We start from the raw sequence: 144,179 nt of genomic DNA, 5'->3' as shown, positions 1-144,179 counted from the left end.
TTGAAATGACAGACTTAGGCTTGTTGCACTATTGTTTGGGGATTGAAGTCTGGCAAGAGCTAGGAAAGATCTTCATCTCTCAGAAGAAGTATGCATGGGAGATCTTGAAGGCATTTGGCATGACCGAGTGCAAGGAGATAGCTACACCTATGGAGGTGAATGCAAAGTTATCCGTTGAGGATACATCAACACTAGCAAACATTGGGAGGTATAGGAGGTTGGTCATTGTGTAACACCAGACCAGATATCAGTTTTGCTGTTAGTGTTTTGAGCAAGTTCTCAAATAAACCTCATGAGAGTCATTGGAAGGCTAGGATGCAGGTGCTCAGATACTTGAAGAAAACTCTTGACTATGGTATCACATACAATTTCGGAACTTCTCTTGTGGGGAACTGTGACTCAGATTGGGCAAGTGACATTGATTCCAGGAAGTCAATTTCTAGTTATTGTTTCTCTTTGGGTTCAAGAATTTTCTCTTGGATTAGTAAGAAGCAACCAACAGTGGCATTGTCTTCTACCGAAGCAGAGTACAAGGCAGCTTGTTTTGCTGCATGTGAAGCCATATGGTTGAGAAGGATTCTATGGCATATGGGAGTACAGGATGAAGAACTGACTGTGCTAAGATGTGACAATCAGAGTTGCATCGCCATTGCCAAAAATCCAGTGTTTCATACACACACCAAACACATAGAGATCCAGTATCACTATGTGCGTGATTTGATGGAGGATGGGATAGTGGAACTGGTCTACTGTCCCAACAGAGGAGAATGGAGCAGATATCTTCACCAAAGCACTTACGAAGGATCTGCTTCAAGTTCATCTTCAGAGACTCGGCATTGGGCCGAGGAGATAGTTCACCTATGGGTATGGACATTGAGGGGGGGGTGTTAGATATGATCAATGCCCCACCCTCATTAGGTGCTACCAATGATCCATGGTGCTCAAAGTTGTAAGGCCCCCATTATGAGGAGAAGCCAAATGTGAGCCCGGACATTGGTTGAGTCCTGACTTGTATATCAGATGAGGTCTATGTGACCGGATGGCAAAAAGGTGAAAGTTGTGGGTCTAATCTTTGGGTTAGACGGAGTGGTTAAGTTGGTAGCAACTCGAGGTGCATTGCATCGAGTTGCGATGTAAGGGAGTTAAAAGGGGCCCCTAAAGGGAATATTCCCTTGAATATTCCTTGGCCGACTAGTGGAGGCTTATATGGTAGGTCGACCTAACGACCTTCGCGGGCTATAAAAGCTAAACCCCTTCACAGCCATCTCTCACTCATCTTTCACCCAGTTAGAGTTGTTGTTCTAGCTAGCCTTAAGCTCTTCACCTATCTTCTGTCTAGATCGCCATCTAAACTTCACACAGTGGAAGCGCACAAGTGGACAGAGCTATCTTTGTATCAGTTGTTTGGAGTTAAAGAATTTATTGATTCTCCTCTTATCTGTTGTGTACTCTCTATCTCTTTCTCAGATTCTGTTCGCTGCGCCGTGTAATATTTTACATCAATGTCATGTAGTGCTTCAAGTGTAAACTATGCTTGCTGTCTACATATTCATAATAGTTTTCCAACCAATTAAATGATTCTAGATCTGATTGTTTTGACCTCCAATTTTCAGCTCCAAGGCACAAGAACAAGTGCATATGTCTTTGCATATATCTATACTTCAATGATTCTTTCTGAGCATGTCAGAGAGTACCTATGTGTCAATCATGACAAAGTACATGCTGCCCATTCAAGTATTAGTAGTTCAGACTTAATTTCAGATCTATACATCCATTCTCATCTCACAATTGAGCCCTCTCCAAAGCATCTATATACAAAAGTCTTCAAGCACCTTTCAAGGGGTATGGGCCAGCATTTTAAGCCACTCAGTAGCAACTTATGTAATGTCTTGGCAATCAAGGAAGTTCAACCTGTAGTAGGTGCAGTTCACACACCCTGATAGGCTATCTTTGTAGCAAACTAGCAACACATGGTACTCATTGATAACTTATACATGCTCAATGGAGCCTTGGTGCACTCTCAAACAAAAGCCACAGACAATGCTTGAGCAATGGCAAACTCAATGTCTCAATGCATACCCTTCAAGAAACAATGGCATGTGCTTCTCTTGTCAAATACCCTGGCCTTCAAGTTCTTCAGGTCTTCTTCATTGCCTCCTACTCTAGACATCCCACCTAGCATGGCTATGATACCATATTGGAAGAGAGGGAGAGACAAAAAGTGGAGCATAACCCATGAGCATTAGCTCATCTTCTTCGTCTTCACTATTCCATCATCCAACTACTAACTGAAAGAGAGAGTTTTACACTAGGTTTCAGTAACCATCATCTAACTATGGTTAGGTCCCGACTTATTAATGTCACACACATGTACAGATGTATCTAGCTAGCATCGGTTAGTCACACACATAAAGAGATACGAGTGGAGCTCGATTTCTAACAACGCCGAGTTGAGATAGGACCCTAAGAGGCAAAGGGTGGAAACCTCCATGGCCTCCATTCCCACAATGATGACGGCGCCTGCAAACTCTGATGAGTACATCAAAGAGCTTCTCTCTTAGTTAGAGAAAGCAAAGGAGGATAAGAAGGTGGCAGTGGTGGCTAAGTTAGAAGTTGAAAAGGAGTTCATGATGGCGTTCCAATTAGAGAAGACCCGCCAAGTAGCTATGTGCCAAAAAGAAATACATGAGTTGAAGGTAAAGCTCGAAGCTAAGAAAAGCGAATAAGAAAAGTGGGAGGCAAGGCTAGCTGAGGAGAAACAGGGCCTAGTGAGGATGCAACAATGCACTCAGGAGCTGGCAGGGTTGTATGAAGAGCTGCAAGAAGAAATGAAGAATGTCCAAGATACCACAAAAATGCTAGAAGCAACACAAGAGGAAATTAAGAGGAGATAGAAATTTTAAAAAGGAGACAACGTTGGGGCATGAGGAGTAAAAGAGATTGGAGAGAGAGATTGAAGAGCAAGAGCAATGGCTCATAATCTTGGTGCAAAGGCAAGGGGAGAGCCTTGAAGAAATGAAAAAGAGAGTAGAAGATTGGGCTAACCATAATGAAAGAAGAGTCAGGGACTTGGCACGCCATCTAGCCTGGGTAGAAGCAGAAAAGTTGCTAGCACAGGGGAGGGCAGAGGCCACTCAAGTGAGCATAGATACCCAACAATGTGCCTTCCTTAACACAATCCTAGATATCACTCAAACAGAAGAAGGGGAGGCTGTTGAACCATTGAAGAGGAAGCTAGCTATTGCCCGCAAGGCCCTGAGAGCAGGATTGCATATGTCAACAGAGGTAGTGGGTGTCAGCCTTAGCCTCCAAGAACAGAGGAGTTATCTACTAAGGGTAGGATTGACCCCATAAGAAGTGGATGAAAGCACAGCAATAAGACAGGCAAGAGGGCGAGGTAGGAACAAGTTTTGAGATGGGACCTCAAGAGGAAGAACTCATCACACTGCGCCCTCCCCCTCAACTAGAAGAGCAACAGCAAGTGAACACCTTTGTAGAAAGGAAAGTTGCACTTAAAAGGAAGATAGAAAAAATGGTAGAGCAAGCATGTAGGAGACTAAATGCTCAACTAGTAGCAGTGCCAGTAGCACCTATCCCGCCAGGTGAAGAAGACCTCCTAGCAAACTTCCATGCTGAACTCATAATCTGGGAGCGGCAAGAGAATGCTTGCAAGCCGTTCGACTTTAATTTTTTATTCCTTGCCAATTGGAACAGAGTACTATCAGTCAAGGTGGTAGAAGAGGTAATTGACAATGGAAGAAGGCTAGAAGAGGTACTCTGACCTTGACAATGGAAGAAGGTCAGTGAAGGGCTATAAATGCCAACCAAAGTGGAGGGCTATGAATGCTATGAGTGCTTAGGTCAGTGAAGGGCTATGAGGGTGTATTTTTTAGGGAAACATGGACACCTGGATGGCATTTTGCAACACCCTACCCCTTGAAAGGACAAAGGATTTTAATCCGAGCATCCACGACAAATATGACTTTCCATGGATCTACAATGCAAATGCTACTAAACCCAAAGAAGCCCTCATCTTCATGCTATAGGACCTATATGACTCTATAGCCTGCTTCATTAATGAGTTCTCTTCGAGCCTCGATCTCACCTTCATCCACTTGTAACTATCTTAGATTGCTTAGGATACTACTAAGGCAAGATCCAACACCATAAGAGCACTGCCTCCCAACACTCTTCTTTGATCCCAATGGCATAAACAGATGCACTATGGTTAGATTAATGATGCAAGCCGCTCTACTTCCTTCTTTTTACTTAGCCCTCCTAGAATATATGAATGATAGTTGCTTCACTCATTGCAATCATCCATTTCTTTCCACCACCACTCTCTAGGTGCGAATGAACCTCAAGGGGTATATGCAAAGCTGGAAATTCCTTGAAAAATCCCTTAAGCCCCCAACTTTACCCTCTCATGACTCTGATGATGAAGACTAGCTTCTCATCATAGTTATGTAATTCAACAAAAGAGAAAGAAAGAAAGAAAGTTATATTAACGTCTTCTAAAGACCAAAACTGGCCTATGAGACAAACTGTGATACAACTAATGAGGTCCAGCTATCCAAAATAAAAGTGCTGAATGAAAAGCTAAAACTGGAAACTGAAAATACAGTGCTGTGAGTGTGATAAGTGTCGTGTATGTGTATGTGCGTATGTAGCTCTGGTACTCCAGATAATGGCTACAAAAGGGGAACAAATGTCAGCTGTGATAGGGGAACAACTGTCGGCTGTGATAAAGTGGTGTGATGTGTATATGTAACAGATGTAGGGAGATATACTATCCTGGGATGTAGTAGCAGTCATCGAAGTCGCTAATAGCAGGTGATCCCTCCTAGATGTAGGATGTGGTACATCGGCGATGGAGAAAGAGCAAACTGGAGATCTGAGATCCAATGTGTCGAGTGTCGTCGAATCTCAGTCTGCTATCGATGTAGATCAAAAATCCTCCAGATCTCCTATCGGTGTGGTTGTGGGGTCCAAAACCCACGGATCCTCGTGCGGCGTCAGGTACACTGGTCCTCAGCCTGCTGTAGTGTGAGCCTGGAGGTCTGGCTGGAGGCTAGTATAGTAGCTCTCACTCTATCTGTCTGAAAGAACTGTGTAATAGTCGTCTGGGTGGGCCCCTCTCTGACTGGGTCCCGCTGTGTGCTCTACTCTCTGATGTGCCATGCCTCTCCCAAAAAATAGCCAAATGATCTCTGGTCCATATCAGTCATACATCCCTGAAGTGAGCTGCTCAATGCATATCTAGATCTCAACTCTGAGTATGCTGGGCATCTGAGAACAAAATGCTCCTCACCCTCCACCTCTGATCTGCAAAGGGGGCATATCCTCTCCTCCCGTGGGATGCCACTGGCTCTACCACTCTCAATCATAAGCTGATGTGATGATACCCTGAGCTGTCCAATAAGAACTCTCAATCGATGTGGCATATAGATCTGCATATATCTTGGAATCTCTATGAATCCCTGCTCTGATATGCTTAAGAACTGTGTATAATAATGTGCCATCTTCGGTGGCAGTGGCTGTGCAAGGCTGACCCATGTCCTCTGTATATAAATATGCCATATCTCCTGTCTGATGACTCTGTTCCTCTCAGAGAGAGAGAGGGTGTAAGTGGGAGCCTGAGTATCATATAGAAGAGGTGGGAGCCTATCAATGTCCAGCCCATGTCTGTCAAACCAAGCTCTAGCCTGTGCATACCATGATGTGGTATCCCCCGCTCAAGCCATCTCCTGAGATGCCATATATGCTCTGTATGCAATGCGATCTCTGTCCATATCCTGAGAGAGAGAGAGAGAGAGAGAGAGAGAAGAAAAAGAAAAGCAAAGGAAAAAGAAAAGAAACAAGAGAATAAGAGGAAAAGAGAAGGAAATCACCAGAAAAGCAATCAAATCATCTCACTACAAGTAGGTCACAATCACTACACCTAAGGGTCCTCAAGTTAGGTGCTCCGGTGGCTTCGGTTGGCCAGCTTTGTCCCTAACCCCCTAACCCATTTTGATTCCCCACATCATGCTTAGGGCACATCAAGGGCAAGACATACCTAGGGAGGTCACACTCACCTCCCACCGCACCTCCCTTACACACGAACTAGGTCCTCAAGTGTGGGACAATGCCCAAGCAGACCCAACTCCCAATTCCACAAGCACGAGCACAATGCACCACACAGTAAGGTAGACACTCCCCCTAGATAGCACACTTCTTTTCTTTTCAGGTACATACAAAGGCTGCAAACCACCCACTTTGGAGGCCCCGTCATCTACTCCAACTATTCTCAATCTCCACCACCTCAACATTTTGATCAGCTTCTCTCCAACAACCAATCCCCAACAGGCCCCATCATCATCCACTCTCCTACCACCCTTTAAATCACCAAACCCTCATCAACACAGACCCGCAAGTGCCATGGGATTGGCACTTGTCTAGGAGGGGTAATGTTAACCCCAGATTGAGACAAAGAAAAAGACGTCAAGAAAAGATAGTGCAAAAGATGGCTAAAGGAGAGGGCAAGGTAGCCAAAGCTATGGCAGAGGGAACCCGCCAGATATTGGGAGGATAAAGTGATGGATGAGCCTAGAGCAGTCAAGGGTTGTGAATCCCAGTCAAAGTGGAGAAGAAACATATGGGATGGCAATATGGATACGTGGATGGCCTTTTGCAACACATCACCATATGAAAGGGATAATCCGATCTACGTGCCCTACTCGAGGAGATACGAAGTAGATTTTTATCACAAGGTGCATGGAGGTATGATCTCCCTTGAATTTACAATGTTAGTGATGCGACTCCTAAGGAGTGCATGACCTTCACTAAAAAAGATTTTTGCCCATCTATTATGCACTTCCTCAAGGAGTTTTTTTTCATATCCAAATCTAGTGGTTATCACCACTTGTAACTATCTATGTCTCCTAAAAATACTTCTTAAGAAAAAGCCCATGATAGAGGAAAAGTGACTACCGCCCCTCTTTTTTAATGTAAATATGGGCATAGATAGTTGTGTTATGACTAGGCTAATTATGAGAGCTACCTTATTGCCAGATTTTTGTATGAACTTCCTAGAGTACATGAGTGATAGTCGGTTCACGAGGTGTAACCACCCACTTTTGTCCACTACACCTCTGAATGTGAGGGTTAACTTAAAAGGCTATATGCTAAGTTGGTCCTTCCTAAGTAGGTTACTTCAACTACCACCCAACTCTATCCCTGCATAGGAGAACGAGATGTAACTTAGTATCATCCCTTGGATTTTATTCAAAAAAAAGACAAAAGACAAAAAGAAAGAGAGAGAAAAAGAAAAGAAAAAACAAAATTTCCTCAAGTGCTACAAACATTGCATCTAGGGATCTTTAAATCCCTAGCCCCTCCCCACTTCACGCACTTAGGGCACATCAAGAGCAAGACATTGGAATAGACATGTCTCCCTAAGTCGTGCACAACACTCCCCCTTCCACAAACAAGGTCCTCAAGTATGGAAGAACACCTCAGGCTTGCTTGTGGTTCCGATCCATCACCCAATTCTACCACCACTTACACAATGTACTACATGGTAAGGCAAGCATTCCCCCTAGGTAATGCACCTATTCTTCCTTTACAGATACATTTTGTAGCTATGTAGCTAGCCAACAACTTTGAAGGCCCTCTTCGATCAGTCAACATATCTTCAGCACTAGCAATTGTATAAAAAGAATGAAAGAGAATGGAAAATGTTATTTATGTGTGTGCTTATTTCTTATTCTCACTTTCTTGTTTTTCATTGAGAGAGAGAGAGAGAGAGAGAGAGAGAGAGAGAGAGAGAGAGAGAGAGAGAGAGAGAGAGAGAGAGAGAGAGAGAGAGAGAGAGAGTGTGTGTGTGTGTGTGTGTGTGTGTGTGTGTGTGAGCTTGAGAGAGGGAGAGTGTAAGAGTGAGGGACTAAGGGTGAAGCTCCCATCTCTTCCCTTGAGTGCTCTCTCATGCCTATCCTCATGCTCCCTCTTTTCATGTGAAGGCTATAGAGGGTGAGAAGGGAGAGTGGGTGCATGTGTGAGTCATGGAGCCTTCCAAGAGCTATCTTCATTCTTGAAGGAGGACCAAGGGAGCTCACTATAATGATTTCAGATTTCTTGCAATGTGTGAGAGGCTAGGTGAGAGCTAGTCAATGGATTTCATGCATTGAAACTCCTAAAATAATAGGAGTGTGTCCATTGGTCCCAAGACATTAAGCATGTATTGCCCAACAACTTGGCATAATTTTCATAGATATCCTAGATAACTAGCATTGTCACACACACACGTACATGTTAAATAATTATGACTTTTTGAAAAATCTAGATTTTAGGCAAGAAAAATGACATTATGACTTACACTTCTAGTGCTTTGTTTTATGTTACACCATGCCGTGAGTGGTTTCACTCCTACTGTACTGTCTCTGGTTCAATTCGCTTGAGTGATGACAGGTCACTTGGCATTGGGGATATACAGCTACAGTTCTCTACTGGTAGTACTTTTCTATTATAGAATGTATGTCATGTACCTGTGCTTACATGCAGTCTTATGTCTACAAGGTAGCTTGATGATGCTAGATTTCATGTTTCATTTGGGTATTCTACCTGGAAGATCACTCATGGCAGACTTGTGCTTGTTAGAGGTGCCAAGGCTGGCAGCTTCTATCCTCTTATAGTTGATGGGTCCTCTGTTGACCATGTTTTGTCATTCAATTCCATCCCACATGTATCTCTTTGGCATTCCCGTTTGGGCCATATGCCCCTTGGATATGCATGTTTTGATTCATGTGAGCATTATCTTTATGGCAGGTAGACTAGGAATATGCATAAGAAGTTTGGTAGGACACGCATGAGTGAGCGGTTGGCATTGGTACATTCGAATGTTTGTGGGCCCATGCCCTGTCAGTCTATGGGTGGTGCAAAGTATTTTATGATGTTTATTGATAATTTTTCGCACAAAGTCTAGGCTTATCCCATTAATCTTAAGTCAGATGTCTTGGTTGTGTTTCACAGCTGGCTTGGATTGGTTGAGAACCAAATTGGGCATGGACTGAAATGCCTTAGGACTGACAATGGGGGAGAATATGTGTCACGTACCTTTGAGCAGCTATGTGATGAGAGGGATATTAAGCATCAGTTGACTACCCCCTATACCCCACCCCAGAATGGTTTGGCTGAGTAGATGAATAGAACCATCCAGGAGTGTGTACGCAGTATGCTTAGCCATGCAAGCCTACCACAAAGCTTTTGGGATGAGGCAGTCAGTACAGTTGTGCATGTCATCAATAGATCACATTCTAGTGGTTTGGATTTCCAGGTTGCAAAGGAAGTATTATGCACATCTACATGTCTTTGGATGTGAGGTATTCTGCCATGTGCCCAAGGACAAGCGAACTAAGTTGGACCCTAAAGAGTGTCAAATGCATTTTCTTTGGCTATGGAGATGTAGGCGCCTCTAGGATCTGCAAATGCAGAAAGTCATCCGCAGCCATAATGTAGTCTTCCATGAAGACAAGATGTATAGGCAGCCTGAGAAGGTGGTAGAGATATGCAGGTTTATATTCCAGGAGGAGCCACGAGCTCCTGCACGGCTAGTTGGACAGCTTGTAGCAGCAGTCGGTACACATGGCTAGGGTGTTGGACATGATACTACACATGCAACAGAGCCTGTAATGAGACGATCTACTAGAGATAGATGTCCACCCGATTGATTTGAGCCCTCGATGCATTATGTCTTGGTTACAGATGCAAGAGAGCCTCTCATCTATGATGAGACTATGCACAGGGGTGATAGTCACTCTTGGGAGAGGGCTATGCAGTCTGAGATGGACTCCTTGCATAAGAATATGACTTAGAATTTGGTTGCATTACCTCAGGGAAAGAAGGCTTTGCCATGCAAATGGGTGTACAAGTTGAAAAGTACCCCTAGCATCCCAAGCTGGCTTATAAGGCAAGACTTGTTGCTAAGGGTTTTAAACAGGAGCATGGAGTTGACTTTGATGAAGTCTTTTCTCATGTGGTCAAGATGACCACCCTTCGCTTGGTTTTGGCCTTAGTCACACATCTTCACTTGGATATGTATCAAATGGATATTAAGATTGCATTCTTGCATGGGATTCGCATTATGAGATATACATGGAGCAACTTAAGGGCTTTGTAAAACCTAGCAAGGAGCACCTAGTGTGCAAGTTGAAGAAATGTATTTATGGCTTGAAGCAGGCACCTAAGGAGTGGTATCATAAGTTTAATTCCTTTATGTAGTCACAAGGCTATAGCAAGAGTGCTATGGATCCATGTCTTTACATGAAGAAAGCCCGTGATGGCTCATTGCTTATTTTGGTACTTTATGTAGATGATATGCTAATAGTAGGGAAAGCTCATGATGACCTGGATGCTCTTAAATCTTAGCTAAAGAAGAACTTTGAGATGAAGGATTTGGGACAAGCCTCTCACATTCTTGGTATGTGCATTAAGCGCAACAGGCATCAAGGACTAGTCTACCTCTCACAGAGGGAGTACATTCATAAAGTCCTTGAGTGTTTCCACATGTAGGACGTGAAGTCTATTGGTTGTCCATTACCTTCTCATGTGAAGGTCTCACAGGCCAATTGTCTACAAATAGATGAGAAGAGGACCGAGATGGCCAAGATCCCTTATGCATCAGCCGTGGGCAGTTTGATGTATGCCGATAGCCACTTGTCCAAATATTGCCTTTGCAATTGGTGTTGTGGCATACTATATGGCTACACCTGGCAAGAAACATTGGGATGCCGTGAAGGGTATCATGAGATACCTGAAGGGCACAGCAGATATGTGTATTTGCTACAATAGCCAGGATATAGGAGTTGTGGGGTACACAGACTCTGATTATGCAAGACATGCAGATACTAGAAAGTCCACTTCCAGCTATGTATTCACCTATATTGGAGGTGCTCTCTCTTGGATGTCCAAGGTTTAGAAGTGTACAACTCTCTCTACCACTGAGGCCAAGTATGTTGTAGCCACTGAGGCTTGTAAGGAGGCCATATGTTTGGGTCGTTTGGTTCATGATCTTGGGATTGATGCTATACCTACACTGCATGCGGATTCTATGAGTACTATTCAGCTAGCCAAGAATCTGATCTTCCATGCAAAGATGAAACACATTGAGGTGAGGTATCACTTCATACGTGGGGTCATGGAGAATAGGTTTGTTGTCCTTGTCAAGATCTCCACTTACAAAAATCCTACAAATCTGCTCATAAAAAGCCTCACTACTGAGCCCTTTGCCTTCCTCAGGAGATTGATGGGCGTTGGATGAGATGACGTTTTTCCTCATCCTATTGTATATGTGTACATTGTACTATCTTTTCTTTTTCTTTTCACTCCTCACTAGGGCAGATTCACCTTTAAATGGGAGGTTGTTGGGGGTAAAGGTGCCTTTGCCTAGCCGCCCGTGTATTATTACACTGACAATACCCACCACCGCACACTATAGGTAGCAGGCGCCCGTCACACTGTCACTTTATTCTTTATTCTTTCAAGTGATAATTTGAATAAAGGAAGGTTGGGTCACCCATTGTGACTGTTGGAGTTCCCATTTGGTCTCTCTCTCTTTCTTGCTCTTGCTCTCCCGCCATAGCTCTTCCAAACAAGCTTCGATCCTTCTCACCTTTCATTTGAGACTTGTTTTCTCTAGCTCTAATCAAGGCAACCCTTCTTATGATTTGAAATTGCTTCAACAAAGGCTTTTCCTCCAAGCTCATACTAGGCCCTTATTACCTTCTCTTCAAAGATCTCATAGGCCCACTTTAGTGCATGTCTCCTTGTATCACAAAGACAAACTCCCTATTAGATGATGCAATGTTGCATTGCTTGCACAAAGCTACCTATGGATCCATCTTTCCCTTGATATATTTTCTTTTTAGCTTGTTAATTGCACCCTTGATCTATTTTCTTTTTAGCTTGTTAATTGCACCTTTGATCATATGATTAAATGCTATCTTGAGATGCCAAGCATTCACCACCACCACTGACCATTTCTATATGCTCTCTATATTGTAGAACTACACAAATTTCATCTCCAAGGCCACTAATGCATGGTCTAACATTAGACAGTTAAAATCAATTTCCATCTTGATTATTATTAGGAGCCAATCCCATTCCCTTGTACTATGGCACATGTCTATACTTACCCAATAGCCTAGAAGGTTTAAGGAGTTAAAGGTTAGCTAGGATTTTTCTTGTTTGCAATCCTTCGTGTCTATCATACCCTATTGATCACATGTGCATGCTCAAGCCTCTTGTTTAGCTCCTTGTAGAAGTAAGGCTCTAGTAGAGGCATCCCATTTATCATTGATCAAGTTAAGTCGCCTCCAACCACCCCCTTATTTAATGGCAACATTTCCAATCCACACCATAATTTCTCCTTAAGCATGTTGTAATTATTCCCCACCAATATTAATTATATGTATCATGTCCTCTTTCTAGTTTGTGGAGACATTTCTTGGTGGTTAAAGGCTACATGTGCCTAGCGACCTACATTTATTTGTATACAGTATACGCACACCTCTACACTGTAGGAGGCAAGTGCCCATCACTATCACTTTATTATTTATTCTTTTAGTGGCAATAGAATAAGGAAATGTGGGTCACAAAGGAAAGATAGGTCACACATTGTCACTATTGGAGTTTTCACAATCTCTCTCTTCTTGCTTGAACCTCCATAGTTCTTGCTCTCTTCTTGCTTCCACTTCTACTCCACTTTCAATTAGTATTAGAGTGGGCATTTGAGGAGCTTCGTCATCACTTGCTTCAATCCATGAAGAAGAGCTTCACTTTAAGTTTTTATGGTAGGTAGACCCTAAGGTATTCATTAGTCCCATTGATCTTTCACTCACTCTAGCTTATCCTGAACTTATTTGAGCCACTCAGGGGAGTGTTTGAGCTTTGGTAAGAGGTCCATTGTGCGTTAGTTGATCATTAGTATTAGCAAAAGCCCCAAGTTAGCTAGTGTGATTTGTGCTCTGCCTTGGCTACCCCCCATTTAACTCTCAACTTACTCCTATAGTGATTGGTTGCTTGGGAAACCTCCCTAGCATTGAGAACTTACATTTGGGTGTACATTGGAGTTGAATACCTTTAGCCATAACTGTGTTTCAGGACATGTCTACTATATACCCTATAGACATCAAGCAATGAGTTTCATGATGCAAATTCAATGCTTTGATGATGCTATTTTGCCACCTAGCTAGTATGGGGATGCTTTGAGATATTCATTGGCTTGGATAAAGCTCATTTGGATCAATTATATTGAAGCATTTATTGTTTTAATAATAGTTTGGACAGCAAGTATACAATAGTGAGCTTTATGTTTTAAATGCCTACAAGTGCCTTAGGTACTCTATATACTTATATGGATGCTTGGCATTAATGCATGTGCCTAAATATGCTTATGCTACACTTTGAGCTTCACATTTGAGCTCCTTGAATCTACTTGGGCTTCATATAGTTACTTTAATGATTCTTCACTTGTGGGTTGAAGGCATATTGGATGTATATGCTCCTAAATGTATTTATGCTGTACTTGGGCTTCTTAGATGCTATGACACGTATGTCTTGAACTTTGCTTGCTCACTTTACATTTTGGATTTGCTTCGAGTGGGAGACACTTGTATTTACTTTGTAGAGATTGGTTCTTTGGAGATAGTGCAAGTCTCCTACTCATGTATATGCTCAGCTAATATATGCATACACTATTCTTGCAGATATTGACTCGTGTGGGCTAATTTGCTCTTGAGCATTTGGATACCCGATATGTGTCATTATCTATGGTCGTTAGTGGTGGATGCTTGACACTGGTTGTATGCATCTTTGTATCTGACACTTTGTATGCTTTGATAGTTGTTGGTACTTGGCTGCTACACCACTACACTACATATCCCAAATTGCTACCCCAGATATTCCAAGTAGTGGGAGCTTACTTTGTTGGTCATTTGTCTATTGATTTATGGTTATTTACTACAATTTTATGGATAGCAATGTTGAATATTGTTTATGAACAATTTCTTTGAGTGAAAATGCCTTAGTTGAACACTTCACTACCTATTATTTAAGGATAGCTATATCCTCTTTTGTTTCTACTCTCTTGCCTAGCCTTTTGGCTTAGTTTTGGGGCTATATTACTCTAATTACAATAGGCCATACCCTTGTACTTTGTAGCTAGTTGCAGTCATAATGGCAAGTGCTTCTCATGCACCAACCAATAGTGTTATTTTCAACAATTGAAAAGCTTGATGTAAAAACTTCCAATATTGGAAGATACAAATATGGTAAGTATTGATGTAGAAGGAGTAGCTTAGGCCATTGAAGACCAAGTGCATAAAGCAAGAAGGTTGGGATAGAGATGATTAGGATAAGCTTAACAAGATATGCAAGTCCACTATCATAATGTCTTTATCTAAGTAGGTGTATTTCAATATTATCTCTACTAAGGCTGGTGCATATGAGTTATGAAAGGAGATCCTTGATCTTTATGGCAAGTAGAGTCCTATATCTCAGTTGTATTGGTTAAATAAGCTTGTAGACCTTTTCATGAAGGAGGACACCCCCATGTCTACTAATTTGAATGAGTTCCGCTCTTTTTTCAATCAGCTTATCTCACAAGATATCAAGTTTGAGGAGAACATAAAGTTTTTGTTCTTGTTTCTCACACTGTATGGATCATGGGATACATTTTGTACTTCTATGAGTGCTAATTCCTCTAAGGGTGGTTTTAAATGTGGTGATGTAGAGAGTGCTCTACTAACAAAAGAAGTGAACACAAAGAATATTGATATAGCCCACACTTCTCATGCATTGGTTGTTAGAGGTAAAAATTGTCATAATAACCATGGTAGAGACTCACAGCCCAGCAGTCTCAAGGGCAATCTCGTAGTAAGTCCCGTGGTTCTAAGTGCTCTTTGATATGTCATTATTGTGGGAAACAAGGTCAATTAGGCTATAGTGCCATAAAATACACAATAAGAAATGCAAGGGAAACGTATAGAAAAATGCAAAGTCCACAAAGATTGTATCTAAATCTAGTGTGAAGATAGAGGAGATAAATGCCTTAGACTAAAATTCTAAGACTGCATTCTTGCAGCTTCATCTCTTAATTCTATTTAGTTGATCAATGCACTATCTACTTGCTCTTAGCATTGGTTTTTTTATTCGGGGGCTTCGTTCCATATTACCTTGCATTGCCATTGGTTTCATAGGTACCATAGTGTTACGAGCTCTGTCAAACTAGGAGATAACACTGCATTGGATATCATTAGTATAGGTGATGTTCAATTGGCACTAGTGCTCCTGTGCTTGATGATGTATGTCATATCCCAACTTTAAGAAAAAGCCTTATTTCAGCTAAACAATTGGATGATGATAGGCACCATGTATCTTTAGTGATTCTTCATGGAAGATCACCTGTGACAATCTTGTTTTTGCTAGACTTGTCAAGGTTGGTAGCCTCTACCATTTTCTTATTTTCGAGTCTGTTGACCATGGTTTGGATGTGATTGATCTTTCACATGTATCTTTATGGTATCATCGCCTTGGGCACATGTCTTTGAAATGAAGGAAAGTATTGACCTATTTGTAGTATCTTTCCATCTTGGATTAATCTTTTTTTGATTCATGTATTCATTGTTTTATGGCAAAAAGACTTGTAATTTGCATACAAACTCTAGTTTTATACATGTGGGTAAGCCTTTTGATCTTATGCATTCTAATATTTTGGCCTCATGCCTTGTCAATACTTGGGTAACACAAATTTTTATTACATTCATAGATGATTATTTTCATAAGGTTTGGGCCTATCCTATTAAGCAACAGTGGGATAGTTTGCTTGCATTTCAGTGCTTTCTTGCCATGGTTAAGAACTAGTTTGGATACATGCCGAAATGTCTATGGTTTGACAATGGGGGTAGATATCTTTCTAAGGCTTTTGAGCAGCTATGTGATGAGAGGGGTATTAAGTGTCAATTGACCGCCCCATATACCCCACTCCAAAATGGTGTTGCAAAGCATATGAACATGACTATTCAGGCAAGAGTCCATAGTATTCCTAGTCAGGTAAGCTTATCACATCACTTTTGGGTTGAATATTACTTCCATGCATCTCAATAATATATCCCCTTGCACTACTCTTAGTGTGATAGAGTTATAGAGGAGGTATGATCTAGTAAACATCATCATACGCACACTTGCAAGTCTTTAGATGTGAGCCTTTCTCCCATATTCCCAAAGATAAGCGTAATAAGTTGAATCTAAAGTCTATCAAATATATATTTATTGGTCATGGTGATCTAGGTGACATGGCTATCGTCTTTGGGATCCACAAGGTTAGAAGGTTATCCATAGCCTAAGGTTGAGAATTACCTCTGTGCATAGCCTCCTCAGAGGTAAGTGGCTCAGCAGAGTCTTGTCACCATGACATAATCCATAGAGGACTCATAGCAACCAAGAGGACATAAAGCTCTAACAAAGGGTCTCAAAACTAGCTATGGAGCCTATATAGCATGTCCTTTCTATCCAACATCATGATCCTACACAACGAATAGATCGTGAGCCACTACATTATCAATAATTGCCAGTAGGCTATCTCACTAGGACTGGCTGTACTATAACAAGAGGCTCCTCTTGAAAGATCACCTTGCATAGCTCTCAAGTACCTTTGGTTACTAAAAGCTAGCATATAAGGCCATATTGGTTATTAAGTAGGAAAAGGGACTTGATTTTGATGAGATCTTCTCTCCTATGGTCAAGATGACTACTCTCCACTTGGTCATGGCCTTGGTCATGACTTTTCTATATGGGGACCTACATGAGGACATGTATATGTAGCAAACGAAGGGCTTTGTGGAAAGATGCAAGCAACACCTAGTGTGCAAATTGAAGAAGAGTCTTTATTGACTTGAGTAGGTACCTAAGGAGTGGTACCATAAATTTGATGCCTTCATGCATTCACAAGGGTATTCCTGCTGTAATATGGATCTGTATCTATACACAAAGAAGGCCCATGATGGTAGCCTTATTATCGTAGTGCTTTATGTTGATGAGATGCTTATTTTATTGGGAGTGTTTGTGCTAAGTTAGATGCTTTAAACACTTAGCTCAAGAAGAGCTTTGAGATGAAAGACATGGGGTAGGCTTCAAATATACATGGTATGCATATTATGTGCAATTGCTCTAAGGGACTTCTCTACTTGTCCCAAAAGGAGTACATACATAGAGTACTTGAGCGATTTCATATGCAAGATGGTAAACCTATTTGTTGTCCTTTACTTTCTCATGTGAAGGTTAGTCAAGCTGATTGTCATCAGTTGGATGATGAGAGAGTCGAGATGGCCAAGGTTCCATATGCATTTGCAATGGGCAAATTGATGTATGTCATGTTAGCCACTTGTCCTAACATAACATTTGCAATGGGAGCTATAACATGTTATATGGCAACACCTTCCAAGCAACATTGGGATACACGATACAAGATTTGTGGGTTACATTGACTAAGATTATATATGATATGCAAATAGTAGAAAGTCCACCTCTAGGTATGTCTTTATCTATGCTAGAGATACTATCTCTTGGATGTCTAGGATGCAAAAATCCACTGTCTTATCTACGACTAAAGTTGAGTACATTGTAGCCATAAAGGCTTGCAACAAGGCCCTATAGTTGCCTCATTGCAAATCTTGGTATGACTATGACTCCTAGACTGCATTCGAATTTGATAAGTGCCATTCAGTTGGCCCGTAATTTAGTCTTTCATGCAAAGATAAAGCACATTGAGATGCATTATTACTTCATTAGAGAGGTGGTCAAGGATAAGTCCATTGAGCTTTCAAGATCCCTATGAATATGAATCTTGTAGATCTACTCAATAAAAGTTTTCCTATGGAATGATATACCTTATTTAGGAAGTTGATAGGCGTAGGATGAGATAGAATCTTTTCTTATCCTATTGTACACATGTGTATATTGTACTTTTCTCTTATTTCTTTTACTCCTCACTAAGGCACATTCGCCTTTAAGTGTGAGGTTGTTGGGGATTCAAGGCTGCATGTGCCTAGTCGCCTACATTTATTTGTATATAGTACCCATACATCTGTACACTATTGGTGGTGGGCACCCATCACTATCACTTTATTCTTTATTCTATTAGTGGCAATAGAATAAGGGAAGGTAGGTCACACATTGTGATTAGTAGAGTTCCCACATAGTGGTCTCTCTCTTCTTGCTTGAACCTCTATAACTCTTGATCTCTCATTGCTTTCGCTTGTGCTTCTACTTCCCTTTCACCTTTCAATTAAAAGAATTTTACCACCTTACTTATCACACTTACATATTGGTCCTTTGCTTGTTCTAGCTATGGTAAGGCAACTTGATTCTTTCCCTTTTTCTCCACCTACTATGTATAATAGACATACCATGATCAAGTGTATGGATTAATTCTTGTTCATGCCATATGAGTCCACACCTCATGTAAACACACCCTTAACAAGACATCCTCGAGCCAACCATGCGAACCCACCCTTGCCATGTCATCATAGAACCTTCTAGAAGATAGGCCATGTCATCGACTTCATCATCGATGATGTATAGAACTTTCTAGAAGATAGACCATATCATTGCTTGCATAATAAATGATGTCATCATGGAACATTCTAGAAGTTCTTTAGCTGCCCTCCAACACTTATAAAAGGAGGGGCTCACATAGAGCTCCTCAATCTTGCCAATGCCAATCTTGGGAGCTTAAGGAATTGAGACCTCCAAATAAGTAACTTCAAGTTCCATTTCTACTTATTGTCTAGTCATGGTATCTAGTCTTGTCTTGCCTTTCATTATACTATTGTTGTCTTATTACCTTGTAATCTCATAGTATAAGATCTTATTTAGTACTCTCTTGAATCTTGTTCATCCTTGTTGAGGGAGATCTTGTAATTTTGATATCTTGTATCCATACTTATGGTCCCAGGTTATGGAATCCTTTATATCCTATTGAGTCTCATTGTGTATACCTATGGTCTCAAGTTGTGGGATTTTCTATATCCTGTTAAGTTATCATTGTACCTTGGGCCCCTATGTGGGATTATCTTGTAATCAAAATTCTTGTAACAAATCTTGCATCTAGTCTAGTCTCTTGAGCACAATCTAGTGCTCCCATAACAGTTTGGCAATACTACTTTCTAGCCCTTGAGCACTATGTGTTGAGATATCGAGCTCCACTTGTGATACGCCAGGGTGACCGTTGTGTATTTATGTCACCGGCTTGTCAGTTGTTGCAGATGTGGTTGGTACACTGCCCACGAATAATAGCTAGATGACGCTATCCTTATCTACTCTAGTTCGTGGCTCAGTTAGTATGCCACCTTAGTTAGTTGAGTTTGGTTTGAGACCCATATATAGGGTTCTTCTATTTCTATGTATGTGAGTTCTTTTGGCTTCCACAACTAAGAAGAGAAAAACTGTTTTCAACCTCCACCCTTGTGTGTATTCCCCCATTGTGCAAGCAAGAAAGCTACAAGTGAGACTCCTTCCTTCTCTCCCACAATCGTGACATGGTATCAGAGCCTTGTTCGTAGTAAGGAGCTCAAGAAAGCAAGCCAAGCTCGCGGTGTTCTGGTAAGAGGAGTAGTGTTGCTTTCATTTTCTATTTTGGGAGCAGATCTTTGCAGGATGCAGAGCCGAAAATTGCAAGAGTGCATTATCTCAGGTTGAGACCCTGTTTTTTTTATTTGAGGCTATTTCGGGGCCTGTTTTGGAGGCGGAAGTTTTCTGCACACACTCAGGAAAAGGCCTAGTTTTATACTGTGCAACCACTGTTCTACAGGTCGGTGAAAAGTTACTGTAGAAATTGCATCGTATGCTTGTGTGCAGAGACATTGGGAGTTACAGAATCATCCCTGTTGCCTGTTGATGCAAAATCGTCACTAGGAAGTGACTGTGTGGTCAAATACCACTTTCGTCAGTTTTGCAGATTTGCCTTTGTGAGGCTGAAGCTGTGTTCTTTGCAGTGATAGAATTTTTTGCAGTGTTCTATAATGGCGTCTGATTCTCTCTCACAGATTGTCACTGAAAAGCTTGACAAGAACAACCTCCAAGCATGGAAGTTTAGAATGACGAATTTCCTTATGGGAAAATGATATTGGGAATTTGTTGCAGGAAATGAAGAAGAACCAGTTCTTCCTGATGTTCCCAATCAACAGCAAATGCAGGCATTCAAAGCATAGCATGAGAGAGCCAGGAAATTTATGTATTGGCTGTCTATCAGTATTTCAGACTCTATGATTGTGCATATTCAGGATGCAAGTACGCCAAAGGAGGCATGGGATATTTTGTCAAAAATGTATAGCACAAATACGCAAGCCAAGAAAATGCAGCTCAAGCAAGAGTTGCATAATGTGCAAAGAGAAAGTATGAGCATCAATGACTACCACATGAAGGTGAAGAAGATTGCAAATGCACTTGCTTCCATTGGGTCGCCAGTGGAAGATGATGATTTAGTTTCCGTGACGTTGAATGGTCTAGGAAAGGATTATGCACAGTTCCGAACATCCATTTCCATCCGTGAAAGATTTCCTGATTTTGAGGAGTTGATTGCTCTTCTAATTTCTAAGGAGCAGAGAAATGGTGGTGCATCCTCTTCAGGAGGAACTTCAAAAGAAGTTGTCTTCTACTCAAATGCTGGAAGAGGTAGAGGCAGAGGTAGAGGAGGCCGATTTGGAGGCCGTGGTAGAAATCAGAATATGCAGCAAACTCAAGAAAACCAGTCCTATGGAGGAGGACGTGGTAACTCTAGAGGCAGGGGGAGCCAAAGAGGTCGTGGTGATGGCAAAGAGACCAAAATGCAAACAGTAATGTTGAATGCTACTACTGTGGTAAAATGGGTCATATGGCTAAAGACTGCTATAAAAAGCAGAATGACATCATGAATGGAAAACTGCAACAAGGGAATTATGCATCTTCTAGTAGACAGGGTGATGACAGAAATGAGCATTTGTTTATGGTGCAGCACATGAACAATTCTGCGACAAGTGCAGAAGAAAGCAATGATGTATGGTATGTTGACTCAGGTGCATCAAACCACATGGCAGGTCATGCAGAATGGATGGAGGATGAAAGGAAAATGGAAAAACCAGGATTTGTGAAGACTGGTGATGATATTGCACATCCTATTGTGCAGATTGGAAAAATTCCTTTGTCTATGCAGGATGGGAAAAAGAAATACCTGTTTGATGTATTTCATGTCCCGAATATCACCAAGAATCTGGTTTCTGTTGGTCAAATGGTTGAGCAGGGCTTGCAGGTCAGATTTAATCCTCATGGATGCTTTGTTGAGGATATAAAAAATAAAGGTCGCTTGATAGCAAAAGGAAAGAAGAAGGGCAAAATGTTTACGTTGGATGCAGACATGTCTGAATTGAGTGCAGCAATGTTTGCACATGGGACCGGTGTAGTTGCAGATATTGATGTCTGGCATAAACGCATTGATCACGTTAATGTACAACGACTTAAATCAATGCAGGCCCAAAACATTGTTGCCAGATTGCCTAAATTCATGGTTGCAGAAATGCATAAGGTATGTGAAGCCTGTCACTTTGGAAAACAGGCAAGGAAACCATTTCCTAGACATGTTCAAGAGAGTAAGAAGCCATTGGAATTAATCCACTCTAATGTGTGGACTACTAAAGCTGCATCTCTTGGAGGCTGTCATTATTTTGTCACTTTTATTAATGACTATAGCAGAAAAGTTTGGGTGTATTTCATGAAAAAGAAAAGTGAAGTTTTTGGGCATTTTAAAACTCTTAAAGCTATGGCTGAAAAAGAAACAGGTCTGCAAATAAAATGCCTAAGGTCAGATGGAGGGGGAGAGTACCTCTCAAATGAGTTTGCAAGGTTCCTGCAGGAGCATGGCATAAAGCAACAATATTCATGTAGTCATACCCCACAACAAAATGGAATTGCAGAAAGGAAAAACAGGCATATTGGAGAGGTATCTCGTGCCATGCTCAATGAAAAAGACTTGCCAGATTTTTATTGGGCTGAAGCAGTTGCTACAGCAGTCTATATAATGAACAGGACTTCCACTGCAGCAATACATGGGATGACTCCAGAGGAGAGATATACTGGTAGGAAACCAGATATTTCTCATTTGAAAATTTTTTGTTGCATTGCCTATGTACATGTGCCAGATGAGTTGAGATCCAAGTTGGATCCAAAAGCTGAGAAGTGCATCTTTATTGGTTACTCTCTACAGCAAAAAGGGTATAGATGCTATAACCCTTCTACTCGTAAGTTTACAGTGAGCAGAGATGTTGTTTTTTATGAGATGAGTAGCTGGTATAAACCAGTAAATGTGATTGATGATGTAGATGCACAAAATGGTAATGCTGCACAGAATTCACAGCAGCAGTCACAAAATATTAGTGGACCTGGAGCATCCTCTAGCAGTGGTTCACATTCTTCACCATGGAGTGGCAGATTGAGATCAGGAGAATCTTCTCAAAGCAATGCAGATAGTGGTATGCAGGTATCACGAAAAGGAAAAGAGAAGGTTGATCAGCCCATGTTTGATGTGAATGCAGGTCACTCTTATGTGGATGGTGAATCCAGTGGCTCAGAACAGAGCATTGATGATGAGTTGGGTATTCCTTCTATTGTTACACCTGGAGTAAGGAAGACCAGGGATGTTTTGAGAGCACCTGGGAGTGAACCTACTTTGCGCAGGTCTACGAGAGCTAGGTATCCTGTGGATAGGCTGAAATATGATGGATTTACAACCATTCACTATGCATATATGGTTAAAGTAATATAGGAACCAGAACCCACTTCTTTTGAGGAAGCCATGGGAAAAGAAAAATGGGAGAAAGCCATGGATGAAGAAATGGATGCCTTGGAAGCTAATGCTACATGGGAATTGGTACCTTTGCCTAAAGGTAAAAATGCAATTGGCTGTAAGTGGGTTTATAAGGTGAAGCACAATGCAGATGGTTCTGTGAACAGATACAAGGCAAGATTAGTAGTCAAGGGGTATGCATAGACATATGGTATTGACTATGAAGAAACATTCAGTCCGGTTGCAAGGATGGCAACCGTAAGAGCGGTCATTGTTATGGCTACATCAAAGGGATGGTCTTTACATCAGATGGATGTAAAGAATGCCTTCTTGCATGGTGATTTGCAAGAAGAGGTATATATGGAGCAGCCACCAGGTTATGTGCATGCTGTTCATCCTGGGTTTGTTTGCAGGTTGAAGAAAGCTTTGTATGGCTTGAAGCAAGCACCTAGAGCATGGTCTGACAAGATAGGACAGTATCTTGTCACTATTGGCTTTCAGATTTCCAAGGCAGATTTCTCACTTTATGTGAGAAAAACAGAGAAAGGTATTATGCTACTTGTCATTTATGTTGATGATTTGATTATGACAGGTGACAATGATGAAGATATCCTTCATGTGAAAATGCTATTGAAGCAGAAGTTTGAGATGAAGGATTTGGGAGAGCTATGTTATTTCTTGGGCATTGAGGTGATTAAATCACCAAGTGGGATACAGCTCTTGCAGAGGCAGTATGGATTGGACATGCTGTCCAAATATGGGATGACAAGCTGCAGGCCTATTTCAATTCCTTTGGAGCAGAATGTGAAGCTGAGCTCAGATGCAGGTGAGCTTCTGGAAGACCCTACTATGTACAGACGCATAGTAGAAAGCTTGATTTATATGACTATTACCATGCCAGATTTGAGCTATGTTGTTGGATTGGTAAGTCAGTTTATGCAGGCTCCAAGGAAACCGCATTTGGATGCGGCTAGACGCATACTTAGGTATGTGAAGTCCACATTGCAGTATGGACTATTTTATGAGACTGGGATTCAGATACAGTTACATGGATACACTGATCCTGATTGGGCTGGTAGCATTTCTGATAGACGATCTACCAGTGGATATGTGTTCTCTTTTGGGAGTGCTGCAGTCACTTGGAGCAGCAAGAAACAGCCTACAGTTGCCTTGTCCAGTACAGAGGCTGAGTACAGGGGTGCAGCAATGGCTGCATGTGAGGTAGCTTGGTTGCATAAGCTACTTTATGATATGCATCAGCCTAGAGATGGGCCAGTTGTCATTTATTGTGACAACATGAGTAGTATACACTTGGCAAATAACCTAGTCTATCATGCTAGAACAAAGCACATTGAGGTGCATTATCACTATGTGCGGGAGAGGGTTTTACTAGGTCTTATTGATCTAGTTTATGTCAGCACAGAGGATCAGGTAGCTGACATATTCACGAAGGCATTGGGCGCAAAGAAGCTGCGCAAGTTCAGAGACCTACTTGGTGTGCAAGAATTGGGATTGAGCTCGAGGGAAAGTGTTGAGATATCGAGCTCCACTCGTGATACGCCAAGGTGACCGTTGTGTATTTATGTCACCGACTTGTCAGTTGTTGTAGATGCGGTTGGTACACCGCCCATGAATAATAGCTAGATGACAGCTATCCTTATCTACTCTAGTTCGTGGCTCAGTTAGTATGCCACCTTAGTTAGTTGAGTTTGGTTTGAGACCCATATATAGGGTTCTTCTATTTCTATGTATGTGAGTTCTTTTGGCTTCCACAACTAAGAAGAGGAAAATTGTTTTCAGCCTCCACCCTTGTGTGTATTCCCCCATTGTGCAAGCAAGAAAGCTACAAGTGAGACTCCTTCCTTCTCTCCCACAATCGTGACACTGTGGAGGTGACCCTTGAAAGAATCATAGGCTCCGTTCAAAACCACCAACAATAAATTCAAGTCTCGAATGAATGACAAGCGCAACTTCAAATAGAACACCCTATGCATCTAGGCCCTACACTTCAAGAGATGCAAGAGTAGATCTGAGACTTGCAAAATAACAGAGGGAGTGATCAGATGATTATGCGTGTTTATCAACCCCCAACAAGAGAACCCAAGATTAGCATGCTAGACAAGTTCAATAGTGACCATTCAAAGTTCAGGGGATTTCTACAACAAATAAAGCTCTATATCCGCATGCAACCAAATAGGTATCCAGATGACACTTCCAAGGTGGGATTCATTTGGACTTTGCTTTGTGATCAAGCTTTATCATGGTTTACCCCAATCTTGGAAAAGAATATTCCAGTACTTCATAGCTATGAAGCATTTCTTTGCAAGCTCACTTTCACATTTGGAGATGCAGACATTGGTTGAGTAGTAGAAACAAAACTTCAAAAGCTACGGCAAGGTAACCACCCTGCCCTTGCTTATGCATCTAAATTTAGACAAATAATGTGGAAACTTTCCTTGTCACATTCAAGATGATCCTACCAAGAAAGACCCTTTCCCTCAAAGCCCTGGTCGACCCTGGGGCCTCTACATGTTTCATTGATGACTATGGCACGGAGAGCCTTACACGCTGGATTCAGAAGCCACCCTTACCTGCGGAGGTTAGGCTGAGCTTGGATGAGCATCAAAAATACCTATTGCCGGCCGGCCTAACCCCCCAAGAAATCAATGCCCTCGGATTCGAAGAAGAAGCAGCACAGGGAGAATGGCAGGGGGAGGAAGCAGAACTTGAAATCGACATGAACCGATTCAGGGAGGATGTAGTTCCACAACCCCCCTTGCCGCAGTCTCAAGAGCCACCACAAGAGGACCCATTTGCGGAAAGAAAAGCCGCCTCTAGGGAAAGACACAGAAAGCTAGTAGAGGAAGCCAGGACATAATTGAGAGCCAAACCAGCCATGCTACCGTCTGCGCCTTTCCCACCGTGCCCTGATGATCTCCCCGCGAGATTCCACGCAGAACTGGTGTTGTGGGAGATACAGGAACAAGGAAAGGATCCATTCACCTTTAGTTTCCTCCTACCCAACAGTCTGCGAAGGGTCTTGCCGCTCAAGGTGATGGACGAGGTAATCGCAGTTGGTGGGCCGATTGGGGCAAAGATGGCTAGAAGAGCGAGAAAAGACCCCGACCTCTTGGGGCACAGAAGCGACTGATTACTGGTGGGGCAGAACAAAGTTTTTGAAGTCCCATATACTGTACAGGGCTACAAAAGCCAACCCTTGTGGAGGACGCGAGTATGTGACATCAGCATGCTCGCCTGGATGGCGTTTTGTAACACCCTGCCATTTGAGTGGAAGAACCCTACCTACATGGCATACCCTCGAAAGGGTAGGGGTGGATTTTGATGCCACCCTCCACGGGCGGTACAACTTTCCTATTATTTATAACTCTAATGTAGTATCCTTCGAGCATGCCCTTCTCTTTACCGAAAGCCTAGATGATTCTATGACACGCTTTCTTGCGGATTTCTCCTCATGTCCTGACCCCCCTTTTGTAACAACGTATAATTATCTTAGGTTACTTAGGCTACTCCTTAAGCAGGACCCGACTCTACAAGGGCGCGGCCTACCTCCCCTATTCTTTGACCCTAACGCTATAGACAACTACGCCATGGCTCGTCTTATGATGAGGGCTAGTCTCCTTCCCTCTTTTGGCCTAGCCCTCCTAGAAGATATGAATGACAGCCAATTCACTAGGTGCAATCACCCTTTCTTCTCCACCACTTCTCTTCATGTCCGCATGAATTTGAAAGATTACATACAAAGTTGCCAGTTTTTGAGAAAATCTATCCGACCCCCTTCCCCTCCTCATTCCGATGAAGACAATTAGGCCTGGCTATTATTTCAAAAAAAGATAGAGAAAAAAAATTAAAAAAAGAGAGAAAAAGAAAAAGCACACAAGCACTTGCTCGTAGCAGCACTTGAACACCACATAGAGCACTACCACTGCACCTAGGGGTCCTCAAGTTAGGCGTGCCCAGTGGCTACGGTCGGCCGGCTCCGCTCCTAACCCCCTATCCCTTTTGCTCCCCCACTTCACACTTAGGGCACATCAAGGGCAAGACTTTCAGACCGGTCACCCTAAGACTTGCATCGCACCTCCAACGACACACGAACTGGGTCCTCAAGTGTGGACATTGCCAAGGGTTAGACCCATCTCCTAGTTCCACTGCCACGGGCTCTACGCACTACATGGCGAGGCAGACACACCCCTTAGTTAATGCACAACTTTTCTTGCAGGTTATGTTCGAGTTTCAAGAACTGGCTATTCAGCTGAAGAAGATCACCCACGACATCCTTTAATGACCAAAATCTTTTCCATATACCGGACATGACACCATTGATGCTGTTTCAGGAGCTTTTCTGCATTGGAGTGGATGGACCAACGTGCTTCATGCCGCCAACCATCTGCCTGCTGATGGCTACCATGATTGAACCAAATCAAGTAAAAGGAGTACTCAGTAATAGATTTGCCATCGGCATAGATCTTGGAACCTCATATTCCAAAGATGCATGCCCATACCTTAAGATCTACGGATCGCTTATTGATTCCACAATCTTAAAGAATTTCAATGCAAGGTTGAAGATCTTCAACGCAGCATTGAAGACCTTCAACTCAAAGATAAAGAGCTTCAAATCAAAGACACAGATTTTCAATGTGAAGACAAACCATATCATTGTCAAGGCAGAGTTGGGGGGGGCTTCTCCAGGATAAATCCCTCCAATACCATCCTCCTACGGGATTGCTTATTGCTTCAAGTGTTTCTAATGCTCAAGGGACAACTGGCTACATAATTTCCACCAGCCAATTGGAACCCCAATCAGTTGTCACAAAATGGACACCACAACGGGGTGAAAGATGTCGAGCATCTTCATGAAGCCTAAAGCACGCCAGAATCTCTCTTGGTCATCGTCATTAAAATCCATCACCTCTCATTCACACAACCACCTTGGAAGCAGTGTCATCCACCTACCAGTTCTGCCTAGCAGCAGACCTAACTAGCCACTACTTCCCACCGCAGTGCCATGGGACTGGCACTTGGCTAGGAGGGGGGTAATGTTACCGTGTTTCCCATAGCACAGAGGAGTAGAAAATGGAAAAAAGAAAATAGCAAAAAAGGCTCATGATAAAAGCAAAAAAAAGCGCCTTGACCGGTAACCAGACCCTGAAAAATTTAAATGTTCGGGCACGACCCTTAGAAAGTCTCAGTGTCACCCCGAGACAACAAATGAGTAAAAGGCGTACCATTAAATATGGAAGCGCTTCTGAATCCTTGTAAAAGAGCACCAGGCTCGCTCCTGTGCAAATTGTACGCATTAGTTGGGAATAGGATAAAATTAGAGTGGTGGGAAATGGGAAAAAGGGCCTAGGCCAACCATGTAAAAAAGGGAAAAAGGGGATGACCGCCCAAAAGGGATTTAGGGTTTTGTACATAAAGTTGAAAAGTGAATGAGAAGCTCATTCTTTTAGTGTGTGGCAAAAAGAGTCTTCTTCTTTCTCTCTTCTTCTCTCCTTCTTGCTTGTGTGTGCTTTTGAGAGAGGGAGTGTGAGAGTGTGAGGGAGTGAGTGTGTGGGAGTGAGGGATTAGGAGGGTGAAGCTCTTCACAATCTCCTCTTCTCTTCTTCTCTTCTCTTCTCTTCTCTTCTCTTCTCTTCTCTTCTCTTGCATGCATGGCTATGGAGGATGGAGCTTGGAGATGGAGGAGGATTGAGGATGCTTGAGCTAGTATCAAGAATCGTGGAGCTCCCGGAGTGCAAGAGGAAGAAGCGTACTCGATCAAGCATCAAGGTAAGCTCACTACACTCGTAGGATCGATGGCATATCGGTTAGGTGAGAGATAGCCATTAGAGCTCACTTGGAATGCTTGAAGCAATAAGCGGTCCGTGGGTCTTGGCGGTTGAGCGAAAGCTCCCACAGCTCGCAGGAGAGTAACAAGACTTGCTTCATCTTGCTCAGCCAAGTCATCTGCTATAAAAACAAGTCGTGGGATCTCCACTTCCCTGGCTAAATTGACCTCCTTGACCTTGATGGGTCCTCGATTGGTTTGGTCAGGTGCCCTTGTCGTTTGGCTCCCAGCAAGATCACCACCCTATCTCATTTTTTGAACTTTGTGAATTGTTTTGGCAGGTCTTGTGGTTTTCGTTGTTCGTTTGCCTGTGTTTCCTAGTTTTGCACCTATCATTCCTCCTTTAATCATCGGCATTGTAGGTGGACGAGCAGGTCCCTCTTAGTGCATCTAGTCTTGGGAGGCCGAGGTATTTCGGGGTCATTATCTGAGCTGACCTTAGATTCGGAATCAAACTCTTCATCTTTGCTAGAAGAGGGGCTCTCTCTGTTGAGATACCGAGCTCCACTCGTGATACGCCAGGGTGACCGTTGTGTATTTATGTCACCGACTTGTCAGTTGCAGACGCGGTTGGTACACCACCCATGAATAATAGCTACATGATAGCTATCCTTATCTACTCTAGTTCGTGGCTCAGTTAGTATGCCACCTTAGTTAGTTGAGTTTGGTTTGAGACCCATATTTAGGGTTCTTCTATTTCTTTGTAAGAGAGTTCTTTTGGCTTACACAACTAAGAAGAGGAAAACTGTTTTCAGCCTCCACCCTTGTATGTCTTCCCCCATTGTGCAAGCAAGAAAGCTTCAAGCGAGACTCCTTCCTTCTCTCCCACAATCTTGACATGGTATCAGAGCCTTGTTCATGGTAAGGAGCTCAAGAAAGCAAGCCAAGCTCGCGGTGGTCTGGTAAGAGGAGCAGTGTTGCTTTCATTTTCTGTTTTGGGAGCAGATCTCTGCAGGTAGCACAGCCGGAAATTGCAGGAGTGCATTGTCTCAGGTTGAGACGCCCTTCGCGGTGAAGCAAGAGGGCAGTATATGCTGCGCGCAAGGGCTTTAGCCCTTGGCGACCTTGTTTTTTTTATTTGAGGCCATTTCGGGGCCTGTTTTGCAGACGGAAGTTTTCTGCACGCACTCAGGAAAAGGCTCAGTTTTATGCTGTGCAGCCACTGTTCTACAGGTCGGTGAAAAGTTACTGTAGAAATTGCATTGTATGCTTGTGCGCAGAGACATTGGGAGTTTCAGAATCATCTGTGGTTCCTGTTTATGCAAAATCGTCACTAGGAAGTGACTGTGTGGTCAAATACCACTTTCGCCAGTTTTGCAGATTTGCCCTTGTGAGGGTGAAGCTGTGTTTTTTGCAGTGACAGAATTTCTTGCAGTATTCTGTAATGGCGTCTGATTCTCTTTCACAGATTGTCACTGAAAAGCTTGACAAGAACAACTTCCAGGCATGGAAGTTTAGAATGACGAATTTCCTTATGGGAAAAGGATATTGGGAATTTATTGCAGGAAATGAAGAAGAACCAGTTCTTCCTGATGTTCCCAATCAACAACAAATGCAGGCATTTAAAACATGGCATGAGAGAGCCAGGAAAGTTATGTACTGGCTGTCTATCAGCATTTCAGACTCTATGATTGTGCATATTCAGGATGCAAGTACGCCAAAGGAGGCATGGGATACTTTGTCAAAAATGTATAGCACAAATACGCAAGTCAGGAAAATGCAGCTCAAGCAAGAGTTGCATAATGTGCAAAGAGAAAATATGAGCATCAATGACTACCACATGAAGGTGAAGAAGATTGCAGGTGCACTTGCTTCCATTGGGTCGCCAGTGGAAGATGATGATTTAGTTTCCGTGACCTTGAATGGTCTAGGAAAGGATTATGCACAGTTTCGGACATCCATTTCAGTTCGTGAAAGATTTCCTGATTTTGAGGAGTTGATTGCTCTTCTAATTTCTGAGGAGCAGAGAAATGGTGGTGCATCTTCTTCAGGAGGAACTTCAAAAGAAGCTGTCTTCTACTCAAATGCTGGAAGAGGTAGAGGCAGAGGTAGAGGAGGCCGATTTGGAGGCCATGGCAGAAATCAGAATATGCAGCAAACTCAAGAAAACCAGTCCTATGGAGGAGGACGTGGTAACTCTAGAGGCAGGGGGAGCCAAAGAGGTCGTGGTGGATGGCAAAGAGGTCAAAATGCAAACAGTAATGTTGAATGCTACTACTGTGGTAAAATGGGTCATATGGCTAAAGACTGCTATAAAAAGCAGAATGACCTCATGAATGGAAAACTGCAACAAGGGAATTATGCATCTTCTAACAGACAGGGTGATGACAGAAATGAACATTTGTTCATGGTGCAGCACATGAACAATTCTGTGACAAGTGCAGAAGAAAGCAATGATGTATGGTATGTTGACTCAGGTGCATCAAACCACATGACAGGTCATGCAGAATGGATGGAGGATGCAAGGAAAATGGAAAAACCAGGATTTGTGGAGACTGGTGATGATACTGCACATCCTATTGTGCAGATTGGAAAAATTCCCTTGTCTATGCAGGATGGGAAAAAGAAATACCTATCCGATGTATTTCATGTCCCGAATATCACCAAGAATCTGGTTTCAGTTGGTCAAATGGTTGAGCAGGGCTTGCAGGTCAGATTTAATCCTCATGGATGCTTTGTTGAGGATATGAAAAATAAAGGTCGCTTGATAGCAAAAGGAAAGAAGAAGGGCAGAATGTTTACATTGGATGCAGACATGTCTGAATTGAGTGCAGCAATGTTTGCACATGGGACCGGTGTAGTTGCAGATATTGATATCTGGCATAAACGCATTGGTCATGTTAATGTACAGCGACTTAAATCAATGCAGGCCCAAAATATTGTTGCAGGTTTGCCGAAATTCAAGGTTGCAGAAATGCATAAGTTATGTGAAGCCTGTCAGTTTGGAAAACAGGCAAGGAAACCATTTCCTAGACATGTTCAAGAGAGTGAGAAGCCATTGGAATTAATCCACTCTGATGTGTGGACTACTAAAGCTGCATCTCTTGGAGGCTGTCATTATTTTGTCACTTTTATTGATGACTATAGCAGAAAAGTTTGGGTGTATTTTATGAAAAAGAAAAGTGAAGTTTTTGGGCATTTCAAAACTCTTAAAGCGATGGTTGAAAAAGAAACAGGCCTGCAGATAAAATGCCTAAGGTCAGATGGAGGGGGAGAGTACCTCTCAAATGAGTTTGCAAGGTTCCTGCAGGAGCATGGCATAAAGCAGCAATATTCATGCAGTCATACCCCACAACAAAATGGAATTGCAGAAAGAAAAAACAGGCATATTGGAGAGGTATCTCGTGCCATGCTAAATGAAAAAGACTTGCCAGATTTTTATTGGGCTGAAGCAGTTGCTACAGCAGTCTACATAATGAACAGGACTCCCACTGCAGCAATACATGGAATGACTCCAGAGGAGAGGTATACTGGTAGGAAACCAGATATTTCTCATTTGAAAATTTTTGGTTGCATTGCCTATGTACATGTGCCAGATGAGTTGAGATCCAAGTTGGATCCAAAAGCTGAGAAGTGCATCTTTATTGGTTACTCTCTGCAGCAAAAAGGGTATAGATGCTATAACCCTTCTACTCGTAAGTTTACAATGAGCAGAGATGTTGTTTTTGATGAGATGAGTAGCTGGTATAAACCAGTAAATGTGATTGATGATGAAGATGCACAAAATGGTAATGCTACACAGAATTCACAGCAGCAGTCACAAAATATTAGTGGACCTGGAGTGTCCTCTAGCAGTGGTTCACATTCTTCGCCATGGACAGGCAGATTGAGATCAGGAGAATCTTCTCAAAGCAATGCAGATAGTGGTATGCAGGTATCACGAAAAGGAAAAGAGAAGGTTGATCAGCCCATGTTTGATGTGAATGCAGGTCACTCTTATGTGGATGGTGAATCCAGTGGCTCAGAACAGAGCATTGATGATGAGTTGGGTATTCCTTCTATTGTTACACCTGGAGTAAGGAAGACCAGGGATGTTTTGAGAGCACCTGGGAGTGAACCTACTTTGCGCAGGTCTACGAGAGCTAGGTATCCTGTGGATAGGCTGAAATATGATGGATTTACAACCATTCACTATGCATATATGGTTAAAGTAATACAGGAACCAGAACCCACTTCTTTTGAGGAAGCCATGGGAAAAGAAAAATGGGAGAAAGCCATGGATGAAGAAATGGATGCCTTGGAAGCTAATGCTACATGGGAATTGGTACCTTTGCCTAAAGGTAAAAATGCAATTGGCTGTAAGTGGGTTTATAAGGTGAAGCACAATGCAGATGGTTCTGTGAACAGATACAAGGCAAGATTAGTAGTCAAGGGGTATGCATAGACATATGGTATTGACTATGAAGAAACATTCAGTCCGGTTGCAAGGATGGCAACCGTAAGAGCGGTCATTGTTATGGCTACATCAAAGGGATGGTCTTTACATCAGATGGATGTAAAGAATGCCTTCTTGCATGGTGATTTGCAAGAAGAGGTATATATGGAGCAGCCACCAGGTTATGTGCATGCTGTTCATCCTGAGTTTGTTTGCAGGTTGAAGAAAGCTTTGTATGGCTTGAAGCAAGCACCTAGAGCATGGTCTGACAAGATAGGACAGTATCTTGTCACTATTGGCTTTCAGATTTCCAAGGCAGATTTCTCACTTTATGTGAGAAAAACAGAGAAAGGTATTATGCTACTTGTCATTTATGTTGATGATTTGATTATGACAGGTGACAGTGATGAAGATATCCTTCATGTGAAAATGCTATTGAAGCAGAAGTTTGAGATGAAGGATTTGGGAGAGCTGCGTTATTTCTTGGGCATTGAGGTGATTAGATCACCAAGTGGGATACAGCTCTTGCAAAGGCAGTATGGATTGGACATGCTGTCCAAATATGGGATGACAGGCTGTAAGCCTATTTCAGTTCCTTTGGAGCAGAATGTGAAGCTGAGCACAGATGCAGGTGAGATTCTGGAATACCCTACTATGTATAGACGCATAGTAGGAAGCTTGATTTATATGACTATTACCAGGCCAGATTTGAGCTATGCTGTTGGATTGGTAAGTCAGTTTATGCAGGCTCCAAGGAAACCACATTTGGATGCGGCTAGACGCATACTCAGGTATGTGAAGTCCACATTGCAGTATGGACTATTTTATGAGACTGGGGTTCAGATACAGTTGCATGGATACACTGATGCTGATTGGGCTGGTAGTATTTCTGATAGACGATCTACCAGTGGATATGTGTTCTCTTTTGGGAGTGCTGCAGTCACTTGGAGCAGCAAGAAACAGCCTACAGTTGCCTTGTCGAGCACAGAGGCTGAGTACAGGGGTGCAGCAATGGCTGCATGTGAGGTAGCTTGGTTGCATAAGCTACTTTATGATATGCATCAGTCTACAGATGGGCCAGTTGTCATTTATTGTGACAACATGAGTAGTATACACTTGGCAAATAACCCAGTCTATCATGCTAGAACAAAGCACATTGAGGTGCATTATCACTATGTGCGAGAGAGGGTTTTACTAGGTCTTATTGATCTAGTTTATGTCAGCACAGAGGATCAGGTAGCTGACATATTCACAAAGGCATTGGGTGTAGAGAAGCTGCGCAAGTTCAGAGACCTGCTTGGTGTGCAGGAATTGGGATTGAGCTCGAGGGGGAGTGTTGAGATACCGAGCTCCACTCGTGATACGCCAGGGTGACCGTTGTGTATTTATGTCACCGACTTGTCAGTTGCAGACGCGGTTGGTACACCGCCCATGAATAATAGCTACATGATAGCTATCCTTATCTACTCTAGTTCGTGGCTCAGTTAGTATGCCACCTTAGTTAGTTGAGTTTGGTTTGAGACCCATATTTAGGGTTCTTCTATTTCTTTGTAAGAGAGTTCTTTTGGCTTACACAACTAAGAAGAGAAAAACTGTTTTCAGCCTCCACCCTTGTGTGTCTTCCCCCATTGTGCAAGCAAGAAAGCTTCAAGCGAGACTCCTTCCTTCTCTCCCACAATCTTGACACTCTCTTGGTGTTTGTAGCTCAAAAGGTGAGTCCATTTGTAGCAGTGGTGCGCCACTTGGTTGGGTTAGGCCTGCTTGCTCATAGTCAATTGCGCCCTATGATCCAACCAAGTTCGATCGTAGTCCTTGTGTCAGACTCCTTCCCTTACTCTAAGTAGGGTCGACTTGTATTTGTTCGATCATATGCCCCCCAATGTCGTACTCTAGGGTATTGACTTCATTCTCAGTCTCATCATTGAAGGAACAGTAGTCCTCATATTCGTAATCGGAGCTGTCTTTGTCCAGTTATTCCTGATTCTCTTGGTTCTGACTATTCCCTTCTTGTTGGTTGGGAAGTAAGGCCCAATTGTACTTTAAGTTCAAATTGTGCACCTTGGACCATCGCCATTCAGGCTCATCTAAGAGATCTTGGAGTGGCTTAAGATTCGTTTGCTAGGTTGCCTGTCAACTTGTTGGTCAAGTACCCTAGAATCTCTAGGAGCTCTTGTCTATTGTTTGGGATTTGGAATGCAACAAGTTCGAATTTTCCACACGTAAGCTTCTAGTCATCATGTAGACCAGCACCGAAGGTGTGTCCTTGAGTTTATGAGTTGCCTTGATGGCTTGTTCTTACTCCTTATTGTTTGAGAATGGTAGGTTGATGGTAGCAAGAACATGCATCTCGTCTCGCTCATCCTCAAGGCACGTGATATACTTGGTAAGGGCTCCATAGGATCCCCTAGTCTGTCCATCGTCCTTCTGCATGGTGGAGATGGCGTCTAGGTCAACTGGTGTGGTCTTCCAAGTATCCATCTCCACTCTCACAACTTCAGTTCTATTGCCTAAGAAGATAAGATTGTTGCCCCAGTCTTCTATGACTCTCGTGTTGCGCATCCAGGTTCGGCCTTGTAGGATATCGTAGTCCACTCCCTTCATGACTATGAAGTCAATAGAGAATTGGATCCCTACGATCTTTACTAGCCAATTTTTTAACACTACGAATAGCTTCACCTTCATTCCATTTGCCAGTGTGACGTTAAATCTAGCAGTCTCGACCGGTGGGTTGCCCCAAGTTTGGAGTACCGCATGGCTTAGCACACTCACTCCTGCCCCTATGTCCAAGATCCCCTTTCTAGTGACATCCCCTAGTGCTAAGACCGGTAAGACTGTATGCATTTCCATGCCTTCCCAAAAGGCATTGGAACCAAAATGTGGGAGCTTTCGCTCAACCACCAAGACCCATGGACCGCTTATTGCTTCAAGCGTTCCAAGCAAGCTCTAATGGCTATCTCTCACCTAGCCGACGCGCCATCGATCCTACAAGTGTAGTGAGCTTACCTTGATGCTTGATCGAGTACCCTCATCCCTCTTGCGCTCCGAGAGCTCCACGATTCTTGATGCTAGCTCGAGCATCCTCATCCTCCTCCATCTCCAAGCTCCATCCTGCATAGCCATGCGCGCAAGAGAAGAGAAGAGAAGAGAAGAGAAGAAGAGAAGAGGACATGGTGAAGAGCTTCACCCTCCTGATCCCTCATTCCCACACACTCACTCCCTCACACTCTCACACTCCCTCTCTCAAAAGCATACACAAGCAAGAAGGAGAGAAGAAGAGAGGAAGAAGAAGACTCTTTTTGCCATACACCAAAAGAATGAGCTTCTCATTCACTTTTCAACTTTATATACAAAACCCTAAATCCCTTTTGGGCGGTCATCCCTTTTTCCCTCTTTTACATGGCCAACCGTAGCCTAGGCCCTTTTTCCCATTTTCCACCACTCTAATTTTATCCTATTTCCAACTAATGCGTACGATTTGCACAGGAGAGAGCCTGGCGCTCTTTTACAAGGATTCGGAAGCGCTTCCATATTTAATGGTGCGCCTTTTACTCTTTTGTTGTCTCGGGGCGACACTAAGACTTTCTGAGGGTCGTGCCCGAACATTTAAATTTTTCAGGGTCTGGTTACCAGTCAAGGCACCTTTTTCTGCTTTTATCCTGCGCCTTTTTTGCTGTTTCCTTTTTTCCATTTTACGCTTCTCTGTGCTATGGAAAACACGGTAACATGAGCATATATAGATCACATGAATAGATCCAAGCATGGTGACTCACAACATATCCATGATGCCTGACGCAACGCCTACCAAAAGCAACGACCATATCCCATGAATCCAAAGCATGCTCATGCTGTTAAGGAGGAATTTGACAAACTGATTAGAGCAGGATTCATCTACAAAATTGAACACACAGACTGGGTCTCGCCCATAGTCATCATACTAAAGAAGAATGGGAAGATTAGAGTGTGTATGAACTACAAGAAGATAAACACAGCTACCAAGAGAGATAACTACCCATTGTCGTACACCAAGCACATGCTCGAGAGAGTAGCTAGCAAGGAGACCTACAGGTTTCTGGATGGGTTCTTTGGATACAATTAGGTGCAAGTGCATCCTAACGATAGGCATAAGACTGCATTCACCATTGAATGGAGAGTCTTTGCCTACATAGTCATGCCTTTTGGATTGACTAACGCGCCAGCCACTTTCCAACGATTGATGTGCACAATATTCAAAGACATGCTAAGGAAGGAGTTAGAAGTTTTCGTGGACAACTTGTGTGTTCACTCCACTTGGCAAGAACAATTGGATAGACTCCGAGCAGTATCCTAAGACACATGGTGTCAAAGAATAGCATTGCCATAGATTTTTCAAAGATCAAGGCCATTGTCGATCTTCCACCCCCAGCTGATTTCAAGGGTGTTCAGTGCTTCTTAGGACATACAGGGTATTATCGATAGTTCGTATTGAACTATGCATTAATTGCTAGACCTCTATACAAGCTGTTGATCATATTCAAATGGACCAAGGAATGCCAATGCTCGTATGAGGAACTGAAAAAGGCTTTGACCACAGCACTAATTCTACGAGGCCCAGATTGGACACTCACGTTTCATGTGCACATCGACACTTCGAAATTTGCCGTAGGAGCAGTATTGTGCCAACCTAGTGAACACAACCTGGATTACCCGGTGAGCTTTGCTAGTAGGCAACTCATTGAGACCGAAATGCATTACTCGACAATGGAGCGAGAGGGCTTGGCCATGGTGTTTGCCATAAAGAAATTTCGGCATTACCTTCTAGCTACACCTTTTACTTTCTTTATCAAACCTTGTTGTACTTGGTTAACAAACCGTGCGCCACAGGATGCATTGCTAGATGGCTTCTATTGCTTTTGGAGTTTGATTTCTCAGTGGCAATGCGTAAGGGGAAACAATATTACATGACTAACCATCTATCTTACATGCCCATGGGAGAACCGGCTGGACAAGGCATTGTGGACCAATTGCCAGATGTGCATCTATTCCGCTTGTCCAGTGAAAAAGATTTGTTTAGAGTTGACATGACACCTTATTGGGCAGATGACATAGTTCAAGTGCTTGAACATGGACTATCGGAATGACCAATAGAAAAGGCCTGACTTAGGCAGCTTATCCTGAAAATCCAACCCTATTAGTGATAGTTGGTCAACTTCACAGGTTGGGACAAGATGGGTTACTGTGCAGATGTGTGTGTGAGCATGAGATGCATGACATACTGACGGAGGCACATGGCGGATTTGTAGGAGGACATTTCAACAGAGATACGACAACTCGCAAAGCGTTGCAGTCCCAGTTGTGGTGGCCTACCCTCTTTCGAGATGCGATGTGATCTGTGAAGCATTGTGATTAGTGCCAACGAACTAAAGTACCTATCTGTAAATATCACATGGAGCTAACCCCAATTATCACACAACAACCTTTCAAGAAATGGGGGATTGACTTCACCAGCCCCATTAGTCCCATGACACAATATTCACGGGCTAAATACATCATTGTGGCCACACTGACTATCTAACCAAATGGGCAAAAGCACAAGCTACAAGAAAGAATGACGCTCGGACCACCGCTAAGTTCCTATGGGAGCAAGTGATCTCACGATTTGGCTACCCCATCGAGCTAGTTAGTGACCAAGGCACCCACTTCATCAATGAAGTGATAGCTCACCTCATGTCCTCCTTCCTAATCATCCATCGAAAATCTTCACCATATTACCCACAGGCAAACAATCAAGCTAAATCAACAAATAAAATCCTAGCGAATGTCCTAACCAAGGTCGTTTCCACGTCACACAGTGATTGGGATAACAAATTGATGGCGATCTTGTGGGCCTACCGCATGACTTACAAGACGGTGGTAGGACAGACCCCCTTTAGATTGACATATGGTACAGAGGCAATCCTTTCCTTGGAATTCTTCATACTAAGCCTCAGGATCACCCTTCAAGAAAGATGGGATGGGAAGGGGGCATGGACATAATGCTTGATTGAACTCGAATGCTTAACGAAAACCCAACTTCTAGCCATCCATGCACTCATATGCGAGAAGGCAAGATGCAAAAGCTAGTTTGACAAGCATGTCAAGCAGTGCAACTTCAAACAGGGTGACTTAGTACTGATGTACTCAGTCAAAGGACATAAGCAAAAATTGAAATTCCGAGGGCTAGGACCTTTCAATGGTAGCCACATAAAGAAGTACTTTCCCCCCACACACCCATTGCATGAGCCCCCAATGCCAACACTACCTATTGACATACAAGTAGCCACTATCACTGAGATAGACAGTGAGGATGAGGAAGTAGTACCACCAGCTTACCTATGCATGATGGTCATTGCCAAACACACATGCACCATCAGCATATTGATCGATAAGGGAGCTGATTTTAATATCTTGACTCATGACCATTGGACCCAATTTGGCAAACCGCAGTTGCAGCCCACTAATGCTAGTTTCACCCCTTATGGAGGCCAACCCTACAAAGTTCTTGGAAGGTGCAAGGTTGCAGTTTCTATCAAGTCTGAGAGCATGCCTATGTGTTGCTTAACACTAAAAATGCAAGCATAGAATTGTTATTAGAACAAACTTTCAAGAAGCAAGCTCATTGCAATGTTGACTACAAGTCGCAGCACATCCACCTCACCATGGGTAACATCCACATAGTTACAGCTTTCAACAAGGGCGATGTGACTCTTTCCAAGTCCACAAAGCCACTGGTAGAGAAACCCACTGCCAAGGCTAAGGAGGGGGGTCATGACTCATCACAACCCACCCATCCTTGAGGTCAGCAACCCACTAAAACCCACATTAAAGCCCATGAACCCTAGTTCAAATGGGTACCTAAACAGGGAGGGCCACCTAGGAATAGAAACCCACGGCCTCGCAAGGTTAATCATCCGCACCGAAAACATTGATTGTTGCTCATAAGAGGGTCAAAGACCGATGGGGGGTTGAGGCTTAATAGGAATGGAGAGTTCAACAATAGTCGCAGTTTGGGTTGTTCTTTAGGTTGGAGCTTGGCCTTACATTCGATGGGTTTAGTGGGAGTTGCGATTGTCATACCACTAGATGCATTCGAGATGTGAGAGGTATCATTAGCACTAGAGCTAGGCATGTTGCTAGTAGTGGGCTGTGATTTTGGGCGATAGATTAATTCAAGCCCCTTGTTAAGCTAGAATTTGGAGGTTCTACGGACTTAGCAGCCTGATTCTCTTGTGCTGTGAGTATCTCGGGCATGGTGTTTCGTGTGGTCAAGTTTGAGGGTGGCATTTGAGTAGGGCCTTTGGTTGTTTTGGCTTAGATAGCCAAATCCAGGTGTTGCTTGCATAGTAGCCTTGCACTTGCAATAAGGTCTTGGGGACCCATTGTGGCTTGATCGTGCATCGATGTTTATGGAAAAGCCTTGGCTTCCTATGAGGGACCTCAATGGTAGGAGGAAGCAACTTGTGACTATGGAATTGGCAATAAAACTTAAAAGTAATGGACTTAGATTGTTGAAGGAAAAAGTCTAATCATGTACTAAAAATAGGTTTATCTGTCAAGCATAAGTCTTTTCTTTTAGTAAAGCTAGGTGGAAAAAGCACTAATGGCAAACCATGGCTTATGACAGGAGTTGAGGATGTCACAGCAAGACCGAGTCCATCGCCTACCTTTCACGAAAGAGGAAAGAGCAAAGTACGGCCTATCCCTTGAAAATTGGGTGTACAACTAACTCAGGTTTAGGAGCATCCACAACATCGCAGGGGTGGTGACCAGCGAAGAAGCTATTAGGATGATTGTGGATTAGTGCAACCTTGCCACGTATATCAAAAAGTTCGGACAAGAGCCTGACCACACTAGGTGTGTGGAATTCTTGAGGATGTATGACCCTAACAAGGAGAGTGGGATAGTGTCCTTGGCAAGCAAGGAAGGAACCAAGTAGGTGCATGTCCCACTTAACAAGACCTTAGTGGAAAAGGCATTGGGATTGGAACCAAAGGTGGAGAAGAGGCACAAAAGAGACGTCTATGCCATGCTGGGGATAAAGAAGGAAAGTGTCTTAACAAATGATGGCATAAGCATCCAGGACATCCTCGACGCGGAGATCAGATTGCAAGCAAAGGTGATCCACACCCTCTTCTCCAGCAGTCAAAGGTGCAATTCACTCATGCATAGAATTAGCGTGCTCGTGCTGGAGAGCATGGTGGCACATTCACTGCATGAAGTGGATTGGAACGGCTATGTCAGGAAGACCATAGATCAATCAGCTAGGACGCTAGCCCTTGGAAGTAGACCGGTAGGTGGAGAATCCCCAACATAAAAGGGAATTGACATGAATAAGCCCTCGGCCAAGGCCGCATTCATAGGGTATGGAGGAGTCTTGACTGCCCTTATCCGAGAGGCTATAAAAGAGGCACAAGATAGAGAAGAGGGATCAGATGAAGCACCTGAGAAGTCACATCCTCGTTAATGACAAAGAACCATCAAGTGAGAGGACGATTAGTGAAGAAGAGGGAGAGCAAGAAGCTCAATCTAGCAAACGAAAGGTGAAGATGCCTAAAAACTAAGGCAATGAAGAAGAAGTAAGAGGAAGAGAGGAAGAAAAAAGAGGAAGCGGACCTACTTAAAGCCAAGGCTGAGTCAAAAAGAGCTACGGAACAAGAAAAGGAGTTGAGAAGGAAAGAAGAGGAGGACCTGGCACAAGTTGTGCACATGTCCATTGAACAACAGTGTAGGGAGGAGGAACTAGCAGCAATGAGCCCACCTAGGCAGGACAGACCTGGAACAAGTGCCCACCGGTAGAAGACTTGCCTCCACCTGTCTCTAAAGGAAAGGGCAAAGCCACACTCCACTCAACCTCGCCTACCCTCTTGCCCACTACCCCAATCAACACAACAATGCCAGGCACCCCACCCACAATGGACGCTAGCAACCTCATGGCATGGGTGCAGTTCTTAGTCAATAAGGCACATACCCCAATGCCCACCTCCAATGCGGGAACCCCAACTGCAGGAGTGAAAAGATCGACTACTACAGATGCTGAATCTCAATAGGGACCTAAGTGACCAAAGGCAAATGCTATCACCATGGAGCCACAGGGCGCAAACCAGGACAAGCATGTCAGGGAGCTCTACGCTCAATTGGAAAGGGCAAAGGAGGAGAAGAGAGCGGCAGTGGTGATGCTAGAAACGGAAAGGGAAATAGCAAATGCCTCCCAACTCGAAAAGACCTGCCAAGTGGCCTTACAACACAAAGAAATCCATGCACTGAAAGTAGAGTTAAGGGCCAAGGAAGACAACAAAGAACTGTGGCAAAAAAGACTGGAGGAAGAGAACTAGGAGGTGGCCGCAATGCAAAGGGAATACAAGCTCTTGGTTCTACAGCAAACGGAGCTCGAAGCATAGGTGAGCAAACTTCAAGAGGGCATGGAAGAGCTTGCCGCGCTGGAAGCAAAGAGAGCACAAGAGCAGGAAGAATGGAAAAAAGAGAGAGAAGAAGTAGAACGTGGAACACAATGACAAAGGGAGGAACGAGCAACACTAGAGGAGAAGATCGGGCGCCTAACAGAAGAAAAAGAGGGCCTTGTACAAAAATAGAAAAGGCAGGAGCCGGTGATAGTGGTGCTGTCACGAAGGAAAAGTGAGGGCCTGGAAGAAATGAAAAAGAAGGCAAGGGAATGGGAAGCCAAGAGTGAGAAGTAAGTGAAGGATCTAGCGAGCCGCTTGGCCCTTGCAGAGGGAGGCTGAATATTAGGAGAAGGTAGGGCAGGGGCCACTCAAGCTAGCCTCGAAATCCAACAACATGCCTTCCTCAGCACAATCTTAGATGTCACACTCTCTGAGGAGGAGGAGGAGGTAGTTGATGTGCTTAAAAGGAAACTAGAAATAGCCCAAAAGGTGATAGAAAAAGGGATGTGCTCCCAAGTCCAAGATGCAAGCCTCGACCCGATCAATCAAGATCAGTAAGAGAAACGGTTAGGAGCAGGCTTGATACCAGAGGAGATTGACGCCCTGGAACTTCAAGAACGACAACCCCAGGAGGTAGGGGTAGGGTCAAGCCGTGAAGGAAAGCAACAAGATGAGGAGTGGATCCCACCACCTCCCTCACCACAACCAGAGCCCCCTCAAGAACAAGATGCCATAGTGGAAAGGAAGGCAGAAGCAAAAAAGAAGAGGGCCAGAATTTTAGATCAAGCATGCAAAAGAGCTCAAGTACAACCACTTGCAGTTCCACAACCACCCATCCCACTAGAAAGAGTCTGTTTACTCATGAACTGGAATACAGAGTTGTTGGTGTGGGAACAGTGGGAAAATCGTCACCAACCCTTTGACTTCACCTTTCGATATCTAGCGGGTTTGTGCAACGTACTATCCACCGAAGCAGTAATGGTGGTAATCACCATGGGAAAAAGGCTGAGTGAAAGATGGCTCACTAAAAGAGAGAAAAATTCAACTACCTGGGGGACAGAGTCCCCAAATTACTGGGAGAACAAGGTTGAGGAGGTACCCCACACGGTGAAAGGCTACGAATCCCAACCTAAGTGGAGGAGAAGAGTCTAGAACGGCAACGTGGACGTGTGGATGTCGTTTTGTGGCTCCCTATTCGTCAAACGGAATGACCCAACCTATCTACCATATCCTCGAAGGATGGGAGTAGATTTTGACCCTAACATCCATGGTCAATACGACTTCTCGAGGTCAACACCATAAAATCAAAGGAGGCACTCACCTTCTGAGAACAAGATCTATGGGACTCGATGGCCCATTTCCTAATGGAATTCTCCTCTTGCCCAAACCCCACCTTTGTAATAACATGTAACTATATTAGATTACTTAGGACTCTCCTCAAGCAACTGCCAGCACCGGCAAAGTACCATCTTCCGCCGCTCTTTTTTGACATTAATGCGGGAATAGATTGGTGCGCCATGACTCGGCTAATGCTGCACACTGCTTTACACCCATCCTTTTGCATGGCCCTTCATAAAGACATGAACGACAGCCGATTTACCAAATGTAGCCATCCATTCTTGTCCACCACACCTCTCCACATTAGAATAGGCCAAAAAGGGTACATGCTAAGCAGACACTTCCTTAACAAATCATTAAAGTCCCCCAACTTCCCCATCCCACGCCCACGAACCCAGAAAATGAATTGTCATCTTGTACTACTTCTCCAAATTCAAGAAACTGTTTATTCAAAAAAAAAAAAAAACGCAAGCTGCACATCAATCACCATCACTGCACCTAGGGGTTCTCAAGTTATGTGCGCCTAGTGGCATGGCCAGCCAGCTCCGTCCTTAACCTCCTAGCCTCATTTTGATCCCCCACTTCATGCTTAGGGCACATCAAGGGCATGACACACCTAGGGACCTAACACTCACCTATGGTTAAGACATGTCACCCTAAGCTACACGCACTACCCTCCCCTATGCACAAACTGGGTCCTCAAGTGTGGGGCACATTGAGGGCTTGTCCAAGGGTGTACCCATCTCCCAATCCCACAAGCACCGGCACCGCACTGCACAGCAAGGCTGACACACCCCCAAGTAGTGTATCTTCTTCTCTTTCCAGGTACAAACAAGGGCTCCCACCACCAACTCCAGAGACCCCATCATCCATGCAATGTATTGCCCATATTATGGGACCTTTCACGATGCAAGCACAACAAAGCAAAGGGCAAACGCAATAGGCCAATCAAAAAGTGAATGAAGAAGCTCATTTTGAATAGCGCTGGAAAAGTCAGCCACCACGGAGGGGCAACCAATGGATTCGTCCAACTTTATCTTCAATTTCAATGGCATAAATCCCTCCAACACACCTTCCACAAACAAAATGAGCCCTTCCAACACACCTTCCACAAACAAATGAGCCCTGGTGTTGGAGGGATTTATGGAAGTTGAAAGGCCCTTGCATTGGATAGGATCCGTGGTGTTGGAAGTATTTATAGATCATCTATATAGATCACAAAAATCTAGAATACTTTATGACAACCCGGATCCTCAATCGAAGACAATCCCATTGGAGTAACTTCTTATCTAGGTTTGACTTTGTCATCACCTATCACCCAGGATGCCAACAATGCCAATTAGATGCTTTATCAAGAAGATCCTACTTGGCACCTAAGAAGGGAGAAGAAGCTATTGATCAACAACAAGCAATACTACTCAAGCTAGAGCACTTCCAGCTAGCAACCATCTCCATTTGTCACCAAGATGACCCTACCTTGATCCAGTTAATCCATGAAGCCCCACCACATGATGATTTGACCAACAATGTTAAGAGGAAAAATCGAAAGGGAAAAGGAAACGAAGGTTATGAGTTTTAGGAAACTAATGGATAGTTATACTATGAGGATCTGCTTTACATCCCTCCAAGAAAGCTAGATTCCAAGTACTCCAATAATGCCATGACACCTCGGCAGCATGACACTTTTGAGTTAATAAGACCTTATAGCTTATTTCAATAGATATTTGGTGGCTCTAGATGTGTAAAGAAGTTAAGGAATATATAAAACCATGTGATACCTACAACAGGGCCAAGGTACATCATCACAAACCACATGGCCTCCTGAAACCCTTGCCCGTTCCACTGTGACCTTGGTTTTCTCTATCCATGAATTTCATAGCAGTTCTTCCCAAATCAAACAAATATGGCTCTATTCTTGTTGTGGTGGATAGGTTCACAAAAATGGCACATTTCATTCCTACCACCAAGACCATCACAGGCATAGCTACCGCTAGATTCGTCTTTAGATACATTTTCAGATTACGTGGATTCCTAGACAACATCATCAGCGATCGGGGTCCCCAATTCATATCTAGTTTTTGGAAGAGCCTTTGCAACCTCCTTGGAGTCCAAGTTTATTTATCCATAGCCAATCATCCACAGAGATTGATGGCCAAACAAAATGGGTAAAGGGGCGGATACAAGGGCTTTCCCAATCCTTTTGCAACATCTATTAACATATTCCACAAGTGAGCAAGTAATCGACCTAGACATGACATTCTTGCTTACAAGTATCTCTTCTAATCTTAACATGTTGCTAGGGCATAACATATCTGAGGTCTAGCACCCAAAAGTAGATTCTTACTAATACTTTTTGGACTGCCTTTAGCTCATCAAAGATGAACTTTGATCAATTGCATCCTTGCTTTTAAGGATGGTGTTGAACCATGTTGAATCCATGGCTCTTGACATTCTAATTGTGAAAAATACTAACATAACATTTGCATTACAACAGAGCACATTAATACATACCTTTTCAATGTCCAATATGACCTTCTTAGTTGATCCTTCCATCTTGCTTTCACTATTATACATCATGGCTTCAACAAGGATCTTCAAAATAGTTGCAAGTTGGCTTCCAAATGGAGCTTATTATCTTCCTTAGTATAAATGAAAGCTTGTTGCTTTGGTTTTCTTGCACCTCTTGGGTTTGTGTCTATGTCATTGTTGACATTCACCTTTGATACTTCTCACTTTCTCTTGTGTGATAATCACTACTTTGATTTGAGCTCTCATTACTCATTACCACTTATGCTCTCCTTATTCATAGCATTATCCTCTTGCATAGTTTTGTTGAGAATGGTTTGGACGTAGTGTTGAAAGAGATGGTCACTACCTGTTTGTATGGACACATTTAGCACCTTGAGTAGTCACGAAGCTCGTTCAGTTTTGAGTAAAGTGTTCATGTGGACACATTTAGTGCCTTGAAGAGTCATGAAGCTCCCCTCGTTTGTATTGAGAGTGAAGTTCACTCGTGCAAGCGTGTCCCCGACTCTATGTATAGAAATGAGACGAGTCACGTTACGAAGCCTGGAACCTCGGAGGTTACGGAGGCCCCCCAGTCGCCCCCCCGGCCCCCTCTGTCTCTCTGTTCGAGTCTCTGTGTTTGCCTTTCTCAAAGGAAGCTATGGAGACTAAAGAAATCGCAGTCAACAAACGAACAATGGAGGATGCCTTTAAGAATTATGCTGCTGGCTTCGCTGCCGGAGTGGCCACAGTCCTTGTAGGCCACCCTTTCGACACCATCAAGGTGTGATAACATTTCTTTCCTGTGTCGGGAAAAGGCGCCCACACACACACACACACCCCACGTTGATGTAGTAGTTCAGAGTTTTCCTCAGGTATTAAGAGAACTGAAAAATGTTCCTGTTTAGAATATCCGTTTTCTTCTCCTTCTTCCTCTCTGGGGTTCATATATGTGCATGCCCTCAAGAAAACTGGGAGTTTGTCTGCTCAAGAAAGACATAATTACACTTAGTTTGACCTTTTTGTTTCCCTTTCTTTCGGTGAGCCACTGTTCATCAGCTCATCAATGTACAAGGAGGATGGACAGAAGGGAATAGGCTACTTGGCGGTCTGTTCAAACAAGTCAAGAACAGTGGCAAACATACCTCCCAAAACTTTAGACTCGCACTCTTAGAATTCCCTCTTTGTGGCTTGATGGCTGGGACATCTGAGGCTGATATGTGAAGACACATGCAAGTTTTACTTTTAAAGCGATCAAATTTGAAATCAGTTTGTGGACAGAAGCATATAGGTGTGGACAGAAGCATATAGGTGTGAAATGTTCTATTACAAGTAATAATAAGACTTGATAGAGGTACTGATGGCCTTATTGAACATTTAACCTTTGCATAGAGACACCAATCGCACATTTCTCTTTTGAATATCTGACTATCCATTGCATAGGACTGTGCATCAATATTTGACCCAAGCTGTGAGAGAGAGAGAGAGAGAGAGAGAGAGAGAGAGAGAGAGAGATTTATGGGGGAAGCTTTCCTCGGAACTTCAGGGTAGGCAACCCTTTCCTGCCCTGGCTATGGATCGCCCTTGGCAGGACTGGGACCTTGCAGGCCGGTTGAGTCTGGAAAAGGCCTCTACTAATCAGGTGTATCATCTTCTCATTAAAGATCACCAATGGTTGGGCGTGAAAGTTAATGCTGTTTGGGGCCTGCGGAAATCACTGTCATGGTGGCAGGCAACGCTGATGGAGGGATGGCAGAACAAGACACCTTTCAAATGCAAGGTCTTTCTGTGGCGGGTAATGATTGGTGGTCTTCCTCTTGCCTCGGCCCTTTCCAAGCGTCGAATCTCGAATGGCACTTGCTTCTTCTGCACCACTTCGGCGGAATCGGCCCGACATCGTTTTCTTTCTTGCCCGCTCGCCAAGAATATCTGGTCACTCTTGTCACGAATCTGGCACGCGGTGGTGGGGTCTTCACTGACTCCCTTCAATTGGGTTTTTGTGCGCCCGAAGTATCCCACACCACCACCGTTACATATGAAGATCTTATTCCATTTTTTCAGATACTGGGGATGCTGGCACATTTGGACCACCCGAAATGCTTTTCTCTTTGATTCGGCTTCTAATGTACCGCGACATATTGCAAGGCTTAAAGGGCTCTTGCATTGGTAGCTAGATCTCATTAGGCACTCTGACTTGCTCCCTCGGGAGGATTTGTATTCCTGGCATTTGGCAATTGCCTCTGGGTCCTTGCCATGATTGGTGTAACTTTTTAGTACCCTAGTCCGGGGATTTCCCACACGTTGGCCTATGGCCCTCGTGCCTCTTGTACTCGTGTAATCATGTAATCTTGTACTTTCTTCGTAATTAATACAATTACCTTTTACGAAAAAAAAAAGAGAGAGAGATTGATTATCTGCTGAGGCCAACATCGGCCTATGAGACAAAACCATGTATAATGCCAGTTGTCACTAGATATCAAGTTTGAGATGCTAAAAGATGGTCAGTGATATATTGTGAAAAGAAGCTAAGGTGATGTACAAAACAAAATAGTGCTCATATAGGGATACAACGGGAGGATAAGGTAGTAGATGTCTAGTTGTGTGACTGAATGATATTCCTATATCTAGCTCCACCCAGCTAAGATCAGTGGATAGAGTATGTTATACATCTCGGATGAAATAGTATGTGAATAGCATTTGGACTAGGTGCTCAATCTGTCAGTTGTTGTTCATGTCGTTGGGGGATCTCCCTCATCTCTCTTTGTGTTTGGTACCCTTGTATTTGCGAGTGGCATGCTACTCTGATCTCCTTGGCTATCTAGATTGTCACAACTCTTTGTTTGGGTGCTATGTGTATGGTCACTGTTTGAAATAAATTGGTCGACTCTGTGATGATTGACACTCACCTCTCAGTGTATGGCCAGCCTGTATTAGCGATGCATGGAGCCTTTGAATCTCAACAGAACTAGCCCAGGTGGTGCTAGTGTGGGGACTCCATGACTAGTATGAGGGAGGTGTCTCTTCCAAATAGCAAGGGGTATCTAGCTCAGACTGCACTATAGACTCTACATCTATAGATGTAGTGCTCCTGGCATAGTTTGCAAAGTGGGTTGCTCTTCGGGTCTCAATCTCAAGCTAGTGAGAGGATACTCTGATCTGGCAAATGGCTACTCACCTCTCATGTGGCATGTATATATCTAGGTATTCAAGTCTCTCAATGAAGCCATTTGCTGTAGTCTTTATAAAGTGGTCTCTATAGTATGACATCTTTAGGGGGAAGAGGTTGCCTGGGTGAAATCCATGTATGTTGTATATACAACTAGTAAAGTTTCTACTGCATGGCCAAGTTCCTCTCTGTGTAGGAGAGGGGTATGAAGGGGAAGTTAGGGTCATTATGAAAGGGGGGGAGATGGTTCATGTCAATCCCATATCCTGTAAGTTGACTTGTGCATACCATGGAGTCTCCCATCCTACCTTAGCTACCTGCCTAGAAGCTTCGAAGGCTCTTCTAGGCAGCCTATCTAGGTGCATGTCATGTACTTCTGAAAACATACTAGGGTTTACATTGAGGAAACATAGCATGTATGACCAAGACTAAAACACAAAGATGCTGACAAAGATAAGCAAAACTCAGACTCTAAATGCAAAAAGAAAAATGCAAAAAGCAAAATGCAAAAACTCAAACATAGAGAGAAGAAAAGTGAATGAATGTTGTAAATGAATGTAAGAGTGTACAGAATGTTAGAGATCATCCCTTGGACACAGGCATTTTCCTTCTTCAGGCAGTGTGCGGAGCAGTTCAGGGTCACTTTGAGTGCCACGTCAACAGCATGGTGCCATGTCATCATTTTTGCTAGGTCAAGAGTCACATGTGTGGTGGGAGATGTTGTCGCAGATGCCACATGACAGAGGACTGTGCAGTCGGACAGAGGATTGTGCAGTCAGATAGTTTTTTGGGCATTTTTTAATGCAGTCGGTTGCAGCTGTTGGACATTGTTCTTTTCTAGGCTATATATAGCTAGTCTTTTGGCACACTCATTCATTCACAGGCACTCTCAGCAGATCGTGGCAAGGTAGGTTCAGTACGTACGTATGGATCGTTATCGTACGGTATGTATTGATCGTACGTTTTGTGTACGTATGGAACATAAAAAACGTGATCATTTTTTTCATGTAAAATTTGGGGCAAAAAATGTGATGTGCCTAACGATTTCTGCATCGCTTGGTTATTTGTGGATTTTCCTGGGCAAATTGAGACAAAAGCCCCAAACGTGTTCACTGTTTCAGTGTTTGCAGGTTACGTGAGCTACAGGAGGCGCCAATGTGCACAGACCAGGTACGTCTCGTCTCTCTCTGTCTCTCTCTCTCTGCGCTCTCTCTCTCTCTCTCTGTGTGGGCTCACATTCATGCATGCTGGAGCCTCTCTCTCTCTCTCTCGTAATGGACTCTCCTCTCTCTCTCTCTCTCTCTCTCTCTCTCTCTCTCGCACGCGCACGCGCACGCTCGCTCGCGTTGATTCTTGTGCACACGCCGCACATATTTATTGATGTTTTTCTCTCTTATCTTGCTCTAGGAGCCATCATGCTGAAACCAGTCAATCCCTATTGGAAGGAGTATACCAATATACTCCATATCGTCAACATTCCCGGGCAAGCTGGTTCAGGTAGTCGCAGGTGGTCATGCAAATTCTGCAATTTCACATTGACCAGAACAATTACGCGTGTGGTGAAGCATTTGACGGGCATCAATTGCACAAACAATTGTAGTGCGTGCAAGAAGGTGCCAAAAGCTGTCCGAGAGAAGTTGATTGCTGAGAACTTCCCAGCAATGGGGGGAGCAGCAAAAGGCTAAGGATCCCAGAAAACACAAGACGCCTTGCACGATGCTCTTATTGGGGAGTTTGGTCATCCTCCTACACAGGTAGAGGAGAGTTTTGTGTTTCAGCCCGTTGCCTCACAGCAGCCATCTGCTAGTAGGAAGAGGGCTTGTGTCATGTAGGAGGAGGAGCAGGAGGAAGGTTCTAATGATGTGCATGTGCCTAGGCAAACCACCTTGCCTTCACGTGTGCATTCTCAGTCTTGGGTGAGAGAGCGTCAGAAGGTGGCTGAGATGGAGATTGCTCGCACTCTCATTGAGTGCAACATTAGTTTCAATGTCTTAAGGACTGAGCAGTGGAAGAGGATGGTTAGGGCCATTGCCCAAGTGGGTGCTAGTGCTACAGATTCATGGTGTGGGCTGGATTACAAAAAAATGCGCACCACTGCACTTGACGAGCAAAAGGCCTTAATAGATAAGGCATTGGTCCCAGTGAAAGCTGGCTGGCAGCAGTTTGGATGCACCGTCATCTCTGATGGATGGAGTGATATATGCAAGCGGCACATCATAAATATACTTGTCTCCTCTTGTCTTGGTACTTACTTCTTGCGCGCTGTAGATGCAGGGAGGGTAGGAGAGAAGATCACAGGTGAATTTATCTATGGGCATATTCGTAGAGCCATCATGGAGATTGGTAAAGAGAATGTGGTCCAAGTTGTTACAGATAATGCATCCAACTGCAAGGCAATGGGAAAAATGGTGAAGGCGGAGTTCCCACACATTGTGTGGACTCCATGTGCAGCCCATTGTCTAGACTTATGGAAGACGTAGGCAAACTACCTTGGGTGGTGCAGCCCACAGTTTCAGATGCTACTAGGATGACCACATTCTTTCGAAAGAAGCATCAGGCTTTAGCCATCTTTTGTAGCCATAGTAATCTAGATATGGTGCGGCCCTCCAAGACCAGATTTGCATATATGTTTTTGGTGTTGCAAAGGCTCTTCAAGCACAGGGATCCACTTTTGCAGACAGTTGTGGACCCAAAGTGGAGGGACATGTCTCATGCACAAAAAGAGGCGACCAAAGCCATTCAAAGGTGTATCCTAGATGAGTCTTTTTGGACAGAGGTGCAGGATTTGACAGTGGCTTTGCAGCCCATGTATATGATGCTACGAGTCATGGACATGGAGGGCTCCACATTGGGTCTGGTTTATCACCTCTTCATGCAGATGAAGAGCTAGAGCTAGAGTTTGATGATGATGGCAATGTCGTGGCGGATGGAGACATGCTCTCTTCAGCCTCATCATCGTCCTCTTCTGATCATGAGTTTTGCTAGAGCCTAGGCAGTGGACTGTGGGCACTAGTGACTACAGTCAGATCTAAAAATTTTGAATTTTCATATATTTCAGTTGGGTGTTTTTATTTATGACATATGTATGCTCTATTAGGAGCCATCTTGACTTGACATTTGTCACCTTGGTGGATTGTTCCTAACTTCCTTGTTAGCAATTGTACGTTGTTTGATGCAGTGTACTGTGTTATGTTTTGGCTCTTTATCATGTAGACTTCCTCAATGTTAGTTTGATAGTCTCAAATTTCAGTTTTCACTATTCAGTGTTATGCACGTGTTAAATGTTTAATGCTTAAAGGTTTCAATTGTGATGTGACATGGTCATAAGTACTAAGTAGGGAATGTATATATCTTCATGCTTAATGTACAGTGGGAAACACCCTAAAATATCCTCTTGTTTATTATTTTTTTACAAAGGTATGTATTTTTACGTACATAAAAAATTTATCCATATAGAACGACGTATAGTACGTATCTATATGCGCCATACATTACATATGGAGCCACCTTGGATCGTGGAGATCAGATTGTGATTAGGCCTTGCTGTCCTGGAGGTGTGCTTGTGTGGTGACATCGTCGAGGAGATACGCAGACATAGGCATTGCTTGCATGTATAGATCTACATTTCTTTGTATTCAGCATACTTCTTATAGCAGATCTTCTTGTTCTACTGTCTCTCTCTCTCTCCCCCTCTGTGTTCACTCTCTCTCAGTCTTGGTCCCATGCTTCCGCATCGCTGCACTCTGACATGGTATTAGAGCGGTGAAGATGGACTGACTGAGTGAAGAACCTACTTGAAGAGGAGATATCAGCGCGACACAAGGTTGCATTTCCAGCATTTGAGGGTGATTGGGAGGGCTGCACATCGAAACAAGGCTGAAGCGAGCGTGGGCGTGTGGGAAAGGAGGGTGAATTTGGTGCTGTTTGAAGAGGAGGAAGGCTGCATTCTCGGTCTTCGCTTGCAGATTTTACCTTTTCATCGCCTCCGACGGCTGAAGAAGGTTTGTGAAGTGGAGGAAAAAGCCCTAGCAGGCTGCGTCTTTATAGTCGGAGGGGGTTGCTTTTACGTTTGTGCAGGCTTTATAGGTGAAAATGTCTATAGAGACCGACTTGGAGTTCCAGGCGATCATGGACCGGAAGGTGCCTGTCCTACCGGCTCTTCCATGAGATCAGAAGCTTGATGGTGACAATTACTGTATCTGGCGAGTAATGATGTTGGCCATATTGGAGTCTTATGATTTGGCGGAGCTTGTGATGAAGGAGATTAACCGGCCCTTAGTGAGAGATGAGTCCAAACTCTCTTCCAATGCTCGTGCGGAGTTGACCATTATGAAGAGGGTTTCTTTAGAGGTGCAGATACGGGTCCGTTATTAAGTCTTCTTTGCTTCGGGAACGTATCAACAAGCTTCGACAGCTTCAGATCCAAGTTCAAAATGTGGGGAAGCCCATTTCCTCCGAAGACATGGTGATCACTTTATTATCCCAGTTGCCGCCACGATTCGGTACCTTTTATTTCACTCTTATTGCATTAGGGCGGGAGTTGACTCTTCGATGGGAAGAGTTGGTTCCTATGGCCTTGGACCAAGAGGAACAATTGAAGGGACAGAATGCTTCCAAATCGGAGGCATTGACAGGTCAAGCCTCTTAAAAGAAGGGGAAGGACCACAAGAAAAAGGAGGAGGACAACAAACCAAGGAAGGGTATGGAGAAGGAATTGACATGTCATATTTGTGGTAAGACCGGTCATTGGAAGAAGGATTTTCATGACAAGGACAAAAGGACACTAAGAAGAAGGACACGGAGGATTCTAGAGTGGTGGTTGCGCCCTCATTAGTTGCTTTTCTACACTTAGCGGACTGAGGGCCCTACATCGCAGACTTCTGATGTTGCGATGACGGCCCCCAGGCTCGAGAGTGGATCGTTGACAGTGGTGCCTCACGGCACACGACTCCTTCTACCATTGGTGTTACCCATTTGTGACCTTCACATGGGCAGATTCTCATAGGAGATAGCTCTTCAGTGTCCATTGCTGCACGGGGTGAGATGCAGCTGATTCTAGATGGATGTGGTGGTACCCACACTTCCGAGGTGTTGCATGTGCCAGGTTTTGGGTATCATTTACTTTCGGTATATAAGATTTGTTCTCTTGGCCTTTTGGTGGAGTTTGAGATTGATGCTGTTCGAGTCCTTGATCGTGGATGGAGGAAGGTTCTCTCTTCAAGGTATGAGGAGAATAGCATTTACAAATTCAAGTCTTCTACAACTCTTACCTCTCTTCTTGTTACCTCTCAGACACAGTCCAAGCTATGGCATGCTCGGTTTGGCCACCTGAACTATGCATATCTTCGGAGGTTTGAGGTTTGCTTGTTTAAGGTTTGCCGGACATAGTGGTGAGCCAGCAGCCATGTGCCTTGTGCATTTGTGGAAAAGAGCATAGGGATGTGATTCCCCACAAAGATTCAAGGTGGTCTACTTCACCTATGGAGCTTGTATCTACGGATCTCTGTGGTCCGATGAGGACTGAGTCTCCGAAGGGGAGCTTGTACTTCATGTCAATCGTAGATGACTACAACAGGATGATATGGGCCTACTTCTTGATGCTGAAGTTGGAGGCTTTCTCCCACTTCAAGGATTGGCTTCTCTTCGAGGAGAACCGAGTTGGCAGGAGATTGAAGACCTTGCGATCAGGCAAGTGTGGTGAATTTTTTTCTAATGAGTTTACTCATTTTTGTGCAATTAGAGGCATTCACCAGAAGTTTGCTAATACTAACACTCAAGAGAATGGCATTTTGGAGTGGAAGAACCGAAGTGTGATCGAGATGGCGTGCACCATGATGGAGCATCGACAGACACCTCAGTTTCTGTGGGCTGAGGCAGTGGCTATAGCAGTCCACATCCTATATCTATCTCCCACTTCGGCTATTGATAGGATGATACCTTTTGAGGCTTACTTTGGGACGAAGCTTGATTTCTCTTATTTTAGGGTCTTTGGGTGGGACGCCTATGTGCACATCCTGAAGATGTAGCGTGACAAGTTTGAGGCGGCTTCTCGACGATAGATCTTTGTTGGCTATAGCTCCTAGTCCCAAGGTTATCGCTTGTATGATCCTGTGAAGCGGGGATGTCTACGCGAGCCCAAATGTGCGGTTCGTGGAAGTTTCGGCTACAGAGGGGGGGTGAGGAGCACCTCGTACTTGGAGATCCAGGGGAGAGTCGGGATCCTGAGACAGTTCCCTTGGAGCCAAAGCCTCTTGATGATGATTCTATTTCAGATACAGAGTCTTCTCTTCCATCGACCACCTCCGTGGAGCTGCCGCCAGTGGATGTACTCGAGTCTTCAACAGATGGAGAGCGATGAGAGGAGAGATTCGGCCGCCTCCTCGTTGGGCCCATGACACACTCCGAGATTTAGGGATCGAGGGGGTTCCTGAGGAGTAGGAATTGCTGGATGGACTGCGGAGGTCATGGAGGTATCAAGCACATACTACAGAGCTTATTTACTCCAACTAGTGTTGGATGTCCCGTGTTATGCAGGATCGAGAGTCTACCTCAGTGAAGGAGGATTTACAGTCTGATCATTGGCAGAAGGTGATGGAACCCGGGTTGGAGACTATTGAGCGGAATGACACTTGGTTCCTTGTCTCATTCCTCTTGTAAGAAGGTGATTGGTGTTAAATGGGTCTTCAAGACCAAGTACCATAGTGATGGCTCTTTGGACAAGCACAAGGCTCGCCTTGTTGCTAAAGGTTTTGCTCAACGCCCAGGTGTTGAATTCCATGATACTTATGCCCCTACAGCTCGCATGGTGACTATTTGTGCTGTTCTTGCCTTGGTTGGCTATAGGAGATAGTCTGTTTTTCAGTTAGATGTGAAGTCGGCCTTTTTGAATGGTGATTTGAAGGAGGAGATCTATGTGGAGCAGCTTCCTGGCTTTGGATCCTCGGATGGGAAAGTATACAAGTTGAAGAAGGCCTTGTATGGCCTAAAGTAGGCTCCACGTGCATGGAACGAGAAGATTAACTCATTCCTTTAGTCAAAGTTGGGATATTGGTGTTCCAAGACCAATCCGTAGCTTTATGTACACACTTCCGAGGCTGGTTGCATGTTTTTTGTGTTGTATATTGATGATTTGATTCTTACGGGTGACCATGCACAGAAGGTCCAAGAGACAAAGACAGCTTTAGATCAAACATTCGAGATGACGGACTTGGGGCTTCTTCATTTCTTCTTGGGTCACCAGATTTATCAGTCTCAGAGGGGGATTTTCATCTCTTAGCAGAGATACATTCAGGAGCTCTTGGTGACTTTTGAGATGGAGACTTGTCGGGCCATTTCTACTCCTATGGATCCGAATTGGAAGGCCACTTCACACTCAGATTCTCCCTTGATGGATGCTTCCCGCTATTGTCAGCTGATTGGATCATTGATTTGGCTCCTCAACACTCGTGTTGATCTTTGTATTGCTGTAGGTCTCTTGGCGGGGTTCATGAGTGAACCAAAATAGGTGCATTGGCAGGCTGCCATGAGGATTCTTCGGTATTTGAGGGGAACCTCTGACTTAGGGATTTCTTATCCAGCAGGTGCAGGTGCTTTAGATCTTGTTCTTGCAGGTTGTATTAGAAATGAGAGAGAGATGGACAAGGCTCATGCACTAAGGGTAGCAGGCATTCTCCCTGTTAGTTCATTCCATCTCTTCAACACACAGTGTAAAAGTCAACAGTGTACCACACACATACACAAAGCAAGTAACCTAGTACTAACCATGGTTAAGTCAGTATGACTTAACCTTATTCAACTAAGGCAATGACTTGGTAAAGACATTTGCAACTTGGTCTTCTGTCCTCACATGGACTAAATCAATGTCACGTGCAATCACTTTTTCTCTGATAAAGTGAGTGTATCTCAATGTGCTTAGTCCTAGCATGATAGACAGGATTACTGGCTAGGAGCACACTACTCATGTTATCACAATAGAGTGTGACAGGCCTGACTTCCTGCAAGCCCAAATCATCAAGAAGCTTCATGAGCCATGCTGCCTCACATGCAGCTAATGCAACACCTCTATACTCGCCTCGGTACTACAGAGAGCAACTTTAGGTTGCTTCTTACTGCTCCAGCCGACCATACTACTACCAATGGAAAATGCATACCCACTAGTAGATCTCTTGTCATAGGCACTTCCTGCCTAGTCAGCATTTGTATATCCTGTAACCATGCTCATAGAATAGACCTTAATCTGATGTAGCCTTCACATATCTCAAGATCCTCCTCACTGCATCCAAGTGAGGCTTCATAGGCTTCAGCATGAACTGGCTAATTAGTCCAACTGAAGAGCTAAGATCCGGTCTAGTAATGGTAAGGTAAATCAGGCTACCCACCATTTGTCTTTACATAGTGACATTTTCAATCTCATGTCCAACATTTGCAAGTAACTTAACATTTTGCTCCAATGGAGTGCTCAATGCTTTGCAATCCAACATACCATACTTGGTCAACATGTCTTGTGCATACTGCTTTTGCAACAACCAAGTACCATGAGGTGTAGAGACAACCTCAATCCCAAGGAAATACTTCAGTTCTCCCAAATCTTTGACATCATCACATGTAATGATTAAGTCATCCACATAGATGACTAATATCACATAGCCAGCCCTTGTCTTCTTTGTAAATAGGCTATGATCAGCCTTGCCCATAGTGAAACCAAGTTTCTGTAAGTATGCACTTATCTTATCATTCCAAGCTCTAGGTGCTTGTTTCAGCCCATATAATGCTTTCTTCAATCTACACACGTGTAGGAAAATCTGGATGTACATAGCCCTCGGGTTGATCCATGTATACCTCCTCAACCAAATCACCATTGAGAAAAGCATTCTTCATATCCATCTGATACATACTCCATCCTTTAGATACTGCCAAAGCAATCACTGTCCTCACGGTTGCCATTTTAGCAATGGGGCTGAGTGTCTCCTCATAATCAAGACCATATTGTTGTGCGTACCCTTTTGCCACAAGTCTTGCCTTGTATCTTTCCAATGTGCCATGTGATTTACATTTCACTTTGTATACCCATTTGCAACCAATAGCCATTTTGCCTTCAAATCAACCAAATCCCAAGTGTCATTTTCAGCCAATGCTGAATATTCCTCATCCATTGCCTTACACCAATGATCATCCAAAATAGCTTCAGAAAACTTTTGTGGATTTCTTGAAGTTAGCGACTTTTGCCATATATGCATAGTGCCTCATTGTATAACCACTGTATGTAAGCCTATCCTTAGGCTTCTTGACTCTCTCTGATCTCCTCAACTGAGGTGCAGTATGAGACTCTTCTCTCTCATGAGGTAGTATGTATCTATGTCTCACACCAGGAGTCACAACTGATGGAATACCAAACTCACTATCCAAGCTGTTAGTGCCAGGTGAATCATAACCACAAGTGAGTGGCCCTGTAACTTCATCAAGTTTGCCTTTGCCTTTATCCACATTTCTCCCCCTCACTGACATACCTGTGTCAGTGGACAAAGATGGTGAAGTCCTTAATCTACTTGTCCAAGGACTAACTGATGTAGTAGCATCTTTAGAAGGCCCAAAAATTTCTGCACTTTCATTTGTACTTGCATGTATATAAGTCTCTTGACAACCATCATCATCATTCATCAAAGGTGATCTTCTTCTCATGCCATGATTTCAGCTCATCAAATACTACATCTCTTGAGACCAATGTCTCATAAGTAGAAGGATTGTAGCATTTGTACGCTTTTTTCTATCTCGTGCATACCCAATGAAGATGGCCTTTCTGCCTTTGGATCAAGTTTCTTCCTCTTTTCATCTGGAACATGTACATATGTCAAGCATCCAAAAACCTTTAGATGGCTAATGTCCGGCTTTATCCCATAAAGCCTCTTACGAGGAGTCACCTCATGTATACTTGCTGTTGGTGTATGACATGACATACATTGCAGTCATGACATCCTCTGCCCAATATGCATTTGGTTGGCTTTTCTCATTCAACATGGCTCTTGCCGATTCCATGATCACCTTGTTTTTCCTTTTCGCCACACCATTTTCTTGTGGTGTGTACCTGCATGTCAATTGCCTTTTAATCCCATGAGCTACCAAGAAGTGATCAAAGTCTTTAGAAACATATTCTCCACCACTATCAGATCTCAAGCATAAGATGTAGCAAGTCAATTCTTTCTCCACATGTCTCTTGAAGTCCTGAAAAGCATCCATGACATCACTCTTGTGCTTCAGCACATACAACCATGTGTACCTATCATACTCATCTATGAATGACACATAGTAACGTGATCCCCCAAGAGATGCATTCTGTGAGGGTCCCCATACATCAGAATGTACAAGCTGTAATGGTCTAGTAGTAGTGCTTACATGCCTCATAAATGGAAGCCTTGATTGCTTCCGAAATTGATAAGACTAACATATGTGTCCCAATTCTGCATGCTGGAACTTAGGGAGTCCAAGTATAACTTGCTTATGCTGCATATTCTTCAGCTTTTGAACATTTATATGACCAATCCTTTTATGCCATATCTCAATGTCCCTTATTGCAGCATTGTCATGTGAATACATAGCAGCATTCAATGCTGGAATTTTTGTATCCAATGCAAACATCGAGCCATTTCTTTTGCCTTTAGCAATGAGTTTGCATCCTTGACCATGCTCTTCAATGTAGCATCCATCTCTATTGAATCTAACTTGTAGATTTTGTTCAGCCATTTGTTCCACAGAAAGCAAGTTTTTGGTTATGGAGGGTATATGTAACACATCATAGAGACTCTTTTTCCTGTCACTATGCATCATCAAGGGAATAGTACCTGTATGCATAATGTCATGCTGCGTATCATCCCTTGTGCAAACATATCCATGAGCACCTTCTACCAATGTGTCAAACCACTCTCCATGAGGAGTCATGTGGTTAGATGCCCTTGAGTCTATATACCATATATCATTTGCTTTGCCTTGTGTAGGCAACCCTTTCGTCACATGTTGCATAGCAAACAACTTGTCATCCTCGTGCATACCACTAGAAGAAGCATAATTACCATGTTGCTTCCCTCTTGCTCTCTAATCATTCTGCTTTTTGTAGCAATCCTTAGCTACATGCCTGTATTTGCTACAATAATGGCAATCCTTATTTGCATTTGATTGTTGTCCATGACTCATTTGAGGCTGTTACTAAGTGCCTCTTCCTCTAGGTGAATAACCCCCTCTTCCACGAGCATTTGAGGCACCTCTATTTGCTTGAGGCTGCCTATTTTGCCATCCAATAGCTTGCTGTCCACGGGCTGCATATGCATTTCTAGCACCTCTTGCTCAAAAGTTTGATCTTCCTCTTCCACCTCTACCCCTTTGATTGGAGTAGAAGACACTGTCCTTACTGTTTTTAGACCCATTGGAACTTGTATTGAGTCCAAGTTTCACTTCTTCATGCAATAGAAGTGCCAAAGTTCATCAAAGTCAGGCTGCTCTTGACGTACTGATATGGAAGTATCAAACTGCTTATATTCTTGTCCAAGTCCATGGAGGGTAGTAGCCACCAAATCATCATCCTCAACTTCAACTCTAATTGAGCCTAGTTGTTTTGCAATGGATCTGATCTCACTGACATAGTCTTCAATAGACCTTCCATTCCTGGATATGTGGCTGAATTTTTGCTTCAGTTGTGTCTTTCTCGCATGAGTGACATGCCCATAATTCTTTATCAGTAAGTCCCAAGTAGCTTTTGGAGAAGTATAGTTTGCAATTTGCATAGCCTTTGTGTCTGACACTCATAATGATAGCCAATGCAAGACCTTGCTGGCCTTTTCCAACCATGTTCTGTGTGCCTTTAGTTGATCCTGTGTTGGAGGTCTATCCTCCGGTAGCTTGGGCTCATCTTCAAGACTTGTGTCAAGCCTGCTTGATACATTCACTGCTGCTGCAAACATGAGCCAAGTACAAGCTTCAAATAGTGTTCACTGATACCGATTGTACCCTTGAATTTACTGCTCAGGACCTGCTGCACAAGGTAAACATGACTTGCTGAATTGTCTTCATAGTCCATAGAAAAACTGGCGCATTTCTTTCTTGTTGTCCATATTGAATACTGATGGTTATTCTCCAATGTACACAACCCTACATGCTCAGATAGTTGTAAAGCATACAGCTCTTGCTGATCAGCAGACTATTGCGCACTAGACAAGCTTAACCTTGAAATGCAGGTGGTAAGTCAGATGCTCCAGCAGCCCTCAATGAGAAACCCCTTATTTTTCTCTCTCCAATCCAACATCACAATCTGAATGTACGGTAGAGGAAGCTTATACATGGAGCCAGGGTAAAGCCATGCAACATTGCTCTACTGGCTGAGGGTCTGAAAGGTGCTATTGTTGACATTTTGTTGAAGCGTGTGGATGAAATGAGACACCTTGGCATGCAGCCCAATACAGACACTGTACAAGCAGATTGGTGCATCAAGGCGATTATGAGTTTTTGACCAGATTCAGATGCTATAAAGGCTATGGATTATGTGCGCATCATGGTTGCAAATAATCTTCCCCTAGATGAATTTATCATAAGCAAGTTAGTTACTTCTTTCTCAAGGCTTGGTCAAGCTCTTAAAGCAACAGACATTGTACGTTGGGGGTAAAAAAGGGATGCATTTCCTTCCATGTCTGCTTTGGGGGATCTTCTGTAATCATGTGCAGAGATTGATGTGCCGCCTGAAGGTGCGCTGCTTGCTATAGAGCTTTTATATGGCAGGAGAAAGGGTAGGCCCCTTAGAGCACCTACTCTTGATGAAGTCACATTACTGGCAATCCTCAGCATGGCTGCTCGGACTGGCGATTTGGCTCTTTCCAGAAAGGCATGGGAGGGTCTTACTTTCTCGTTGTAGAACAGTCGCCCCCAAGTGAAGCTGCTTTTTTGGCTTGGTTACATGTTGCTGTGACAAGTGGAGATCTTGATTTGGCAATTGAAACGCTTCAAGCTATGGAAGACACATATCCTTATAAGCTGAAGCATACATTGATAGAGCACAGGAAGGCTGTCTCTAGTGTGAAATTCTCTCCAGACGGCAAGCTACTTGGAAGCTCATCTGCCAATAAGACAGTCCGGATATGGAGTGCCGTTGATGACGCCAACTTGAAAGAACTCGAGGGCCACAACAAAGGCATTTCTGGCTTTTCCTATTCATTTGATTGATGGTAGATTTACACTACTTCTGATGATGAGGCCTTGTGTTTTTTTTTGGAGTTGTTTCCACTCCATTCCATGCAGCCCGAATCCCCCTAATGGCAATCGACCGTCTTTTAAGGCGTGACCCGCTTTGCTTTTGCCACTGCTTTTGCTAGGCCGCATCAAATTTAGAACATGAGTTTGTGCTCTCAATGCTATGCTTTCGTAGTGAAACAGACCAAGATTGCTTCAGATGTGGCTACCACAATCTCTATTATAGTAACAAGGCTAGAACCAAGACCAACTGCAGGTGATCGACATCAAGGTAGGAACTTTGACTCAGGCTAATGAAATTGAAGCATCCAAGGACAAGCCGGCTTCAGAGAAACAACCTGCAAAGTCAAACGGGTGCTTCATGTATAGCAAGCGAGTGGGTTTTACTGGGTTCAAGTGTCGCTATGGCAATATCTTTTGTTCACTTCATCGATACAATGACAAGCACGACTGCTCTGATACCATATTAGAAATGAGAGATGGACAAGGCTTAGGCACCAAGGGTAGCAGACATGCTCCTTGTCAATTCATTCCATCTCTTCAACACACAATGTAAAAGCCAACTGTGTATTACACACATACACAAAGCAAGTAACACAGTGTAAAAGTCAACTGTGTATCACACACATACACAAAGCAAGTAACCTAGTTCTAACCATGTTCAAGTCAATATGACTTAACCTTATTCAACTAAGGTAGGACTATGAGCTTGAGTCTCAAGAGGTTGGAGCGATTTAGATTGGGCTGGCGATGTGGACCACCGGCGGTCTACTACAGGCTATTGTTTTACCTTCGGTGCAAGTGTTATCTCTTGGAGTAGCAAGAAGTAGCCCACGGTAGCCCTTTCTTCTACTGAGGTAGAGTATCGGGCCGTGTCTTCCACCACATGTGAGGTTGTGTGGCTTCAGAGATTGTTGGAGGAGCTCGGTTGCCCCCAGTCTTGTCCTACTCTTTTGCTGTGCGACAATGCGGAATCTTGTATTCCATGCCCGAACGATAGAGATCTAGTGCCATTTCATTAGGAAGAATCTTCTGGATGCGACCATTGATGTGGAGTACTGCAAGACGGAGGATAATCTTGCAAGTTTGTCTACAAAGGCGCTTCCCCAGGTTTTTCTTCGGAGACATGCCAGATCCCTCAGGCTTATGCCTCGTCCAGGATCTGAGAGGGTGTGTTAGAGATCATTCCATGGACACAGGCATTTTCCTCCTTTAGGCAGTGTGCGGAGTTGTTTAGGGTCAGTTTGAGTGCCACGTCAGCAGCAGGGTGCCACATCATCATTTCTGCCAGGTGAGCAGTCACACGTGTGGTGGGAGATGCTATCGCAGATGTCACGTGGTAGAGGACTGTGCAGTTGGATAGAGGACTATGCAGTCGGACAGTTTTTTTGGCATTTTTTAATGCAGTCGGTTGCATTTAATGCAGCCGACCTGATGCTAGACATTGTTCTTTTCCAGGCTATATATAGCTAGTCTTTTGGCACACTCTCATTCATTCATAGGCACTCTCAGGAGATCGAGGAGATCTGATCGTGATCAAGCCTTGTTGTCCTCGAGGTGTGCTCGTGTGGTGACATTGTTGAGGAGGAGATACGTAGACATACGCATTGCTCCCACGTACAGATCTGCATTCCTTTGTATTCAACATACTTCTTACAACAGATCTTCTTGTAGTGTCTCTTTCTCTCTCTCTCTCTTCTCTCTCTGTTCACTCTCTCTCTCCGTCTTGGTTCCACGCTTCCGCATCGCTGCACTGACACAAAATGCCCAAGGGCTGAGTAATATAGTGTCGGAGACCCATTGAAGATGGATCCGAAGTGCTGTGACCACCAGTCAGAGTGTTGAAGTGCGAGAAACACCAGACGTTGATCACTAGAGCATCGGAGAGTGATGTCCATTGAAGATGGATCCCAAGTGTTGTGACTGTTAGCCTGCTCTTTATCATTCTCAGTCTGTCATCTCCTGGTTGTGAGCTCCTGTCAGAGCCTGACAGGAGACAGAGGAGCTCTGTCAGTTCATTTTGTGGCTGTCCTTGTCAGTCGGCAGCCTGTGGGTGTTATACAGCCCAAACTGGGCTGTTTTTCTGCAGTCGGCCCATTTTCTGGGCAAGTCGGCCAGATCTGGCTGGTCGGCCAAATCTGGCCAGGTCGGCCAGATTTGGCAGGTCGGCCAGTTTTCTGGCCTGGGGGCTATATATAGCAGCCCCCCCAGTCATTCCAGCATTGTGCTTTGCAGGTTCAGCACTGCCTCCGACATCTCCGTCTCCGGCATTGGTGCTGCCATTGCTTCCAGTCTGTCCTGGTGCCCTCACTGATGCTCCGGGCTGCGTGCAGGGACTGCTCTGTCCATTTCAGTGTATTCAGCATTCATCTCAGTCAGTGCAGACTTTCTTCCTTCGTTCTCTGCTTTCTCTCTCCTCTCCTCTGTGTTCGTGTTCTTCTTTCGCTGCGCACTCTCACATGGTATCAGAGCGTGATTGAGAGCATGGAGGACATACCCTCAGGAGTGAGATACCTTACAGCTGCTGCCATCTGATCAACAACTGCCAGGCGACTTCTATAGGAGGCCTTTCAGCCTGCGTTTTTCTGCCCACGCTGCCTGCAGAGGCTGCCACGTCATCCAGCGACGCAGAAACCCTGCATTTTCCACCAGGCTGTCCCTCCTTCTGCTGGACGACCTCCCTACAGGCTGCGTTTTGCTGTCCTGCTGGTCGCTTCCACTCCAGGCGGCACATTCCTTGGTGGCGACTTCTTTCCGGGCTGTCTCCTGGTGCTGGTGGTCTCTCTTCTAGTGATCGACATCAGTTATCTTTGCGTTTTGCAGATCCTGGTGTTTGTAGGCGCTCTCTGCCTGCGTCTTGGTGGTTGGTGACCACATTGCTGGTCCTATTTCGACAGCGGCACAACTTTCTTTGGTATTTTGCAGATTGGAAGATGTCTTACCAGTTTTCAGGCTTTGAAGACTCAGAGGATGAACTTCTTTCTCATCATTCCTCTGAGTGGAGGTGGGATTATCGTGAGGTTCAATGTCGGGAAGAACCTCCTCGCACTCGTCCTTCTTCAGTCCATGCATCTCAGAGGGTTCCATCTACCGCGAAGGTTTCTTCAGTGAAGATTGCTTCAGATGTGTGGATGCCTTCCTTGATTCCCTCTATTCAGGTGCCGATTCTCCCTTCCTTTCCGAAGGAAGATAAGTTGGATGGTTCCAACTACTCCCTCTGGTCATGCAAGCTGGGCTTTATACGCTCACAGCTTTGGCTGCGCGGACTTCCCATGAGCTTGGGCTGCTTTGGCATGCTCGGTATGGTCATTTGAACCTCGATTCTCTTCGTCGGGCTGCTAGGAGGAAGATGGTGGAGGGACTTCCAGATTTCCCTCCTCTTCACACTTTGTGCCCTAGCTGCTTAAGGGGCAAGCAGCATTGGTAGCCTCACCCACAGGTTGTCTCTAGGAGGGCGACTTCTCCGCTTGAGTTGGTTCACACCGACCTTTGCGGATCTATGGGCACGGCCTCCCTCGGGAAGGCCAGGTATTTGATGCTCATTGTGGACGACTTTAGTCGTTATGTGTGGCCTTATTTCTTGGAGTACAAGAGCGAGGCGTACTCCCGTTTCTGTGAGTGGCAGGTGTTTGTGGAGACCCAAACAACTTCCAAGGTTCATGGCGTTCGAGCTGATCACGGTGGCGAGTTCACTTCTCACCTTTTCTCTCAGTTTTGCAGGGATCATGGTATTCGGATGGAGTATTCCCATCCGAACACACCATCAGAGAATGGTGTGGTGGAGTGTGCGAATCGGACCATGTTGGAGATGGCCCGATCTATGCTGGAGCATAGGAGTCTTCCTCATTTCCTCTGGGGTGAGGCGGTGGCTACAGCGGTGCATATTCGCAACCGTTCTCCGACTTCGGCATTACAGGACATGACTCCTTATGAGGCTTTCTTTGGCAAGAAGCCTTCCGTGTCCCATTTTCGCATCTTTGGGTGTGATGCTTTTGTTCATGTGGACAAGAAGAAGAGGAAGATGAAGTTCGACTCTAAGTCGAGAAAGCTTATCTTCGTTGGTTATAGCACGACCACGAAGGGATATCGGCTCTACGACCCGACGACGAGGAAGGTTGAAGTGAGCAGGGATGTGATCTTTGATGAGGCTTCGGCCTCTGAGGATCCGATTGATGGTTCCATTACGGATGTTTCTTCGTCATCGATGGTCCCCCCCCCCCACCTTCTCTTCCTTCACTTCCTTCCAGGATACCCCTTAGCACCCCCCCTATTCCTCCTCCTTCGGCTTCCCTTTCCCCTTTGGTGGATGTGACTCCGTCTTCTACGAGCTCTTCCACCACCACTTCGGGATCTACACGGGATACACAGCCTTCTTCTGATGCGGAGGATCTACCTTCACTCGGTGAGGGGGAGTCCCTCTCCGATTTGGGTGCTTTGCAAGTTCCGGAGAACCCCCGGTCTCCCTCACAGCAGCAGGAGTCTCTCAGGATTCCTTTATGGTATCGCCGGCTCATGCAGGATTTAGGTGTTACTCACTTTCCTGCCTCTTCTACAAGTCCACGTCGATCAGCATGTTTACAGGCCCAGCAGGATAGCTCACTATGTGTGAACTATGCTCTTATGTCACAGATTCTTCAGGATTCCGAGCCTTCCACTGTGGAGGAGGCTCTTGCACAGGATATTTGGAGACAGGCTATGCAGGCCGAGCTCGATTCCATCGAGTGAAACCATACGTGGGAGCTTGTTCCGCGTCCCGCGAAACGGAAGGTGATAGGTGTGAAATGGGCCTTTAAGACCAACTATCTTGCAGATGGCTCCTTGGACAAGCATAAGGCTAGGCTTGTTGCCAAGGGTTTTGCACAGCGTGCAGGCTTGGACTACTTCGAGACTTTTGCTCCTACAGCCAGGATGTCCACTATTCGAGTTCTTTTGGCTCTTGCTGCTCACCACCGTTGGCCTGTTTATCAGATGGACGTCAAGTCTGCTTTCCTGAATGGCGTTCTTGAGGAGGAGATTTATGTTTCACAGCCTCCTGGTTTTCTTGTGCAGGGGAAGGAGGATCATGTCTACAGGCTGCGGAAGGCTCTTTATGGGCTGAAGCAGGCTCCTCATGCTTGGTACCAGCGGATTGACCGCTTCTTTCTACAGAGTGGCTTTGCGCGCTCCGCTTATGATCCCAACCTCTACTTACAGGTTGTGGATTCTCTTTCAGTGTTCCTTATCTTGTATGTGGATGATCTTATCATCACAGGGAGCGACACTCAGCAGGTGGAGCATACACGGTCCATTCTTCAGCAGGAGTTTGACATGACAGATCTAGGGATCCTTCACTTCTTTCTAGGCTTGGAGATCTATCAGATGGAACAGGGCATTTTTATCTCGCAGCACAGGTACATCTCCGAGCTTCTTTCGGAGTTTGATATGGCTGAGTGTCGGCCTATCTCATGCCCCATGGACCCCGAGTCCAAGCTTTTGACAGCTGGAGTTCCCCTTCTTGATCCCACCCGTTACAGGTGCCTTGTCGGCTCTCTTATCTGGCTGCTTCACACTCGGTTGGATATCTCTTTTGTGGTGGCTTTATTGTCTTCTTTTATGCAGACTCCTACCCAGGATCACTGGCAGGCGGCTTTGCGGGTTCTTCGCTATTTACAGGGGACTCGATCCTTCGGGATCATGTATGGAGATGGGATTACCCTTTTTGGATGGAGTGATTCTGATTGGGCAGGTGATGTGGATACGAGACGATCCACTACAGGTTATGCTTTCACCCTTGGATCCGGTGCTGTCTCTTGGAGCAGCAAGAAGCAGCCTACTGTGGCACTTTCTTCTACAGAGGTTGAGTATCGGGCCGTATGTTCGACCGCTATGGAGGCAGTTTGGCTCCGTCGCTTACTGGCGGAGATTGGCTTTTCCCAGACCGGACCTACGGAGCTGCGCATGGATAACCAGAGTGCTCTTGCTCTGGCCAAGAACCCGGTGTTTCATGCTCGCACGAAGCACATTGAGGTTCAGTATCACTATGTTTGAGAGCGGATCGTGGATTCGGAGCTGGTGGTGGTCTATTGTCCTACGGCGGCCAATGCAGCTGATCTCTTTACGAAGCCTTTGCCTCAGGCTTCTTTGCTTCATCACATGCGGTTCTTGGGTCTTCAGACTCTCCCAGGATCTGAGAGGGGGTGTTAGCCTGCTCTTTATCATTCTCAGTCTGTCATCTCCTGGTTGTGAGCTCCTGTCAGAGTCTGACAGGAGACAGAGGAGCTCTGTCAGTTCATTTTGTGGCTGTCCTTGTCAGTCGGCAGCCTTTGGGTGTCATACAGCCCAAACTGGGCTGTTTTTCTGCAGTCGGCCCATTTTCTGGGCAGGTCGGCCAGATTTGGCTGGTTGGCCAAATCTGGCCAGGTCGGCCAGATTCGGCAGGTCAGCCAGTTTTCTGGCCTGGGGGCTATATATAGCAGCCCCCCCAGTCATTCCAGCATTGTGCTCTGCAGGTTCAGCACTGCCTCCGACATCTCCGTCTCCGGCATTGGTGCTGCCATTGCTTCCAGTCTGTCTTGGTGCCCTCACTGATGCTCCGGGCTGCGTGCAGGGACTGCTCTGTCCATTTCAGTGTATTCAGCATTCATCTCAGTCAGTGCAGACTTTCTTCCTTCGTTCTCTGCTTTTTCTCTCCTCTCCTCCGTGTTCGCGTTCTTCTTTCGCTGCGCACTCTCACAGTGACCACCTATTGGAGTGTTGGAGTGTGAGAAACACCAAATGTTGATCACTAGAGTGCCAAGGAACTGGGGCAACAACAAGAGAGGTGTTTGCTGATGTAGACGGCCTACTAGATAGCAAAAACGCAGGTACTAGAGCACTCGCCTAGTGGGAGAGATGGCAATAGTCTATCACCTCACACTAGATGCTGATAACGCAGGTTGATTAGGTGCTATGATGACACAACAGATGGAGACCTCCAAACAACAAGGAGACGGTCGAAAACAAGTTACCCAGGACTGGAAAGTGATGGGCTACAATCGGTGATGGCTGGATAGCAGATGGTAGATGGCTGATTGTTGAAATCTACATAGTAGAGTGAGAAACCTGCACAAAAGGATGAGTGTGAATGGTGGGCAGCCTATCTATTTATAGATGATGAAGGGTGTCCCAAAAAATTAGGGTTTTGGGGGACCATTGAAACTCTCTCGAACCGGCACCAAATTTGCATTTTTCATTAATTAAATGTGTCTTGGGGCTGTTTAAAAATGCTAATCAGCCGTAAAGCATGTTTTAGCTCAACACCCCCTCTCAAGCCCAAAACTTAACTTAAAAGCGAATGCCTATAATGTTTAACCCAAGGTGTCCCACTCATAGGAGCTAGGGCATCGGACAAAGGGTGCATATCGGCTACCCAGTGGCTCACCAAGATCACAAAGGTGATGGTTATCTTATGAAGAGAGTCCAAGTAGTTATCTGAGAGAGTACAAAAGGTATTGGGCAAAGGGTGTTCATCAATAGCCTACTAAGCATTGCAAAGGCAGATGGAATCATATTGAACGTTTTTTTTTTTTTTTTTTTTTTTTTTGGTGAAAAGTGAATTTTAGGGGGTGGCGGTCAATTAAGTAACAGTGACCTAGAAGATGGGAGTAGGGATAGTATATTGAGAAATCACTTCTTTTGTTTGCACACTTTATTTAGGGTTTTGCACTAACAACCCCCAAAAGGGTTGGTGTCCACATTTTGGTCACTTTTTCAGTGGGCGCCCACTCAGTGGTGCGCCACCCTAGACAACTTATGTCTATAAACAGGCAATCACTTCATTCATTCTTAACCATTGGCTTAAGTCATTTTTCACCACCTTCTTTGGTCATCACCAATACATCCCTTCTCTCACCAGCCCCTTCCATTGCTCTCATACCCCTTCAGCAAGACATTGTGATTTGTGGCTCGTGGTTGTCTTTACCCTTCCTCTTTTGTTTTAGACACCTTGTTCCAGCATCAGACTTTGCGTTTGGAGCATCTTTCACCTAGCATCACCATCATCTGCTTGGCATCAGCACCCTTCTCCTTCAGGCTCCACCTTCATCAACGTTTTTTAGTGTGGAGATCTTGTCCTTGCCTAGTATCTGTTAGTAGTTTAGTCAGCTCAGGGTGAGTTTGTGCTACAGAGGCTGTGGCCTTTTTATTGTATTTTTTTTGGCATTTTTTGGTGCCCTTTTTAGGGCTAGGGAGCATTTAATGCTGGCCGACCAGCATTAATGCTGGCTGACTGCATTTGATGCTCCCCCCATTTAATGCCTATATATTGCTAGGGCTCCTCCTCCTCTTGTGTACTTCAGCCATCATTTGTGGATTCTTCTGAGGAGAGAGGAGCCGGTGCTAGGGTGCCCACACAGCCAGTGACTCATTGTTGTATACTGCTGTCTTGTGTTCGATATGGATTTCGTTTCCTAAGCATACATCTGAGTTCTCATCTGTATTTGTGTTTATTCTTGTCTTGTGTTTCAGCAGTTTATTTCAGCATGTTGTTTATGCTTCCATTGCTGCACCACTTCTGACATGGTATCAGTTTTCAGGTTTTGTGTTTTTGCTGTGTTTTGTTGCCGATTTCAGGATTGTTTTCCCTCTTGCTGATCAGGCTGCTGTTGCTCCATACAGGTGCTAGGAGAAATTACTACATGTTAAACTTCATCACCTGTAACATAATTCCATAAATATGATTCAGGATTCAACACTAGTGGCTTTTGATGCAACAACGATAGCCCCACAATCTTGTGAGTGGATTGTAGATAGTAGGGCTTTCCACCACATCACTCCTTTAGATGGCATTGCCCATATGCAACCTTTGCATGGGTAAATACTCATAGGTGATAGCTCTTCGGTCCTGATAAAGGCAAAGGTGATATGCAACTGATTCTGGATGGGCATAGTGGTATTTACACATTGGAGGTGCTTTATGTGCCAGGCTTGGGCTATCACTTGTTTTTAGTGAGCAAGATTTGTGCACTTGGCATTTTGGTTGAGTTCAATAACTAGTCATTCTGGGTTCTTGATGGTGATTCGTGACAGGTCCTTTTCGTAGGTCATGAGGAGAATGGATCCTACAAGATGCACTCTTCATCAACTCTTAGTTCTCTTTTTCTTTCTTCATAGACACATCTTGAGCTATGACATGCTCGGTTTGGCCACCTCAGTTACGAGTACCTTCAGAATGTGGCTCATGGATAGCTAGTTTGTGGATTTCCAGAGATTGGGGTGAGCCACTCACTTGGGGTGAGCCACTCACCATGTGTGGCTTGCATTTGTGGTAAGCAACATAGAAATGAAATTCCCAATAAGGCTTTCTTGAGGGCAAAGGTGCCTTTGGAGCTTGTTTCCATAGATTTGTGTGGACCTATGAGGATGGAGCCCCCTTAAGGGGAGTTATACAAATTTGTATGAGACACTCCATGATGCAAGGATTGAGAGAATTCCTAAGAAGTGGTAGACACAGGATGGCCCATGGCGAGCTCGGAGGGACTAGGTATATTCCACTAAACTTGTTTGTACTAACTACCATTTGATGACTCATGCCATATAGGATAGGTGCTAAGAACATCATTGTTATTTCCTGCCATAGCTAAATAAAAATTGAATGGAAGTTGTAACCAAAGCTTCCAACACATAAGAGGTGTGAATGACCAAAATCCTCTTTGGGGTCCCATTGCAAACAAGAGTACTTGCTACACAAGGCAAGTCGATCAAAAACCCCTAAATTTCGTAGCACTGGGTGTGAGAAACTGAAAATTTCTTTGAAAATTGGAATGAGATGGATAAGATGAATGAGAAATTGCACAATTTTTTAAAAAGCTCTAAATTTTTACACTTTCAAGGTTTCTGAGTATTTTTGAACAGCTGAAAATTGCAGAACCAGGCAAGATGGATCGGAAATTACACAAATTTTTAAAAATTCATGAATTCAAAAATGCAAAATTTTGCATTTTTTTTCCTAGATATGTAGAAAGTGGCGAGCATGGTTGGGAAAATGGTAGGCAAGGCTAAAAGAGGCTATATGTGTGGGGCTGCGTGTGAGATTGTGTATGAGACTGTGTGTAGTAGGGTTGGGTGCAGGCCAAAACAGCAGTAGATTCTTTTCTTATAGAAACAATAGTAGCTCTTTGCTCCAAAACGTCAGTTCCTCTTGCTTTTTTGGCTGAGTGGACTTCACATAGGTGACACCGGTTGAGTAGTTGCGAGATGGAATCCACGTCTAGTTGTGATACCAATTATTTGGGGGGGAGAGAGAGAGAGAACCCAAGACGGTGAGCAAGAATGGGCAGTAGTCTCCCTCTCAAAAGATGCAAGTACTAGAATGATAGAATGAAAGTACAGTAGATTTTAAATAAGTTAGACCTATCCCCAACTCAAATGGAGTTAAACTAACTCTAGAAGTAGTGACACAACTAATTAACTTAGTTGTGTCCACACCACGGACGAAAACATTGGGCTTTCCCATAATTGATCAATTCTAACAGCCTGATCACCCATTGCTTGGGTATCCATGGTCCTATCAGATTGTCATTATTGTATGCAAGATGGTGTGTACTTCATCATTGTATATATTATTGTACCTATCATCCATGATCTGAGAGAGGATGTTAACATTGTACATATCCTGGGTGTGAGCATTCATTGTGAGGGTGAATTTCATTTCTACGGTGGTGCATTTAATGTTGGCTGATGTGCCTTTTGTTTTGTAATTATGCAGCCTATTTAAGGCAGTCCTCCTCTGCTGTTTTATCATCTAATGTGAGTGCACTGCATCCTCTTGGAGAGAGGGAGATTGTGAGCTCTCTTTGCTTGCTACCCACAACCCGTGCCTTTGTACACACTCTTGGGCCTCTATGGATTCCCTTAAGTTAATTATCTTTGAGTTCACATTTTCTCCTCCTATTTAGTTGTTTGTGTTTACAACAGCTCATCTCGTTGCTTCCATTGCTCCACGCCATTTTGACACATTTATCTTTGGGGTCTCTTTTTCCCCCCCATAAAAGATAATTGTATTAATTACGGAAAAAAGTGCAAGATTACAAGAGATACAGGATGGCTCTGGGCCATCGTGTCTAAAACCAGAGACATCAGAGTGAAGGTACAAAGGAAGCAGAGTGACTAAAAGGGGGTAGAAGAAACTGTAGTGTGCCAAGCAAGCAGATCCTTTCTAGGCAGAAGACATTTGCATTTTATAGCCAGTTGTAACCTATGGTCTCATAGCTTATTTTGGCCTCTTGCAAATGTTAACAAATCCTTTCATTTCATTTCTTTCTCTCCCCCTCCCTCTCTTTCTCTTCTGTGTTCCATTTCCTGATCAGCCTGTGTATCTGCTTCTGCATTACAGCACTCTGACACCAAGTACAGTGCTTCATGAACCTATGGGTCTGGCTACCACAAAATGCATCAAAATTGTGATAAACAAGAGTACAAATGGAGTTGGAGATTTGATTATAAGAAATCATAAGAAGCCTTTAAACATTTGATGTCTAATGAAACTCTTCAGCCTGTGCTAGGGTTTCTTATTAAAGTCAGATGAGGCCTTAGTGGCCTAAAAAAAGCTTCATAGAATTTTATTGCTTCTTGTAGCTACTGCTATCCTAGTAAAAGGTCTTCATACATAGGTGGAAACTGTTTTGCTGAGATTATTTTTGCAGGTTAAGTTGCAGACGCAGAACACAGAGGTCAATACTGTGAAGTATCGCAATGCGGCCCATTGTGGTGTACATATTTTAAAGGCTGAAGGGGTATGCACGTGAAAATATTCTCATTCATTTTGGGCTGAAGGTATGTCGAACAGCTCTGCATAACACTCTTTTCTTCTTGCTCTAGATCAAAGGCTTATACAAGGGTGCAACATCATCCTTTGTCGGTGTTGCTTTAGAGAGCTCCTTGCTTTTTGGTGCTTATTCTCAGATGAGACAAGCGCTACAGGTATCTCCAGTAAAGGTTAACAAGCTGTAACAAGTAGTATGAAGTTTATATTTGCAGTAAGTTTTGGTTAATTGGTTTGGGAGGTAAGAATGAATACAATTTTTGGTTTATCGAGGCTTAATCACAGGTTAAGATCGAATGCTTGGCCAATGAATTTCACTGTGACCCCCACATTTAGAGACTAGTTTCAGATTCAGCCACCTCCTTCAAATGCAATCCAATGAGATTCTGCTGAGGGACTGATCCTTAGCAGTGTTTTCTATAATTTTTCTTGTTTGCTCATGCTTCATGTCAGGCCATAAAGAGCTTCATGGAGAATTGAGATGATGAAATAGCTATTGTATATCTGTGATTTTGAAGTTGTATCTTTTCCAGGTCACAATAGGTCTTCTTGATAGGAGGTAGGATTGTAGTGCTAGAAGTTATCGTTGCTTGCTATTAAGCTGAAAGGGACTATCCAATATTGACCAATTGCACTTTAGTATCACGTCTGCACATACTAATGTAACACCATTTTTTGGGGTGTGATACAATCTTCACTAGGTCATCAATGTCCAAGGATACAGATTTCATGTATGAATGTAGTTTAAACATTGGACAAGACTCTATATGAAAGTGTGGGAAATACATAAGAAATCTGTTTGTGTAACAATATGATGTCATTTAATGCAGTAACACTATATTTTCATTATTACATACATTCTAGGTAAGTTGTTAAAATGGTGGAAATGCATATTACACAATTAAAACAATGTTCAACTATATTTTTGTAAAATGGTTATATCAGCCATTGATGTCAGAACTTGATAGGAGCTTACTATGTTTGCCCATTCCTACATACGCTACAGGCACTTTATCTTTCATATGCACATTCTCATGCATGTTGTAGGCAAGCTCTTGACAAGTTGGATAGGAGCTTACTGCTTTTGCCTCATGCTGGTTGAGATGTTTCCCATTATTGTAGAGCTTTTTTTCTAGTATTCTTTAATGCTCAATGTCTATTCAAGTCCTTTGTAACTGCCACAAGCAACCTCTTCTTTTCTGTGGAAAAAGGTGTGGCTGATTGTATTACTCATAAGAGAACACAGCAAAGCACTAGTGGTCAACTGTCTGGCTGGAGCTAAATGCCAAGCAAATCAAATATGTTCAAGGCCTCTGAGGATGGTCTAGGGGGGAATAGCAGAGAGAAGCCATGGTTTTGGGAGGAGGGGCAGGGGGTATAAAGAAGCCATGGTGGAGGGGTATAACACCACAGGGTTGCCATTGCATAATGTGATAAACAAGCTATAGTGACCCTGGATGTGAAGGAACAACTGCTGAAGCTTTTCTCAATGCTGCAAGCCCCCTTAAAGCTCCTCCTTGCAGCCTCAAACGGAGCGGATGGATGGATGATCAGATCTCCACCAAAGTGGCATATGCTGAAAGGATCTTTCTGTTCACATTAGCTGGCAGCAGGCCTTCCAAACGTGCCACCCTGAGAGGCTCTTGATAAGCTTCCACATCTCCAATCATCATACTTTGGACTCCAGTGGCTGTTGTTTAGGCAATGCCTTCAAGACCATTACGCATAAACCAACCTCAATGATAATTGTGTCATGCATCATCTCCACCTCCTAGAGTAAGTGCTGTCCTTGATTGACTGACTGGTAGCAAAAAGCTCCCAAGATAATATACCTGAGGTTAGCCTCTGCTTGGCTTGAGACTCCTGGCTAGACTAGTTGTGTTGCATCGTATGACCGCAAACAATGCTTTGGTGACTCTAAGCACTATTGTGAGCAACACTCCAATCCCTGCCCCCATGCATCTGGGCCACCCAACTACCTATTGCTAGACCCCCATGGTCCACAGTCACAGGAAGTACGAGACCCTTCCTGACTGCCAGTTATCCCATAGGTGCCTTTAGAAAGTGCATCTGAGCAGGTCCTTGATTTTGTGCTCTACCTAGTGTTCGTTGCGGAATGGGAGCCCATTACATATTTTCTTGAATGGAAATATGTGCGCGATCATGCCATGTAGGCAAAGAAGCTCACTGCCATTTTCAAAACCAAAGAACTAGTCTAGCTCCACTCTCTTGGGCCCATTTCTAACTCATCTAAGGCTCGGCATTTGGAGATTTGCTAGGGTTTGCAAAGGAAAACATAGTGTACGACCACCACTGAAACATAGAGAACTCAAATACAAATGCAAAAATGCACAAATGCAAAATGACGATGTCACGAGGACATGAAAATTTGATGCTTTGCTTATGTTTAATTGACATTTAATTAAAGGATTAATCAAATGTGCAATTAAAAGATGCACATGTGTTGCACATGTGAGATGCAAGCTACTTTCTCATAGTTGAAAACCGAAGGACCCTGTGAAAAAGATGGGTGTCAAAGGCAAAAGTTATAGCAAGTTACACTTGTTAGATTCTAGGTAAATTTTGGTGTCAGTTTGCCCCTAGGAACATTAATTGGCCATTAAGTGTCAGTGGTGACACTAGGGACTAGGCATTAATTAATGGATTAATGCTTGTCCAAGGGTTAATTAATGCATGGGACCACTTTGGGTTGCAAATGGCCTAGCGAATTAATTTTTGGATGGGCAAGGTCAATTTTTTGGGCATGGATTAAGGGCTGAATTAATTTTCAGAATTAATTGATTCTGAAAATTAATTAAATGGCTGGAAATTGCTGAAAATGGATTAAGAAAGCTGCCACTTGGCAGAACTTTCCCATGCAAGTGGGGAAAAGGCTAAATAGGGCTGAAGGGAGAGGGAAATCTCGTTTTTTCTTGATGGAGCTGTTGGGAAGAGGTGTTGGACTGTTGTTGCCAGCTTTTGGGGCCATTTCCCAACCATTGGAGACCATTTTGGTGATGGAGATTGTATATTCTTGACCTTGGGAAGCTGGCAATTGCTGCTGATGCACTTTCTCTTGAAGATCACAGTCTTTGATGCTCCTATTGTTGTTGGTGCATCCGTTTGGGGCTGGTATAGCGGGGCAGCAGCTGATTTTGATCAGTTCTTCGTGACAAATCTCAAAATTTTCTCTCTCTACAGCATTCTCTCATCTCCTTCAGCCTATGCTCAGCCATTCTCAGCAATTCTCAGCCATTTTTGGTGGGCCGATCTGTAATTTCTGCAGTAAACCCTAATTCACAGCAGAAATCATTGAAGATCACAGTCTCTGATGCTCCTATTGTTGTTGGTGCATCCGTTTGGGGCTGGTATAGCGGGGCAGCAGCTGATTTTGATCAGTTCTTCGCGACAAATCTCAAAATTTTCTCTCTCTACAGCATTCTCTCATCTCCTTCAGCCTATGCTCAGCCATTCTTAGCAATTCTCAGCCATTTGGAGGAGATCTCAGCCATTTTTGGTGGGCTGATCTGTAATTTCTGCAGTAAACCCTAATTCACAGCAGAAATCATTGAAGATCACAGTCTCTGGTGCTCCTATTGTTGTTGGTGCATCCGTTTGGGGCTGGTATAGCGGGGCAGCAGCTGATTTTGATCAGTTCTTCGCGACAAATCTCAAAATTTTCTCTCTCTACAGCATTCTCTCATCTCCTTCAGCCTATGCTCAGCCATTCTTAGCAATTCTCAGCCATTTGGAGGAGATCTCAGCCATTTTTGGTGGGCTGATCTGTAATTTCTGCAATAAACCCTAATTCACAGCAGAAATCAGGGTTTAGCAGCCACCTTGGGATCTGTGCCAGAGATTGAAGGCTAAAGGGACTGAAATCAGCAGCTGATAATTGAAGGTTATCAAGGGATTTCAGGAGCCAGTCCATCCCGAATTGATTTGGGGCAGCATTTGGCCAGCCAAGGGTCCAATTGGAGAAGAAGTCTTGGGTGAAACAAGGGGCAAATGACCTAAAAGGCTTGTTGGACATTTATGACAGCAAGAGCAATTGGTTAGCAAGAGGAGATTGAAGAATCTCAAGTTATACTCCTTCCAATTGAATGAAAGCTAAAGAAATACCTCAAGGGGCGCCAATTTTGGGGCCAACAGGGTGTCTACTGTCCAAGAATGTTATGGTAAAGTGTGTATTTCATTTTATGTGCATTTATTTATTGCTGTAATTAACTCTTAAATTAGGTTATCACCACCCATTCCAAGAAGGAAGGCTGGTTTCAGACACTGATTGAACTATGAATAAATAAATGAATGATAATGTATAGAATGCGCAAGGGGAGAGCTGTCCAAGAGCTAGTGGCTCCTGTGGAAGCAGATTGAGGGAGGTGTCAATGTATGTCGTCCAAAAGAGACGAATCTTGAGTGTAGTAACCACTAGTTGGAGCAGAGGCTGATGAATAAAAGTGCTGAAAATGCAAAAATGACTTGCTGTAGATGCAAATTCAGATTAGGCCGATGCAGAAAAGTGCTCTAGACAATGAACAACAGCAAGGTAGCTTGTAGGGATGAAAATGCAGCAGTCCACCAGGGGGAACATCCTGATAGAGGCTGTAGTAGTCAAATAGAGGGCTGGAGGAGCTGATGACAATGGGTTGGAGACAAACATAGTCCACTGGGGATGGACAGCTGAAGGGTATCCATAGCTGCACACCAACAAACGTAGCAATGAGAAGCTGGATCTGATGCAGACAGCAGTGAGGAGAGAGAAAGATTAAAAACACAGGCAGGACAACCTGCAAGAGAGAGAAAGACTAAAAACGGAGCCTGCAGGAGAGAGAAAGACTGAAAACGTAGGCAGGACAGCCTGCAGGAGAGAGAAAGATTGTAGCGACTACAGACATGAGAGAGAAAGTTGTAAGGGAGGCAGTTGAAGCCTGCAAATGCAGCAGTTTGTTGGCGTGGCAGGCTGTACGACAACAGTGCGGATGAATAGCAGTTAGTCGCCAAGCAGAAACTGCAGCAATCAGCTTGTGGAGGGCTGGAAACAGGCGCCAGACTGTAGGGAACAATGATGGATAGCAAGGGCTGAGATGTCCTCCGTGATCGGGGTGTGGGCAGCAAGCTGGTAACACCTGAAACCTGCAAAAACGAGATTATGAAAGAGTGGAGGGCTAGTTGCAAATTTATAGAAAATTAGGGTTCTAGATCCTCTCCCACTTAACGCTCTCGATCCGCTCCCCGTGTTAGGGTTTTGGCTAAAATAAGCCTAAAATAAGCATGTTTTGGGGCTGTTTAAGTGGCTAAGAGCAATTCTTAGCACAACAAAGGCCAGCAGAACGAGCCTTCTGCGAAACATGGAGAGAATGGGGAGGAGAGGGATCTCGTACAAATGGGCTAGGTAACCTCCAGTTGTTGCATGAGCTAGCACGAAAATCTCTCCATCTCTCAAAGGAAGGAACAGAGACCTCATTCTCAGTGTCAGCAAAGAACTGATGATAAGACATCTTCATATATATCTACAAAACACCCACAAAAAGTTGTGTTTGGCTATGGATAGCCTTGAGACAAGAGAAATCGACTACAGGATACAGAGAGCTCGATATAGAAGGTCTGCGTGAGGGAGCAAATACTGTTGACTGCTCATGAAGGATGCAAAAGCACCAAAACATTGATGTGAATGTTGTTGCTTTCTCCTAAAAGGTTGTGTTTGACTGCAGAAGGTAGTTGCCTACTACTAGGAGCTTGCGTTTTCAGCAAACGCAGATGTGAATGGCCTCACGAACTCTGTGTCGCTCTCAGATATTATGCTCTGATTCCATGTGAGATTGCGCAACGGAAGTGTTAGCAGTCATGTTTGTCATGCCTTGTCATCTCTTGCCTGTGAGCCTCAGTCTGAGTCAGATGAGGACTTTAGGAGCTCTGACTTGTCTATCACTTGTTTTGACGGAGGAGGTAGCTCATTCTAGAGCACTCAGTTTATTGCATTTCAGTGCATTTTCTCCTCCAATCGGGATTTTATGTGCATTTCCCGGGGCAATTTCTGCATTCTTTAGCCTGCCTCACCTGCCGGACATTGTCCACCCTTTCCGGGATTTTTCTGAGCATTCCTAGCATTTTTACCAGCATTAAATGCTCGTCGGACATATTTATGGCCTCAAATTTCAGGTCGGCTAGTTTTTGGGTTTTTTGGCTATTTATAGCCATTTCCCACTTGGCAGTCAGTTGTATTATCATCTTCCCTCCTTCTTTGGCAGGTGCACACTCCGACTCCGTCATCTTCCATCTTCGGTGCTACCGTCATCATCAACCTGATCTGGTGTCCTCACTGACGCTTCAGGCTGCGTGTAGGGGCGGATCAGTCCACAGTTTTGTATTCAGCATTCATTACAGTCAGTGCAGATTTTCTTCCTTCATTTTCTGTTGTCTCTCTCTCCTCCTCTGTGTTCGTGTTCTTCTTCCGTTGCGCACTCTCACATGGTATCATCGCCTGACTGAGAGCACGGAGAACCTAACCATGTGGAGAGATACCTCACCCCTCTTCTGCTGCTGTCGCCTCATCTTCAACTGCCCAGGCGGCCATTCTTCTTGCGTTTGCTGCAGACGACTACTCCCGAGGCTGCCACGTCATCAAACGACTCCTCCTGCTTGCGTTTTCCATTAGGCGACCCCTCTTTCAGCTGGGCGACACATCATCAGGCTGCGTTTTGCAGATTTGGTGGTTGTTTCTACTCCTGGTGGCTCATCTCCTGCTGGCGACCCACTCCCAGGCTGCGTTTTGGTGCTGGCGGCTTCTGTTCTGGTGATCTTCATCAGATATCCTTGCGTTTTGCAGCTCCAGGTGTTTGTAGGCTATTACAGCCTATGTTTTGGTGGTTGGTGACCACACTGCTGGTCCTACTTTGGCTTCGGCACAGTTTTCTTTGGTGTTTGGTGTTTTGCAGATTGGAAGATGTCTTCTCATCAGTTTACGGGCTTTGATAACTCAGATGACGAGCTTTTGTCTCGACACTCATCTGAATGGAGGCGTGATTTCTATCACGAGGACTGTCGTCCGGAGTCTATTCCTCTTTCCCGCCCCCCTTCTATTCATGCATCTCGGCGATCCCCTTCCAGTGGGCTGAAGATGCAGCCTTTGGTACCCCCTGTACAGGTATCTCTACTTCCTCAGCTGCCCAAAGAGGACCGGTTGGATGGCTCCAACTTTTCTCTATGGTCCTGCAAGGTGGAGTGTATCTTGGACTCCTTCGATCTTTGGGAGCTTGTTTCTGTTCCTATTCCCCGGCCTAAGGTGGATCCCGCAGATGAGACATCTATGGATCGTGCAGCCTTATGGGATCGGCTTAATTCTAGAGCTAGATCTTTTCTCTTTCTGAGTTTGCAGGATTCTGTCCTTGTTCATGTTCATAGGTTGAAGACTGCAGCAGATGTGTGGAGAAAGCTTGCGTCTCTCTATCAACAGAAGACGTTTGCCCACCGGATATCTCTCGAAAAGAAGTTGCGGATGCTCGCTATTGATGATAGTCCTTCCATGAAGGACCACATCAATAGATTACAGGATATGAGGGATGAGCTTGCATCCCTCGGTCGGACGATATCTTCTGAAGACATGGCTATGATTCTTTTGACTCAGTTGCCATCGCCTCGGTTTGATGTCTTCTACACCAGCCTTCTTACATTGAGGACCCGTGAGAAGCTTCTATGGGAGGAGCTATCCCCGCTTGTCTTGGAGCATGACGAGCAACTCAGAGAGGTCAGTGCTAGTGGATCCGACTCCACTAGAGCCTTTGTTGCAGGTTCGGGAGGACAGAAGAAGAAGACGAAGTCAAAGGCTAAGAAGAAGGACAATTCTTCAGGCTCTGACTCAGATTCAGAGAGACCGAAGTGCCCACACTGTGGGAAAGGGACACATCCCGAGGAGAAATGCTGGAAGAAGTACCCTCACCTTCGTCCAGGAGCGAAGGGTGGATCTACATCGGACCCTTCTTCTACCTCTACACCAGCTGTTACCCATGAGTCAGTGTTCCTTCATATCCATGCTTTGGAGGAGGATCCTTCTTCCGTGGCTGCAGTGTCTTTTGTGCAGCCTTGGTTAGTGGACAGTGGTGCTTCGAGTCATATGACTCCCCGAGGTGATTTGTTACAGGATCTCTGTCCATCAAAGGGTTCAGTCACTGTTGGTGACATTTTATCGGTGCCTATTAGTGGTGTTGGCACATTGCCTTTGTTTACCGACCGACCTTCGAGCTCCTTTTCCCAGGCCCTACATGTTCCGGATTTGGGCCTTTCCCTCCTCTCAGTTTATGGCCTTACGAGGCTTGGCACACGAGTAATCTTCACCGAGCATGCCGTTGTTATTGAGGATTCTCTTACAGGAGCTGTCTTATCTACAGGTTGGCAGGAGAGCAGGCTTTACAGGCTCCATTCCCCTTCTTTGATGCAGGGTCCTCCGAGGCAGTCTATTGCTACACCTGTTCCCGCTTGTGCACCTTCTATTCCACAGGTTCCTTCCCATCCCCCACCTTCTCCGGTGGTTCCCTGGTACCTCCTATCCCTTTCAGAGGGGGACGATCTCGGTGATGCGGCTGTGGATTCCCTGGTCCCTAGTGTTTTAGAGGGGGCTTCCCAGGATCGTGAGGAGCTCCTTCAGCAGCAGTCTACATCGACGGACTTCATCGACCTTGGCATTCCTCTTGCCACCCCAGCATCCGTTTCTCCCTTGGCCTTCAGCCACATCCAGGATCTAAGAGGGGGTATTAGCAGTCATGTTTGTCATGCCTTGTCATCTCCTGCCTGTGAGCCTCAGTCTGAGTCAGATGAGGACTTTAGGAGCTCTGACTTGTCTATCACTTGTTTTGATGGAGGAGGTAGCTCATTCTAGAGCACTCAGTTTATTGCATTTCAATGCATTTTCTCCTCCAGTCGGGATTTTATGTGCATTTCCCGAGGCAGTTTCTGCATTCTTCAGCCTGCCTCACCTGCCGGACGTTGTCCACCCTTTCCGGGATTTTTCTGAGCATTCCTGGCATTTTTACCAGCATTAAATGCTGGTCGGATCAGCATTAAATGCTGGTCGGACATATTTATGGCCTCAAATTTCAGGTCGGCTAGTTTTTGGGTTTTTTGGCTATTTATAGCCATTTCCCACTTGGCAGTCAGTTGTATTATCATCTTCCCTCCTTCTTTGGCAGGTGCACACTCAGACTCCGTCATCTTCCTCCGTCTTCGGTGCTGCTGTCATCATTAGCCTGATCTGGTGCCCTCACTGATGCTTCGGGCTGCGTGCAGGGGCTGATCAGTCCACAGTTTTGTATTCAGCATTCATTACAGATTTTCTTCCTTCATTTTCTGCTGTCTCTCTCTCCTCCTCTGTGTTCGTGGTGTTCTTCTGTTGCGCACTCTCACAGGAAGAAGGAACTTGAACACAGAGGAAGAGAGAGAGAATCTGCTAGAGAAGAAGAAAAGAAACTTGCATTGAATAAGAAACAAATGCTAAATACAGAAGGAGGATTGATCAGTCCCTGCATGCAGCCCGCAACGTCAGTGAGGTGAGTGCCAAGTGGGAAATGGCTATAAATAGCCAAAAATCCCAAAAACTGGCCGGCCTGAAATTTGAGGCAAAAAATATGTTCAACCAGAAAGGGTAAAAATGCTGGTAAAAATGCCATAAATGCTCAAAAAAATCCCAGAAAGGGTAGACAACGTCCGATAGGTGAGGCAAGCTGAAGAATGCCGAAATTGCTCGGGAAATGCACATAAAATCCCGACTAGAGGAGAAAATGCACCGAAATGCAATAAACTGAGTGATCTAGAATGAGCTACCTCCTCCGTCAAAACAAGTGATAGACAGGTTAGAGCTTCTAAAGTCCTTGTCTGACTCAGACTGAGGCTCACAGGCAAGAGATGACAAGGCATGACAAACATGACTACTAACATATCTCTACTACTTGAATCCATTGCCGCTCTCTTATTTGGCCTGTCATATGACCTTGTATCTTACCATGAGAATCTCTCTGTAGCCACTTATTTTCCTTTTGTTGGTTAGTTTGCTCTTAGAGGAAAAACAAACAAGAAAGAATAGTGGGGTGAATGTAATAGCTGCCGAGCAGGCTTTTATGGCAAGGCAGAAGGGCAAGGGCAGCCAAGCTAAAAATGCTCTGCAGAGCTCTAGGACTTGAAGTACTTCACAGAGTAGCAAGAAACAAGGGGCCACGTAAGCCAAAAAGGGCAAGTACTACTATTGCAAGAAGCTAAGTCACTATATCACAGAATGTAGGAAGCGCATAGCAAAGGAGGAGTTAGGGATGTCTGTTTCTGATGCACCTTGTACTGTTACTGAGTCTGCGTTTTTTGTGATAGACCATGACTATTGTTTCTACACGTGTAGTTATGACTCTTCTTGGGTTGATAGAGCATTTAGCTCTATTGAGGATGCGAGCACTTGGTTCTTTGACAGTGGTGCTTTTAGGCATATTACATCCCGCAGGGATTTGTTTTCTTTCGTTATTGCAGCTCCTGTTTGCAAGTTTATGTAGTGTGTCAACAATGCATTGTACCCTATTAGAGGTATTGGGGAGATTGTGTTGATAGCCATTGATGGCTCTATTTTTTGTTTGCAGAATGCATTATTTGTGCCAGACATAAATAAAAATTTGTTGTCTATTTCTTCTTTGGCAAAATGTGGTCTACAAGTCACATTTAATGATGATAGATGTATGGTTAGAGATAAAGAACTCATGACTTTGGTTTTGACTGGCACTTTATGTCATGGACTATATGAGTTAGATGCTTATTCAGTTGATCAATCGATCTATCTAGCATCTACTCTTACTTTTGCTATGTCACATGCAGAGTTATGGCATGCTCTCATGGGGCATGTTAACTATAACAACTTGGTGCTTATGCAACGTACAGAAATGTTTGATGGCTTACCTCTCTTGGAGAGACCTCTTGAGCATATATGTGAGGGATGCATTTTGGAAAAAATGCATCATTTTTCATTTCCTCATGATGTTTCTTTTAAAGCAACTACTAGATTACAAATTGTGCATTCGGATGTATGTGGTCCCATGCAGACAAAGTCATTGGGTGGCTGTTACTATTTTGTCACTTTCATTGATGACTTTACTTATTTTTGTTGGGTCTACTTATTGGTGAAAAAGTCAGAGGTGTATGATGCATTTTTGGCTTTTCTAGCACTTGCTGAAAATCAATCTGGTGAAGTGAAAATGCATTGTTCATTAGTATACTACTGCATATACTTCACAGCAGAATGGGGCTGCAAAGAGGAAGAATCGGTTGACTATGAGGAGACATTTGCTTCTACTCTCGCATAACCACCATTCGGTCTATGGTTGCTTTGGCTGTGCATCATGGTTGGACTGTGCACAAGCTTGATATTAGGACTGCATTTTTACATGGGGAACTTCAAGAAGAAGTGTATGTACAACAGCCCATTGGTTTTGCAGTTGTGGGATCCGAACACTAGGTGTGCAAACTGAAAAAGGCTTTGTATGGTTTGAAGCAAGCTCCCTGAGCTTGGTATGCAAAGATTGATGTTGTTTTACTCAGCCAGGGGTTCATAAACAGCTCATTAGAGTTTACACTTCACGTATGTAAAGAGAGGGGATCCTTACTGGTCATATGTCTTTATGTTGATGATCTTCTATTCACAAGGACACTTGTTGATCAGATTTCAGCATTCAAACAAAGTTTTGAGATGTCAGACTTAGGGCCTTTGCACTATTATTTGGGCATTCAGTTTATTGGATTGTCATAGTCTAGATAGATTGGTAGACTTCTCGAATGGTTTGGCTTACAGGATTGCAAGGCAATTTATATACCAATGGAGATTGGACTCAAGCTATCCTTGCATGATGAGAGTGATTTGTTTGATATCCATACGTATGCTTCAATAGTTGGATATCTTATTTACTTATGCAACACAAGGCCAGACATTTAACTTGCAATTTCAGCCCTAAGCAGATATATGCACCGCCCACGCATGTCACGTTGGCAAGCTATGAAGCAAGCTTTTCGTTACTTGCAAGGTACTAGGACTCTTGGATTGCTTTGTGCCATGAGTGGACCACTGCACCACATGCTTACAGTGATTCATATTGGGCTGGTGATTTTGATTCACGTCACTCTACTAGTGGTAATTGTTTCTTTCTTGGCTTATCTTTTATCTCTTGCCTTAGCAAGAAACAATCCACTATTGCTACATCGTCTTGTAGAGCTGAATACAAGGCAGCTTTAACTACCATAGTTGAATATGCATGGCTTAGACGCTTGTTGGCTGATCTTGATGTATTTGTCATGAAGCCTACTTTGTTTATTGATAGTCAGAGTGCCATTGCAGTGGCATGGAACCCCGTGTTTCATGCACGTACGAAACACATAGAGATTCACTATCACTTTGTTAGAGAGAGGCTACATGCAAGAGATATTAGCCTTGTCTACTGTCCTACCACCAATAATGTGGCAGACATCTTCACCAAAGCTCTTCCTCGTGACAAATTTGAAGCATTCCGCAATGCTTTAAATTTCATCTCCTTTGGTGGATGATCCTTGTATATTGATTACTCTTCACTCCAAGGGGGTCTGTTGGGTTTGACTCACGCTTACGCTCACAAAGGAGTGTTGGTGATCCTCAGTAGGACACTAGGGCACTTTTTGCTCTTCTTACGAGAGGTTTTTTCCCCCCAGCTTTATTCTCTTTTATTTTATGTGCCTATGTTACACAGTTTTGGCACGTATTGTGTTTTATATCTTTTGGGTGTGAACACACGCTAACAATCCTAAGGTTTAAAGGTTATGCTTTGTACTTACACATTTTACTCTTTGATAATTGCATTGGGAGTCGTATCTTCACTCTCACACTCTCTTCACTATCAACTATATTCTCAGTCGAAGCTTCGATCTCTGTGCATCCTCTCACCTCTCACATGCAATCCACATTTGCTAGAGAAAACTAGCTCACTATTGGTGCAGCAGTGATGAGTTGAGACTAGGTTTGAATCCTAAGCCAAATTGAGGAAGATTTTCATAATTGGATAGATGGGAGCTCATCTATCACCTTAAGGTTTTGGGAGCTAGATGGCTAGTCCCAATTATGGAAAACTTCCAATTAAGTGCATACGAGTGTAAACAATACTAGGGTGGGTGGCCTCTCGAGAAGGGGAGGTATAAGAGCCTTCACTAAAACCAGCCTTCCTTTTGTGAATAGGTGGTAATTCCTGAATTACAACTTAGTTACAGTAGTAACATTTATTACAAAACTGAGAAAATGCAAATTAATATACAATCTTGGAAAATGGACATCCTATTGGTCCCAAAACTAGCACCCCTTTCGATATTTATTTAACTTAATTGAAGAAGTTGATATACAACGGGATTCTCCCAATTTCTTTTGGCATTTCAACTCCCCTTGCTGTCCAAAATGACTAGTAAGTCTTCAATTTGATTTGCCCCTTGATTCGGGCAATCAATTGGTCTTCACCCTACTTTGATGGAGATGGAAAATGCCCCAAATTCATTGATTTGCTGGTCCCTCCACTTGAATTTGATTGAAAACAGCTTCAGCCCTGTTGAATCCAAGTTTTGGAGCTTTCAATTTTTGGCACGCTTCTGGAGGCTACTGCTAAACCCTAATTTCTGCTGTAGATTAGGGTTTACAGCAGAGAAATCTGAAATTTCTCAGCCTATGGTGATCTTAATGCTGTAACCTTGGGAGCAAGGCTGTAGAAAGTCTGGGAGATAAGAGAGAATGCTAAGGAGAGAGAAAATTCAGACTTTCTTTACGAAGTACTGAAGAAAATCTGTCATTTAGTGTTGTTGCCCTGTCTCAACAGCTTGTAGATGCAAAGAATTAAAGAAAATCAGTCATTTACTATTATTGCCCTGTCTCAACAGCCTGTAGATGCTATCACCAGTTGTTGATTGGTCTTCTCTTGCCCCTGATTGCCTCAGAAGTCCTCCAATGGCTGCAAATCAAACTAGTAGTATCTCCTTCCTCTCTCTAGCAAATTGAATACACCAAAAATGCCTCTCTTCAGCCTCTAAAGATGTTTTTCAGTCTTGCATGGGCATTTTTGATAAGTAGCAGCCTTTCCAAATGTTTTTTTAAACATTATCCATAATTAAATATTAATCTAATAATTATTTCAATGTCTTAAAAAGTAATATCACTAGCCAATAATTAAATTAGCTAGGCAACTTTTATTCTCGAGTGTCTTTGCACCATCTTTGACCATTAGATTGACATTAAATACCATTAAATGCCACTTCTCTAGTGTCACCACAACTGACAGTTATTGTCAGGAGGATGTGAAAATTTGATGCTTTGCTTATGTTTAATTGATATTTGATTAAAGGATTAATCAAATGTGCAATTAAAAGATGCACATGTGTTGCACATGTGAGGTGCAAGCTACTTTTTCACAGTTGAAGGCCGAAGGACCTTGTGAAAAAGATGGGTGTCAAAGGTAAAAGTTGTAATAAGTTACACTTGTTAGATTCTAGGTAAATTTTGGTGTCAGTTTGCCCCTAGGAACATTAATTGGCCATTAAGTGTCAGTGGTGACACTAGGGACTAGGCATTAATTAATGGATTAATGCTTGTCCAAGGGTCAATTAATGCATGGGACCACTTTGGGTTGCAAATGGCCTAGCGAATAAATTTTTGGATGGGCAAGGTCAATTTTCTGGGCATGGATTAAGGGCTGAATTAATTTTCAGAATTAATTGATTTTGAAAATTAATTAAATGGCTGGAAATTGCTGAAAATGGATTAAGAAAGCTGCCACTTGGCAAAACTTTCCCATGCAAGTGGGGGAAAGGCTAAATAGGGCTGAAGGGAGAGGGAAATCTCGTTTTTTCTTGATGGAGCTGTTGGGAAGAGGTGTTGGACTGTTGCTGCCAGCTTTTGGGGCCATTTCCCAACCATTGGAGACCATTTTGGTGATGGAGATTGTATATTCTTGACCTTGGGAAGCTGGCAATTGCTGTTGATGCACTTTCTCCTGAAGATCACAGTCTTTGATGCTCCTATTGTTGTTGGTGCATCCGTTTGGGGCTGGTATAGCGGGGCAGCAGCTGATTTTGATCAGTTCTTCGCGACAAATCTCAAAATTTTCTCTCTCTACAGCATTCTCTCATCTCCTTCAGCCTATGCTCAGCCATTCTCAGCAATTCTCAGCCATTTGGAGGAGATCTCAGCCATTTTTGGTGGGCTGATCTGTAATTTCTGCAGTAAACCCTAATCCACAGCAGAAATCAGGGTTTAGCAGCCACCTTGGGATCCGTGCCAGAGATTGAAGGCTGAAGGGACTGAAATCAACAGCTGATAATTGAAGGTTATCAAGGGATTTTAGGAGCCAGTCCATCCCGAATTGATTTGGGGCAGCATTTGGCCAGCCAAGGGTCAAATTGGAGAAGTCGTCCTGGGTGAAACAAGGGGCAAATGACCCAAAAGGCTTGCTGGTCATCTATGACAGCAAGGGCAATTGGTTAGCAGGAGGAGATTGAAGAATCTCGAGTTGTACTCTTTCCAATTGAATGAAAGCTAAAGAAATACCGCAAGGGGCGCCAGTTTTGAGGCCAATAGGGAGTCTACTGTCCAAGAATGTTATGGTTAAGTGTGTATTTCGTTTTATGTGGATTTATTTATTGTTGTAATTAACTCTTAAATTAGGTTATCACTACCCATTCCAAGAAGGAAGGCTGGTTTCAGTTATAGCCAAATGAATGACTTAGGCCAATAACTTGCACCAGATACCACCAAGTACCTGTGTGACATAACTTATAACAACTTTTGCCTTTGGCATCTCGTGATTTCCTCGGGTCTCGGGCTCGTAATTTACTCTAACCCTAGTTACATCTCACATGTGCAACATTTACTTAACCACATGATTAAAAATTAATCCACATGTTAAGCGAGGTTTCAAAAATACATATCCTCATGAGACGTGTATATTCTTTAATCGTTTTTTATTGTTGCTCTTTAGAACCTAGGTTCTTGCCTGGGAGATTCAGGACATGAACAAGCTATGCTTTAATCATTATGAACTTGATTTACCTTTAGTATGGAAGAATGTGACATGATTACACCCCTTAATTTTTCATATCTTGATTCTAGGCTTCAGCTCCTAGCAGAGATGATGGATAAGACATGGTGTTTGAGCTAGCTTGTATGATGTCAAACTGCCCTCTGTTATTGTTGAGTCTGTTGGTCACAACTTCTCATGTTAGCTTGTCATGGAATAGATACATTCAATACTCTTGGTTTCCCACCTAGGAAGAATGTCTGCCTGAGTATCTGGAAACAGTTGTGCATTAATTTTTTTCAATATGATTGTTCCGTGCTTAGCTATGTATGCATGTGGATGTTCTTTAAGCTGAAATGCAAGCTTTTAAGCAGGGTGTGTTTTTGTTCTTCTGTCGCTAATCATGAACCACAGGTAAATATAACTTTCTACTAATAGGAGCTCATCTTGATGTAAGAGGATATTTTACTTCAGAACATGCACACATTTGTTGCTTGATGACATGTAAACTGGATTTATTCTTGATAAACCTGAGAATAACTGAACAATTTGTGGCATCTTATTTGTCATTATGCTTTAAAGTTCTCCATTAGGCGACACCTTTGGGACTTTTGTAAAACGTAAGGATTGAACAGATTGTATTGCCTAGGAAGTTATTATGGCTGGTCATGAGTGATCTTTGGTGGTTGGATAAGCAGTGGTGCAGGACCTGATGCAGTAGTATTTGGCATGGTGGTGGTTCTTGGAAGGGAGGAGAGAGTGCGAAGCTGGAGCTTTCATCTATAGTACCGGCAGCTGCAGTTGGAGGAGCTTGCATCAGTATGATTTTGTGTCCCAGTGAACTCGTGAAGGCAAGTTCTGTTCAAGATGCCAAAGTAGTTGGTTTGATTCATTCTTCAGTTTTTTGACCCTTTTTCTGGTTGATTCAGTGTAGGCTGCAAGTACAGGCAAGCCAAAAAGCACCAAATGTGTCATGTCTGCAAAGTTATGAAGGGCCATTTGATTGTGTTAGGAAAACTATTGCAAATGATGGAGTACGTGTACTCAAACGTCTGCTAATTAGTATTGTAATTTTTTAGGGTTTCTAATTGGTATTGGTATGTACTGCAGATACGAGGTATGTTCAAAGGTGGATTAACAACACTTCTTAGAGAGTGCGTTGGAAACTCGTTCTTCTTCACCACCTATGAGTTTAGCAGATATTACCTTATGTCAGCTTATGGCTTTTCTCAAGAAACATTGTCAAAAGAGTCAGAAATAGGTCTATCAGAGAGTTCCCTGAATCAGAAGTACTCAAGAGCTGCATTTGAAGGGCTAGTGGATATTTTCAGTGGTGGACTTGCAGGCATGGTGGTAAGTGGTGATTCTTGCTATTTTCAAGGTTGGATTTGAGTATGTTGGAAGCAAACCCCAAAGGCACTTTCAAACCTTTTTGCAGTTCTGGGTTGCTGTCTTACCTCTTGATGTTGTCAAAACTCGAGTACAGACAGCAGTTGATCCAAAAGCAAGCCGAAATCCATTATATAATCTGAAGTTGGTAAGCATCGTTATGTCATGTGCGAGGGCAACACTGACAGTGATGTTTTTCAATTGAGGAACAGTTTTCCTAGAGTGCCAAATATTTTACTGAGTTATCCAAAGCTTCAGAAGCATTTGAAATTTTTTTTGAATGCAGATATGCAAACGAGTTGGCCTGAAGGGTCTTTATACTGGCTTGGGTCCAACCCTTGTCAGAGCATTTCCTGCGAATGCTGCTGCAATGCTTACTTGGGAACTGACAGCAAAATTTCTTGGTGTGCGACGTTATGACAAACAGACTCTTGATTGTGTTTGATGCTTCTCGTCAATAATTTTAGCTTGATTTTGAAGCCCAAGAAGATATCCAAAAACGTGGGAAGCTGGTTCTTTGTTTTTTTCTTATTTGGCCTCCCATTTTTCTTTCAAATTGGCAGTATATCTGCATTTTTTCAAAGAGCTTCAAATTGTGGACTGGCATAATGAGGAAGACTAATGTACTTTGCCTCTGGATATTTAAAAGCTTTGCTACTAATACAGCTGAGGTTTGAAAGAAAGTATATGCATGCAAATCTGTCTGTATTTGTGTTCAGTTTGTGTGACTCTGAAAGACTAATGCTGTTTGTGTTCTTTCATGTGGACACTGAGCATAGCCAATGTTGCAAGGCACCTGCTTGGACATCATTGACCGTCCAAATGTGTGTATGCATGTGCACACTTACTTTGTAGAGGCAGCTACCGCTATCAAGTCAATACCCTGGAGTTGCACCCACCAAACTAGTGCTCTCAGTGGGCTTTTTTTTTTTTTGGGAGGGACGTGTAAGTTATGTTTTACGGGCTTCATAAGCCCAAACTAAGGGATCACCAAATGCGAGACATTCCGTTAGGAAGCAAGCGGGTTGGAATGACAATGCAACTCCATCCGGCCACTTTTGAGGCAAGTGAGGAAGCAGGTGGTGTCGTGTAGCCAAGGTCTCGCGCCCTATTGCTAGTTGTGCAAGAGTTCTCTCTTGCCACATGAAAGTGAACGGTGAGCCATGAGGTTCGATTTCCTTCAAGTTTGGTCTCAACTCGTGATAACACGAGGTGGGTTCAAGATACAGCAATGCCATGCTGCACCCCTTCAAGAAATTGAGTAGCGCGTGTGGTGACATGTCTGATGCCCACACCTGCTCAATCGCAGGGACTATACGGTGATGCGTCTGGTACCCGTATACACTTGCTGCAGAGGAGTGTGGTATGTGTAGTGTGCGTGTTTTACCCTCTTAAGTGGCATGGTGCCGGCAGGACCGCCAAGGGGAATTACTGGAGACACTCCTGTAGGAGGCAAGGAATAAGCTTGAAGAATCGATGGAGACTCCATTCGGTCACTTTTGAGGCGAGCAAGAAAGCAGGTGGTGATGTGCAGCCAAGGTCTCACGCCCTAATGCAAGTCGCGCAAGGGGAATCCTTTGTCGCACGAAAGAGTCCGGTGAGCCATGAACTTGTGCCTTCCTTTGAACTTGGTCTCAACTTGTGCTTTGCACGAGGTGGGTTCAAAATGCAACGAGTACCATAATGCATCTTTTCAAGAAGTAAGGTAGTGTTTGTGGTGACATGTTTGATGCCCACTCCTACCTTGTTGCAAGATGTATGCACCGGGTTTTGTATACAGTTGCCGCAGAGAGGTGGATTATGGTTACTTGGGCGTATTTTTACCCAAAAATTTGGAAAATTAGCAGGGTTTTTTCCTTCTACAAGGGAAACTTATGCTAACTCCAAGTACCCCGACAAGGTGAATAGACCGTTGGATCTTAAGGAAGTTGAAGCTAGAGACTCGCCGCGGGACTTGCGCATCTATGCCAAAGCACTTCAAAGATAGGCCCTAGTGACTTGGGATGCCCCTACGAGGACATCTCGTCACGAAAGCCACGTACTCAAGAAGTGATGAGTTACATCAGGTAAAGGACTTGTGCAACCAACTTGGTAACCCAAGAGTATGCAGGACCCTCACCCTCTCGATGATACCAAATAGGAGAGCTGGCATGTGGGAGAGGTCAGAATGGATCTCAACATGCCAACCACTTCTTGGTGAATGATTGTGTGCAGCTTGTCGCGAATACAGAAGTAACGTAAAATGTGGAGTGAGGCCTCAAGGCCAAAGGGTTAGAAAACCCACGACGGGAGGGGAGGACCCGTAAAAATGTCCCATGGCAAGACATTGATACACAACCGAGTGGTAACCCCCCACACTGACACTCCACTCCTGCTGAGGCTCCTTGTGGGAGAAGATACCCAGTAAGTGGAATGGTGTCAATGCGCTGTGTGAGGAAATAGACTAGCTTAGTTGCCCAAAGTGAAGTGCCGTGCAACCACGAGTAGTGGCGAGACAAGAAATCGGGTGGGTGAAGTGCGAAATGCTCCCTCGGGGCTTGGCATGAAAAGGGTGAGGGGTGACACAAAACCTCATGGTCCGTTCAGGAGCTCAAGGGGATGGCAACCCCGGGACGTTGGGAAACCAAGTCTGACCTCCGAAAAGGGTGAAGACTTAGTCCCAAAAAAAATGCCACAGATGACAAACAGGCAGGATCTCTGGGAAATCAAGGCTAACCCTCAAGGAGAGGGTTGATGCCATGAGATCCCAACGTGCGTCATAGCACTCCACCTAGGCGATCGGATTGAGACAGGGGGCGATCCGACTGCCTAATGCATAAGTCCATTTCAGGGGTGATTGATGATTTTTTAAGGAAATGGACTTGAGCACACATGGTGCTGTGGAGCTATGAGGGTGAGAACTTCATTCCCTCATAGAGCACACGTGGTCCCGTGGAGCACACATCGCGGGAGAAGATAGAGCACAACGACGTATGCCTCGGTTGTCGCAGGGCAAAATTCCCAGGTGACTAGACACAATGGGAGTGAGAGGAACAGGGAGGGACCCTGTAATAGCACGGTCGGTGATGCCTCGATTGCGCACAGTTCAACCAGTGTTGGTGATGGCGGCATGATTGCCTCTGCCATAGTGGGATTCTCGATGCCTCGTAGTGAGACTCACACTGTCCTTGCGGGGAGGGACAGAGACATGGCTATAGCGTTAACATCCGTGAGTTTGCATACGTCCCCGAGAATTGTGATATGGGGGGCTGGAAGCCTCACAGAATGGTCTATGTGGGGCTCCTTGAGACGGATACTCCAGTCGGATTTATATAGGAAGGTTAAGAAGTGGGATCGAACTAGGTGCTTACGAAACTGATCTGTGCGGTTTGACATATTGGTCGAGTCTCGTGAAGCATCCTTGAGCATTTTGACTTGTATTAAAGAGGAACGTTTGTTTTGTTGGTGGCACGCTCACTTGTCGATTCCCTTCGGTGAACGCAAGACTGTAGCCCCGGCATGGCCAAACCAAGGCCTTAAAAAGAGACCTATCTTGGCGAGTCTTAATATCAACTCTCTTCGTTCTAAACGGGATGAGCTCGATATGTTGGCTCGTAAGGAACATTGGCGCGTGATTGGGCTGCGGGAGACATAAATTTTTCAAGGGGGATGGCCCCTGCGATTATTTGGTTACAACTCATTCCAATGCATGGGCTCGAACATTCCCAACGAGAGAGGATTGGTCACCATAATCTCTCGGGAATATAGAGCATTTGAGCTTTGCCAATCGACTCCCAATTGCCTACTAGTGCAGTTTTTTCCTTGTGGCGCAGGGAAGCAAGGATTGTGGATCCATGGGAATGTGTATATCCCTCAAAAACAGTTGTGCGCACGGAGAAGATAAGTGCTGAAGGACGTGTGCTAGAAATTGAGGACCCTGAATCGGAAAGGAATTCCAATCGTAGTCGAGGGTGATTGGAATTGCAAGCAAAGGATTTTAAGTCGGTATGTGGAAGCACATTTCCCCGAATTTTGTGTTGCGCGCTACTGGTTCCGAGCTTACATACCATTCCAAGATGGACCATGGAAAGTCGGATCTCGACTTCTTTGTTGGGAATGACGTTGCGATCTCCAGACTCTCAGCAGCGCATATCTTTAGAGTGATCAACATCTCCTACCACTGCCCTATCACGTGTAAGATGCAAATAGTGGACAATATGGAACCAAGTCCAAACCCTCCTGCCCCACGTGTGCCTTGTATCGATGCGAGCAGGGTAGATGCGGCGGCGAGTGCCTTCCTATCTAGCAATAGGTGGGCAGCACTGGTCAACCTCGATGAGGAGGCGGAGGGGGAAGACCCACTCCCAGATCACTTGGCAAGAGCCTTCACGGAAACGATGAAGGCTATTGCGCAAGAAAATGGAGTCATGGCGGTTAGGCCACCACCACCACCCAGGAATCGTTTTAGGCTCAACCCCAAGGCACACCGCGCTATCAACCTGAAAAAGAAGTCTTGGAAGCAACTCAGGTCTCACCCTGAGACTTTCGAAGAGTACGCTGAGATTCGGAAATGAGCCGAACAAGCCTGTTGTGATAGCGAGAACCAGAGCTTCTCTCGCATAATTGCCAAGGGGAAGGGTATGCAACGAGCCAGGTTGGCTTATAAGTGGTGGAAGCTCCAGAAAGGCATCGCAAGAGTTAGGAATCGGGGTGGGCAAAAGGCTCAACTACTTAAGGATGCTATCGAAACTCTACAGACGGAACCCCCTGAACTCATGGAGATATGGGAGAGCCACTACTCTAAGGTGTATGATGACCCTCTAGGAACAAGTAACAACGCCGACCATTGGAAGCAACTGGATACAGGCTTGCGCCTAAGGCCTCATATTAAGGACTTAGACGTTCTTATTGTGTGGTACAAAGCCCGACATGTGCTTAGGAAACTAAAGAGACATAAAGCCGCAGGCATAGACGGCATCCCCCCAGAGGTTTTCAAGATCGTATACAAGGACAATGGATGCCATGGACAGATGGAAATCCCGAAGTCCCCCTATGGGCTAGCGATGTTGAAGATACTGAACACGATTTTTGAGGCTTGCACGATTCCGGAGGCATTGGAGTCATCCATTGTGGTGTCCATCCCGAAGAAGGGTGATCTTACCGATCGTGACAATTACCGTGGCATATCTTTAATATTGTTGATGCTCAAGGTGCTAACCTCAATTGTGGTATCTAGGGTCTATAAGGCCTTAGAGAACTGTAAGTTCTTCCTCAAAGCACAAGCCGGATTTCGGGAACATGAGGAGTTTATCGGACAAGTTGCATGCCTCGAAGAGATTGTGAAGAGGCGTCCTGTGGAGGGCAAGCCCACCTACGTTGCCTTTATCGATTTCAAAAAGGCATACGACACAGTGCTGCACCAAGCCTTGTTTTGCAAGTTGCGAGCTTGCGGAGTGGAAGGGCGTTGCATACGGTTCATAGAGGGGCTGTACCAAGCTTCAAAGATAAGGGTGAGGGTAGGGGACCTCTTGTCCGAAGCCATTTCAGTGAAGCGAGGAGTACGCCAAGGATGCCCCAGGTCCCCCACCCTCTTTAGCATATTTATTAATGATATCATAAACAAGGGTGACGGATTCAGAGTTAGTGTTCCTGGTCTACATGAGAAAATTCAGGGGCTACTTTTTGCAGATGATTTGATTCTCCTTGTAGAGTCCGCCGAGGAGCTGTAAGAAGCATTAAACGGGTTGAGCGAGTGGGCTACCAAGTGGGGAATGAGTTTTGGCCTATCGAAGTGTAACGCCATGGTTTTCTTTGGCAACTTGCAAGATTTGAGGGATCGACCACTCCACTTGGCGGCAGAATGGATCGAAGTCTATGAGAGATACACTTATCTGGGCATCGTGCTGGATAGTGAGTTCTCGATTGAAACAGTTATTCGGGAGAGGACTGAGAAGGGCCGTAAGACCCTTCATGCTTACCAGGCATTCCTCTCTTCTCGGTCGACCCCCATGCGGACAAGACTCAATGTCTTTAAGGCGTGCGTGTTACCGGTCCTGACGTACGGTGCCAAAATTATGGGAGGGCATCGTCAGACACTCCTTCAGTTGTTGGAGACAATGGCTATCACAAGGATGAAGTGGATCTTGGGTAAAGGGGCGAAATCGACAGTGGTTGGAGCAGCCACCCTGCATAAGGAATTCAATATCCCCCCCATTCCAGCATTTTGCGGCGGGCAACGTGCACGTGCCTTCAAAAAGTACCCAGGGTTTAGGACATGGATTCGAGAGCTCTCGAAACCCCCGTCATGTACTAAAAGAGTTCACAAATGGACCTGGGCCTCCAGGACCGTGCGTTGGCTAGAGAAGTACGTCCTTGAAGCACCTCTAGTCGCTGTAAGATACCATGTTTGGAAGAAATGGGAACGGCAACACGAGTATGTGAGATTCGCCTCCTGTAATGAGAACAAGTTCGAATGCTCAAGGAATTATCTCTTTTGCACTAACCTTTCAGAGAACGTCAAGGCTTCAGAGGAAAGGTTTCTGTTCTTAGCACGGGTTGGCGGGATGAAGATGGCGGATAGCTATCGACATTCTCGTCAGCAAACCTGCCCTCTATGCAGCTCTTGCAAAGCATGAACCTCTTATGCACACATCTTGCTTTCCTGTCCTGCGTTGACTGATGAACGCGACAGGCACATTTCGGGTATTATAAGTGAAACTCGCGACCTTTTGTCCTGAGGGTGTACCTTAGAGGATGAAGCTGCGCTACTCCTTGGTGGGGAGATTGGCGGGGTGTGTTTACCCAACTAGGTGAGCACTCGTCCGCACTCGAGGAATGTGGTCCCGGGGCATCGCCTCGTGGGAGCATTCCTCGACGAGGCGATACTGAGGTACTTGGGAGCATTATATGCGTGATCCCTACCCGCGAGATGATGATATCCTCCCTTTGCGATCTTGTGCGCAAGCTCGTAATCGTACCAATGATGGCATCGCCTCGCTCAAGCAAGCGAATGCTGTCAGGAGGCAGTGTTTGCTTGAGTGCGACGGGACACCACCTTTGAGCCGACGCCCGACCTTGGGGTATGGCATCCCTTTGAGGGAACCTGCCGGGATCGGTGGTTTTAGCTTGTGAGAGTCCAACACTACCTGGGCCCCTCCACCGGGGTGCTAGGTGCCTACCCATGCTCCACTCATTGGGAGGAGTCTTCCAAGGACCTTGGTTCTGAAGGAAGTAGCGAAATCATAAGCTAGTGGCATAGGGTTCCACCTTTGATTCTGTTTAGGCACCCGGCTCAAAAAACAAAAACAAAAATAAGAAAGTGAAAAGAAACATAAACTTTTTAAACTGGGGAGCTGTACCCAAATCTTGGAAACGTGATCTAATCCTCAGCTCTAAGGAGTATTGTGCAGAGAGGAGGTGAAATTAGGAGTACTATGGGTGGACAGTGAGATTTCGGTGTCTTTGAATGATATCCTGCTGAATACAGGCAATTGCAGTCTAAGAAGGAGACTCATGGGGTAGTTGTCTCTACTCAAGTCTTAAAATGGACAAGACTTGCAGGGATATCAAATACATAGGAATCTCTGTTCCAACATTCCATATATAGGCAAGGTGCCAACGTGGATGGTCAAGGCAATGATTTTTAGCATGTTCATTTTGGACAACTAACTATTTTACAATTTTAAGTACATCCAAGGTCACTTTGGTGATGATTCAATATTCCGAGGTATGGCAAAAAATGGATTGTGTACTCGTGAAATTAACCAAGTTGCTCGTTTTTTGGCTTGGTGTGCAATATCAATGTCATAATGCATAATAGAATGCGTAGTAACATTGTAGCCAATCCTGCAAAGTGGAATGTATGAAAACATGGGAAGTCCTACAAGGTTGTGCGATAAGGAACCATGCTTGGTTGGAATGCTATAGGTGATGCAAAGGCTAGCATCGCACCATCGTGGGCACTACTTTTGCAGTCGTATATTCATGATAATTCAATGTCCAAAATCAAGGCAACAGATTATGTGGAATCTGGGATAGTAGGACAACTTTGAGTCATTTTATGGGGCATAGGATAGGTTGAAAGCTTTAAATTCTATTCAACCGTTTAATGTAGCCTATTCTTATAGTAATCTCACTAAGGCTTCTAAGATGCACAATGCAACCACCTTTTTGAAGGACAATTTTGCAATTTGGACTACTCTTTTATTACAAGGCAAAGCACCAACTACTTGGCTTTAAGCAAGTTCTCTCATATGCATGGTTCACAAACACTTCTCAAGTGGATGTAATGAATTGGCCTCACTTAGATGCAACATAGGGTGAGAAGCTTAAAGAATACAAGTAGTATTTTTGGGAGGCTTTGCTATCTACTAACTTGTATCATGCTATCGTTAAGCAAACTGAGAAGTATTGTTGTAGATTGCCAGTAGAGATTTGTGACTTTTGCACAAAGACAATGGATAGCTAACATGTCTTGATTAATAGAAAATGTAGAAACAACTTTCGCATTGTTGAAGGGGAGGTGTTACAAGAATAGCAAGGATGATTTTTAGAGAGCAAGAAAGCTATGGGAACCCTTTAAGGTTGTGTAGAATGGCATGAAACTTATCACCATAAAGATTATGGCATGATATATTTGGATTTCATTGTAGAGGATGAGTTTCATATCTTTAGAGTTAATAGATTGGGGATTTGTGCAAAAGCTAGTTTGAGTTATGATGTGCATGAGGAAATATCACAAATCTGACAACTCTAACGTTCTTTGATCCAAGAGGCACTCTCTCCATAGTTATTTGTTGGTAGATTGGGCATCCTTGTAAAAGAGATGAGGTTTATAGGTGAGGCTACTTTTCCTTGTCTTAGTGATATAGAGCTTATCACTTCTATCATCTAGAAGATCCACATCATTAACATAGCTACAAAGAGTTTATTGTGTAAGTTCAGGGATGCAATATCTTGTTGTCAAAGATTATTTTGCTACCTTTGTTAGGGGGCATGAGGGTTGGTTCGATATCAAGCAATGCCCCACTATTGGGCCACCATATGAAGTTAGTGCATCCCAAAATTAAAAGATTCATAAGTCAGGTGACTAGTTTGCTGTAAGATGGTGATTTAACAAAATTCATTTGCCTTTTATTCATCTATCTTTTTTGCTTAGAAAAAGAATGGTTTACATGCCAATATGCATAGATGATTGTATCTTGTGAAGTCTTCACTATGGAGCTTCCATCAAAAAGCTATAAGGATTGATTGTGTCAAGCAATACTCCATTGAATAGACCACTATATAGAACTAATACATTTCAAACATGGAGAGATTACTAAACAAGTGAATGATTTACAACAAAAGGGGATAACTTTGTGAGAGTGTGGAACGGAAGAGAAACACAAAGAGAGAGAGAGAGAGAGAGAGAGAGAGAGAGAGAGAGAGAGAGAGAGAGAGAGAGAGAGAGAGAGAGAGAGAGAGAGAGAGAGAGAGAGAGAGAGAGAGAGAGAGAGAGAGAGAGAGAGAGAGAGAGAGAGAGAGAGAGAGAGAGAGAGAGAGATGAAGGAAGAATATTGCATTGACTAAAGAAAAATGCTGATACAATGGGAATGGATTAATCGGTCCTTGCATGCAATCCACAGTGTTAGTGAGGGCACCAAATTAGGCTGATGACAATGGCGGCACCAAGCACAAAGTGTTGAAGTGTTGAAGTGTCAAAATGTTGTAGTGTGCACCTGCAAACAAAAGATTGAAGAATGAAGAGTGTGTAGCTGCCAAGTGGGAGGGTTGGCTATAAATAGCCATAAATGAACAAATGTGGTTGAACTATATTAGTAGGTACAAAAAAGGTTGGCCAACTAGCATTTAATGTTGGTCGCTCTAAAGAAAATGGTTTAAAAATAGGGGAAGTCCACTAAAAAATCCCATATGATAATGACAATGTTTGGTAGGTAGAGACAGATTATGGATAGTAGAAACTAACCTAGGAATGCACACAAGAAGCTAATAACTAAGGAAAAAATGCACCTAAAATTGCCAGAGCTCCTATGTCTTTGTCAGACTCTAACACAAGCTCTCAACCCGGAGATGACAAATTGACATGACTAACGTAGGCAAGCTAACACCCCCTCTCAAATCCTAGGAGTGTCTAAATATGGAACCAACTCCCAAGTATAATTTTGCTCGATAGAATTGAGCTTCTCCTACATGGCCTGATGCCAAATATCCTATGCAAAAGCCTCCTCAAATGTAGTAGGCTCACTGTCATGAAGAATTTGTGATATAAGAGCATAGTTTAGATAGAGTAAACTACTCCACTGGGCTTGTAAGCAAGTTGATCTATGTAGACCTATAAGAGAAGCAAGAAAGTGAGAGACACCAAAATCTTGCATGAGCTGTTGGTATCAACAAGGAATCTGAATAGACTCATCCTGGTACGAGGGAGATTGAGTAGCCTTCGGCACCTCACCAAGGAAAGGTAAATCCTTCTCATCTGAAGAAGGCCCTCCCTATGACGGCTAAGTCCCCCTAAAAGACTCGAGAGTGGAAGCTAAAGGGGTGGAAGAACTCGGTGAAGAAGAAGTAGTTCCACTTGTCAAAGATGGTAGGGAAGCTGGTGGAGAGGGACAAGGAGGGGGGATGGGAGGAGAGGAAGACGAAGAAGGGTACTAAGGAGGCAACCTTGAAGGGAGAAGAAAAACCAAAGGTAGGGGAGGGTTAGTCAATGAGGAAGAAGCACATGCAATAGTACCATCAATAGGATCCTCAGAGGTCACAGCCTCATCAAAGACCATATCCATACTCACCTCAAACTTTCGTGTCGTCGAGTCGTAGAGATGATAGCTATTTGTGGTAGCACTGTAGCCCATGAAGATGAGCTTCTTGGACTTTGAGTCAAGCTTCCTCTTTCTCTTCTTCTTGTCCACATGCACAAATACATCACATCCAAAGATGTGAAAGTGAGACATGGAAGGCTTCTGACCAAAGAAAGCCTCATATGGAGTCATGTCCCGTAAGGCAAGTTAGAGAGCAGTTGTGGATGTGAACCGCAATAGCCACCATCTCACCCCAAAGGGAATGAGGAAGACCTTGATGCTCCACATCCCATCTCTAGCATGGTCCAATTTGCATGCTTCACTACATTCTCCAAAGGTATGTTCGAATGGGAGTACTCCACCAAAACATTGTGATCCCTATGAAACTAAGAAAAGAGGTTAGAAGTAAAATCTTCACCATGATCTACTCGTATGCCATGAACTTTGAAAGTAGTTTGTGTCTCCACAAACCCCTTTAACTCACAAAAATATGAGTACGTCTCACTCTTATACTCCATAAAATAAGGCCACACATAATGATTAAAGTTGCCTATAATCAATACCAAATACTTGGCATTCCCAAGGGAGGTCATGCACATAGGTTCACAAAGGTCATAGTGTGTACCAACTCAAGCAGTGTAGAAGCCCTCCTAGTAGCTGCGACCCATGGATGTGGCTGCCTATACTACTTGCCCCTCAAACAACTAATGCATAAAGTATGAATAGGAGGGAAATCGGGAAGTCCCTCCATATTTTTCTAAGAAGCCCAGTCGAATAGCATCGAAGTTTAGATTACCATAATGAGCATGCCAAAGCACCTCATACCTCGTGGCTAAGACTATGAGCATGTAAAGCCCACCCTCCTATGATCCTATCCAAAGAATAACACTTGTAGAAGCATCCTCCACTATCACAAAATCTTGTGTAAAGACCACGTGGGTACCAAGCCATGTAAGGCCATGAACAGACAAGAGGTTAAAACCTAAATTTGGTAAGAGAACTTTGGCCGAAGAAGATTGCCTATCTAGCAATAAAGGAAGTCCCCACTCCTCAAATGGGAACAATAGAGCTCTCACCAATGGTGACAGTACTCCCTCTAGCACTCATGTCCTAAAGCCAATCTTGTATGTAGGTCTTGTGAGAAGAGGCCCTACTGTCCAACACTTCTCCTTAGCCGAAGAAGCAAGACATGTATCCTCCTTGGCAAAGGCATGCAAAAAGACATACCCTTTGTGGTGGGGGTGGCCTTTGTATCCTTTGAATCCTTCTCCTTTGAATCAAAGGAGGAGGTAGAGTATCTAAATCATCTAGGTAGTAAAGAAAGCATAAAATGGTATTTAATGATAAGAATAATGAACTCTACTTATCAAAATTTTACATTTGGGGCACCTTGATTAGAAGATGTTGTATCTATGGATCTCAACCTTGCATTATGTGCACAACTTTTTGGGAGTATGCTCATATTACCAAAGGCTCATTTGCTACTTTGTTGAAAATGCTTCATTCCTCATGCTTTGCAAAAGGAATAAGTTCCTTTTAGATGGAAAGGAAATGATATTGCAACATTCAATAAGCTAAAAGAAAATCTTATTTCAAATCTAATTTTGATCTTGCCATATCTTTGAAAACTTTTGTCATCCAATATGATGCATGTGGGAATAGCAATGGTACAATTTTGATTGCAAGATGGATGAGTATTGGCCTATTATACATGCTCTTTCTACTTGGAGAGACTCCTAATCAGGGTGATTTGAATGTGCTAACAAATAGATAGAGTTTGTACTTTTCTTCACTCAAACTAAGTTGTCTAAGAAGTATATGAGATATGCCAACCTTTGTCTATGTTTACTTTCAATTAATGGATATAGAGGGTAAAACGAATATAATGGCTAATGCTTTATGAAGGAAACCACAAATTCTTGTTGTGTCATTGATGTTGGCATAGAGTCCCAATTCATCGATTGATATAAGGAAGAAGATAAAGGTGGATCAACTAGCTAAAGTATTCATGCAAAGGACCTTTAAGTATAGTGGCATGCCTTAGTCTCTATCATTAATGATAAGGATTTGCACATAATGTGTCTATTTCAGAGTGAAATATTTAAGAATAGGAGCACTATTTTGTAGTTCTCATCTTCTTTCATCCACAAATAGACAAGAAATCAAAAGAGGATAATCTTGTTATGCTTATAATGTTATTATGTATATTTCTATTGGCAAGGTGCCTGTTGAGGTAATGGAGGGAGGAAAAGAGTCCCAACCATGTAACATACAAGTGATAAGATCTTTGAGGCAAGCATATTTGTTGAAAGTACTAATGAAGGCTATAGAAAGGGAAGTTGCCTCTCCAAAGGACCTGGGTAAAGGAAGAAAAAGAAATTTATGTTAGTATATTTTAATAGTGATGTTTGTGGACACATTTAGGACTATTGGGACATCTTTTCCCCTGACTAAGAGGTCTTTTTCCCCCAATATTGTATATACTCCTAGAAGAAAGGGAAGTTACCTTTCCAAAAAAGGACCTATGCAAAGAAAAAAAAAGTGATTTATTTTACTATGTTTTGATACTAATCTTTGTGGACACATTTAGGACTATCAGGGCCTCTTTTCCCCTCACTAGGAGGTCCTTTTCCCTCAACCTTGTATATATGCCCATTCACTCTAAGGAAATTGGTATACTAAGTTTTCTACTTTGATACCTCTCAATATACTTCATGTTGTGTGCTTTGAAGCTTCTTTTCTACGTGCTACATGTTTGCATTCATGCAACCCTAAATCCAATTATTGGTATCAGAGTGGGCGTTGACCTCTTGGGCAAACTCATCACCCTTTGCTCCATCTTCTCAAATTTGGATGATACTTGATGAGCATTTGAAAGCTGACTATTGTTATAAGTATGCATGTAGAACTTGGTGCTAGAATTGTGATTTGGGTCCATTTTGGGCTCTCTTTGCACTATTATCAAGACTATAGAGGCTATTTCATCCTTTTCTATGATGTTTTTTATAGCAATCATTTCTCTAGGTAAAGCCTTTCATAGTCTACTTTTTACCATGCTATATAGCACAAGTTGATTTTGTGTATATTTTCCTTTATACAAGCATCTTTTACATCAAGTAATGGTCATGTCTCACAATAATGATGTATTCCATGTGTTAGTTGTTGAGAGGACAAGTTGGATGGAGCCAACTATCCATCTAGCCTTTATGATGCATCATGTATTAACTACAAAAGAAATCTTGAATATTGTGCATAGAATTGGTGGGCATCCATTTGTGGTTGTGGAAGTTGAAATTGTAGCATAAATAAGTGATGTTTAGGATGTAAGAAATTTCAATATGCTACAATTGATGCTAGAGCACACCATCTACTACTGAATAGAATTGTTGGGATGGAAAAGTGATAAAGGCTCACATCTTGATCCCAATATTTGTTAACACACCATGAGCCCGCATATTTGCTCATGTAAGACAACTAAAGAGGCATTTGATGCACTCCCATGTTTGCACCAATAAAGAAATGAGACCCATGTCTCTTATCTATATAACCAATTAGGGAGAGTGAAATATGGATCTAGATGACTCTATGGATTTTCTTTTTTACCAAGATCAAATATATTAAGTAGTTACTTGTTGCATTGAGGTTTTGTAACACATTTCACTTGCGCATATTTTTATGTCTACTATTCGTTTAATGATGAAAAATATGATTCCAATGCTTTGTCATTTGATGAGCTAGATTTTGTTTTGCTATAAGAAGAACAATCTTGACAAAATATGTTGCTTTTGTGGCTAGTCAGAAAGGTAAGGAAAAAGCTACATCTTTGCTAGTAAGCATATCTACAAATATTGTTCAAACAAATATTTGTGGCTAGTCAAAAAGGTAAGGAAAAAGCTACATTTTTGCCAGTAAGCATATCTACAAATATTGTTCAAACAAAGAAGGCTAATAAGGATGACAAGCAAAATGATAGTAAAAGATTTTGAAGCTATTTTAAGGCAAGAGATCGTGTTATTACAAATTGTCCTAAATCATCTACAAAAGAGGCTTAAAAGAAAGAGGCTAGTATTGCAATTTGCTAATAGCTCTCATTCCAAATCAAAATCTGCAAGTGATGTGTAAGATAAAGAGTGGGCATTTAGTGTGCAATATAGTTGTGAACCTTTTCTATATAGTGTTGCATGTCTATTGTGGATTAAGATGTGCGGTACTTTGATAGTGGTATTACTTTGCAACACTCTTTGTTTACTTCTCTTGAGTTTGCCCCTAAGGGTAGTTCTAACACATGCAGATAACTCATCTTATCTTGTTAAAGGAGCATGTAAAATGAAGTTGACTATTGCTAAGGGTAGTACTTTTATGCTCTCAAATGTTTTATATGTGACAAAGATTTAAAAATAATTTGTTGTCAATTTTTTAGCTTGCCAAGATTGGCTCGATGATCAAATGTATGGATGATAGATGTTCTATTCATGTAGTGCTATAATTTTGTACTTAGTTTGTAATGTGGTGGGTTGTAAAATCTCAATAATTATAATAGATGTGTCGAACATATGTGATGCCAGTGCTACTAATTTTTGAGCCATGGGTTGAGAATGTGGTATGCTTCTAAGAATGATTATGCATATGAAGTACCTATTATATCTAATGATGAGAGTTTTTTGTGTTTGTGGCACCAAAGCTAATGCCTATCCTTAAAAGTTTCCCGCCTAGAGTTATTGGTATTTGTTTCATTTGATGAGTGAGGTATATTGTGGGCAAGCCCTCTCACTCTCACTCTCACATACCCTAACACTCACGCTACTAAGGATATAATCTTTATGGAAGAGAACATAGAGAAGCAAAAGCTCAAAAGTCACACACACAAGAATGGCATATCTATCACTATTATACATTATACATTAGGGGATCATTTTAGGGTTTGGTGCCCTCAATCTTTTCCATTTGCGACCAATCATCTTCCTTTACACTCCATCTTGGACTTTGTGTACATAATGCATGCAAAAATAAAAAAGACTTGTCTGTAACCTCCATAGCCATTATGCATATTCTAAGTTAACCTTGGATGATTTTATAACTTGCATGGGAGTGATCCATTTCTCAATTAATCATCAAAAAGATGTAAGAGTCCTATATATGCAAGTCATGGATGAAAAATTACATATACACCTTCAAATATGCGATGCCTAAAATAATATAATGAAGCTCTCAAAAATTCCATCTCCTTTTTAAAAATAATCTAGGCACCATTGACTAGCCTTCTTTGCTTATTATCCTTTAGCTTTGATTGGTCCTCTATAGCCCAATGCCTTTTAGGATGAGCATAGATACCCTAATGCTCAATCCAATGAATGTAAGCCAAAAAGAAAATGAGACTATACAAGCATACATGACTAATGTCCAAAGCCTCTATAAGAGAATCGCCTCAGTTGAGAAACCTAATCCCAAAGCTGTAATAATAGTATTCATTGACCAAATCAAGGATGTAGCTCTCACTAGGAACTCCAACTTGGATTGAAGTTTGAGTAGACTCTACTCCTTGGCTCATGGTATTTAGATGAAAAATGGTTACCTTTTTAGTGGAAGCAATAGACATTATTATTGCTTGGCTTGGTCTTGAGGCTTTTAGTTACTCACATAATGCTTGTCTCATATCTACTACTCCCCATCTCGTACTAAACTCCATTTGCCTCCCCTTGACTTCTCTTAAGGTTATGATGCATGTTGTTTGTGGTTTCCATTGTCCCTCTCCTTCAATGCATCATCAAACCCAATGGATTTTTCAAACACTTCATTTTGATAGAGATACAAACATGATGTAGTGGTGTTAATGCTCTTAGATGACTCCTATACCATAACCCATATGCTAATATGGCTTATGATATAGAGATACAACCATGATGTAGTGGTGTTAATGCACTTAGATGACTCCTATATCATAACCCATATGATAATAATTCTCATCAAGCCAACTAATGGATGCCTTATGCCAAAGGACCACCCATGTTTCTACCTACTTCAAATAAGCAAAGACCTACAATATCGAGGAGTGACATCATCCCATGGGTCTAAGACAAAAGGATTAGCAATGGTGCATGTAGTTAATAAGTTTTAACACTACTTACTTGCAATGCCATTTACCTTATATGTAGCCATCAAGCTTTGGTTTACTCGGTAGATAAACCATATGCTACATTTTTAGATGGCTACTACTTTTGCTAGGTTGTCAAAGCACTCATGATGCCAACCTACTAAGAAACCAATCCAAAAGGACAAGATGGAACTCAACAAATCATAGCCCATCAACACTTTGGAGATTCTCAAAGGACTCTCATGGGTGTCAACGTACTAAGAAACCAATCCAAAAGAACAAGATGGAACTCAAGCAATCATAGCCCATCAACAATTTGGAAAGTGGGAGGTGATGAAAGAACTATAGACAATGGTGTTCCTCACCTTAGTGGGGGTCCCCAAAGCCCTAGTCGAGGCCAACTATATCACCAAGGAAATTTTCTATGGCTTCCAAAAGTGCCCCTAAAGTAAGACCAAAAATACATTGGGAGAGAAAGACCAAACTTATTCAACAAGAATCATCCTAGAAGCTAGCGGCAAGGCCAAAGTATAAACAAGAAGTTGCACCTTCAAATAATATTGTTCCAAGAAGCCTACAACAATATATAGTCAAAAGGACTTGCTAACAACCGTGAATTCAAATCAACAATAGCCTCATTTATTAATAAGATACGCAACCTTCACCAAATCCTATGGAAGGGCGAGTAGGAGTGAGAGAGAATAGCACAAGTGAAAGCAAGTGCAAGAGCTATGGAGACTTGAACTCAAGAGAGCAAGATGGGTGTAAAAAAACTTTCAATAGTCACAATGTGTGGCTTTCCTTCCCTTTATTATATTCTATCATGGTAAAGAATAAGGAATAAAGAGGACAGTGATGGCATCCACCACCTATAGTGTACAAGTGTGTGGGCACTAAGTATAAGATAAATACAAGTAGCTAGGCACAAGCGACCTTTAACCCCCAAAAACTCCCGCTTAAAGGTGAATGTCCTTAGAGTGAGGAGAAAAGGTACAATATGTACATATGAGTACAATTGGATGAGGCATCATCTCATCATATGCCCATCAACTTCCTAAGGAAGGCATATTGTTCTAGTGGGGGACTTTTAGTAAGTAGATCGGCAAGATTCTCATATGTAGACATCATTATAAGGTCTATGTGCTTGTCTTCAATAACCTCTCTTATAAAGTGATAACGCACCTCAATGTGTTTGTCCTTCATATGAAAGATCAAATTGTGTGCCAATTGGATGGCACTCATACAATCCAAATGCAAGACAAGAGTCATAGAAATAATACTAAGGTCTACAACTAGATGGCCTACTAAACATAAGGTCTCCTTTTTGCACCCTAGACATTTAAAAAAAAGCACCTCCAGCAAAGATGAAGACAACCAGATGTGGGCATGCAAATCTACATAATCTAAGTCAATGTAACCCAAAATTCCAGCATCATGGCTACCATAGCAAAGGCAAAAGTCTGCAATGACCTTAAGGCATCTCATGGTACCCTTCATTGTATCCCAATGTCACTGGCCAAGTCTCACCATGTAACAAGCCACAACTCCCATTAAAATGCTATGTTAAGTCTAGTAGCTATCATGGCATACATTCAAATGCCCACTATGGATGCATGCAAAAACTTGGGCATCTTGGCTTTCTTATCATCTGATTGGGGACAATCTGCCTAATTGACCTTCACATAATAAGGTAAAGGTGTGTCAATGGGTTTACCACCCTACACATAGAATCGCTCAAGTATCCTTTGAATGTACTTCTACCGACAAGTAAAGGAATCCCTTAGAGCAATTTCAGATCGTATGCTTACCAAGTATATGAGAAGCATGCCCCATGTTCTTCATCTCAAAGCTCCTCTTGAGCTAAGTCTTTAAAGCTTCCAACTCATCGTGACCACTCCTAGTAACTACGAAATAAAGACTATGAATGCATAAAGGTATCAAACTTATGATACCATTCCCTAGATGCCTTCTTAAGTCCATAGAGACTCTTCCTCAACTTGCATACTAGATGTTCCCTTCCCTTTCCCACAAAACCCTTTGGTTGCTACATATAAATGTCCTCATACAAGTCCCCATGTAGAAAAGCCATCTTAACATCCATCTCATACAAGTCCAGATCTAAATGTGCAACCAAGGACAAAATCAAGTGAAGGGTAGTCATTTTGACTACAAGAGACAAAATCTCATAAAATTTAACTCTCTTTTTCCATTTAGAATCCTTTCACAATAAAATGGGATTTATATGTTGGCTTAGGGTGACCAAGGGTTCTCCTTAGCTTATATATCCACTTGTAGGGCAATGCATGTTTTCCACTAGGTAGGAAAACCAAATCCCACATATGATTTTTTAGCAATGAGTCAAAAACTTAGACTACATAGTCCTCTCTCAAGAATTGTCACCTCTATACATGGCCTCCTCAAAATTAAGGGGCTTGATAGAATGTTTCACCATGACATAATCCATAGAGGTCTCATAACGCTCAAGAAAATGTGAGACTTTTGTAGAGTGTTGCAAAACTGGCAATTGAGCCTATGGATTAAGTCCTCTCTATCCAACATCAATATAATCCTACACGACAGGTGGATCTTAGGCCATTAGAGCATCAACAACAACTGCAAAAGGTTGTCTAATGGGGCTGGTTATACAATAACAAGAGGTTCCTCCTGAAAGATCACCCTACGCATCTCAATTACTTTTTGAGGTTTCTTACGTATCTTATCCTCATGAAACACAACATTATGGTTGTGAATAACTTTCCTAGCCTACATGTCCCAAAGACAATAGCCCATCTCACTAGCATCACCATATTCAAGAAAGATGCATTTTAGGAACTTCAAATCCAACTTGTTAAGCTTTGTCTTTCGAAATATGGTAGAATGTCTCACATCCAAAGTCTCTCAAGTGTGTATATGAAGGAATTTTACTAAACCATACCTCCTCTGTAGCTCTACCACTAAGAGGAATCCATGGGGATCTGTTAATCAAATGAATTACAACAATAATTACCTCACTCCAAAACATATGAGGTAAGCCTACATGTCTGAGCATACTAGAGATCCTCTCCTAAATGGTCATATTCATGCACTCGACAACACCACTTTAGAAAAATTTCACAACACAATGGACAGAATCTGAGCAAGGAGTAAAGAATACACAACAAATATGAGAAGAACAAAAACTATTTTAATCTCAAACGAACTAATACAAATATGGCTATTTCCACCTGTGCGCTTCCATTGTGAAGCTTAGATGGAGATCCAAACAGATTGTAAAGTGAAGAGCTTAAGGGTACCTGAAAGAACTCTAATTGGGTGAAAGATATTTATAGCCCAAGAAGGTAGTCTAGTCAACTTATCTAACTATATTATGAACCTTTCCTAGTCCACTAAGGAATATTTTTTTTCCTACCAAGGGCCAAAGACACTATCGTGGAACCCTCATTAGGCAGGCCACCACTGGCCCCCTTAAGACTAGGCAAAGGGGCCCTAATAATTCCCACACTCCATAACTTGATGCATTGTGCCTTGAGTTGCTATTGGCATAACTATATCTAACCCAAAGGTTAGATCCACAAAGGTCACCATTTTTTCCATCTAGTCACATGGACCTCATCTGACATAAAAGTCAAGACCCAACCAATGTCCATGGTTACACATGGCTTCTCCTCATAATGGGAGCCTTACAACTTAGAGCATCATGGATTGTCGGTCGTACCTTACAACAAGGATGGGCTTTTGAGCATATCTAACACATTCTAGGGGTGGAATATAAGGAGCAATCAAATAAAACTTAATATCTTGATCATCACAACACTACTCAAAAGCATAGGCTATATACTCACCCCAATTATCTGGTCTTAGGTATTTCATCCAATGCCTAGACTAGTTAACCAAAGCAACAAATTGTTGAAAAGTAACTAAAACATATTATTTTCACTTTATTGGATATTCCAAGACTTTATGTGAAAAAACATCCATGAATATAGCAAAATACTTGGTACCACCCAAAGAGTAACAAGGCATAGGACCACAAACATTGGAATGAGCAAGAGCCAATGGCTTACCCATGCACATAGAGCTAGACTTCTTATGAGCATTACGAGTCTAATTGCTTCTCAAATCCCATGGCCTTGATGAAAATGTTAGCAACTTGATCCTTTCTATTGACATAAACCAAGTCAATATCACTTGCCAAAACCCACTCTTGAATGAAATGGTAATGGATCTCTATGTGTTTAGTCCACGCATGATACACTGGCTTTCTAGCCAATTGAATGCTACTAAGGTATCATATTAGATGATAACCTTATTGTCCACATGTATCCCCAAATCACCAAGTAGCTTATGTAACCAAGCTAGCTCACATGCTGCAATTGCAATAACTCTATATTCTACCTCTATAATAAATAGGAAAATTGTCGACTATTTCTTACTGCTCTAAGTAACAATAGCACTCCTTATTACTCTAAGTAATAGTAGTATTCCCAAAAGGAAAACATAAAACCATTGGTAGACCTCTCGTCTAAAATAATACTAGCCCAATCTGCAATTGTGTAACCATGCAAATCCAATTGTACACTTGCACCATAGAATAAGGCACAGTTCAATGTGGACTTAACATAGTGCAATAATATGCAGTGCACTGTATCCAAATTTGGCTTTTATGGAACCTACATAAACTAATTCTCCAATGAACTATGCAGTTTAGGTTTGGCTTAATGATCACCAGATAGATAAGGCTATCCACAATCTTCCGATACATAGTGACATCCTTAATCAAGTCATCCTCATGTGTAGTAAGTTTAGCATTAAAATCCAAAGATTTAGAAATAGGCTTGCAATTAGCTATGCCATACTTCTCAGCATTTTCAGCATATACTATGTCTGTGACAATCATATACCCTTTGGAGTCTTAATTATCTCTATGTTGAGAAAATAGCACAACTCTCCTATTGGGAGCTCACACTCGACCACCAAGACCCACAGACCACTTATTCTTTCAAGCATTTCAAGCATTTCAAGCGAGCACAAATGGCTATCTCTCACCTAGCTGACAAGCCTTTGATCCTACGGGGGTGTAGTGAGCTTACCTTGATGCCCAAACGAGTAGCCTTCTCCCTCAAGCAACTCGGCAGCTCCATGATTCGAGATGCAAGCTCAAGCAACCTCAAGCCTCCACCTTCAAGCTCCATTCTCCATAGACGTGTGCAAGATAAGAGAATAGAAGAGAAGAGAAGAAGAAGAGAGGAGATGATGGAGAGCTTCTTCTCCATGATCCCTCACTCCCTCTCTCAAGCACACACAAGCAAGCAAGAAGGAGAAAAGAAGAGAAGAAGAGATCACTTTTTCCACACACCAAAGAATGAGCTTCTCATTCACTTTTTGAGTTCATATACAAAACCCTTATCCCTTTGGGCAATCATCTCCCTTTTTACATGGCCTAGTCCCTCTTTCCTATTGTCCCCCTATCTTCCTAGCTTCCTTTCTGCCGCCCGTCTACCCTTACAATTTGCACAGGAGGGAGCATGGTGCTCTTTTACAAGGATTTTGGTTGCACCTTTACATTCAAAGGTGCACCTTCTCTTTTGTAGCACTTTTTGGGCTCACGTGGATGGCCTTGGACTTCTTGTGGCCATGCATGCACTTTTGGGCTCTTCTAGGTCTGATTTCCTTCTAGGCCGCCTCTTTCAGCTCCTGACTTGCCCTTTTCCACTTTTTTCACTTTTTCTTATGTTGAGGTTAACATCACTCCCCTCTTAGCCGAGTTCTAGTCCCATGGCACTAATGGGTAGTAGCTAGAAGGTGGGGTGGGTGTAGCCAAATGGCTTTTTGAATTTGTATACAAGCCCTTGCTGAGGATGGTGCTGGATGGATCTACCCTTGAAATTAAAGATGGTGTTGGGGTGGGTCCTAACTGAGGCTGACAGTGGGTAGATCTATCCTTTGAAATTGAAGATGATGTTGGATAGATCCTTCTTGGAGAATGGCGGATGGATGGATCTATCCTTGAAATTGACAATGATGTTGGACGGATCCCTCCTCATGCCCTCCTAGGTCAATACAACACAATCTTAACCTACAAGACAAAGTTGTGCACTTCTTAAGGGGTGTATCTACCTCTCCGTGCCTGCGATGTTGTCCCACACTTGAGGAACTAGTTCATGCATCATTTTAGGTGCGGTGCGCAGCTTAAGGAGATAGGTCTAACCGTAGGCGAGGGTGACCTCCCTAGGTATGTCCTGCCCTTGATGTGCCCTAAGCGTGATGTGGGGAAAAAAAATGGGCTAGGCAGTTATTAGGGACTGATTTGGTCGATTAAAACCACTAGACATCCCTAACTTGATGACCCCTAGGTGTAGTGACTGTGGCCTACATGGAGCAAGATCATGCGATTGCTTTCCCCTGTGATTTCCTTCTAGTGATCTCTTATTCCAGTCCTTTGCTTTTCTCTCTTCTTTTTCTTTTCTCTTCTAGTCCTTTATTTTATTTTCTTCTTCTTTTCCTTTTTCTTCTTTTTTTAAATAATAAATAGACGAAGATTTAATCCTCATCATCATATATATTAGAGGGAGGAGTTGGAGGCTTAATGGATTTGCTAAGAAATTGCCTACTTTGGATGTGTCCTTTAAGACCTAGTCGAGCATTAAGAGGAGTGGTGGATAGGAAGGGATGGTTGCAACTAGTGAAATGGTTGTCGCTCATATCCTCTAAGAGGGCTATGCAAAAAGAGGGTCGGAGGGCAATGCGTATCATTAGCCTAGCCATTGCACAGCTATCTATTCTAGTATTGAGATAAAAAAAGAGTGGTGGGAGGTGGTGCTCCTGTGGTGTAGGCTCCTGTCTAAGTAGCACCCTAAGAAATCTTAGATAATTACAATTATTAATAAAGGCAGGATCTGGGCAAAAAGTGAACTCATTGAGAAAATGGGTGATTGAGTCCCATAAATTGATTTCGGAGAAGGTCAAGGCCGGAGGGCCTAGTGGCATTTATGTTATATATCTTTGGAAAATCATATATGCCATGGATGTCAAGGTTGAAATCCACCAGTACCCTTCTTGGATACAGCATATGTGTGGGGTCATCTCTCTTGAAGGGTAGTGTGTTGCAAAATGACATCCAGGCACCTACGTTGCCGTCCCAGATTCTCCTTCGCCACTTTGGTTGGGACTCGTAGCCTTGGACTATCCAGGGCACCTCCATGACTTTGTCTTCCCAGTATTTTGGTGCCTCCATTTTCCATCATGTCGGGTTCTTCTCCCTCTCTTGGTGCCACCTACTGCTTAGCCTTCCATGCTTATTACCTCCTCCACCACTTTGGTCGATAACACTCTAGATAAGGTGGAGGGGATTTTGAAGGTGAAGTCAAAGGGTTGGCGGCCATTTTCTTTTTGCTCCCACATTATGAGTTCCACATTCCAATCCATTGGGAAGCAATCTGCTCATGGTGGAATGGGTGCTTGACTAGCCATTGTTGGTTGGGATCTTAATCTTCTCCTTGCATGCTCCAACATCCTCACCCTTCACCTCTTGAGTTCTACTCTTCGCTCAGTAGTGGGGTCCACTTCTTGCTGCATATCTAGTTGTGGAGAGGGAGGTTGCAGTCCTAGTTCCCCTTCAAACTCCAGCCTGGATTTTGCAAGTGGCCTTTGCCTTTTAGCTTCACTCCGAGGCTCTTGTGGTTCTTTTTCCTTGAAGCTTAGTAGGTCAGCCTCTTCAACCATCAACCCTGCCCTTAGCAAATAATCCCTTTGCTCTTCTCGTAGTCCCTTCTTCTTGCGGTTGAGCATACATCCCATACCTTATTGCTCTACAAGCAATCTCCAATTTCTTCTTTAGGGATTCAATGGCCTCCTCCTCCTTCGAGTCTATGACATCCATTATAGTGCTAAGGAAGGCACGTTGTTGGGCTTCTAGTATTGTCTAAGTGGCCTTTGCCGCCCTACTCTCTGCTAACACTATATCTCCCTCTGTAAGGGCTACTCGCTAGGCTCTTATGTGTCCTTCACTCCTGCCTGCCCATTCGTCTACTCTTCTTTTCATCCCTTCCAAGCTTTCATTATGTCCTTGGGCTAAGGCCCTTATTCTTCACTCCTACTCTTCGATTTCTCCTTCTAGCATTTTCTGCTCTTCTAGCTCCACTTCCACCATTTTCTCCAATTGGGTCATGGTTTCCTTGTACCCTTGGGCTCTCTCTTCTTCTCTGACTGTGAGCTCCTCCATGGCGTCTTAGACCCTCTTCATCTATCCTTACAGCTCTACTTGTTGTAGGATCAGGAGCTTGTACTCCCTTTGAAGCCCCGTTAGCTCTTGATTTTCATCCTCTAGCTTTGTTCACCATCTGTCCTCTTCTCCTTATTTAGCCTTGAGCGATGCTTTTAGCTCACTTATTTCTTTTAGGTAGCTTGCCACTTGGCATTCTTCTCTAGCTGGAAGGTTGCCATGGCCTCCTTTTCGGCCTCTAGCTTCGCAATGGTGACCTTCTTTTCTTCTTTGGACCTTTCCAACTATGACAGGAGCTCCTATACGTATTCGTCATAGTTCACAGACAACAGCAGTGCGATGGGGGTCATGGTCGTAGATGCTTCTATTTTTGGCCTTTTGGGGTCCTATCTATACTACGCATCCGCAGTAGTCAGTCTTTTAGCTCCATTCACCGGGGTTCCTCCACTTGTACCTTGAATAATTTCTTTGTTAACCAGAAATTGCACCCAAGCCATAAGATTGTTAGCATCCACCATGGTAGAAGAGCCTTGGGTGGGCATAGAGATTGGGGTGGCGGGTACTATGGTAGGTGGGATGGTGGGTACTAGAGCCTTTTCCCTTAACCACTGGGAGTGGCATATTCTTGAGTGCTTGGGAGCTTATGTCGAGGCATTCCTCTACATGCGAGCTCATGGCTACCAGCTCTTCTTCTCTTGAAGGCTATACTTGTCATAATACCACATCTCACTATTAGTTTCCTTAGGATAATTTTTTGCTAAAAGACACGTAGGAAATGGAAAAAATGCTTATGGAGACTAAATTGCTTAGATAAAAAGAGGCTTTTCCTTAAAACAATCTATGCACTCTGCAAAAATTTCTGATGCTTTTACTCAATCATGAGTTGATTGTTATGCATTCTTTTCTTCTTTTGAATATTGATTGAGGTTTTAGGCTTTGTTTTTATGTTCCTCACCTTTTATGTTCCATGATGTTTCATACCATTCACACCTACTTTGGACATTCAGTTTGAAGTTTTAAAGTTCAAGTCATGTTCCCTTTTTCTTTTCCATCTTACCCCCTCCCCCCCCAAGGAATGATAAGACTCCTTTTAGGATTGAAGGATGAAGTGTTAAGGGCATTTAAGTGTGTGCTTGCCATGCTTTACTTCATCATGAGGTAATCGTAGAAGTTTGGGTTATACTCCAAGTGGGCGTGATAGTCCATGTCATGAGGTCTAATGCGTTCATGTGTAATGTAGGTTAGGACATCAGTGAGAAAGTCATCGGAGTTCATCCTACTAGCAACATGTAGTTCTTCCTTAGTTAGGATTCGATCAAAATAGGGGTGGGCCATGACATATTCCTCTAGAGGTCATTTGCAGGTGATGGCCAAGACTCGGAGCGAGGTGATAGCCACATAGGCAAGGTCATACTCAACGGTTTTGACTATGCATCTCTGCTCGGCGTTGTTCATGATTTGGCAACCCACTTGTTCCCATTGGAGACGCAAAGCATACCACTTCCATAGAAAGAAAGAGTCAAAGTTGGCTAGCTTTGTCAGCTCTCCTAGTTCTTGGCCTCTTGCAAGGGTTTTGCCCTTGTGATATGATGTGATCAACCATTGTGTGCAAGCTTGCTCTCGAGAGATCTCATTGTCAATCAATTCCTTTGCTACCTAGAGAACCTTAATTTACACAAACTCATAGTTCTCCCAAGTGCATGGCAAGGAGCATACTTCCCTTGCTAATGTCTCATCAAGGAGGCCTAAGTCCAACCAATCATAGTTATTGGCTAGTGTCGTGAATGTGGCATCCAAACACCTGATGTAGGTAACTAAGTCATCCCCTGTATTCATGGCTAGGTCCATGGTCAGTAAGGATGGATTGACACTCATAGGAGGGTCTAAGGCCTACAAGAGGTTGGGGTTTGGTTGAGCTGGATAGCTCGACTACTGATGCCTACCTCATGGGCGGTTCAATGGGATGTCTGTCAATCGCTTGTGTGATAGCTCGATCCTACGGCTCAATTATCGTATTGTTCTTAGCTTGTGGAGCAGTTGGGACATGGGAAGTGTTAGGTTGAGTTGGGCTAGGACTGGATGATTGCGGCTTTGGTTGATAGTGTTCTTGAGGTTCTATGGATTTGGTGTTTTTTGAGGTAATGGATTTATCCTCCCTAGTTGGTTCACTACTTTCTGGAGATGGGCTGGAGGGCTTGGATTGAGGAGCACCCATATCGTTTTTAGACTTGAGTATCCAAATCCAGTTGTTGGCTTTGTAGTAGCCTTGAGCGTGCAATAGGGCTTTGGGGACGCATCGTGGCATGACCATTTGTCTACTTTGGTGGCGCCAGCTTTGCCTCCTAGGCCTAGGACGTGACATTCTATGGTCATGGATTCATGCAGGTTGGCCTGCAGTTGTTGTTTGGGCACCCATTTGAGCTCCTGCTCAGTGATCTATGATGTGTCTCCCTTAGGCTGCAGCCAACTTGTCTTTGCAAGATGGGTCAAGTTACAATCCCCCTCCTTAGACCTTGCATTAGGTTCCTCCACCAGTGAGATCGCAGGCTTTGATGAAGTTGTGTTGCCTTTGTTGAAAGCCGTCACTATCCGAACATTGCCAATGGCAAGGTGAATGTGCTGCAAGTCATAGTCGACATTGCAGTGTACTTCTTTCTTGAATGTGCATCCTAGCAGCGATTCCTTATACCAGCGGCCTTGGTGTTAGGCATCACATAGAAGATCATAGGTAGGCTTTCAATCTCAATAGAGACCACTATTTTGCACTTTCCCAACAGCGAGTAGGACTGTCCTCCAAATGGATTGAGTTTAGTGTTAGTCAGGTGCAGTTGGAACTAACCAATGAGGGTCTAATGAGCATGCGTAAGGCTGTTATAGTTAGCCCCCTTGTCAATGAGTGCATCAAAGATGTGTGTCTTCTGGGCGGGCTTTCCACTAATATGCATAGGTAGGCAAGTGCCACCACTTCCTCACCCTCTTTCTCAATCTCAGTTTTACATTTCCAAGGGGTTCTAGTGTTGGAGATGCTTGCGGTAGGTGCAGTGGTGTCGGTGGATTACTAGAGTTCTTGGCTATCATGCAAAGTGGTACTAATGGCACAATTGCTGAGCTAGAGGATGGCTTTCGCCTAGGGAAATTGGCTGAAAAGTGAGTGATTCCACACTCAGCACATCTGAGATTAGTCTTTTCTCGATTTGCTTGCTCCCTCTTGGGGCAGCGCGAGGAGACGTGTCCTGGGTGACTGCAAGTCTAACAAGAAATCTGTTCTTGGGTCTGCCCTCTTAAGCCTCTACTTCCTAATGCCATCATTAGCATTAGTTGATAGTCCATGAGGTCTCGATTGCCCTCTTCATCATATGAGACGTAAGGGTTCACATAGGACTCCTCATCATTAGGCTCCTCCACATAATGGACTGCTCATCAGTGGATGGGTTATGTAGGGTCTAAGCGGCCTAGGTATGCCTATGGGATTGATCTCTATCCCAGGAACGGCTAGTTTTGTATCATTAGGGTGTTAGGAGGGTCAATGGGACTCCTCTCCCAAAGAAATTTGAAGGCATATTCCCTAGGTAAGGCTGGTTGTAAGGCTATGAATATGGGAGTCTCCATGGCAATTTGAAGTGCATAGCATCATGGCCAAATCTACCACAATTGGCACAAGGTCGGGATCTTGGGTCCTAACACTCAACTGAAAGGTGGGTTCCATCGCAATACACACATTGGACATGCGATTGTGTAGGCCTTCTCCTGTATCTTGGCCAACTCTAGCTTCACATCTGCCAACTCCTGGCTCTGATGGACATTCTTTCCTTTGACTTGGGTGCCTTGGTTGGATCCATCACTAGCAACCGAAGCTCTACCTAAGGTTCTAGGAGTAGTGATGTCTCAGGTTGTGGGGTCTTAACCTCATCTCTTTGAGCACATCATCCACTCGTATGGCTTCTTCGAAGACCCTAGCTAGCACGTCCCTTTGCAGGGTTGAGTTTCTCACCAAGGCCTTGTAAAGTTCTTCACTTCGAATTCCACTTATGAACATAGTGGAGACCACTCATTCGCTAGGTCTCTTTGCTTCTCTTGAAAACACTCTGCACATGGGTGATGTAGTCTCCGATATCCTTCTTGTCCTTTTGCTTGACATTCATCAATCAAACTATGAGGTTGTTAGAGTATCCTGCCTTAGAAAACCTCTTGATGAAGAGACTCTTGAGGGTGTTGAATTCATTGCATTTGGCAACTGGTGTACTACATCTGTCCTTTGTTGCCTAAGCATAGGCCGAAAGCCTGCGAGCATTGAGCAAGATCCGTGAGGCCATTAGCCTCACAAACTTGCTCAAACTAATCTACAAAACTATATGGGGCATTGCTTGGCTCGTGCTTATCTAGTTGTTACACAACCACATGGATCCTCGACTGGCTTTTGGAGCCCTGGGTAACTCCTAATCCTGCCAACAACAATGTTGCTAGTGCTACAATGCTTTGCTCCACCGACATGTTGTCTATCAATTGCTTCATGAGAAGCTCGCTCAGCAGTAAGTCTACCTCTAGCACTCTTTCTCTTTCTACATTTGGTCCTATTCGGTAGTTTCTATTTGCTAAGGCTAGCATGGGGTGAACTTCTCGCATTTCTATGTCCTGCCGCAATCTCCTAGCCTGTTGTTGCTGGTTGTATTATGTCACCTTGCAAGACTTTCTACACCAGTTTTCATTCCTCTCTTCAAGGTCCACTATGATATCCTCTAATGGCCTACCATGGTGTCTACCTTGGTTCACACATCATATTCACTCACCATTTGCTAGATTATTTCGACCAAAAAGTCTCCTAGATCAAGCTCATCATTTTTGCGGTTTACACCTGGTTCTACCATGTCTCTGATTTCCCGCTCTGCTAAGTTGTCAACGAGGTTGATAAATTCAAGCAGCGTTGCACTCCCAATGGTGTTACTCCTTTGAAATATATGGCCTTTCGTGTTGTGTCTATCACTTGGCCCTACCAATTGGGGTTGCTTAATCCCCTATCTAGGTTTGTGTGTCGCCTCCTATTATTGATGGGTTCATTCTATTTATTAAGTCTAAGCGTGTTCCTTTTTATTGACAATCAATCCTCAATTTATGTTTACTCTGTGTGTGTGTGTGTGTGGTGCTCTTTTCTGTGCACTGCGCTAAATCAAACTTTCACTTTTTCCAAGTGCACTTCAAGTGTCGAAAGCAATGTGGGTGCGAACATTGGATGATAAGTGCAACTTTCGCACTCCGGTCTAATTTCTCGGCCGAATAGGGCTTTATGTTCCATCACTCATTGATTTCTTTGGTCTCTAGGGTCTGTGCTACGTTGTTCAGTGATCAAGGTCAAATGGGGGTCTGGGATTCATCTCACGGCTCTAATACGGACTAAAAGTTGATATGACTACTATCAACGGTCATGTCTAGTCATCCTGATGTGTTGTCCTAATGTCCAAGTGTTGTCCCATTAGTGCTCAAGCCTTGTCAATGGACTGCAAGCCCATTTTTCCCCCAATTTCACCCTGTTTTGGCCAGTTTTACAACCAAAACCCTAAAGCCTTTTCCTTCAATTTATTGCTCCTATCCTACTCTAAATGCAACAAGAATCAAAACACAAATACCGAAATGAATCCTTCTACTTATCTACTCATCAAAAACCTAAAATACTTACTTTTTTTGAAGACTAAAAGCCTAAATCTCCTACCTATATCAAGCACCAGTTTGGGGATGCAACCCTTCTTCAATGCTCGATTTGAAGCGTGCAAGTGCTAAAGCTTGGATCCATTGGTCTCGATAATGGAACCAAAATGTTGGGAGCTCACGCCGACCACTAAGACCCACAAACTGCTTATTCTTTCAAGCATTTCAAGAGAGCACAAATGGCTATCTCTCACCTAGCCAACGTGCCTTCGATCCTACGGGGGTATAGTGAGCTTATCTTGATGCCCAAACGAGTAGCCTCCTCCCTCAAGCAACCCGATAGCTCCATGATTCGAGATGCAAGCTCAAACAACCTCAAGCCTCCACCTTCAAGTTTCATCATCCATAGCCGTGCTTACGCAAGACAAGAGAAGAGAATAAGAAGAGAGGAGATGATGGAGAGCTACTTCTCCACAATCCCTCACCCTCACACACTCACTCCCTCACAACACACACAAGTAAGCAAGAAGAAGAGAAGAAGAGAAGATCACTTTTGCCACACACCAAAGAATGAGCTTCTCATTCACTTTTTAGGTTTATATACAAAACACTTATCCCTTTGGATAGTCATCCCCTTTTTTACATGGCCAGCTATGGCCTAGGTCCTCTTTCCTATTGTCCTCCTATCTTCCTAGCTTGTCTACCCTTACAATTTGCATAGGAGGGAGCCTGGTGCTCTTTTACAAGGATTTTGGCTGTGCCTTGACATTCAAAGGTGTGCCTTATCTTTTGTAGCACTTTTTGGGCTCTAATGGCTACGCATTGGACTTCTTGTGGCCATGCCTGCACTTTTGAGCTCTTCCAAGTTTGATTTCCTTCTGGGCTACCTCTTTCAAATCCCGACTTTTGTGCTAAGGTTAGCATCTCCCAAATCCTTTATTTAAATTTCAGTCTTGAGGAGACCCTTCACAGTCAATATCAATCTCACCATCACCCACAATGATCAAATCATCTACATATATAGTAATGACTACAATACCTACATCACTCTCATATACGCCGAGTGAGTGATCAGCTTATACTCTATGGAATCCAATGCTAACAAGGTATTTTGCAATCATGTCATGCAATGTCCTCAGTGCTTGCTTCAATCCATATAAGTCATTACAAAGCCTGTATAAATCTCGATTATTCTCATTTACATAACCATGTGGTTGCTCCGTATAAACTTCCTCTTGTGATTCCCCCTACAACTGGCATTCTTAACATCTATTTGGTGCATGATCCAACCTTTTGATGTAGCCATTGCTATGACAACCCCCCTTGTAGTGGCCATTTTAGTTACTAGAGCAAAAGTCTCCTCATAATCAATACCATGAGTCTTCACATATCCTTTGGTAACCAGATGTGTCTTATAGCACTCAATAGATCCATTTGACTTGTGTTTGATCTTGTAAATCCATTTGTAACCAATAGCTTTCTTGCCATCGGGTAAAGGCACCGACTCCTATGTGTCAATATCCATAAGTGCAACCATTTCTTCATCCATAGCACGATCCCAATACTCATTACCCACCGCATCCTCAAAACAAGTGGGTTCCACATCCTTTACAACCTTAGCTATATATGCATTGTGATGACCTACATAGCTAACATATGTCAATCGTTGCATTGGTTTTTTACTCTACTTGATCTGTGTGGATCTAAATTACTATTAAGTGCTTTAGCATCCTCTTGTGCCTTCTGCACGCCATGTGTTTTAATAGATGGAATCCCAAACTCCTCATCCAAGCTTTGTTCAAAGCCATCTGAATCAACATCAACATGAGAGAAACTTGATTTTACATCTATTGTAAGAGGTGAGTTCCCAACTTTCTCTTTACCTTTTCTTGACATCTGTGATGTACTTGGTGGAGTAACGTGTGACCTCAATCCACCACTCCAAGGTTTATCAATAGAACCATGACTAGTAGACTATTGTCGTTCACTTAATATCTCTGACAAACTGACCTGCTTTCCGCATAGACACTCTCGTACTCATCAATTTCAACTACATTCTGTAGATCACTGTACAAGAGCTACTCATTTCATCAAAAACAAGAGCTAACTCTCAATCGCATGTTATAGGTTTATAACATCTATATCTCTTTTCCTTAAGAGAATATCCAATAAATACACATTTTTCTTCTTTCACATCTAGCTTACTATGCAACTCATCAAGAATATGTATATAAGCAATACATCCATACTTTTAGATAAGACAGATTTGGTTTTCTACCTATAAACTTTTCTTTGGGCATCATACCATGTACAATAGCAATGGGTGTCTTGTTCATAATGTATATAGCAGTGGCAATTGCTTCAACCCAATAATAATGAGGCAAGTTTCTTTTTCGATATCAATGCACGAGCCACCTCTACAATATGCATATTTTTTCCCTCAATAACTCATTTATGTTGTAGAGCAAATATACATGTATACTACATTTGTATACCATTTTTATATAAAAAATCAAAAAACTCATTGGAGAGATATTATCCCCCTCCATGTGACCTTAGGTATTTAATATGCAACCCCATCTCCTTCTCAATCAAAGCCTTAAAGCTTTTAAAGTGAGTAAACACCTCACTTTTCTCATGCATAAAATAAATCCATACTTTGCAAGTATGACCATCAATGAAGGAAACATAATACTTGCAATCACTCGAAGTGTTAGTCTTTGTAGGATCCCACACATCAGAGTGTATCAAGTTAAGTGGCTTCTTATATACATGCTTTTCATGTGGAAACGTATGTCTTGTTTGCTTTCCAAATTTATATGCTTTATATACTTCATGCATCCCATCAACTCTAAACTTAGACAAGTCATCTACAATCAGTTTTGACTACATGTCTTTTAGCCACTACACATTCACATGATCAATTTTCTTATACTAAATTTTAATATTAGTCATAACATCTGAATCTTGTGCAAACATGGCAGCATCCATTTCAAGCAGACTTACATAAAGAGTAAACAATGTGTAAGCACATTTTTCTTTTTTAATCAACCTATAATCATTTTTGAGATCTTCTATATAATAACTATCAAATGTGAACCAAACTTGCAATCCTTGTTCTACCATCTAACCATCAAACAGAAACTAAGTTTTTGTAATATTTGGTAGATATAGCACATCAACCAAGTATTTAGTTTTACTATCCTGCATACTCAAAGGAACATTTCTAACATGAGTAATGGGGTGAGCTATATCATCCCCTATCTCCACATAGCCTGGAGACTCTAGACTAAACATCTCTCTAAACCATTTTCCATAAGAAGTCGTGTGGTTCAAGGCACCGAAGTCTACATATCATCCATCATTCTTTGATGAACCATCAATACTCATAGTATTCATCAAGTGTTGTATAACTAACAACTATTCACTTCTGTCATCATTATTTCTACTAACATATGCATAATTACCTTGTTACTTTTTCCCATTTCTAATTTCAATCTTCTTTTTGAAAAAGTTTTTAGAAATGTGGCCTTTCTAACTACAATGTCAACACTCCTTGCTATCACCAGAATTATATTCTCTATTAGAATCTATAACTTAGTCTCTTTAACTCCCCCTTCCTTAAAACTATCCTCCTATATTTTGTTGTGCATCATAACCTTGACTACGACCACCGCCTTGGCCTCTACCACGACCTCTACCTCTGCTAGTAGAGTAAAACACCTATTCAACTTGTTCTTGCTTTGAGAAGAAGAGGAATCCAAACCAAAGTTCTTCTCCTCAAGTATCAGTATAGAAATCAAGTCTGCAATATCAGGGATATCATCCCTCATTTTCATAGATGATCTAAAGCTCTTGTATTCATCTCCAAGTCCATCTAAGCAAGCATACACAACAACATTATCATCAACTACCACACTAATAGATCCAATAGTTTCCACAATATTCTTGATTTTCAAGGTATAATAACAATTAATAGAGACAGGTTCTCTCTTTTCACTTGGTTCAGTTCTGACTTTAGCACAACTTTTGGCCTTTGTGTCTACTTCAAACAGCCTTGCCATATTCTTCCATGCAATAGTGGAGGTTTCAAATTCTTGCAAATAGCCTATCATGCTATCTGTGGCATTGATAGATAGTCAATACATGACTTTACTCTATGTCTACTCCTAATCTTTCCTAGCCTTTACATGTTCTGCAATAGCAATTCGTGTATAAGATGTGCCACAACTAAACACATGGCCTTTTTCACTAATTGCAAAAAAATAAGCGCATTCTGCAATCTTTATAATACAGATGCCTTCTGTGTTTGCAGCCTAACAAACATATGAAACCTCACATATTCAAAATCTATAACCTATGTATCAATAAACGATTGACATAGCCAAAACTGTAGTATACCCAAAATTTGTTGTCAAGACCACTTGCAAGTCTAGAACGGAGGTTGAAACGACCTCAGATACCAAAAAATAGAGGTAGCCCTATATAATATATTTGTAGCATATAAACTGTTCTTCCTACTCACAAAGTTTCATAGCAATCTGAGACTATAGCCCTACTAGCCTTAAGAGGCTCATGTGGCTATAATCCAAGGCAAATCGAGCAAGGTGGAAGAGCTTCTTACCCATTGCTTGCTTGCTTGCTTTGATGCTTCAACATGTTTACCTCATCCTTTAATCAAGCTCTACATAGCTATGGGATGACTCTAATACCATGAAAATAGACAAGAGGGGAGAATCAAGAGCATATACACAAAGGTAAAGGAGACTTGAGCACACAGAGATATGGGACTAAAATCTTGCTCAAGGAAAGAAAAGGTGACATGATGAATGTGCCATAACCAAGGATGAATTACATGGGTGTAGTCTAGTTGTAGAATCACTGGTATATTAAGGCATCACTATCATAAAGGTATCCTAACCTCCTTTACAACCTAATGGGGACCCTCATGCATTGTGACTATGACAATATCATATTATCATTTGCTCGAAGAAGCTCTAATAGAAACTCAAAGCTTCATACGTTGACGAGTAGTAGATAGTAAGAATCTTGTAGTGAAATTATGAAGGAGACGTTGCTTGTGTTGAAATAACCCCTTGAAATATTAATGTGGAGGAATGTTAGCTTGTGAATCATTTTGAAAGTTATGGAATGTACTAGAAACGATTTTAATCATTGCAATTACTTAACCCTTGTGTGTATAGGCATCGCAATTTGACCCCATATTCACCTTGTTTGGAGACAAAGAGACCTTGATTTACTATCCTAGGATCAACAAGAACTCCATCATATCTTGGTAAAGGACCCTTGAGAGTGTTGATACAAACAATGACTTGAGAACAAGCATAAATGCTAGTACCATTTCAAAACTAGTGCTATTGAGACTAAAGAAAATGAAACAACCTCCCCACACCATTAGGGGTAGTCAATGGGTATAATCACATCAATGGTCTATATCTAAAAGTCACAATTCTTTTGGACCCATATTCTAGTGGAACAACTTGAAAGCATGTCAAACCTTATACCTCATCCACATTGCAATAATTTGATGATGCTAGTTTAATATTTGAATAGCCATTTCTTGGCTTTGTAGGGCACTCGGTTCACAATATGTTTATCTATTTTGAGCTTACAGTTGGGTATAACTTGTTATTTTTGCTATGTAGACATACTTTTGTCATTATGGCTTCTTCATCAAGTTTAGAGAAAAGAATTGTAAAGACAATAGTGCATTTGATCAATGGGTCTCCTAGCAAGCCATTGTATAGCAAGATATGAGAGGAGTTATGGTATGGCAAGAGAGCTAATTATGATCACTTGCATGTTTTTGGTTGTGAGACATTTATGCATATACCTAGGACAAGTGGAATAAGCTTGATCCTAAGTCTAAGAAATGCATTTTTCTTAGCTATAGAAAGTCATGTGAAATGGCCCATCACTTATGGGATCCTAGATATAAAAGGGTAGCATGGTGTTATATTTGATGATTAAATGCATAAGCAAGCCATTGAAATAATTGAGATCAATAGAGTTGTATTCAAGGAGGATGGACAACCAACACATGAGGAGATGGGTAGTTAACATATGTGTAGATTATGTGTCTTATTTCACATGAGGCATGGATTGAACAACTTTCTAATGCTCATGTGGGAGTACCATAAGATGATAGACAACCAATAGCTCCTACTGAGCCAATTTTATATGGAGTTCTAAACCCTTGGATAGATAGACTCCATTCAAATCAGAGTGGTAGTGGTAGGACCTTTAGTGTGCTAGGAGGAGTTAAAAAATGGAGTGAAAAAGAGCTTGAAGCAAAATGGCTATGGAGTCTTTAGGGTTTTTGACGGTACCGATTCGTTTTTTTTATGCAGCAACTCAACGAATTGATTATCAAGCAAAACATTTGGTGTGGAGAAGGCTTGAGTGGTGAGCTTTTAAAGCTCTAAGGTCATAGGACAAATGGCGACCCATAGGAGGAGAAAGAGTTGTATGACTAGGATGAGGTGCAAAATTACAACAACCGTGTATTTTGCCAAAGCTAAGCTCCAGATGGCCTATTATCAAGGAGTGATGTGACAGGAAGTTTCCAAAGTGTCCAACAAGAGATCTCTAGAAGAGAGCTAGTTGAGATTTGGCATGTGGAGAGATATATGAGTGCTCCAAGTAGATAGGGTCCTACTGGCTATGGTTGCCATGAAGGGTAAAGTGAAGATAGAGGTGGAAGATGAGACCTTCAACTAGACTTGATTTGAGCAATGATGAAGAGGAGCTGGAACAGCAGAGAAGGGAGCTGAGCCATGCTCATCATGGCTCCGATACCATGTTGAGAAACATGGATCTAAAGCATGCCTATGGAAAATGGAAGATGTAAACAAGACTCATGAAGACATAGACATGACAACTAAATATTACACAAGTGAATTAGGTTCCAAGATTGAAGGTTGGACTCATAAAGACAATCTTGTGTATGTAGACAATGGCACAGACACTTGAATGAAATAACAAAGTACTATAACATTGCCATCAAATGATAGACAAGTACAATGCTTTATAGTTTTAGGATAGGTAGCACTTTCCACCACTGTGCCTATGGGATTGAGCAAGCATGCATATCCTTAGCCCAACTTCTCCATACAAAGGGGCTATACTTGGTGTGATTGCCTAATTCTCAACAATGGATATATTTGCAACTTGTAAATCCTCTTAGATGGTAGTCTATGTTTGCCCTTAGGCAATTTCCCTTAAGCAAAGGAACTAACTCTCAATATTCTTTTCTAAAAAATCCTTCTCTAATTGCATAGACTTTTGCCACTTATACGACTTTCATTCCTAGTCATACCATTTGCATAATAAGAAGATGCACTACAATATGTAAGCATGACATAATCCAAAGATGAAGTGTATCTATCTTGTGATTTAAAAACCCATGTAACATTGGCATAATCCAATGATATTGAAATAGACTCACTTAGACAAATCCAAAATAATCATGGACTTGCAAAGCCAAGTATTGTTAAGATATCAAGCTCTACATGAGTTGGCATCACTATGTGCCTTGGTGATATAGCACGATATTATTTAGTGGATATTATTTAGCTGGCATCACTACATGCCTTGGTGAAATAGCAGGATATTATTTAGTGGCATGTTAGGTGACTCACATGAGGATACATTTACACCACACCCTAGATTCACATGGATGTTTGTTATGATTTTTTGCTCTCACCTTCTAGGCTCACGTTTCTCAATGGTCTTCTTCCAAGTGCAACAACGGTAGTTTGGAGCTTCTACATGGTTTTGTAAGGTTTGCCAAACTTACAAGGATGCAAAGGCAAGGTCACTAATTCCTTTTTTCATCTTTGGCATCAATAACTCCAATGTGGCTTGTAGGAAACTCTAGTGTAGCATGTGAAAATTCAAGCATAACCCACCTTGAGCTTTTCAATGAAATGGTTGCATCCTTAATAGATTTTGATTACAAGGTAGTCTTGAGTCATAGCACTGCTTTAGGGCCCTAGCAAGTTTAATAGCTATATGATGGTGCATGTAGGTTTAATTGTTAAGGTTCTAGGTATGGATTTGGGGCTCAATGGTCATCCTTGAATTGTCATAATGAAATTTTCATTCTCCATTATAGAGAGTTGTTTGCCACTTAGAGTGCTTAAGACAACTATTTGGAGTCCTTTCACTTGAGATATATAGGCAAGATTTGAACTGCTTGAGATGTTCAAGGGGCAAGATTTGAATGGCTTGAGGTGCTTCAAGGGGGATTGCCTTGGGTTAGTGGCTTTACTGCACAAGGGTGGTGAGTTTCTAACTATGTGCATGTGTACAGATATGATGTGTATGTGGTACAACTAACTAGTGCATATATGTGATATGAAACTATTGTTGGATGTTGAAGTGCATTGTGTAGTGTGATAGGGTGTATGTCTAAACGTCTTTTGGGAATTAGGTCATGGTGTATGGTCACTAACTTTGTGAGGTTGTGAGTGCAATGAAGGTTCTTGCAAAAGAATAATGGGAGGATTCAAAGGAATTCTATCCCAAGCTATGAAATGGTGTGGTTCTAAGTACATGTGCAAGAGTTTTAGATGCCCTAAGTGATTATGTGTGTGCTTAAGTAGGATTCGGGTTGTGTTCACTTGAAAACATATACCTAGAGGGATCGATTACTTTAACTAATGACTACAACCTTGCCTATGTGGATGGAATTAAGGACCTAGAGATACCACAATAAGGGTTGTGCATGGTGAGAGTTCCTTATGGGAGTTATGTGATTGTATGTGGCTCCAATTCACTACTAATACTAAGGGTGATTCTAGCTTGAGTACTAGATGCACAAGAAAAATGACAAGGAATTGTGGGTTCCTAGGGTTGGATGTTACCACACACCCCCCCTCCCACCCCCCAAAAGAACTTGTGTTGGTAGGCCTAAATGTAGCTAGTCAAGGTGATGGTCAATTACACTGTTTGTGGTGCTATTATGGCCTAGGTTATCTAGATTGTTTCTTGGCATGTAACGAATTGTAGGGCTCTTGGTAGAGTGCTTCTGTTCTATAGCTTCACCATAAGAAATGTCTAGTCTCTTCTATACTTGATGATGAGATGCTACCAATTTTATCATGTTTGAAGGCATTAGGTTATCTAGATTGTTTATTGGTATGTAACAAATTGTAGGGCTCCTAGTAGGGTGCTTCTCTTTTGTAGCTTCACCATAAGAAAGTTCTAGTGCCTACTAGATCCCTCCTATACTTGATGATGTGATGCTACTGAGCTCATCATGTTCGAAGGCATTTTATATACAAGCCAATCCAAGTACCCTCAAATTATTGATACTCTTGTGATCTTGGAATGGTTATGATCACCCAAGATGTAGATGACTTGTTGCAAAATAATCAGTACTATCTCCTTATAATTCTAATAATTAGTATGAATTAAGCCCCTCCAAAGCCAAGACTATGCAATCACCACCTTCAATAACTAAGCCCACTAGAGATAATGCTCAACCATGGTATGTAGTCAGTGATTGCTTGTCTATGCATTGTGATTTGTAGGGGACATTCAGGTGGAGTTGAGTGCTAGTTAATAGCTCAACGATTCCGATGCTTTGAGCACAAGGAGATCTAAGCATGTGACTTGGGGGTCAAGTGGCATAATCAAGCTCAACTACATTTAGTTTATTCAGATAGAGGTTATGTATTTCATCCACATGTTTGCAAACCACTTGAAGATCCAAGGCCTTTTGGTCCCACCCAAAGACTCTACAACACTATCAAACGAGGCAAACAACTCAAAGCATTGAATTGGATGTAGATTGGATTGGAGCAATTGAGTCTTAGGTGGATGTTCCTTCTCCACTTGATTTTTGAAAGATCAACGTAAGTATTGAGAGCAAATTGCGAGCTGGTCCTCCTAGCCTCACAATTTAAGTGTGCATTCAATTTTTCTCTTGCAAGTGAGTGGACTTACACTTAGTATCCATGTTTTTTTAGTGAGGCATTCCCTTCACTTGTGATTGCTTATTCTTGGTCTCCTATGATACACTATGAGTACGGCCAATGTTTCCAAATACTTAAGGTAGACAAGATACCCAATATCTACTCCCTTGCTCTTTTAGGTGAGTGCAAGCCCTAAGCACAAAGTGGGCTCGAGAGTATTTTCTTCCTCCGAGTTTGGAGCTTGGGATCAGATAGCTATGCAAAAAGCTAGGTCTTGTGCACCAAGATAGCTACTCTCAAGAGGATGATTGTAAATACCATGTCTCGTAAGCTTTTGTGAGATCCTTTTGGCTAGTTTGTTTGGGTCCATCTTTCCCTTCCCAATGCTAGGTGTGCTTCCCACTAGAATACCAAGTGTCTTAGGGGTTCTATGAAGGACCAATGGACTTGAAGCCAAAACTAGCTAGGATAGTCCCTAGAAAGGACATTGTCTAGAATGCAACACATATTGTTGTGTTTATGTGTGCTTCTTAGGCCAATGTCCCTATACGATTGGTTAATTTTCACTCTACTATTAATATGCATTTTGAATCTTCAGACCGTGAATCCCTCAAGGTTCAAACGGTGGCATCTTATAGTTATGTCCATTTTCCCTACTGTTTGGGGCCTTGCAAACCACAATTGATTATTCTTGCATGTCCAATGAATACTATATTTTTGAATCAAGCCCTCAAGTTGTACCATGCATGAGCCTAGGCTAAAAGGTGTGAGTTCCTCTTGAGCTCCGTGAAGTTTCTCGAAGACTAACACTCCCTACCCCTAGGATTCCAATAATCAACACCTTAAGGATTCCTTTCCAAAGCATGCCATTGTGGGAACTTTCACTCAACCGCCAAGACCCACGGACCGCTTATTGATTCAAGCGTTCCAAGCCGAGCACTAATGGCTACCTCTCACATAGCCGATGCGCCATCCATATCTATGGGTGTAGTGAGCTTACCTTGATGCCGTTCGAGTTACCTCCTCTCCCGCACACTTCAGTAGCTCCACGATCCAAGTGCAAGCTTCAAGCAAGCTCAATCCTCCCGCTCCAAGCTCCAAGCTCCATTGCCGCAAGCAAGACAAGAGAAGAGAAGAGAAGAGAATAAGAGAGGAGAAGATGGAGAGCTTCTCCTCCTCGGTCCCTCACCCTCATACACTCACTCCCTCACACTCTCACACTCCCTCTCTCAAGCAGAAGCTCAAGCAAGCAAGAACAAGAAGAAGAAGAAGAAGAGGAGAGCTACGTTTGGCCACACACAAGAATGAGCTTTTCATTCACTTTTCAACTTTATATACAAAACCCTAAATCCCTTTTGGGTGGTCATCCCCTTTTCCCCTTTTTTACATGGCCGGCCGTAGCCTAGGCCCTTTTTCCCATTGTCCTTCTACCTTCCTAGCTTCCTTTCCACTGCCCATCTACATTTACAAATTGCACGGGTGAGAGCCTGGCGCTCTTTTACAAGATTTCAGGGTGCGCCTTTTTATTTTAAAATGCGCCTTTCCCCTTTTGCCTTTGCCTTGGACTTTTAAGGTTGCCCTTGCGCTTTTAGCCTTTTCTCCTTTTCTTTCTTCAGTTGGGCTACCTTTTTTCCGTCTTTGCCCTGCGTCTTTTCCACTTCCTTTTGCTTTCTTCGTGTTGGGGTTAACATTACCCCCCTCCTAGACAAGTGCCATTCCCATGGCACTCACCGTCGTAGGTAGCAGGCTGTAGCATGCACCGAAGACATGGGTGATAAGGACGCCGGTGGTTTCCGTGGAGGAGTGTTGGTGGTGGTGTGGGAGAAGGTCCTGGGGGCCTGTCGGTGGCCAAGGTGGCTGGTGAAAGGTTGTTGGAGTTGGTGGTAGGGCTATGCTATGTTGGGGATTGCATTGATGGCCAGCACAAGTGTTGGTTGGTTGGGGAGTCTGCACATGACGATTCTTTGCGGTCTTGTCGGATGGTAAGGGATAAGCATTCAGAGTTGGGTGTTGATGAAGAGCGAACGACACTTGCGTTGGAGTCTTCAACACCTACAATTGAAAACCTCTCCTGTGGTCTCTTCCTAAGGGGTAGTGCTAGTCTTCTTATCGTGCACAAGACATATTTTGATTAGTTTGGGAGACAGGTCGAACTCTAAGTAATCTTGGAGTATTGTCCTGCACTTGAGGACCCAAACCGTGTAAATGCTTTGGTGCAAATAGTATGTGAGTGCTCGTGAGTATTTAGGTTATACTTAGTCAGAAGACTGTCGACCTGGTTCCTTGTATAGCAATGGGTTAATGTAGCAAGGGGCTAAGTTGATGGAAAAATTTGTCGATGAAGATGGGAAAAGTACACTTGAATATTGCTTGAGACATCATTATGGTCTTGTCAAGGCCATGTAGCATAATTGAGCTCCTTGATGTCTTAGCTTTTGGTAGCTAGTGGCTACTCGTAGAAAAGTATGTTGTACTTGTCCAGTGTCTTTCATGCCTTGCTTACCACTATTGATTGTAATGGCATTGAGATGAGTGCGAGAGAATTGTGCAAGTGGTTCAGGGTGACAAGTCTAACCATAGGCGAGGCAAGCTCCCGAGGTATGTCCTGCCCTTGATGTGCCCTGAACAATTGTGGGGGATGTACAAAGGGCTAGGGGATTAGGGACGGAGCCAACCGACCAAGGTCACTGGACGTACCTAATTTGAGGACCCCTAGGTGCGGTGCTGTGATTGTGTGTGCTTTTTTCTTTTTCTTCTTCTTTTTCTTTTTCTTTTTTTTTCTTTTTTTTTTGGTGGGAAAAATGAATACAATCAATGCCATACATTGAGGCTGTTAACCTTTCATTTGGATTGAGAAATGTTGGGATCCAAAGGCTATGAAGGATGGATATTACAAAGATGATTGTGTCACCAGCCTTGATGCTATAGTAACTGTTGTTGAGATGAAGAGATACACTTGAGATTTTACAAACCTCTTTGTAACATGTGAGGCATCGAACAATTGAGGTAGCACTTGGAGTGAGCTGTGCATGGACAAGGGCAGAGCATCTTGCGAGTTGAATCTTGGATGATGAAGAGACGCTTGCCCTTGTTGAGAGCGTGGCTCCTGCCCAAACATAGAGTTTGGCCAAGAAGGAGGAGGTAATCGATGATTATGCCTTGGCCATGCTCAGTTGCAATATGTGCTTTTCCTGCAAGGGTGTCCTTGGGTTCCCATCCAGTGGCGTTTCCGTCGTGGCTTTTGTTTTTTGGTATCCTGTCACTTCCTCCATAATGGTTCTTTGTGGGGTTGGTGGTCTTGTGGTGACTTGGATATTAAACGCTTCTAGCCCTTGACCTGTGTCATTCTGCATCCACTTGTCACTTTGTGAGAGTATATGCTCGCTTGCATTAAGTACATCGGACCAATGCAATCATGTTAAGACATAATTTTTCAGAATGCTATGATGCCTATCCCATTACTTGTTAAGGTCTCATACATTAATGGTAGGTGAAGGAAGTGTGTACAAGTGGGGATCTTGCCCCTTCACTCATCAAAAACAAAAAGTTCTGGCATGATGACTTGCCAAGCTACTTGTACATCATAGGGGCTTAGTCGATAGGTACTAGGCGGGGTGAGTCTGGTTGGCTAGGAGACCGGGGTGGTGCTAGTGCGGGGCTCCTGTGAGGCTGGGCAGGGAACATGTCGGTCGGGACATAAATGGCGTAGTCCCAGGCCGCTACCATTTCCAGAATGTCTTTAACCAATTCATTAAATTTTGCCCTATCCCTGGCCGCCTTGTCACTTCGTGAGCACCTGGTGCCCGTGCATGCGTTGGGGGTCTGTGCAACTGGCATTGCCACATTTTGTGCGCCTCCCTGAGCGTCCGCTCCCCTGGCCCGCAGATTCTTCGGCCTTCGTCCAGGGCGGTGTCGCTTGGGGCCGCGTTTCTTAGCATACCTTTTAAGAGTGGGCACATAGTGCACTGACGGAGGGGCGTGTGCTGCATGTTCCCGTCGGATGCGGAGAGCGTCCTTGCAAGCTAGTTGCCCTTGGTTCTCCATGATTTCCTCGCAAGGGGACTTGTAAGATGTGAATCAAGAATTAGGATTTGTTACATGATAAGACCATTCATATGTAAGGGATTATAGAGCAGATTATCAAGCGCATAGGACGAGGAGGGGAGGGGTAGGGCATGCAATGCTTGTTGTAGGGGGATGGCCCCCTTGATGTATATTTAGCCTCCTGCCATTAGCAGATCTTGGTTCATGCCGAGTTACCTCGGCTGGCAGTAATGGATTTAGGCAGGGCTCCTCCTCGGAAGGATAGACCGGAAAGGGAAGAAGGTGTATAGAAAGGGACTATACCCTGTCTACACCATCAGGGTTGTTGGTCACTCCCTGCGCTTGACTATCATTGCTTGTGTGTGTTGATAGTATCTATACAGGGTAACACAAAAATCATTGTTTATATTTACATCTATACACATACGAATCCATGTCACCTCACGAGGATAGAAACCAATTGTAGAACTCAGGATTGTACTGGAGAGTGGCACACGCATCTAGTATTCGTGGCAGCTTACTCAATACCGATAGATATTTTGCCACATCGAGTAGCATGGAACCTTGTCCGAGTCTACTCACTATATGTAACTCCTCCTCAGTGAGAACCTTATCAAACATAGCATTCTCTTGGCTAGTTCCAGCTAAGTCCATACCCCGAATGGCAGTTAGCACTCGTAGGGAAGTTGGTGCCACATAGGTTGGGTCTCTTTGAGACCACCATTTGGCCAATCGCTCCTCAGAGACTGTCATGATCTGAGCCCCTAGTTCGGCCATTGCAATGCGGTTCTCACACCAACGTTGTTCAAATTCACTTCGGCCCTTTGTTAGTTGCTTTAGTTGCTCTATGTCCACGAGATTCGGTCGGTAGAGCACTTCATTGAACGTGACAGTTAAGCGCAGTTCGTCGGCTTCCTCGTCAGAGATGAGTCGCATATGTTCATGCAGGAGCCTGTCGTAGTGCCCGTTAAGATGTTCTTGTTCTTCCCACGATAGAGGAAAGGTCAAGTAATCTCCAAGCTGCTCCTTGGGGATCATGCCCATGTCCGCAAGGATGTAGACACGCACGACCACTTTGAGCTTAGCCTCCAACTCAGTTAAGCATTCTGCGACACTTCTATGTTCAACGAGGGCTTGCTCGGTTGCTATCTCATGCACAGTTCTAAGAGCTTCCTTAGGCTTTAGCATGGCTGGGGGCTCAGGCCTAGACGAGCAAGATTGGTCAATGCTAGGTTTTCTTATGCTCTTAGGGTTCTCACGGTTCTCTTGAGGTTTTACTGCTATTTTGTCATGGTTCTCCTCGGATGTGACTGATACAGATTGGTCACCCTGTTGTGACAGCGTTGTATCCACTCTTGATTGATCAATGTGAGTTCTATTGTCAGTGGATAGAGTGTTGTAAGCAACTGTTGATGGCAACGGTTGCTTTGGTTTTTCAGAGCACACGGATGTGTCTGAGGGTTCACCACTATTAGGAGAGGCATTAATGGGTTCATTGGTGGGTGGACTCGATGCTTTATTCATCGGCTCTCCGGTGTTCTTCGTCTCAATGTTCTTGGGGTCCACAACCACCTGCAATTGCTATTGTTTTTGCTGTTTTCTCCTTTGTTTCCTAGTTCTTGAAGGTGCATCTCTCGTCGATTCAGGATTCTGGACTAGGCCACCCGTTGACGTGCTTGGTTGGGCCTCAGCATTCTCTCTCTCTAGTGTGTCCTTGTGGGACATAGTCGTGGCCTGCTGAATAGCCTTACCAAGCTGTGAGGTCACAACTGCCTCCCTTTTCGGGGAGTCTAGCTCTTCAGCCAACTCCCTTGAGTTTAACTCCTCCCGCCTAGGCTTTAGGCCCTCCGAAAGTGCTAGAGTTTTTGAGGAAGTTGGTTGCGACACTTCTTTCATAGGTGAACTTCTAAGGACATGTTCCACAAGGGGCATTGTCACGGCCAAGGGCTGTGACTGGTGTGATCCCTGATTGGAAGTAGGGGCAGCTGGTTGAGCGGGCTGGCTACCCTTGCTGGGTTGCGGTGTCAAGTCCTTAGGGCCATTAGAAGTGGTCGTTGCTCTTAGAGCATTCCCTCGTGTAGGCCGAATAGTATCAGTTGAGCTAGCCACCTTAGGTTGCATAGGCATACCCTTGGGCCGAGAGCCACAGACGGTGTCGTGTCCTGCCTCTTGGACATTTGGAAGCCTTGATGCAGGTTGAGATTGGGATTGAATAGCCGCATCTGACGAGTGTTGTGCTTCCTGTGTCCGTGTAGGGGAAGTGGGTGTAGGAGACTTCCGACTCCTAAGTGGCTTTGACACTGGCTTGGAGATTTGCTCATGGCTGTTAGATGATTTTGCTATTTGCTTTGTTGAACATTTAACCTTGCCATGAGCAATGTTGTGCCTATGATACTTGCTATCCTCTTGGGGAATCAAAAGCTCCCTGGGCACTAGCGGCTTCTGCATATCTTCAACAATTACATCTGGCATTTGCTTGTCAAGCACACTAGGCCAAGGATCTACCCTCCGATTGGTCCCGTTTGGCTTCTTGATTTCGGCCATGAGGGCCCCGGTCACTCCACTGTTGTTGACTCGAGACCTGATTTTTCGCTTAGATCTCCTCCTACGCTTTTTTGCTCTTGATGCACTCTGGCCTTTAGTCGACCAGGGAGGTTTAGCAAGGGGTTTTGGCACCCAAATCCATCGGTTGCCTGCATAATACCCTTGAGCCCGAAGCAATGCCTTGGATATCCATTGCGGCGTTGTGCTGACCCTCCATCGATGCCTGCGTCTATAAGGCTGGACTTCTTTCGTGGTCTTCCACGATATCTGTAAGTACAAAGCCCATCCTTGGCATTGTCTCTTGACCTTTTTGTTTCAAGCATGGCCTCACTCACTGGTTCTCTCCGTTCAACCTGCGCTTGTATCAACTCTTTCAACAACTCCTTGCTCTCATTACTAGGCTTGCTTGGTATGTTAGAATGCTCCTTCCCCTTCCTTTGAGGTTTGGTGAGGTCACCTTTGCTAAACGTTGTGATTATCCTCAAACCTGGTAGTGTTAGGTGTATCCTCTGTGCTATATAGTCGGCTTCACACTTCATTGCCTTTTTGAAGGGCCTTCCTAGGAGGATTTCCTTCCTGCAGCTAGCACTTTTTGGAGGAACATGAAATAGGATAGGCAAGCTTTCCCCCGGCCCGCAGGGCCGTTACGGTAGATGCCATTTGCAATTTGGAGGACCGTTTATAGCCAAATTTTGAACTACGTGCTCTAAATTTTAGCCTAGTGAGGATCTGTGATGTGCCTTTAGCTCTACGTAGCCTTTGGGGTAAATCTTGGGGTTTAGATGTATCAAAATTTGTGTTCTAGGTACGTGTCCGATTTTAACAGTTTCTTGTCCGATTCTCAGATGTCCGATTTTCAAGAGTCCGATTATCAGAATCGGACGTCCGATTTTGAGTGGGTCCGATCGGCCCAGTGGTCCGATTTTGGTCACGTCCGATTCTAGGAGTCTGATCAAAAAGTGGTCCAATTCTGGGAATTGGATCGGACAGAGTGGTCCGATTCTGAGCAGGTCCGATTCTAGGAATCGGACGGCCTGGTCCGATTGTGAGTGGTCCGATTATGGACTCGTCCGAGTGTCCGAGTCGGACGGATTGGTCCGAGCGTCCGATTCTCAAAATCGGACGGGTTGGTCCGAGTGCCACGTGGCACGTCTGATCGAACTGTTGTCCGAACGTCCGATTCTCAAAATCGGACGTCCGATTCTGGGACTCGGACGGTGCAAGACACTACAAGGGAATGCCAAACATGCCTGGAACCACTGTGGTGCTCGAATCGAATGGCACTCTAAGGATCTGTGCCCCTATTTCCCTGTTTTAGCCTGTTATACAGCAACAGAGAACCCTACTGTTTGTTTCTTTTTCTTTGTTTTTTTTTTCCTATCCTAAATACATCCAAATCACAAAGTAAATACCTACACTACTCCATCTCATAACATAAATCTCAAAAAAGCAAAACACCTACTTGCCAAGGAGATCGAATACCATCTTCAACCCCCTCTCTTCCTACCTATCTCAAGCACCAGTTCAGGGAAACCTTTACTTTGATGCTCGATTCGAAGCGCGCAAGCGCTCAAGGCTTGAATCCGTTGGTCCCGGCAACGGAACCAAAATGTGGGAGCTTTCACTCAACCGCCAAGACCCACGGACCGCTTATTGATTCAAGCGTTCCAAGCCGAGCACTAATGGCTACCTCTCACATAGCCGACGCGCCATCCATATCTATGGGTGTAGTGAGCTTACCTTGATGCCATTCGAGTTACCTCCTCTCCCGCACACTTCGGTAGCTCCACGATCCAAGTGCAAGCTTCAAGCAAGCTCAGTCCTCCCGCTCCAAGCTCCAAGCTCCATTGCCGCGAGCAAGACAAGAGAAGAGAATAGAAGAGAAGAAGAGAGGAGAAGATGGAGAGCTTCTCCTCCTCGGTCCCTCACCCTCACACACTCACTCCCTCACACTCTCACACTCCCTCTCTCAAGCAGAAGCTCAAGCAAGCAAGAACAAGAAGAAGAAGAAGAAGAGGAGAGCTACTTTTGGCCACACACAAGAATGAGCTTTTCATTCACTTTTCAACTTTATATACAAAACCCTAAATCCCTTTTGGGCGGTCATCCCCTTTTCCCCTTTTTTACATGGCCGGCCGTAGCCTAGGCCCTTTTTCCCATTGTCCTTCTACCTTCCTAGCTTCCTTTCCACCGCCCATCTACATTTACAAATTGCACAGGTGAGAGCCCGGCGCTCTTTTACAAGATTTCAGGGTGCGCCTTTTTATTTTAAAATGCGTCTTTCCCCTTTTGCCTTTGCCTTGGACTTTTAAGGTTGCCCTTGCGCTTTTAGCCTTTTCTCCTTTTCTTTCTTCAGTCGGGCTACCTTTTTTCCGTCTTTGCCCTACATCTTTTCCACTTCCTTTTGCTTTCTTCGTGTTGGGGTTAACAGCCATGGTCCAACAAAGGCAAAAGGGAAGCCTCATAACTATAATGCAAGTGACTTTAGTTCCCCAATAGTGGTTATTGTTGTGGTGGTGGTTGAACTCTTGAGGGTGTGTGGTTAGAAAATATGACCCCTCTAGATGTTCACTTCATCAATATTATAAGGTTACTTAATACATCTATTGTAAGGATCTCTCTCTAGGGTCTATCTCTATAGCTTGGGAAGGCCCATCTATGAGGGTCTCCTTCAGCTCCTTCCATTCTCTTGTGGGGATTTTGGCTAAATTGGCTATGGATTTGGGCTTTAAATCATTCAAAATTTATGCTATTCACATGGCCGATTTCACTAATTTGAAGCTTACTCATGTGGCCGATTTAATGCAATGTAAAGGCCAAGACTTATGTCTTCATCAGTGGTCAATTTTCCTCCTACCTATCAATGTGGTGGCAATGGAAATAGAAACCAATAGGCTATAAGCCATTAGGTTTATCCCTTTGATTTAGCCTTGTGGCTCCTCATGTAGTATGGTAAGGCAACATATGGAAAATGAGAGAGAGCTAGAAAGAGCACCCAAAACTTGCAAAAGGACTACTTGTTAAGGAACCTATTTGTCAAAAGGATTGTTTGTTTTGTTTTCATGTCTATGTTGTAAATTATGCAAACAAACCATGTTCCCTAAAAGGATTAATTAATGAAGTTGATTTTAAATGTCGCACATAAATGTGGTAGGACCTAATTAGAAAACTAAAGCTATCAAGGAAAGCAGGTGGACGGAATCCCCGACGGGTCCGTCCTACGACAGGGTGGTCCCAAAGAACTGGGAGGCTTCTCACAAGGATTTATCACCATTCAACTTTAGGTATTGTTAAGTTAGAACCTGATTCATGCCATTTTAGGGGACCGGAATAGGACTATGCCCTACAGGCATAGAGGTTGAGCGGGCATCCCTCCCGTTTCCAATTCTCTTTGAACCAAGTGCGGCATGGGTCTACTTCGAATTGGGTATCTCTGTGTAAAGTAGGACATCCAAAACTTGATGCTAGAATGCTATTAGGAGACCTTGGCCCTAGGAACCCAGATTTTAGGTCGATCCTAATGGGTTTGGCTGTGAACGTTCCGTTGAGAGGCAGACTCGAGAAACCCTAAGCAACAAACCCCGAAACATTCCCTGGGAGTGCCGAGCGGCGACGCTTAGATTCGTTTCTCGATGGACCGCTAAAACGTGCTTGGACAGCCGATAGGCGAGCACGTTACAGTTGGTATCAAAGCAAAACTTCATGATGATGTGTGATTGCTTCATATTTGGTTCATAGACATATCCTAAACAGAAATAACATGAGTAATATGAGTTGCATCTATTTTGTGCCTACAACTTGTAAGCGATTAGAGATATTCTAGTGAGGAATGGCAACTATAACTTGCAATGAATTTTTCTCAAGTGTTCTTCTTGACTAATATAGATTGGGTCTTGCTAGAATGATGAAGTTTGGGAGTACTCTTTAATACTACAAGCAAAGCCGATTGACCATGGACCTCAATCTAGGTCTAAAAAGAGGACAATTCAGAAACAAAGTTTTCGCGATAAAGGACCACTTCAGTCTGCTGAAAGGATCCTAGGCCTAAAGAAGAAAATTTTGCCAAGAACGACCAGAAATCTTGTGACTCCAAGTAATAAAGCTTCACGCTATTTCTATTGCAAGGAGTTAGGTCATTTCAAAAGGGAATGCCCAAGGCACCCTAAACAATGATGCTCCAAGTGCCACAACATTAGACATACCCATGTCAATTGTCCCAATAGGACTCAAAGAGAACTTGAACTTACAAAGAATGAATTTGTACAAGCTCCAGTGATCTAGAATATACTAGATACTTAGGAAAAACCTAGAAGATATTTATGAGATGTAACTACAATAAATATTCTCTTGTAATCAAGACTCAGATATATCAAATACAATAGGTTGCTATTTCAAAAGACCGCATGCCTATGAGTGATGAGACTAGCGCAACGGAAGTGTGGTGGGTCCATAACCCACATATTCCAAAATGATACCCTCGGTTTCTCTCAAGATGAGGACATCTCAATTTCTCGGGGAGGAGGATGTAATATTTCCGCACAATAAAAGTTAATTGGTTAGTTCGAAAGTTAGTTAGTCAGTTAATACGTTAGTAAGATTACTAACTAAAGACTAACTAAGGTAAAAACTAACTAATGTTAATAGCTAATAATTTTTATTTAATTTATATATATATATATATATATATATATATATATATATATATATATATATATATATATAAACAGTCATAAATCCGATATCTTTCTCAAATTGACAAGGACCATAGCCACCCTTCATGGAAGTTACAACATGAACGAGACTTATGAGCCATATTAATCACTAGTATTAATGTGTATAGTTTGGATGGTCCAAAAATATTCGATTTTTGGACAAAAAACTAGTATATTTTAGATATTACCCTGAAAAGATAGAACTGGATGTCATTAAAAAGAAAAGACAAGTGATGTTTTAGTTAGTTTTGGAGATTTTATAAAAAGAAAAAAGATAAA

General features: G+C 43.3%; 1 protein-coding gene and 1 pseudogene across 1 annotated transcript; both read left to right on the top strand.

The window, feature by feature from the left end:
- Nucleotides 1-46,863: 46,863 nt before the first annotated feature.
- On the top strand, nt 46,864-92,606 carry MBAC1 (Mitochondrial substrate carrier family protein). The gene is made up of 8 exons (XM_087675059.1): nt 46,864-47,112; nt 74,382-74,471; nt 74,557-74,658; nt 91,290-91,391; nt 91,470-91,574; nt 91,651-91,893; nt 91,979-92,077; nt 92,216-92,606. Exons 1-8 carry the CDS (start codon nt 46,990-46,992, stop codon nt 92,372-92,374), a joined length of 1,023 nt encoding a protein of 340 aa, XP_087531185.1. The 5' UTR covers nt 46,864-46,989; the 3' UTR covers nt 92,375-92,606.
- LOC148039168 (uncharacterized) lies at nt 50,898-52,475 on the top strand (annotated as a pseudogene).
- Nucleotides 92,607-144,179: the final 51,573 nt, after the last annotated feature.

The sequence above is a fragment of the Lygodium microphyllum genome, chromosome 3 (genome assembly GCF_053477565.2).
Source record: "Lygodium microphyllum isolate KBCC chromosome 3, Lygodium_microphyllum_v1.1.10, whole genome shotgun sequence".
Taxonomy (NCBI): domain Eukaryota; kingdom Viridiplantae; phylum Streptophyta; class Polypodiopsida; order Schizaeales; family Lygodiaceae; genus Lygodium; species Lygodium microphyllum.
This window is presented reverse-complemented; position numbering and strand designations above follow the sequence as displayed.

Bases quoted from the DNA above. Each gene is read 5' to 3' on its own strand.
- MBAC1 (XM_087675059.1), top strand. From the start codon at position 46,990: ATGGAGACTAAAGAAATCGCAGTCAACAAACGAACAATGGAGGATGCC. The intron at 74,659-91,289 runs GTATCTCCAGTA...GGTTCTTGGAAG, and splicing joins AGATGAGACAAGCGCTACAG to GGAGGAGAGAGTGCGAAGCT. The intron at 91,575-91,650 runs GTACGTGTACTC...TATGTACTGCAG, and splicing joins AAACTATTGCAAATGATGGA to ATACGAGGTATGTTCAAAGG.